Source organism: Drosophila sulfurigaster, chromosome 3 (assembly GCF_023558435.1).
Source record: "Drosophila sulfurigaster albostrigata strain 15112-1811.04 chromosome 3, ASM2355843v2, whole genome shotgun sequence".
NCBI lineage: Eukaryota > Metazoa > Arthropoda > Insecta > Diptera > Drosophilidae > Drosophila > Drosophila sulfurigaster.
In genome coordinates, this window is record NC_084883.1 from 12,247,877 (window position 1) to 12,354,495 (window position 106,619).

General features: G+C 35.1%; 4 protein-coding genes and 1 long non-coding RNA gene across 8 annotated transcripts; 3 read left to right on the top strand and 2 right to left on the bottom strand.

Moving 5' to 3' along the window:
* Positions 1-439: 439 nt before the first annotated feature.
* LOC133845601 (uncharacterized) lies at positions 440-90,602 on the top strand. Its single transcript, XM_062280098.1, is given in 14 exon segments — positions 440-1,450; positions 33,277-33,418; positions 66,305-67,092; positions 73,732-73,909; positions 74,027-74,085; positions 74,087-74,255; positions 74,617-74,669; positions 75,603-75,756; positions 77,181-77,320; positions 77,596-77,725; positions 80,937-81,065; positions 81,486-81,686; positions 88,818-88,996; positions 89,072-90,602. Coding segments are annotated over 13 exon segments (2,544 nt in total). The 5' UTR covers positions 440-1,450; positions 33,277-33,360; the 3' UTR covers positions 89,378-90,602.
* On the top strand, positions 45,215-49,113 carry LOC133840602 (axoneme-associated protein mst101(2)-like). Its single transcript, XM_062272532.1, has one exon. The coding sequence runs from the start codon at positions 45,311-45,313 to the stop codon at positions 48,863-48,865; it is 3,555 nt and encodes a 1,184-aa protein (XP_062128516.1). The 5' UTR covers positions 45,215-45,310; the 3' UTR covers positions 48,866-49,113.
* Positions 60,732-61,253, bottom strand: LOC133844902 (uncharacterized). 2 transcript variants are annotated; one of them, XR_009894649.1, is made up of 3 exons: positions 61,121-61,253; positions 60,897-61,055; positions 60,732-60,822 (listed from the first exon to the last, which is right to left on the bottom strand). It is a non-coding gene; the product is annotated as an uncharacterized LOC133844902 (long non-coding RNA). The 2 variants fall into 2 exon arrangements; XR_009894648.1 differs by having other exon boundaries at positions 60,897-61,058.
* LOC133844901 (uncharacterized) lies at positions 61,507-62,249 on the bottom strand. 2 transcript variants are annotated; one of them, XM_062279187.1, is made up of 2 exons: positions 61,924-62,249; positions 61,507-61,862 (listed from the first exon to the last, which is right to left on the bottom strand). In XM_062279187.1, the coding sequence occupies exons 1-2, from the start codon at positions 62,154-62,156 to the stop codon at positions 61,856-61,858; spliced, it is 240 nt and encodes a 79-aa protein (XP_062135171.1). In that variant the 5' UTR covers positions 62,157-62,249; the 3' UTR covers positions 61,507-61,855. The 2 variants fall into 2 exon arrangements, with proteins under 2 accessions (XP_062135171.1, XP_062135170.1); XM_062279186.1 differs by having other exon boundaries at positions 61,507-61,870; positions 61,924-62,247.
* Positions 90,603-97,146: 6,544 nt separating the features above from the next.
* On the top strand, positions 97,147-103,274 carry LOC133844437 (uncharacterized). Of its 2 annotated transcripts, none has more exons than XM_062278420.1 (4): positions 97,147-97,507; positions 97,834-98,050; positions 98,118-98,230; positions 100,502-103,274. In XM_062278420.1, exons 2-4 carry the CDS (start codon positions 97,844-97,846, stop codon positions 103,128-103,130), a joined length of 2,949 nt encoding a protein of 982 aa, XP_062134404.1. In that variant the 5' UTR covers positions 97,147-97,507; positions 97,834-97,843; the 3' UTR covers positions 103,131-103,274. The 2 variants fall into 2 exon arrangements, with proteins under 2 accessions (XP_062134404.1, XP_062134403.1); XM_062278419.1 differs by having other exon boundaries at positions 97,148-97,507; positions 98,106-98,230.
* The last annotated feature ends 3,345 nt before the right edge of the window (positions 103,275-106,619 follow it).

Genomic DNA, 106,619 nt, shown 5'->3' on the forward strand with positions numbered 1-106,619 from the left:
GAAACTTTAGGTGCATGGAAGGATTCACGCAATGTAATAGTATGCGATTTTATTTATTAGGAGCAGTGGAAAAAATGGTGAAATGTTGTGCGTGAAAGCAGACAGCGAGAGCAAGGGCAACGACAACGTCAACGGCAAAGGGTGATGTTGTGCCTTTTGGAAATGCCGACAAAGGCGTGCACACGACAAACTCAAAAACAAAAACAAAAATAAAGCCGGTAAAGCAGTAAAATGTGAAGCAGACAAAGAGCAAAGAGCAAAGAGCGCGCATATCCTTCCAGTTCAGAGAGAGAGAGAGCGAGCGAGATGAGTCGAACGCAGCGAAGGGATGAACGACGACGACGCTGAGAGCGAATGTGCTCACTGGAAACAGTTTACAATTGAATTTATTTCACTGCTTGGCGTGCTTCCATTATTGTATAGTTAGTTTGCGAGCATTTATCGTTGTCATCGGACGTGCGTCGTGGAAAGCGCTTACAATTTGCCATTCTATGCTATTTGCTGAATCGCCACGAATGAAGTGCTGCAAGAAAATCTCAAGCGGGATAGTGAAATTTTTGTGAAAATTGTTTTCATTCGAAGTCAATTGTGTTTTCCATTGGGGGCCAGTAAGCAAAAAAAGAAAATAATACCGTTGACATTTCCGGAGCGGCGTTCGGGGTCACTAAAAAGTTCGATGTCCGCGTGTTTAATAAGAGGCAATAAGAGCACAACAAGGCAAACATAATTAATTGCTGTTCCGACTGTCTGCTGTATGTGTGTGGATGTCTTTGTGTGTTAAATGAAAATCAAAATTAATTGCATTTGAAGCATATTTAAATACGCATTAAGCTCCACATAAACGTGGAAAACTCAACGAGCTTGTGGTTTCAATTGTGAGTAAACAGCATCAACTGTTCCCAACAACAACAACCGACAACAACAACAAAGGCAACAATAACGTGTTGGAGTAACGTTGTGTTGCGTCGCGTCGAGATTCTCGTTGCCGCCGCCGCCGTCGCAGTCGTCGTCGCCGTCGCCGTTGCGGTCGCAGTCGCTGTCGCTGTCGCAGTCGCCATCGACGTTGGTGCTGCTTGTTGTGCGCGCAATTTCCGGTTTCCGTTTCCGCCGTGGGGTATTTGAGTCTGCACCCGAAAAGTTCTAGCTATAGGCACTGCCCACAAAATTTGCCAACGTGAAAAATACTTGAAGCAAATGAAATGAAAAAGTGTTAATCTTCGAAAAGCAAAGCTTTTCCACAACCCTCCCCCGCCCCGAAAGCAAAGTGCAGACTTACATAAGTTCTTGAAAGTGTCGCGTTTTCCAGTTCACGAAGTTGACCCCTTAAATTAGTTTTAATCATTGCACTTGTTAAACAAAACTCAAAAGTCTTGTTCACCTGGCGGCCGCTTCAAAGCTTTGCACAGTGGAGTCTAAAATAGATCAGTTGAACGTCAAGAAATCTAGAAAAGTGAGTGTCAAGCATATATATATGAATTTTTACGATTGGATATTATTTGGAAGCCAGAATACATATTAACATTAAGGTGTATTAAAAGGCTACACATTATAGTGTTGCTCCCACTTTAATTAAATCCTCCTACGAAGTCACATCCACTCCTTCTACTTACCTTACGGGGTATCGCACAGCAAAACAACAACTGAAATAACATTTGTACAGACAAGTAATAAAATGCCAGGTACTAGCGGTACTTTTTCGCGCGCCAAAAAGCAGGCAACAAAAAGCAAAGAGTGAGCAAGCGAGAGGGTGAGGGAGACGGACATAGAGAAGGGGTGTGAAATGTTTATGTGGCACATAAAACTAGCACGACCGTGTCGCATTGTTGGCACAACCATTGCCCCCAACGGGGAGCGGAGCGAGGCAGTCTTTTTTATTTTATGAACTTTTATTATGATATTTGCTTTTGCTTTGCTTTGCTTTTGCTGCTTTTTGTTGTGTCTCACCTTACCCAGTTGGCCCTGCTCCCCAACTTCGTTGCCCCGCTTGTAGTAAACAATAATCATAATAATCGTAATCACACTCTCACTCGAATTCGCACTAATACTCCTCGCATTCAGAGTCAACGTGAAACGTAAAAAAATGGAAAATGTAAAGAGATAAGAGCAAGTGAAACTGGATCCCATTTGCTCATTTCATGTCTTTCTTTTGTCTGCTGCTCTGTTCTCTGTTGTCTCCTCTCTGCTGTCTGCTGTCTGTTTTTAGGCGCTTTCGCACACTTGTTCACACCAAGTCAACCGATGCGATGCCAGGTGGCACTCTTTCTGCATTCACAGTCACAGTCAGAGTCACAGTCACACACCCATTACCCACCATTCACAGACACTCGCGCCTCGGCGGCGTGTACTACATTGTGCACAAATGAATGCATACTTTACCGTACATTTCTTGGACACAGAAACAGAAAGAGAAAGAGAGCGAGAGAGCGCGCTTACAGAATCCAAATGCACACACACACTGCCCCACCGGCATATGCACACACTCGCGCTCTTTTTGTTTTCATCACTGCGCTATTTATTTATCGCACTTTTTGGCCTCTTCGCTGAGCTCACCTGAAACCGTATTTTTAGAGCAGGAGCGGGGGCGGGGGCGGGGTCGAGTTACATTTGATTTGTGTTTGTCTGCCCTTTTTTGCCTTTACCTTGTGCTGAATCAAAAGCAGATATGATTCATTTTTATTCTTATTAAACACGGCAACCCTCTGCGCATTTGGATGAACACACAAATAAAATAAAAAGTCAACTTTATCTCACATTTTTGTTAAGCATAACATTTAAGGTGATTTAAAGCGACGAATAAATATACATTTCTGAGAGATTTCGATAAAAATCCCTTAATGAATTATTGAGTTTATGATATCAAAGCTATTTCAAGCGAAGAGCCTTTCTTGTATACCTGCTTATTGTTTCTATAATGGATGTAATTAACTTAGAAGTAGCAAAAAACACAATTTTATGGTGTAAACATTAAGTACAACTATTCAGATTAATACGCTGTTTATACTGATCGAACATTTTGTAAAAGTTTAACCTCAAAAACTTAATCACTCTTTGCTTTTCTCTATAGAAATAAATAATAATCGAAAAACAGAAAAAATTAAATTTAAGAAAATATTTAGACCAACTTTTGGTGTTAAATATTGCATCACTGAATATAATATTTCAAGCAGATGCTGTTTATGTAATCAGGGATTAAGTTCTTTGGTTGATAGTCTGAGGCCAAATGTAATAAATATAATAAATATTTTGCATATTTTTGGTATATATTTGTGTTTGAAGCAATAAGTGTTTCCATTTTATTCAAAATATATTCTTATGTAATCCAATAAGTCCGAAAGTTGTTTTCTTAATTGCTTTATTTATAATTATTGGCATTTCACCTTATTGCAGATAAGTTACTAGCGTGTGGGGAAATTGAGTCAATATCTTACTAATTCTGCTTTTAAATTTCCCTTTTGATTTGAATATCGAAAGCTCTCAGCAACTAATTGACCTTAATTCCTTTAATCAATATTATTTGTGCTGGTGATGGGGAATCCGGATTCTAAATGCCCAACACCTAATCCTGCACACGAAGTCAGTGTGAATGAGTTTGGGTTCGTGCCATAATTTGATTGTATCGGCCTCGACTAAAATGGGCTACTCATATTAGATTAAGTGTAGACAAAACAAATTCATGACACAGCGCCCAAAGCAGTTTCTATAGTAATATTACAAATTTGCTCAAGCTTAATATTTAATGAGGGATATTCTAATATCTGTTGATTCTTGTAAGGTATCGAGGAGAGAAAATGTACTCGTTGTCAATCGAACATTTGGAATATGTAAAAATCATCTAAATTATAATATTCACATTATCCTGTTATACTTTTTACCAGATGATGAAAGAGCATTAGAATTTTGTACCAACAGGAATTATATGTGACAGGCAAAAGAATGATTTTTCGATCCCATAAAATATATATATTCTTCATCAGCTTTTTAAGAAGTTGTTCAAAAATTAACTTTATATGCCAAATATATTTGCGACTGTATTAATCTGGTATATTTTGTACGCTATGGTATATTTTTAATGTATTAGTAAATCGTCCGAAATAGAGGTTTTGGTATATTTCAGTATTTTTTGTATACATGTTAAGCATGATATCGCAGTGTTTTGATAAATTGATATCCGAAATAGAAGTTTTGTTATACTTTAGTATTTTCGGTATATTTTTGGTATGTTTATCGCTCTGTTTTGCTTAACAGTTTGATAGACCCTTTTCATCATTTCAAAAGTGCACAGGTCTAAAAATCTTTGGGTTGCCTTGGTTTAATTTGGCCAATATATCAGCATTAATAAATCACAAAATTTCACAAAAAGTTACCTTCAAAATCTCAGAGGCGGTTGAGGTTCACACATGCACATTCTCACTCACACAAATTGTGTGTATTACACACACATGGAGACAGCTTTTGACAGTGACTTATTGTAGCTGCCATTGTGTGTTTTTAGAGTTGGAGTGTGATGTGGGGGTTACTCATAAATTAAACAAAACAAAAACTTTATTTTAACTATGATATTAACCAATTAAAATGTGTGCTAAAAAGGGATATACTGCTTAAACGTCAAATATGGAATATTATCAGATACCAATAAATCATATTTTTTTCTGGGGTGTAAATTCTTTGCTGTACTAATTTGATAGGTTTGAAATGGAGTCAATAAAATAGGTATGAAAAAGCTCTTAATTGACTGTGAGAAACTTGGTGTATAATTTGAAGAAAAAGTGAATATAAAGTGCGACGGTCCCTTTTCTGTTAAAATATACTAAATAAATAAACAAAATATACCATAGAGCACAAAATATACCATATTAAATATCGAAACAGTTAAGTTCTAATGCCATTTACATCAGATAAATGTGTAAAGTTGGATGCAACGCCTTAAAAGTGTAAACAATGTTGCATAATGATTTAACAGGTAAAATACTCTTGTAATAGTTAATACAAAATAGGAATTTCATTGCTGATTAGCAAAATCAAGAAATATTTTCAATGGAAATTGAAGACAGATTTTTTATGGAAGCGAAGTAGTTAATAAAACTATAAACGGGGAGAATCATGTGTCCTCATGGAGTAAATTTTAAAATTTCATCATCAGCCTCAGCGGTGAAATTTTAAGTTCTTCAAAGGTCTTAAATTTTCAGTAATGCTGGGGCTCAAAATTCTGTGAATCCCATGTCAGCTGTACAATTTAAGTTCGGCGTCCCAGCAAAAAACCTCTTTGAATGGAAATCAATGAATTTTGCATATTCGTAAAAGTTAAAAATCTTCAGTTTCCTCGATTTAAAGACAAAGAAATCAAGTAAAGTTGTGGAAAGTAAAATCCCTCTTTGGAATCTGTAAAGAGAAGTAAAAAAAAGTAAAGTTGTGGAAAGAAAAATCCCTGTTCGGAAATCTGTAAAGAGAAGTTAAAAAAGGGGAAAAATCTTTGGTAAGATGGGAAAATAAAGAAAATGAGTTGACGATTCATGACTCATATGTAAAACTGTTTTCCAGTTTTCGAAGTATCGCACGAAACTTTTTAAGATGACTAATAAAATGGAAACTTCTTGCAAAGTTTGTCAATAGAAAAGCGAAACAAATTTGTTTTCAATATTTTGTAAGCGATAATTAGCAAAAAAAAAGTATTGGGATATATTCCAAAATATATATATGTCATTAGCGATTGTCTCTATCCCTATAAGTAGTTGCAACCAAACTCATTTACAATGTAGAATCGTATCGCTCTTGGCTAAAAGCGAGCTTGTGCTTGCAACAGCCAAAAAATGCAAATTTAAAATGCGTTGGCATGTCAAAAATCCACAAGCACACACACACACACACACATACATTCACATAGATGCACACACAAACGCACACAGACACAGGGTGCTATTGCAGACAGGCGCATGGGATTTGAGTGCGATGAAAATCGATAAATGAGATACACGCACATGTACGACAACGCGTGTATCTATGTATATATGTATGTATTTATGTGAGTATGGGTATGTGTGAGTGGGTGTGCTTATCGAGGGTTAAACTTTTACTCTAGCAGTATACTTTGCTATGCAACTACTATAGACGAATTTGGCAAGACGACAACAGAGGAGAAAAGAGAATGAATTAGTAGATAGAGAAAGAGGAAGTAAGAGAGAGCCGGCAAAAAATAGCTTAATAGGAAATAGCGCAAAAACGTCACTCCTCCACATAAAGGAAGAGTGAAAGGGACGGTTGGCAGATTGCAAAGGGGAAGCGAGAACAAAATGTGGGGATGGGCAGACATCATATAACGATGCTGGCGAAAAAATCCTTGCACGTATCGCGCTGAAGAAATCGCCGAGCACATTGTTATGTCCTTCAGACCCTGTCCTCTATCTGCCACAGCGCTTGCAAAAGGGTTCAGACATGCACCTCGATAGAGTAGGGTCGTGACGTCGCATGGGGATGTTTCTTATCGTGCGAGTCTCGGTCGCTTATGGTATACTATGGTACAATCTAAGTATAGTATGTGGTGTGTGGCATTAGACAAATGCAAATTTTTATGGCAGCCCTCTTTGTAAGCGCACTTAATTCGCCAATGAGACCGCGCATCTCATACACATAAAGAAAAAACATGCTGAAAAAGAAATAATAATAGAACAACATCTTGAATCATGATTATATGATGTAAGAATTGAAACAAGAAAGTAAAATCTTATATTAAGATCAAACTTTAAAGAAGTAAGAAATATTCGCTATCCATTTTAAATAAAACCAAAACAGTATTATTCCTAAAATATACCAAACTAATATACCGAGTAAATCTGTTTTAGTATATTAATATATTACCATTAAAAATATACCATAAAGTGCTAATATATATCAGATTCTCAACCAAGGCGGCTAAGACCCGTTGTAAGTAGGAATTTTTACCATACAATATACCAAACTAATGTACTAAGTGGATCTGTTTTAGTATAATTATCTATTACCGTTAAAAATATACCATAGAATTCTAAATATATATCAGATTCTCAACCAAAGCAGCTAATTTGTAAGTCTATGATGATTCGCGGCATATCTATTTACTGAGATAACAGCAACAACACCAAAAACTAGATTTTAATATTGGAGAAAGGGATTTACAATATTGGCACTGCCAAGATTAAAATTCTTGTTTAATTTAAGAGCTTTTAAAATTAAAAAAAAAAATGTTTTTTGAATGTCCTAATTAAAATTGAGAAACGAGAAATCTTGTTTTCAAAACTTTTTAATCAATATTTCAAGATTTTTTTTTTTAAAGATCGAAAAGTTTTAACTCAGGACCTGAAATCTACTTTTAAATGTAGATTGTTTTTCTCTCTGTGTAGTGAATGGGTGCCAGTTTTCTGTGTCATTCCACATCAAAGTGTTTCAAGGAGTGTTGTTGAAACTAATTGCAGAATTCTCTCAAGTAGCGACGGAGAAAATAATTCTTTTAGATCTCATTTCTGAATATGAGAAGAATGTAATTTTTACAAAACAAAAATAACTATGTTATGCAGCTGCTTTGAATTCATTCGCTGCTTTAATATTGAAGCACAATTTAATGTTACTAGAGTTTGGCAGTTTGGCAGATTCTGATCAGCACGAGGCGTTATACGGAAACCGCCATAAATGAACAACATCTCCACGCCTCCTACACCACATCGCAGCACAGCAATCGGGCATCCTGCCTTTTCTCTGTGTGTGTGTGTGTGTGTGTGTGTGCTTCTTTTCACCGTCTGCATCACGCGCAGAGAAGTAGGCAATAAGCATCGTGTTTGTGTATATGGCACAAACATTTTAACGTATTTTTATTACGTATGCAACGTGGTGTGCGGGTGTATGTGTGTGTTTCTGTGTGTGTGTTTGGGCATGTCGACAGGCTCATTGCTGAATTTATGAAAATTTCTGCCCTCTGATGTGGGAAGCTGCTTCTGGGTCTGGGTCTGGGGGGTTGGGCCAAAAAAACATTAGCACCCAATAGAGTTTAATGCGTGCGTGTTAGTCGACAATGTGTGTGTGTGTGTGTGTGGGAGGTTGTGGATGAGATGCCACGACTGCGTCTGACTCGATGTTTGTGTGTGTGTGTGTGTGTGTGTGTAACCCTCAGCCGATGTATATCCTGTCAGCGAGGGGGTCCCAGCTGTTGGAATGTTGATACTGACGGCAACTTCTGCCTAATATTAACGTTCCCAATGCCAACGCCAACAACAACGTCGACGTCGACTTCGACGCCAACGTCTACGTCAACGCCAACGGCAATGCCATCGCCAATTTGCGGCTTAACATCTTTGAATTATTGAGGCGCGTTTTGGGGTCGTAGGCACTCCGACCATCGAAGGCTCACAGGTCCTGGAGGTTCATCGCTCCGCATTCCCCTCTCGCCATTGACCAATCGCTATTGATTGCGAGCTCTTGGCGATATTAAACTTTTATCAAAATGAATTTAGCGGTTTTTGTGCGTTTGGTTTCAATATTTGGGAAGTGATTAATCCGATACTTTTTGATGTTGTTGTTGTATTTGCTGTGACCTCTGATCTCTAAGGATTTTCCTTAGCTAAGCGGAATTCCTTTATTTAAAGTAGCTTCAAATTACAATTTGAGTTGCTGAGCTTGAAAATATTTTGTTCAGTCTCTTACTTCTTTTCTTTACAACGTTTGAAATGGTGAAAACAATATTTCTAAAAATGGAAATTGAAATATATGCATGAGAAATATTTTATAATAGATTATTATTTTATATTTATTAGAAGTGGTTTCATTCTGATGTCTGTTAAGCATACATTACCATATAATTTGACATAAATCTTTTCGATTTACGATTATATCTCAACTTGGCAGTCTAAATTAATACAATTAACTTTTCTTTTATGCGCCGTGCTTCCACTTTTTATGCAGCTCAATCTCTATGTGAAAGAACGTTTGTTTTTATTCTGAGCTGTTTTGTTATTCCGCTTTTTTTTTTTAATGTGCTATACTCATCGTTGTCTTCCATCAGCCGAGTGAAGACAGTAATAGAAAAGTGCCAGGCGGCGTTGCAAATCTCACTTGCGATGCCGCGGTAAATACTTTAATTTATGCAATAATCCTATTACAGAAACAGCAACAACATAAACAACGAATAGGGAACAGAAGCGACAATAAGACGAACAAATGGTAAACACAAAATAAAACAAAACAACAAATAATCAAGTACATGACAACACGGGAGTCACGTATAGACTAGCAGATACTCTGTCTTATGAAGAAGGCAGAGACTCAACGAAGATGTTTACATCTTCTCGGATTTATTTTTCGTAATTGGACAAAAGTTATTACTATTAAATTAATGCAAAACAATGAAATAAAATAAATATAGTATAAATAAAATGTTGTAATTATTGGTTGCCTTTGTGTTATCAAAGAAGAGATGTTTTTTTGACAATTCCAGCTCAAATATAGCCTTCGGTATATTTTAGTATTTTTTTGGTATTGAGTTTTAGTGTCTTTTAAAAATAATGCTGCACGGTTTTGTCCGTATTCAAACTGCGTAGCGGTTATCTTTATCTTAATAAAGAACAATAAATTGCAGAGAGTCAAATATTTTCTATTTATTAAGATACAAGTCAAGCTAAAACTATAAAAATAATATATAATATTTAATATAAAACATTGAAAATCGTAGTTCGGGCTGTTGGCATATGTATATTATTAAAATGACATATTGCAATTTCAGATCAATCGGATAGTTTTTGATTAAAACCAACAAGATCAAACTTTGAAGAGCGTCGCTTAACACTTCCAATTTAAATCGGTTTTATTTTAAAAAGTTGTTCAAATATCCACTTGAAATAGGAATATTTCTTAATATTAGTTGGAAAAAAGTAAGCAAAATATTCGTATTTAGTTTAGAGCCGATAATTGAGACTCGTATTAAGCGCTTTAATTTGAATCTCTCAAGAATCTGATATAATTAAGAAATATTGAATTTTTCTGCAATTATGAGCTTCAACACTTTCGATTAAAGATGCCAAAGGACTTGAGGAGAGTAGGGCGAAGAATGCAATTTTGCTTGGAGAAGATTTTCCCTTCACTTTGTCCAGCTCGTTAAGCATTGTATTTTATTTTGCTTTAATTTTCTTGGTTCGTTGGAACGTCGAAGAAAGCCATCCCATAGAAACCTGCCCCAATTCCATTCGCTCATTCCCGATGCGACTCATTTGCATTTTCTGTGCGTTTTGCCTGTGGGTTCTGTTCTTTTTCTCCTTCTTCTTCTTCTTCTTTGGTTTTTTTTTTTGTTCCTTGAATTGTCATTTTGTATGCCTTGACTTTGCCATTTGCCGCATCTTTGCGTCTTAGCAGCAATTCCATTTATTTTACTTTCTGCTTTTAACACAAAAAATTACCAATTCAATTTTACGACTTTATTCTACGCCCTTGCCACGTGGCGCAATTCGCAAAGCTGCTGATGGAGATCTGCTCGCTTGATACACATCAAATTTAAATGGGTGGAAAAAAAAATGCTGGGCCCTGTTGTGAAATGTATAACTACGGTGTTAGTTGTATTCTAAAGTCGATTAGCGTTTATATTACACAAAATAGTGTTGATTAAATGCATAGCATAAAAGAACATTGTTCTCACCTTATAAATTGTATAAAAAGAAGAGTTAATTGTATACAACTTTATTTAAAGCTATCTCAACTTTAAATTGAAATCAATCGGAATTCCATTTACTTCTGTAATATACTATAGATATATCCAAAAGGTATTTTTATAAATTGTATAAAAAGAAGAAACTTTTTAAAAGCTATCTCAACTTTAAATTGAAATCATTCCTTATTACATTTACTTATATAATATACTCCAGATACATATATCCAAAAGTTATCTTTATAAATTGTATAAAAAGAAGAGTTAATTGTATACAACTTTATTTAAAGCTATCTCAACTTTAAATTGAAATCATTCCTTATTACATTTACTTATATAATATACTCCAGATACATATATCCCAAAGTTATCTTTATAAATTGTATAAAAAGAAGAGTTTATTTTATAAAACTTTATTTAGAGCTACCTCAACTTTAAATTGAAATTATTCATTATTCCATTTACTTATATAAAATACTCCAGATATATCCAAAAGCTATCTTTATAAATTATATAAAAAGAAGAGTTAATTTTATTAAACTTTATTTAAAGCTACCTCAACTTTAAATTGAAATCATTCCTTATTACATTCACTTATATGTTATAATATACTCCAGATATATCCAAAAGTTATCTTTATTAATTGTATAATAATAAGAGTTAATTGTATAAAACTATATCTTAAGCTACCTCAACTTTAAATTGAAATCATTCATTATTACATTCACTTATATGTTATAATATACTCCAGATATATCCAAAAGTTATCTTTATTAATTGTATAATAATAAGAGTTAATTGTATAAAACTATATCTTAAGCTACCTCAACTTTAAATTGAAATCATTCATTATTCCATTTACTTATATAAAATACTCCAGATATATCCAAAAGTTATCTTTCAGTGGAACATTCTTACTTCACTTTATATCATGCACCTCTAACGGATTTTCTCTCTTTAGAGAGGATAAGTGCATGCCTCTCATATCGCACTATGCAAATCCCTTTATAAATAAATTTGCCATGCTGTTGGCGAACTTTGACGGGCGGGAGGATTAGCAACTCAGCTGCTTGTCTCTTGACTCGCATTGGAAATCAACTTAATTCGATGCGGGTGTTAATGGAATGGTAATGGTGGAATATCTGCCACCGGCCAGTTAATCGGATAATGTATCTTGGGGTTTGCCCATTGAGTGCGATAAATTATTATGCAAATCTTAAGCAATTTGAATTGCCAGAGTCGAATATCCTCACTCGAGACAGAAAAAATTTGTCTATATACAACAGCCGAAGTTTATAGTCGGGCTTTTACCGTGAGACATTGCAAAGCATCTTTGATTATGTCATTGAAGTTTGAGTGTTTCTCTAACAGTTTTTAAATAAATTGTTTCACTTAACTATTTTTATAAAGTTGTTTATTCCGACCAGATGATGGATCTATGAACACACAGTTAGAGAGAGTTTCCTAAATTTGATTGTATTGGATGTAATCTCGCTTTTAATGATGTATAAAAGTCTTAAAAAGTTTATCCTGGATCATGGAACAATGCACTTAGTGCTTGAAAAATAAAATATAACTCAGTAGTGGTTAATAATGTCGAGCTTCGGCATTTATTAGATATTAACAGAACTAATTAAAGACCTTTTCTCAAAAATATGTTTTCGAATAGTGTTGTATAACGTTTTTCTCTGTTTCATTTTTGGTAATTTTAAACCTACTTTGTGTTAATTATAGAAAATATTGTTCCATTCAGTTTCATAAATGTATTTGTATTTGAATTGTTTAAATTAGTTTAAATAGCTGGTAGATTATTTACTGAATATGTAAAGTAAAGATTAAGTTGAGTCCGAGATGCAGTTGATCAACAACTTATCAAAATTTTCAAAAATTGAGAGTGAAGTTGGTTTCATTTCATGATTAAGATAAAGAGATCTATAAATTTTGTATTTATTGTTTATAGAGCCAATTATACAATATTTTGACTCGTCTTGAGTCAAATTTTCAGTTTATGCTGATACAACGTAAACACATACATATGTATGTATATTCAATATGCGATAGACTCTCATTTAAATGTTGTATAAAACAGTCTTCCACTCCTTGTGCATTTGTAATGGCTGCAGTGTGTATAGGGAATTTAAAAGGATAAGGAGTCCAATATGGCGATGCTTTTGTACAGACAATCAATAAACAGACTCTTAGCTTGTGGCTCATAGTTGATGGTTTGCCAACCGAGAGCGCAGAGACGGAGGCGGAAATGCTCATAAAAAGAAAATACTACCAGCGAACGGAGCTATAAACATTTCATGAAGACGCATCAGAAAAATGTGTATCGAGGCATAAAAACTTAAGTAACAAGAAAGTTGTGCCTGTATCAACGATGAACCGAACGTAAAACTGAAGCTGGGTAATAAAACCTGAAAGGAGGAGAGACTTCTAACCTACACAAAGAAGTTTAGAGTGCTTGAATAGAAGATGTTGTATGAAAAATCTCGCGAGAATACACTACACTATTTTATTTGTATTTAATTCAATTGAAAATTTTAGATTTACGAACTTATTTTATAGTATTTATAAACTTATTGTTAAAGCAAAGACGCCGCGAATTGTGGTTGTTTTTTTATCTTAGTCAAAACTCTTTGAGTAATATCTCTAGTATACTGACCTTTTTTAAAGCGCATAGCGAAATCTTGTTTAATTTAGATATTTTTGTAAACCAATATTGCAAATCTTATCAGACTTTTGAACACAATTGTTAACACACAATTTGTTAATCAAACACAAAATATGTGTAGCTTGAAACTTTAAACTTCATAGAAAAAACTTGACGCAAGCGAAAAATAATTCTTTTTTATAAATACAAAGCTAATTGAAGATCTAATTGCCCTGGCTTAGACTATTACCACAAACTTTAACATTTTATAGAGGTAAACTGGCATCTGTTGCATCTTTTCGGCAGTTTCCTTGTGCAACAATTGCATTTGCATTTGAATAAAAACATTGATTTTAAATTTTTATTGTCATTTATTTATTCTTAATTAAGTTCGAGTTCTCTAGAGCGTAAAACTGCAGTAAAACCAAAAACACAAAATGAAATTTGGGGCTTTGCCAGGGTGGTAAAAAGAGAGAGATCCAAATAAACTGGCAGTCGCAAGCTGGTAAAAACCACTTAATCCAATTTAAGATTCGAACCACTTGAGCTCAACTCTAGGCGTGCAAGCAAAGCGATTCAGTTAAGTTTCTTACTTAGAAGTATTTTTATTTTGTTTGTTTCATCTGTTGAAGTTTCACAGAAATATGCTATGTTTTGGTATTAACGCTTGAACATTTGAGGGAAATTCCAATTACTCTCTCATAATAAAGTATTATTTTTTTATGCCGAGAAAATTGTTCGCAAACAGAAATGCTTTTGTGGAACTCTTCATTATTTTAAGTTACTTCCAGTAAGTTCGATATGTATACTCACTGTCCATAAGGTAGAAGGGTATTATAACTTTGTACCAACAGAAAAATTTGATATATACATATATTCTTGATCAGCTTCTGTTTGTTCATTTTTTCGTTTAAATACTTTATTTTTAAAGAGACTACAAGAAATAAAGCAATATTAATTTACAGTACTTATTATATCAATATGCCAGATAAACATTTCGGTATATTTCAGTATTTTGTGGTATATAAATTTGGTATATTTAAATGATAATATCATATTGGTTTGCGTTTATTGATAACTGGTCACAGTCAGACCCAGTTGGCTGCTTAAGTATGTACGTTCTATCTCATATTCTTTATTGACTTTCATTTCGACTAAAATTCATATTCTAATGTGAACATTTTGTTAGTTACCGTTTACTAGTATTATGCTTTTTACATTTTAAATACAATTACTTAAACAATTAGATGAGAACAACTATCTTCAGAAAATCTTATGGTTCTTTTGAATGGGTTCAAGCTTCTCTTTGCTTAGCATTTATAATTGTAGCACATTAAAAACCAATTCAGATTACAACCCGTTGAAAATTTTACTCCATTCAACTTCTTTAAATCCCCCTATTTTGGAACTTAACATCGGAATCTCCAATTACAAAAATTCAATTTCTTTTGGCAATTGCGAAATAAGAAAATGAATGGCGATTTCGATTTTAATTGACATTCTAATGACGCGAAAGAGGAAATCAAATGGAGCACAAAACTATTTTTCAGTAAAGCTCCAATGATACAATATTAATGTTCGTGTACATTTTTATCGGTGGCTTCAGCACTATTTTTTCCCTGGGAGAGAATTGTCTCCGCTTCGCAGCGAAATTTTCTAGCTTATACAAGGAACAGACTTAGTTCTGTTCGCTCTGTTCGCTGTGTAGCATGTGGCTTTTTGCTATTTATGTTCGCATGTCCATGAGCACATGACCCCCATATAAAATAAATTACTTTAGTTATCTAAATGGTATACCCACCTACAATCGTACATACTCGTACATATGAACTTTGTATACAAATCCACACACACACATTCGTAAATGTGGTGTCTGTTTTCTTTCTCTTCTCGCTTTGTTCACTGTCTTCGATACTCTGTCACAATTCAACACCCTTAACTATTGTACATAAAAGTAGAAGGGAACTTTTAATTTGAAATAAAGAAATCACGAAATAAAAGATTCATATAGGAAATATTCAATAATACATACGAGTTTTATGTGGTTTAAAAAGTTTATTGAAATTTTCTCAATTGTGGTTATAATAAAAATAATGGAGTAGAGTATGAGAGCTTCGTTATCACTTGATTCACGTTTTTGCTTCGACTCTCGTGGTAGGTTTCATTTTCGCCATCCTTTTGAAGCCCGCCTTTTTGCTTTTAGCCAAACAAATGATAACAATAAATTACACTCTCGAGATTTGGTCGAGCTTAAGTATGAAGTGCAGTCAGTCGACGTCGATGCGTCCTGCCAAAATAATACTGGCGATGGCGAGGGGGGCGAATGCGGGGGGTTGGGCGATGGGAAGTGGACGCCACATCAAGTGGAAAAAGCACTTGGGGTTGCTCTTCTTTTATTTTCGCTCCTCTTTATTTTATTTAATTTTTTTTGAGAGCACAAAAAATGAATGGAAAGAGAATAAAAGAAGCGAAAGAAAGAAAAAAAACAAGTATTTGGTATACTGGCAAAGGCAACAAAAATGGCAAGAAAATAGAACGTCGGATAGCAAAAATAAATGTTATAATTTAGCGACTCAATTTGTGTAGTAAATTTATCAAAAGGTTGCCAGAGAGCGGCTCAACTTTGTATGCCACGCCCACCCACACACACACCGACACAAAAGTAGTCTGATAGTAGATGGATTTTCTGATGGTACATTTTAGTTGCCATTTATAAGTTCTCACCTCCATTGATTTTCTGCTCCTGCTGTTGTTGTTGTTGTTGTTGTTGATGCTTTGCTCATATTAATTTAGGGTACTTTGCGGTCAGCAGGTAATAAATCTATTCAGGTGATAATAAGTGCCATTGGCAGCGATTTGTTTAGTTTTTATTGCATACATTTAGGCTTTCTTTATAGTCATTACATCTTCTGAAATCCCATTTGCTGCCACATACATACATACTTACTTATTTCGGGGTGTCGCTATAAAAGTCCATAAAAAGACTGAAAAAACCTAATACATACGCATAATTTATGGGTGATATTATTAATAACTACTTAAGGCAGTTCCTTAATGATCCTACAAAATCAGTTGCTTTGTTGCAAACGTGTTTTTTGTTTCTGAATTCCTTTTTATCTTGCGTTAAATTATGTTAATAGAAAGTTGTTTGTCTTAACATTTGACTGGCTATCAAAAAATTGTCTAAGCACTTGCATCTAGAAAGTCTTTTTCTTTACAATTAGTAAAAGTAAATTCCTGGCGCTGCGGCTGTTCCTAATTCGACCTACAATTAATATTAATTAGTTAAATTCAAACTACAAAATACAAAAATGATCGATGTCAATGTCAACAATGAAAATATGCTTGTTTCGATTCGATTTAAGAATTTTGTTTTTGCCAGTGTTTTCATTTGGCTATAATTACTACACGTATTCTAATTCGTGTATCGGGTTTTTATTATAATCGGATGCTCTTCTAATTAATGTTGTATGTACATATATAGCGTAGAATGCAGCTGTGGACTGGACTTATTGAATACACATAAATTTGTTCATATTATTGTTTTGATAGCGCTTTTAAGAAGCTAGATGCAAATACAACAAAATTTTCAAAAAATAATATTTACTTATTTATATCGAAAAAAATATTTAAACTGCTTGCTATCCGTGATGCTATCCAATGGTAGTTCAATTTACTTTTTCTTTACGTTTTATTACGTTTTAGTTTTTGCCATTTGCGATGAATGTATCCAATTTTGATACCCGCTACCCAAAGGGTACATACATGTGCATACATTTATATGTGCATACATTTATGTTGCAGGTAGAAGAAGGCATCTTCGATTCCATAAAGTATGAATATTTTTGATCAGCGTCAACAGACGAGACGATCTAGCCGTGTCCGTACATATCTTTTGTACCCTATAGTATAATTTGCATCTATGTAGTATATACATATATATTATTGATATATTTGAGTATTTTTTGGTATATTTTAGGAAATCTCACAATCGAGCACACTCGACATTAGCTTTCTTACTGGTTCCTTCTTCTTTCTCTTTAAATTTACATAAATCATACTTTAACGAAAATGTATATACCCGCTAAGCTGGAGGTAAATGACTTTATCATCGAGAAATGTTTGAAACAGACAATAAGCATACATAGATAAAAGCTATAAGAGCTGAAGATGTACTATTTGTTGCACGCAGATCAAATTTATTTATAGTTAAATATACTATTGTAGTGTTTTTACTTATTTACTTAATGTAGCTTGAAGCCTTCGAAGAAATAAATATAAACGATTGGGGTGAAAACACTGGGGACGTCTCTGGTAATCTCGCATAGCCGGAAAACGTGTTCAACTAGACCACTTGGCTGTTGGTTAGAATCTATTCGATGGTTTAAAACAATTTTATAGAATTTTTATGCCACAAACTGAACGCACAACCAAACAAAACAACAGCAGAGCTGACCTCAATAAATGTTTGGAAAGTGTGTAAATATTGCAGGCTCACTTTGAAGCCTGCCTTAAATTGTGTTACGCTATGGTTATATTGCTGTTAATGCGAACTGAATGTTTTAAATGACTTTTAAATGAATTTACTTGCCATAATACTAGATTATTGCAGTACACACTCTTGAATTCAATATAAAAGCTGACGTACTTACCCAGGTGTGTATGACACCACATATTATTAACTAATCCCAAATGTGCCATTATTTTTTCCACTGATTTCATACCATATAAATCGAAATCAGGCCGTAAATTTAATGTGGGCTGGGGATATCTCTTGTGGGTCATCAGCTGGTTGCATTCAGTTAGCTGCTTTACTCTCGTTGCTCTCGTTGTTCGCATATCAATGAGCTAGCCATTCAGTCTGTGGAAAGTATTGTTTTGCTGGCCTTGCAACGGCAACGCTGATAATATATTATACTTTTGCTTCAGTGCACACATTTGTCGAGTACAGTGAAGACTTCCAAAGCGGACATTAGCCGGATATAAGCGTACACTTTCGTATAGTTTACACAGCAATTTCGGCTCATTTTGCTTAGCTTTCACTGTATATCAATAGATTTTGCTGACTTCACCTTGACAAATCCAAATCCACATGCACATGCAATCTTCGTCTTCATGGCAATTTTCACATACGCAAACGCAAACGCAGACCATGCATTTCTTTTCGCTTCTTCTACACGTATATTTTAGTTTGTCATTTTTTGTGACAACGTTGGCTTAAAATGCTCTCCCAGCCTCTCCCAGCGGCCCTGAAATCAATATGGTTTCGACGCCATTCAGCTCTTCGCAAACTTGGCAAACTGCATCCGTCGTCCTTGCCGTCGTCGCAATGCATTCTGGCAACTGTTTCTTTCACTGGTTCTTGGCTCTCTGGGCTCTGGGTTCTGGGTCTTGGTCTGGCCCCGACCTAGTTGTATCTGCTGAGCAAACTGAATTTTCTTGTCATATTTTCAATTTGTGTCGCCTTGCTTTCGAAACTTGTAGGTGTCAGATTCTGCGCTGCTTTATGGACCAAGTTGACAATTGCAATAAAAATGTTGGCAGGGATTATAACAAGCATGTAATGTCCCATTTTTCCACCTCAATTTTCAAACGTTGCTGCTGCTGCCTACTCACCTTTGCCAACTCTTCAGCATTTCACTTCTATCTATCTGTTTTCTTTTGTTCGTTGCCATTTCATGTGCAAAATGTCAATTGAGCTTAAGAGCAAATGTATTTGATTTCATCTTGCTTGCAATAGTTTTCCGTTGCTTAGTTCTGTGTTTCTATTCTATTCTGGATATGACATACAGGTGAATAGCTTGTTGAAGTATTCCATTTGTATTCCTAAACAAAGCAAGACCATAATAGAAATTAATGCACTCATTGTTCAACACTCTCGCAATGAGTAGAAAATAACAAATAGCAGCAATTAACATCGGTCCTCATTGCAAAGTATTTCATTTTTGGCTGGATTTGTAGACGCTTAAACATCCCAAAAGCAATATAGGATCTGTTAAACGAATGTGGCATTGCGGTTCCCAACAGTATGTTGGGCCTGCTAAAGCATTTCAAATCACCCTTTCACCGCAAGCCCATAAGCCGGTGTTAGATAATAAACAGCTCACAACTAAATGAACTTTTGGTTGAATACAACTCGGTCGACAAATATTTCAATACTCGGTGGGTGTAACCGAAGGTAAGCTGATTAGGTTGGCAGCATGAAAACAAAAATATATTGGATAAACCACGACACATAAATGGTACATGTTACCACAGTACAGAGCTGGACTGATTGCCAAAGAATTTTGTTTAACTGAGCCAAGTCGTTTCAATTGAGTCTGGCTTTTTTTTTGTTAAAAGATATACCGAAACGTTTTAGTGCCTTGAAAGAGTTAAGGATGCAATTTAATTTCGAAAAAAAGCGCATTTCATAAAATAATTCATATCAAATTTATATTAAAGTCTATACTTAAAGGGTTTTACTTCATTCCAGAGAAGTAATTGAATATACATAGCTAACTAGACCTGCAACCGAATTGCAACTTGAAGGTTTTCCACAACTTCATCTAGTTCGTTTCCTTATGTCACTGGTAAATTGTTAGATAAAGAAACAATACTAAGATATACCAAAGGCTACATTTGGTATGTTGCTATATCGATAATCTATTAGTTTCCAAATATACCATACCAAAGAAAAAGAAAATTATTTGTCTTATAAATGATACATTTTTATATTCGATAGATCGTTATGTATGAAAGGACAGAAATATGTACATGGATAGATGTATTGTAGAGTATTAAGTAGCACTTGAAAGCTAAGGTTGCGTATATCAATTTCATATGTTATTTTAGCCTACAATCACGAAGAAGCGTAATAAATGTCACTCAACTTTATGTCTCCATCGTCACTTATAAAAAATGACAGAGGTGTGTTTGGATTTGATTGCGCAATGGCTGAAAGGCTTCATTGAAGATATACCTATTAGAGGTTTGCCCTGAATTGACTCAGATCTGCGTCAGAAAAGTTGAAATATCCTTGGCATTTATAGTATTGAGCAAAGACTACAATTTTATATTGCACCGCAAAATTTAATGGAAAACTTCATTCTGTTATCTAAATAATATACTATAAAGTATGCCACACACAAATTGTAATTATACGCGCCACAATAACAAAGACCGTCGGTCTCTGACCAATTTATGGGTATTTTACTTTTTGGAAGCTTTCGGAATTTGTTGGTTGCCCTGGAGCATGGGCGACAGTCGCAATCAAAGCCAAATTATATGCATCTATAACATTGTACGTTGTTGCTGTGGTTGAGGGATTGTTTCAATGGGGAAACCAAAGCGAAACAAACAAAATCGCGCAAAAAGAGAATCGAATGCAATTTAAATAGGAAACCAATTAAATTTAAACACACAAAACCCAACAAAAGATCTATGTCCCGAGGCCGAATACGCCAGAGAATGGAAGTGTGATCAGGGGGCACAATGGAAATGGATGAGGTATAAGTGCTTATACACAGCGAGCAGCCATAGAAATTGGTTTGGTCAATTAATGAGTCTCTTTTATTGTTTGATTGCCGATACATTCACGGCGTGTTGGATTAAATTTGTAACTTGCGCCGAAGGCCTTTCCGCTAACGAACAATGTATATTAATTGCATATATTATATTACAGTTAATCATTAACTAAAACTAGTAAGAAAGTTGCAGTCGAGTGTGCTCGATTGTGGTATACCCGCTATCTTGTTACATTAAATGAAAAACTAAGCGATATTAATAATAAAATATGCCATATTAATATACTACAAAAAATACTAAAATATACTATTAGCTATATTTAATATACCATATTAATATACTACAAAAATACTAAAATATACTATAACCTATATTTAGTATACCATATTAATATACCACACAAATACTAAAATATACTATAAGCTATAGTTAGTATACCGATAAACTACAATTGTGAACGAAAACACAAGAAAACAAGTAAGAAAGATATAATCGAGTGTACTCAAGTGGCAGATATCTACTATCCATTTTCAGTAAGAGAAAAACAATGTGAAAATATGTATTTATAAAATACACCAAATTAATATTCTAAAGAATACTGAAATATACCAAAGGCTATATTTGGTATATCAATATACTACCAGCCTCCATAGTACCCAAATTATACCAGAATATTAACCAAATACAATGAAATTTATTTCACAAATAACGTCTACAATTTCCATATGAAAGAAACCAAATTTTCAGGAGTCATAAATACTATAGTTATTATTACAAATCATGGCTAAATTCAAAACGCTACTCAAGCCAAAACTAAGCCGTATGAGTAGCACAAGCTTTGTTGATGATGCGCAAGCCTTTACTTGGCAGCTGGCAATAATGTGTCCCCAAAAATCATGCAACATAAATTAATGTCTAAAAAGCGAACGGGCAGTCAACTCGACATGCAAGCGCACTAGACTATAATTTCCATTTAGAAAAGTATGTCAACAAAGCACATGCGAAAGCAAAACATGAACACTTGCCAAACCCCGAAATGAACCAACGCAGTCAAAATACATACATACATGCATATACATATGCATTATGTAGTACTCGTATATTATAGAAAATGAGATGGTGAAAGGGGAAGGGGTGAAGAGCAGAGGGAAAAGTCGAGCTAAAATGCCAAAGCTAATGGAACATATTTGCGTTGAAAAGGGCTTGAGTCTGGTACTGAGCTTGTACCCAGGGCGGAACAATAACAAACAAAGCCGAAAGGGCAAAAAACTATGCGTCGCATTCCGCATGAATAAACCAGACCCGGGATGGCCAAAATAGGAAAAGAAAGGAAATGCGAGCAAATATTTGAAGCATTCATAAAAATGTCACCAACGCAAAACCTAAAAACAAACAACTCACAACTCAGCACAACAAATAAAATAAAAAGGAGCACAAAACAAAAAAAAAAGTGAGGAGAGAACCAACCAACCAACTCTGTGTGTCATTCATTTAAAACCATGTGAAAGCATCACCAACACGGCCCCAAAGTAGCCGCCTGTCAGCGACAGAGTCCGTTGATCCTATATAGTATGCATGTATGTATGTATATGCTTTGGAATGCTTCAGAGAGGTAGGGATGTCAGATGGGCTGAAGCACCAGCTGAAGCTAAAAAAGTTCAATGAAATGCGACAAAATTGGGTGAATTCAGAGTTTGTGGATAAAGTAGACGAGAATCTCGCATTTTCAAAGTGTGAAAACATATGCATAAATGTGGCTGGCTGGCTGGCTGCCTGCCTGCCTGCTTTTGCATAGTTACGAGTATGTGCGAAAACGAGGGTGGCAACTCTGGCCAATCTGCGACACATGCTCTTTATGCGTATAGCTTTTTGTTTCTCGTTTTTTTGCCGTTTGTTGTTTGGTGATTATTTTTCTTCAGAGCACACAATAGAATACGAGTATTTTCATAAATTACAAGTGCAGTTTGTTTCGCAACAGAAGAGCAATATTTTCATTTTTCTATTCGTAAAAATGTACAATAATAAATTTGATATTTTTATATTTCAACTTTTTGTTGACATTTTTTCGCAGAATTTATATCTGCTTTTAGCATTTCAAAATGTGTGTAGAATGCAACGAGGAATAGAGAGAAAAAAAAAAAACATATTTTAGCAAAATTTTAGCGACTAGTTGTTGTGCTTGTTGTTGTGGAATTAATTTGAGTGTCAATTGAAAAAATTATTTGCAATTTATTAGATTAATTAAATCAATTTAATTAACTATAATTACTTTGTTTATTTTATATTTTTTCTAATATGTAAATATACATATATGTATGTATATATAAGTAGATTGCTGTTATGCAATGGACAAACAAATCTACAGTGGATTGTGCTCGACTGTGAGATTAGCCATGTTTCATAAAAGCAAAACAATGCTGGTATATTTTAAATATACCAAATGAATATAACAAAAAATGGTAAAGTATATAGTACTAATCTCTCTTTATATTTCATAGAGTAGAATATATACCAAATTCTTAAAAGAGGCAAGATATTGCTTGTATATTGATTGTATATATGATACAAATATACTAGACAACTTTCCCGTACCTTCGCTCGTGTTAAACTGTACACAATTGCTGGTAAGGTTGACATTTAAAGGCAATTAAGAGAAATAAAATATAATTAACAATTCAATCAAATGTTGCAAAAAAGCTTGTGTACTTATACAAGCATTGCGTTGACACAAAGTCAAAAAGGAACAACATGGCGTATGCGCAATCAACAGCAGTATTCATTTAAATATGAAAATCAACGCCAAATTCCCAAAACCAATGACATCAAAATATGCAAGCTTCACGTGTTTACGAATGTGTGTGCGTGTTTGGGTGAGTGTGAGTGTGAGTGTGGTGTTCGTCTACTGGAATTGTGTTACCTTTGCACTAGCCATGCCAATGCTTCTGTCATGCAAGAGAGTGGAGAGGAAGGGAAAACACAGCACATTCATTCATGCGATGATTTAACGCCATTTCCAACACGTGATTTTCACACCACATAAAGCGCATGCAGTGAACAAAAATAGCAGCACTAACAACCACGTTACAAACATGGCAATTGTTTGTGCATAAATTGAAAGGCTTAATTAATCATATAAGCTTACAAAAAAAAAACAAATAAGCAGAAGATGGAAACGAGCACCACTGACAGTTGTAGTTGTTGTATTGTTATTTCTTGGGTCGCAATTAAAGTTCATTTTATTTTTTTTGTCAATTTGAAGTAGCCATTATTTCTCTAAATTTAAGATTGTTCTTTTTACAAAATACATTTTTCACGGTTCTAATTCTACAACCTTTTTTATTTTGTACACATTCAGATTTTTATTGCTTTACGAATCTAAGTTTTTATATAACTAAAAAGACGATTTGTCGTGCGACACTTGACCCTAACAATATCAAAGGCAAAACAAGCTGTGGTTTTTAGGTTACTTCAGGGGAAGTAAGACATTTGCAGCGTTTTGTTGTAAATTATACAAATGAAAGCATAATAACGTGGACTTAACTGGGAGCATGACTATGTAAGTCAGTCGCTAGTCTTAGGTAAGGCTCTTTAGAGGTTGCTTGTTGCTGGATAAATATGTCATAATTTCATTCATATGAATACATAATTCGTACCATTTATTTATTTGTTGATGTGTGTGTTGAGTATCTTTCCTTTTCTCAATATAAGAGAATTTCCTTATATTATTCACTCTTACTCTTCCTGCCAGCCAGACGTTCTATATTTCTGTCTATGTTAAAATATATTATAATATTTGTGTCTGCAAGGCGAAAATCAATAATAGCTACCCATAAAATTAGGAACTGGCCGACAATAATTTAAATTCGTCGGAATTTGACATAAGAATGCTGGAAACAAAATTTCCATCGTAAGCATAATTTTCGTTCATAAAATTATTTTTATCTTAAAGCAAAATTTAACTTTGTTGGAGCTAATATTAAGAAAGAGAAAATGTATGTAAATGTGGTTATGTAGAGAGCAATTAAATTACTGTTTGGCTTGTTGTTAACCAACCCAATTATTAAGCGAACTGACACTCTCTTTCATAATTATTTGGTTAGTTTTATGTGTGTGCCAGGGCTTAGAAGTCTCGTAAGTCAAACGCTTCAACTAACATAAGCAATTTTCGGTTCTCAACATGCTTGTTGTCTTTACTCTTTGTGGCTTGAATTGCAGTTGAATCCAGAAGTGTTCAAGAATTGTTGTAAAGACATTTCATATTACATAGAAAACAAAACTAGCATGAAAGAAGCTTATTCTGCTCAGACAATTTCATTTGATAATTGAGAAATAAAAAATTGATTGTCAAGTGTTTAATTCAGTACACTTGACATTATGTCAGTGATTAAATCAAAACACAATCGATCATATGCCCTTACTTTATTTGTGGTTAATTACAACGAGCTTACAGTTATATTATTTTACATTATTACACAATGTGTGTAGACAGAGCTCAGTTTGTAGTAACTATTGCCAAATGTGTATAAAATAAAAAGAGAAAGGAAATATGGTGGATGCAATGATAAATAGTTTAACCTGATGTTTAACCTGAGTTGCATTTTATTGCATAGGTAAATCCCACGCCGAATGAGAAAATAATGTAAATATTTTCGTATGCATTTAATATATGTTATTGATTTAAAAGCATACACAAGTGCAGTGAATTATTATTTGAGAATATGTAAGCTTTAGCTGTGGCGAGGATATCTATTTTTGCCTTTTGTAAAATAGAAAATCACTTTACCCTGTACAAAGCGGGTGAAACAAAAAAATGATATTATTTTTATACCCGCTACCCATAGGGTAGAAGGGTATTATAACTTTGTGCCGGCAGGAAATGTATGTAACAGGTTGAAGGAGGCATCTCCGACCCTATAAAGTATATATATTCTTCATCAGCGTCAACAGCCGAGACGATATAGCCATGTCCGTCTGTCCGTCTGTCCGTCTGTCCGTCTGTGTGTCTGTGTGTCTGTCCGTCCGTCCGTATGAAACACTGGATCTCAGAGACTATAAGAGATAGAACTATAATTTTTTTTCGACAGCATTTGTTATGTTTGCACGCAGATCAAGTTTGTTTCAAATTTTTGCCACGCCCACTTCCGCCCCCGCAAATCAAAAAAATCGAATAACAAGCGTAATTTTAAAGCTAGAGTTACGAATTTTGGTATATACAATAATTACTATAGTAGTTATGATTCCGGAACATTTGGTTGCGATCAGATAAAAATTGTCGAAGTTATTAAAGAAATTCTTTTGTATGGGCAAAAACGCCTACTTATAGTACTGGGGGTCTAAGTTACTTTGTCTGACAATCTGGTATATTGTGCCGTCTATGGTATATTTTGAGTGCGGTACTATATCGATATACCACATATACCATTTGGTATATTTTTTTAGTATTTTTGTAGTATATTTGGTATATTTTGAGAAATATACCGCAAAATATATTGCTTTTATTCAAAATGGGTAGCGGGTATCTCACAGTCGAGTACACTCGACTGTAGCTTTCTTACTTGTTTATATATGTTATATGCATTATGCGTATATAAATATATTAAAAATAAAAAGGCTTCAATAGAGTTGTTCTGTAGTGACACACCTGGTATCCAGACTATTATCTCTTAAGTATATCAAAGTAATATGCCAACAATAGATTAAATATATTAAACTAATATCCTAACTTATGTAGGTAACCAAAACGAGATTGCCTATCAATAAATTAAAGCTACGACACCTAAAGTAGGCTTATTCTATTATGTTTGTTAAATAATTTCAAAGTTTTTCTTTTTATCCTGTACCACAAATATTATAAAGATTGAATATTTTATATATACCACAACTGCTCTTGCTTGCTTTGAATATTTCGATCCATCTCTTATAATGTTCTAAGTGTTGTATTCCGACAGATCAACAGACATACAAGCCCACAGATGGACATGACTGTATCGTCCCGTCTTCTAATCCGGATAAATAATTCATATAGTTTTTAGCACTTTGATGATGCGTTCATCTATTGTTTATATGCATTTCCTGCTATAATATCCTTCTTCACTATTGGTAGCCGGTATAGCTAATATCATTCATTTCATTGCTTACAATTGAATAATAAATTTGAAAGTTATTAAAACACAATTTGGAAAAACGTAAATCACGTAAATCGTCCTGCAGTCATAACATCTGATATGTCCCTTCAATTGCGACTCCTTCTAAAGCAATTCCCTAACAGTGATTAGCGACATGTTGCACTTTGTAATGGCTGAAACAGAGCCTCATGCATTTTGCACATTGCCATTGTCTTTGGGGCTGTTTCGTTTTGTTTTACACATTTTAGCATGCCGTGCATATGAACATGTCGTTGATGATTTACTACTGACCCGATTTTCGGCCTGTTAGCTTGAACGATGGCCCCAGCCTTGTTTGTGCATGGCGCAATAACACCATGCCACATAGCTCAACCAAGAATTTGTCGCCATGCCAGACAATGTGCAACTAATAGTTCCATTTTTCGCTCACTTTTTTTCGTGAAGGAAAAACTACGTCGATACATTGCATAACTGTAGGCGCTATGTATGCACGCCATTGTTTCGGCTGTAAGCGGGCACAAAACTGGAACCAACAGCAGAGAGCAGAGAGCACAAACTGTGGACAAACTGTGGAATCAACTGGGCAGCGTAGAGCTCAGTTGAAGTTGTTGGCATGCCAGTCATGAACAGGGCCATAACTTTGTCTGCCTGCCTGCCTGCCAGCCTGCTCTTAGTTATGGTACCTTTGTGTTCGCACTGGCCGCATACTTGTCTGAAATTTTGCAGAAGCACGCTTTACGCTTTGATTTTATACCCCATAAGTATGTGTGAGGAGTATACAGTTCTAGGAAACTATATTTTATTGTGGCACAACATAAAGGTAATCCATAAACTGTCTACGGTATAGTGTTCTCGACTGTGAGATACTCGCTACACATTTACATTAAAAGCAAAACAGTGCAGTATTATTCTTAAAACATAAAAATGTAAACCTTCATACTTAAAATATATCGAATGCTAAATTTGTTTTTTCGATATATTATCACTTTCAAAATATAACATAAAATACTTAATATACCAGATGCTCAACCAAAGCAACTAAAACCCGAAAGCAAGAACCGTTTTTATTTATCATAATATGATATAAATAAGATTAGAACTTTTATAAGTTTTTGAATATGTTCACTAAGAAAATAGAACTTCGGGATTTTTAGAATTTGATACCTCCTTCAAATTGTAAAATAACTGATTTAGTTATTACCAAAAGCTCAAATTGACTTGCCGAACAGCTAGAATGTTCCATTATATATTTTTTCTATAAGTTCCATAATGATCGGAAACTAAATATAAAAGATATTAGGGAATTGAGGTCAAAGCATAAACATTTGTCAGTGAGTTGTCATACAAATGTTCTTGAGTTTGGTTATTTAAATAAAGTGAAGGCTTTACGTATATATAGTTCAATACTTGCATTAGTCTGAAGAACTTTATTAAAAATTGTATACCAGAAATCAAAAACTAACTTGAGTAGCGAGTATTTTTAGTATCCCAATAGAAAGTGAAGAAATGTAACCTGATACTGATATTTTTGGCTCTAGTTTTTGATGATACGCATAAAAATGTAATATAGACTGTGACTTTGCTTTATGAACAACCGCTTTGACATTTTTTGTTTACATAAGTGCAACATAACTTGCAAAATGCCACGAGCAACAATCGCATCGTAACTGATACGCACACTTTGCAGTTATTTGTCAGTTGAAATTGCTGTGCGGCAACTCCACGCCGTTGTCATTATTGGAACTCAATTCTAACCATTTAACAAGTTTGACATATTGTCTAACTTGTGTGCATCCTAAGGTTTACTCTTATACTATATATGTATGTAGTATATTCAACAACTGGACTTTAGAAAAATGGGATGAAGGTATGAAAAATATTGCATGGCATGCTATTTAGAAGTAGCCTTGACTTTTCATTCGAGTGCATTGGAAAAATGGACTCAGCATAGAACGACGAAATGCTGAAATTGTGCAATTTATGTGATATATGCTAGCAGTATTTGCAAACGACATAGATAAAATTTGTAGGGAATATTAGAGTGTACCCGACTGCAGTATATCCCGATCCCATTTCTGTATGAAAGACAAATATAAATAGCCATTCAAACGCATATTTTAGAAGTTGAGGAATGGTTTGGAATGCAACAGTTTTCATATTTTTTAAATTATATGTGAGATTTATATTTCGCTTATTTGAGGAATGGTTTTAAAAAGAAATAAATTTGAAATTTTGTTTTAAAAAATAATAAGGATTTACCATTACTAAATTCGAATACCAATTCGTATTACTTCAGTTTTTTCTGTTACCTAGAAGTGCAAGTGTATGATATGTGTAAAACTGTAAACCTAAAAAAACAATGAATTAAAAATTGTTGGTCGCGATGAATCTTTTTGGTGTATTGTTCATATGTATAGAATATATACACAAACGGATGTGCTCTAAATCCTTCACATTTTCGATGTGCACGAATGCACTCAATAACAATTTTATAACATATTCATCTGGCGACGCACTGCCGTGAAATGTTCTTTTAATATCCGGCAACATAGTATTTATGGTTATAATGATTGACATACAGAACTAAAACTGATGCTGAGCTGAACTTAAAAGTAGTCTAGGGAATATAAATATAGCTCACCTCTTCTGATTATCTTTCCACCTGTATAGTTTTTGTTTTTGATCCATCTTGTAAGTATTGTAATAATAGTCCAAGAGACAATTTGGATAAAAAAAAGTAACCGGGGACTTGGGAATATGTCATTTGCAATAAGAATTAATATTAAACAAAACATAATCTATATAATATTGTTTATCAAATGGAATTCATTAATGAAATATATAAATGCATAACATTTTTTTTTTGAGTGTTTGAACAATTTTCCGCGGAACCGACTTCTGTTTTTTGTCGCGAAGGAATTTCAATAATTCTTTTCCCAAATGGCATTTTCTTTACACCAAAAGTAGTGTTCATTAAAAGTAAAATGCAAAAAAATAAAATAATATTTCTTCACTTTAAATGCGTACAAATATCACATTAAGAATCGACGATATTCTCTTATGTGAATAAGTAATTTTCTATGCTTTATCTTATAGATATTCATTCTTAAGTGCATATTTGTTGAGATATATTGGCCTAGCTGTTTGAGTACGTTAGCGTTGCGTTGGCTTCTTTTGGGCACATCTCGTACATTATGTGGCTTCCTGTTAACCCAAATGGCAACTTGCCAGTTACAACCACTTGACATTGTATCCACATTTCTTTAGTTTTATTCGACTTGCAGAAATGCGGGTCAAGTGAGTACTTTTTCAGAAGCATTGTCTTGGTTATTGATTTAAGCACATTAGAAGAAATTCAATGTGGTGTTTTCAATTTGCCATAGATTACCTAAAAATCAAATCCAATTAATCACAAATCCTATTTCAGAAAAAGATACTCGTTGGAATATCAATCAATTGCAAAGAAAGTGTGTATTTATTCTTGTTCAACAAAGGCGCTCAAAGTCTGACACATTCCATTTTGAACGTTTGAGTTGGTTAATACATTCACTTAGAGTATTCTTGGGTTGTCGATGGTTAATGTAATATCAGACGACAATGGGAACTCTTCTCCTGAATCTTTATTCGCAAATCGTAAATCATCTCTGTTACATACCTTTTATATTACTGGTTCTTAAAGGTAGCATAAGGAACTAAAACGAAAACTTCATATGTTATGATTCAATTTTATTAATTTTTACAACGGTTTGCTAACAGAAAGTACAAATAAGTGAAAGTTTAAATTTAAAATAGACACTGAAGTAGTTATCATTTCGATTTTAAGAGTATCTACTCACAATTTAGACTAAATCAATCACTTAATTATCTTCTCAGAATATATATGTATATTAGAAAAAACTTAAATCTCATGGAAAACAGAAGGAACATGAGTTTTGATTGCGTGTTGTTGATATGTGCCAAAGTCTTTCGCCACCAAATCATTATTCAATATATTGACTTTTGCGATTTCCCATTTGCTTTGCGCCACGCCACATAAATTAGGAATGTTATGGGCGTTAAATCGTTTCAATCTTAAATCAGATCAAAATACTGTTTCTGTGTCTGGCAGCGCATGCAAAAGTTGAAAAGGAATTTTGTTTGTGGCGTCCAACGCGTTGATGTGGAAAATATGATAGCGAAGTGACGATTGTTACATTAGAGATATACCTAAAGCATTGAGTTTTGTGTGATTTAAGTTCTTTTGATTGTCAGTTAAGCAAAAGCATACACCGGGAAATATTGCGTATACGTATCATAAAAAAAAAACTTGACGATTCTCGCAATTTATTTAGTATATTTTTTATTGGCAATCAAATTTGAGAAACTTTATTTTGCAATTATAATTTTGATCTCTGCGTAAGTGCTCATATTTTATTTACAAAAGTTTTTATGCATTTTGAGTCATTTTTAACGAGCAGCGAAGTACATGATATTTGGCCAATTAAAGCAAAGCTACAGAGAATTTATATTTTTATTGCATAAAAATGTTCGACGAGTAATCTCTAAAGAAAAGAATGTGTAATTGTCAGGCATGTTTTGAAATATTTAAAACTGCTGAGAGTTATTAGTAAGTGTAATTGGTCTGACATTGTTAGCAAGGCACAAAACCCCTTTAACTGTTTTGCGGTTAACCCAAAAACATGCATATGCAGCAAACACAGTTGCAACGTTCCAAAACTATGCACCAGAACAATGCACACTCTATTCGTCCGTCCAGCCTAGTTGACTGGCTCAGATAGTTTTGGCATTGTTGCGGTAATTAATACTATGTATTGTTTATGCATTGGTTGCATTGTCATAGAATCATTATTGCCATCATCATCATCATTATCTTCATGTAACTATCATTAGCTTTTCTGCTGCCAAGGACTTGCAAATTATGGGAATTATATTTCACAATTTTCAGGATTTTATGGACATGGGTGGCACCCGATCATTATGACAACAAATCGATATCGATACCATAGCTGTGTTATATAGTGGTCAAATATCATAACAAAGACTCAAAATGTAATATGTGAAAGCCAGAAGATCCAAAAGCTGTCAATGGCCTAAATCAAAACCATCATTTGATTTACAATGTGTGTTTTTATGACTCCTAATTCAAATAGGGAATGCAGACTACTTTGCCTTTGCGTATGCAATAGGAATCGACTTCATCAGGCGTTTTTCACTCAATTTAAAAACATTTGAAGTCTCTATGTTTTTGTAGGCATAATTGCTGCTTTAAGTAATGCACAGTTTATTGTGAATTTAAGAAACTTACTGCAGTAAGTCACTTTTTCATATGGTGGCTATATTTACTAGGTTAATATTTGCAGATTTGTAGATTCTGCCGTATTTTATGCCTTAAATAAGTGTACTACATCGTTCAACTCCATATTGATAGAATTTGTTAAAAACAAAAGATATTGCCAAAGGTTTAATTAAATCAAATAAATTTCTACAAAACACATTACAAAATTTATAATTTTCTCTCTAATTAGAAATTTGCCCACAAACACTTACAGGCAATCAGGCTCTTGCAAAACAGCTGGTATTATTGCCAGAGTGCAAAATTTTCTTGGCAGAGCAAACTAATTAATTTCTCTCAAAGTTCTGTGGTCAAATTCTCGAGATTTTTGGTGCAGTCCCGATAAATGTGCAAATTACACACTAAAAGTGTATTAATATAATAACTACAAAACTTTATCTTCATTTTTGGCTTTATTTTCACCGCTTATAATGAAAGAGACCACAACTATAACCTAGAAGTGCATACATGTGTATTTTCATGTGTACATGTTTATCAACACACGCATATGTACAATCGCATACATATATTGACGATGTGTGTCACATCTTGTCGCTACTTCTGTCAATTTCGTCTGCCACAATTCATAGCTGATGGTTGGACATCTGTCGCTTGAACAGATATAACATGAGTCATCAACAACGCAATAGATATAAACTTCAATTTTGTAATTCCTTTAAATATTTGTATACGGAAAAGCGAACCTAAATCAGACATCTTTGTTACTAATAAGCGTTTTTTAAGAATCTAATAAATCTTAATTAAAAATATATTAATGTAACTTTATAAATAAAGTTTTTAAATATCCGTTACTGTTTTTAATAAAAAACAAGAATCTCACGAATTTTCGATTAAATTTAAAATATTATTTACATTTTAAATATATTACCATATTATCTGGTTGTCATCAAATTTTTTCAATGAATTGCAGACAATCGTTATTTATTTGTGTATTTTCCCTTTAACTAGTTAAATTAAATTAAAAATATTGCTTCCTTTTCAGATTCTTACACATGAACCATTGAGTGATTTTGGAGTTATTAACGAGCAAAATACACACAAACTCATTGGAAGAAGTGATGAAGTCATGAGACCAACATTCGATCGACGCCTCTGGATATTATTGTTCATTATTTTAGTACAATGTGAGTAAAAACTTTTCACTGCTATTAATAAATCACATACTTTACTCGTTGTTATTTTGAATTTGGGTGAGAAAAATAGTTTTCGGATAATCGCAGTCAGGCTTGTCACACTTTAGTAGCCGCAAAGCTTGACTATAAGTTTTGTGAGTCTGGACAAAGGATATTCAATATTCAGATATATTTGCAGTACGTGATTGTAAAAGTTCACTTTGGTCACAGCCCTAAGATTTATAGTTTTTTAAGGTTTTCTTAAGTCATTACCAAAATATTATACAATACATATCGTTTCGTTGTAAATAGTTGACAAAAAAGGTAAAGAAAGTAGATTCATACAAAAAAATTCGCTTTATGCTTAGGACATTGCTAGAGCTGAATGATAAGATCTCTTCACAATGAAATTAATCAGGTGCAGATATTTTAAGAAACATTTGAACAATTGAATTTTCAAACTATAAATGTATGTATGTTGACAAAAAATTGAATGGTTTGAGCGATTTTCGTATTTTTTTCTTTTGTTTGTTTGTTTGTTTTTCTTCTCGGCAAAAAATATAATGAAAGTGTAAGTTCTTTGGATTAACACAAGAATTATGGCATGTTAGCAAATGTATATTAGTATATTCTTAGCATATGAGAACCCTTTAATCAATACAATAATTGTAATGCTATGTTTAGATTTATATTCATGCCTCATTATTTTGTAAAATTACATGATAACGACAATGCATAGGACAAACATGCGATAGAGTTAATTCAGTAAAATTTGAATAGCGTGTAACTAGGGACAAAGATCCGCGGCGAGGAAATATATCCGACTACTTGCACACATAAAGCGGAAAGGGAAATACGTGTTCAAGAATTTTAATCTGAATGCGCAATTTGGCGTGTGTGCTGTACGCCTAACTGGCGTGGCACATGTCGACCGAATGGTGACATCCCATCCAGATCCCATATCGACCGGGTACCATCTATGTATGTATGTAGTATGTATGTACATTCCACGAGTCTCTCGCATCCGTTGCTACGCGGCATGTTTCACTGTGGTGTGCCTTGGAATTTCACGCGTTTATTTGCAAAGATTACGAAATGCGGCGCGCCTCCGCTCGTCCGTTTTGACCGTTTATCCGCTTACGTTTTACGTTTTATATGCGCTTCCCGTATGCTGATGGCGTTGCCGTTATTTTCATATTCCACTATTGTACACTGTCCTATCGTTTCAGTTGTCTGAAAGTATTTCACTTTTTTTTTCGTATTCTCTTGGTCTACTCAGCTGACTTGTTATACCTAGAAAAGTTGGTTGGGAGTATAGCATGGTAACAGCTACCGACGGGATTCGTTTCCCTTCGTTAGTGATATTCAAAATATTTTGCATAAAAATGTTTGGCCAATGCCACAACTCAAGCGAGTCGCTTGAAGTGACTGGTTGCCTGAGCTAGCTTCAGCTAGAGCAATCCTCCACTGAAAGGTTTGAAACTTTAAATTTTAAAACATTTCCATATCGCTTTGTGAGACTCTTTACTTTTGAAAAAAGTGAAAAGTGTATATTGTTGTTGAGTGTATTCTAATTTGTAGCTACGGCATCCACAGAACGTGAAACAGAATGTTTCATTCCGATTAGTAAAATAAATACTACCATAAGCAAAACATTGTGAAGGTTGTATTATTGGTAAATAAACCAAATACTAAAATATACCTAGATATATAACAACTTTCAGAATATTCCAGTCCGATAAATAAATAGGCACCTAAGTAAAACATGTTGAAGGTGGTATTATTGGTAAATAAAAATAACTATATACTACTGCCTTCAAAGTATACCATAGATACCCAAATATACCAGGGATACAAAACACTGACTGGCGAAAATTCTCAACTTCACAAGGAACATTCAAATTTACTTGGTTATTTGTCTCTGTTTCTTCAAATACTAACTAAAGGAAGACGAATAGTTGAGAGTAGCGAAGCTTTCACCCTTGAAAAAACAAATATTCTTTTTTTCTCCATTTACATATTCACAAAGCTGTATCTAAAATTCAAGAAAGTGACTTTAAATAAAATTAATTTTCGTCATATACAATCGTCTCCGAGATGTGAAACTTGATATGTTTTTGAGAAAACACGTCTTCTGTTTTGGGCTTTACCAAGTGTTCACTCTTTAAAACACGCTCATACAGTGTACACTCCCTTGAGCTTAATGACCAGCATTCTACCTACGTGCTCGCAGTGCCAAATGTCCTCAATGGTATCTTGAAGCCAGGCTCCTCGACACGCATTGAATACTGAATTGTGGCAGCAACCACAAAAATAAAAACATTCTTTTATTTCGGTTTTAATAAAGTATCGCATTGGGTACGCTTAGAGATATCATAATGCGCTTTCCATGAGTGTCCGTGTTGATAGGAGTTATTATTGGTAAATGTGTTTTATTTATACGAATACCAGAAGTCTTTAATCTCAATGTCGACGCTTCACTCGGATGTCAATAGTCGCATCTTTAGGGATGTACATAATGTTTATCTTTTGTAACTGAAGACACATCGGGAACATTAATTCCCAGCATGAATTAAATGCTATCTTTTGAATGGAAAGATATTGTTACATTAGCTTTTCTACATTACGGAAATGGTTAAATATTGTGTTACTAAAATTGTTGATGTTCTTACTAACATGTTTTGAAAAGCCGCATACCAAGAAATTGTCATACATATATATTATTTTAATTCCTACATTTATTTCTGTCTTGAAATATATTTATTTCTGTCTTTCTAAAATTGTCACTGACTGTTCAGTAAATCAAGTGATCGGAGTTCAAAGTTCAAGTGCTACGCGATTCTGATATATGTACAACTGTAACTATTTGGCAGCAGAACCATATTTTTCATTTTGTGTGCAGAATTGAGTTCAAATTTTGACATTCAAGTAAACCCTTCTACGTAATTTGCAGTCACTTGGCTCTTTCCATTGTGATGGGAGAAAATGCAATCACAGCACGCGTTGGCCGAGGGAAGAGACAATTGGAACAGCTCATGAACGACTACTCTTGAGGCAGCTGAGAGTTCATCGAGCAGAACAGAACTGAACAGAACAGAGAGCAGAGAGTCGAGAGTGGAGAGTCGAAAAGCTGCATTTCGACGACGTCGTCGAAGACTTAGTTAGCCACTTTTTGTTGTCATAAAGCAATGGCCTTTGTGTTTCAACTACTCCAGTGCCCCGCTCCATGCTCTCTCCAGTCTATCTGCTTCTACTTGGTTAAGAAAAACACAGTTTGCAGCAAGTTTATTTTTAAACTCAACTTTTGTGTGCTCAAGTTTACTTTTGTGGCGAATTACTTTTCGGTTATTTTATGTGGCCCACGGACGCCGTTGATTGTCTTGTTGTCTGGTGATGATGCAACTCCACAGACGCAAGAATATACTTTAGGCTAGGGATTTCTTTAAATGTACTGCTACTAGAATTTCTACTAGCGTCCGCTTCGTCGGAAAGTTTATTATGTTGGCTAGTTGAAGTGGAAGCGGCTTTCAAAACACAATTTGATAAAGTTTTTTATGCAGCATATCGTATGACGAATTTATAGTGCTGTTCTTGATACCACTCATTAATTTTCTACACTTTATGTGCTAGCTGAATTCAGTATACATATATAGAATAGAGAATATTGTGATGGTTTTAAAAACGAAAACAAACGCATATTTCATGACACTTAAAGACTTATAAACCAACTCGTGCCGGAAGTAGAAAACCCGGCAACGGATCTTCAGCAATAAAAGCTTAAACAGGTATAAAACGTGCACTTCCGCATAAAATTCTCAAACGTTTCATTTTCTCTGTTATGCATCGCAGTACAAACATGAAAACTCACATTGTGTGGTCAACACGAAGCTGACGCTGCACTACGTTGCTGGCTTTCAGTAAAGGGGTTTTCGACTTTCGATTGGTTGCATTCCGTTTGGCTCGATTGATAAAAATTTGTCATGGTATATGAAAGCCATTTCAGTTTGCATGACGTGAAAGTATTAGCATTTCCATTTGAATCTGCCATGGCAGTTAAAGCCTTCCTGGCTGACTGAATTATCAACGCGTAGTCGCAATGATAAGAGCTTGGATTTTTACACTACGTTTTTTTAAAAATTCCAGATTAAAAGCTTGGTTTTCCAAAATTCCAGCCTTTTCTAGACTTCAAAACCTTATAAGTCCTTCATTTAAAATAGGATGAAAAGCGTAACGTTAAAAAGAGAACAGATGTACAAAACTGCGTTTAGAAAATTTGACCATTCAATTATATTTAACCGTATTTCAATGTATAAAATCGATTTGTTTTTGATATCAATTACAATGTGAAAAAAAAACAAAGCGCATATCATAATTGAACAATATTAAAGTCGCTCCATAGAAAGTTAAACTCATAATTAGTTGCAAGAGGTTAGCACCCAAAAATAAAATGTCAAGTATCCAGGAGCTTCTATCTCCGCCTCCTCAAAAGAAGCAGAATTTATCTCTGTTCAATAAAGATCAAATGATTTCAGTTTTGAGACTAATGATGAAAGAAGGAGTTAAAAAAAATATCGTTCCAAGAACAGTTAAATAACAACATGTTTCAACAAAGGCAAGGTCTGTGAAGTTACTAGTCTATATATAGAATTGTTTCTCTCGACTGATTCAGAACACAAAACCCAAAAGGCAACTAAATGTGCGTCATATATCCTATAATTTGGGTTTAATTATTACTAGTGGTATAAGATTACGTGGGCAGCAGTCCGAAAAAGGTAAAGAGAAGCAAAAAATTCAGCGTGGGGGTAAAGACAAAGGCGTCGACACATTTTGTTTCTTAACTAGGCTAAATAACTTAATATAAAGTGAATGGCGTTGTAATAGAGATACAGCGAGTATTCGTAGCCTCTCTGCTTAATGCTATTTAACAAAAGACAACGATATCATTTTATCACAGAGCGCAATGGTGTCATCATGGCACTTTCCCTTTTCGGAAAAGGTAGAGAAATTTTAAGATAAGGGCTTTGCTTCTAACCAGTTATAAAATTTCGCTTTCAATGGGCTGCCATGGCCGCAACAACAACAACAACAACAACAACAACAACAACTAAACTTGCTTTAACATCTGTTACCTGGCGCTCGCAACTTGCAACTTGCCACTTGCCACACAGCAACCTGCCAATGACCCAGTACTCCCCGCACACTCAAGCCATTAACGTGTTTCGTTTCATTTAACTTTTACGCTCAGCGTTGTCCCCAGCCTCCCCAAAGGAGCAGCATCAGCTCAACGTTGCTATTTAACACAAGTCGATAGTAGCGTTTTCCACACCCAACATTCAACACCCCACACCCAACCCTGTGCCATTTTTGTATTTTTGTTGCACGTTGGCTCCATCAAATGAAACTTTTGCCTGGTGTAGATTCAAGTCACCCAACAAAGGACAAAAAACCCCAATAAGGGCAGTGTTTGTCGGGGAATAAAATACCGAATGTTAGGCAGGGGAGATGGTTTAGTTGGAATGAGAGAGAGAGAGAGAGAGTTGTTGAGGGGTTGACCTTCGCTCCTGACAGCAGCCATCATTAACCTTTCATGATGTAACAACGTATCGGGCACAATCAAGCGGAACAGGTGTCAGCCTCTGGGTAGACTTAGAGATTCGATGTTTAGTTGACAACTTCTCCTTCTTTCAGTTTCACTCTCAAGCTTTAAACTTGATAACCCACTGGTTATTGAAAATTATAGGGGAAAATTGAATTGTTGTACAAAATGTACACAACCAAATAAGTAAAGTCTTATAAAAATATGTAAGGACATAGTAGTTTATTGAAGTCTACGTTTAGTATATCGATATACTATTACATTCTAAATATACCATAGAGTAAAATGTACTAGATATACAATTTTTAAAATTTATTGTATTGTCAGCTGAAATAACTCGACATAAAGTATCTGGGTACAGCCCTTTTTTCGGTCCATAGTAACATGACGCATACATTAGCTTTTAGGAGCGGAATTTATAGTATGCAGATTTATTGTCAACTTTGATGATTGTTATCTCTGATAACAAGTCACACAACAACAATATAGAAAATGGCAAAAATACTGGTAACGTTAAAAACTTAAAACTGAAAAACTTCGCTAAAGTTTAACCGAACAAGAAAGTTTCGCTTTCTTAAAAGTTCTTAGGTTTACTTTATGAAAATAATATAATAAAATAATATAATATCGTAATATATCATTGACAGGGCCAAATATTTAAAATGCATTTGTTTCATTCAAAAGTCTTCGTACCGTAGCACAACTAAATTACCAGAGATCTCAATTAGTTAATGGTTTCTATACTTTACGGTTTAAATCTTTAAAAAGTGTCATCAAGTGACACCAGGAGATTCCTCGTAGAAACCACAACCACAACATGAGTAGCAACTACCATCCCCACGAATTAAGACAGAGACTTTTGCATGGATACCGCATCGTTGACTCTTCAGCATATAATAGATAGCAGCAGTAAGTGAATGCGGCAGACAAACAATTTTGTCGAACATAAAATGGAGCACAACTTAATTAAATGCTGGAAGCGCGACTACATCAGCTGTGGAACCTTTTAAGAGGGCGGAGTACTTTGCGGTAGTGGGATGAGTAGTTCTCAGTTCTCGGTTCTCGGTTCTCATTTCTCAGTGCGGAGACATGTAGCGTTGACAGCTTTAGACAGATCCCCATCTTAATTTTCGGTGGGTGGTTTGCTGAAATTAGCAGAGCTGTCGACTGTCAGCAAATTGAGTACAAGAGAGTTGAGTTTTTATGTGTGTGTGGGTGTGTGGGTGTGTGTGCGTGAATAAATATGTCTACAACTTCATGGCTGGCAGGCAAAAGGAAGACAATGTATCTCACCTGCGCTTTAACACCTTGACTCCTCTTTGGAACTTGGCCAACGAATATCTCTCTACCGCGCATGAATGCGCCAAGTATGTATCTGGGTAAGTGTATGTGTGTGGGTTTGAGTGTGTGTGAGGATAAATTATGGCATGTCTTGTTCCGCATTCTACTCCTACTGGCTGCATTCTGCCACCTACCATCAACCATTAACCGCCTACCGTCTACTGTCTACCGTCTAACGTCTGCCATCTAGCATCTGCTGCCCTGTTGCTCTTCGCCCGTTGAGTTGTTTGTAATTTGTTAATTTCCCGCATTTAGAAATTAATTTTCACTTCATGCGTCGTCAAGCAGACAAAAGCAGACATCGCCGAGCCAAGTAGACTTCACCCGGTGGCGGCAGTTGACAGCGTTCTGCCACGCACTCAAGACACGTGCAAACTCACACAGATGAAACTTTCACCGCAATTAGGTTTCAACAACACGTGATACTTTTTAATTTTTCGATGTTTTCTGCAACTGATGGTTTGCTTCCTGCACATTATGAAATTTTAATAGTCAAGCACTCTTATTAGAACTAATTTCAATGGCAATAGTTGTTTGTGTTGCCACTAAACTAAACAAAAGTTATTCACGTAATTAATGCACGCCAATATTTTCAAAGTTTACGGCCTAATACTCGTAAATCACTTGAATCAAAATTTAACTGCGAAAACCACTCTATTCCATTTTTGTCATTAATTTATGCGTCGTTCCATTGGCTCGCTTTTATTTTGACTTCTTCAAAGCGAGCGAGCATCCTGTGCGAGTGCGGAAATGTTAATAAGCAAAAAATTCAATATTTAGAAAGCAACATAAACTATTATTCTTCAATTTTCATTAAAAGTAATGGCAAGGAAGAGTTATTTCTGTGTGTTTATTATAAAATTTGGTTAGGGAAAATCTCTAAAAATTATACCTTCTGCAAATTGTTTCAACATCCCATACTATTTATTATAATATGCATTGTTGTCGCAGTAAAGCTCACATATTTTACATACATATATTCTTACGGCTTCATATTGAAAAAGCTACATTTTTGAGTTATTGAATGTAATTCTTGAAACAATAATAATAAAAAGTCTGCTTTCATGTCTCATTCTGATCCGTTGAAAGCGATTTTTCATTTCATTTATCTCAAATTATAATTATAAATAAAATTTAAGGTTTGATTTCAGCTAATTACATCAATGCTTTAACTTACCGTTTAAAATAATTTAAAACGCTTTAAAATAGAAATTTTTCATTAATTTCAAATGAAATACTTATAAAATGTCTAAATAAAATTGTGCTTTCGTGCCTTATGTTGAATTCGCTGTTCGATAAAAACTGTTCAACAAATATCTTTTGCTCTGTTCATGATAAAGTATTAAAATTTTACAGAATAGAATATTTGCCAATTGAAAAATTTGCTAGTTCTCAAAGAATTGTGGAATCTAATAATAGTGAGAATACTTTTATCTATGCAATGAATGCAGTAAGATCCATGAAGACATCAACTGTTGACGATCAGCAAGATCAAGAATACATGCACATAAATAATTTTTTAAGATCGATGTGGCAACTTCGACCAGTTACATTAATTAGCAAAAAATCACTGATTACTTATTTTAAATTTATTAATAATTTAACGTTGTAAATTACATATGTTCAGAAAAAGCACATGGTGTCGAGGATATATTACTTGCTCTTACTTCCATTACATTTGGGTTTTTTATTTTTGTTTTGTTTTGAATTCTTTTTCTGCTTCTTGTTTAAAGCTTTCTTTTGGACTCTTGAAAGTACTTCTTTGCACATTTTCACAAGGGCCTCATCCTCAGCGCTTAATTTTGAATCTTTTTCCTTTCCTTTTTCTGTTTCTTTCTTTTGGCTCGCATTCTTTTTCTTTGGAGCCTCTTTTTTAGTATTCTTTTTTGAAGATTTCACTTTTTGACTTTTCTTTTTCTGAGTACCTTCTTTCACTTTCTTTTTCAGCGATTTTCCACTTTTTGTTTTTTTCTTCTTCTTAAGAGATTCTTTACTACAAGTTTTTTCTTCTTTTTCATTTTCCTGAAGCTTTTTACATTTTTTTTTCAGCGCTTGCTCCTTACACTTTTTTTTCAGAGCGGCCTCCTTTTTACGTTTTCTTTTTAGAGCCGCTTTTTTTTGTGCTTCTTCACATTTTTTTTTAAGAGCCTCCTTTTTTTTTTGTTCTTCGCACTTTTTTCTTAGGGCTTCTTCTTCGCATAATTGTTGAAAACATTTAATTTCCTGTTCCTCAAGTTCTTTTTTAATGAATGCTTCTTCATCTTCTTTAATTTGCTCAATTTCCTTCGATAGTTTTTCCCGTATTAACTCCATTTCACCATTCTGCTTTTCGGGCTTATTTTTCTTTGACTTTTTTGTCTTGCCTTTCTTTTCCTTTTTACTCGACTTCTTAGTCGGCTTTCCGCCAATACTCTCATATCTCTCGTTAATCTTAGCTTGTCCTGATTCCTTACACATGTCATTTAGGACTTGTTTTTTACAAATTGCCTTAATCTGATCAGAAAGACCGTCATGCGCACGTGCAAGTCTTTCTTGCTCTTCTTTTGAAAATATTTTACGAATTCTACAAATATCGGCCCATTGACTGTTGATACACTTTTCTAATTTTTGCAAATATCGACTTTTGCCCTTTTCGGAAGACTCATTTTTTTTATTTTGCAAAGAGTTGCATATTTCATCAAGAGGATTTGATTTCACGTTTCCCTTTCCTTTCTTACCTTTCTTAGAGGCTTTGTCTGTGGCCTTGCCTTTTGTTTCTTTAGTGACTTTTTTACTATGCGGTTTTTTCTTGATGTCTTTGCTTTTCTGAATTTTATCTTTTAGCTTGCTTTTTATAGGTTTCGTACTTTTCTTCGATTTTTTTGTATCTTTCAAGCCTTTGTCCTTCTCGCTTTTCTTGTGTTTCTTTTTATGATCATTTTTACCACCAGACTTTACTTTTTGCGATCTTTTTTTGCCATCTTTGCTTTTCTGATCTTTATTTTTAATTGCTTTCGCATCTTTCTTGGACTTTTTCTTATCTTTCTCGCATTTGTCCTTTAGGTTTTTCTTTTCCTTTCCAGATTTTTTACTAACCGACTTTACTTTCTGAAATTTTTCCTTGGTACCTTTGCTCTTATTCTTAGATGGTTTCCTATCTTTCTTTGATTTCTTTTTATCTTTCTGGCTTTTTTCCTGGTTTTTCTTCCCCTTCCCGGACTTTTTACTAACCGGTTTTGCCTTTTGCGATTTTTTATTGGAACTTTTGCTTTTACTAACTTGTTCTTTAACTTTCTTTTTTATTGATTTAGTAGATTTCTTTTGACTTTTACTGTCTTCCTTGCATTCATCGTCCCGGTCCTTGTTTTTTCTTAACTTTTTCTTCTTTTGCAGCTTTGGATTACCAGCTTTCTTCAATTTTTGATCAACATTTTTGGTTTTATGGGGCTTTTGTTTTTCTTTCTTTTTAATGGACTTCGAACCTTTCTTTTGCATTTTTTTATCATCCTCACATTCTTGTTCCTTATGTTTCTTTTTTATAACCTTTTTATCCTTTGCCTTTTGATCAGCATTTTTCGTTTTTTGAGGCTTTTGTTTTTCTTTCTTTTTAATGGACTTCGCACCTTTCTTTTGCATTTTTTTATCATCCTCACATTCTTGTTCTTTATGTTTCTTTACTTTTTCATTCTTTGGACCTTTTTTGGTTGAGCTTTTAGTTTCTGATTTTTCCTTGCCCTCACTTTTTGGCTTCTTTCCCTTTATTTCTTTTTTTTCACCTTGTTTACTCGACTTCTTTTTTGTATTCTTCTGTTCTTTCTTTTCATCTTTACCATCTTTCGACTTACTCTTATCTGGTTTATGATCAGATTTACTTTTTTCCTTTTTTACATTCTTTTTTTTCTCCGAGCTTTTCACTTTTGATTTCACATCTTGTTTTTTTTCTTTGGTTTGTTTTTTATCTTTCTCACTACTTTTACTCTCCTTCTCAGATTTCTTCTTTTCGCACTGCTTTAACATATTAATGATCCTCGCACTTTTAGCCAAATCTTTACACTTCATTTCAAGCTTTTTCTCATTATTCAACTTTTTCTGAGCAATTTTTTTGCATACGATTCTCATGCCATTTGATAAACACTCCATCATACTTTCCATTAACTTCTTATCTTTTTTATTCAAACATTCCATTTCTTTCGCCCATGCATTCTTGTGCTGTTCCATACATTTCAACTCATGGGCCTTAAGCTCTTTTGCATCAGTTTCTTTTTGCATTCGGGTCTGTGCCCGTTTCTTCGCTTCATTGCGCTTCTCAAGAATTTTTTTATACTCTTCACAAGGATTATCTTTTTTTTCGGAAGAGTCGGAATCCGATTTTTTGCTATAGCAAAGTCTTTGTACTTTGTTTACAGATGTTGTAAAATGCAAGTCGGAAAAAATGGAAATACTTCTTTTTATTGGACTACGATCAAAGACCTGAATGAATCTGCCCAGCGACATGGTGAAGAACTTTAAAGAAATTTAGGGATTAAAAATTCTAATATACTGTTAATTTTTCTTAAATAAACCGAATATATTATTAAAATTCTGACATTTTGATCAAATAAAGTTTAGTACACACTGTGTCTGAAATTGTACTGAGTAATGTCGGATCAGAAAATAAATCGTTATTGCTTTTTAATTTACATATGAGTACTAGATTAGACTAAATTATCCTAGAGACTTTATTTCTTTCTGGGCATCTTATCATTCCGCTTAAATTAATTGTGCATATTTTAATATTTTGTATATTGAAACCAAAACCTGCGCGTTTTCGGAAAATCTCCAAATTGCATAAAATACATAATAGGAATAAAAAAAAAAAAATTAAAATATAAATGATTAAAAAGCATAGTAGTCACACACATATTTAAAAATGAATTTTCGGACTAGGAACAATCAAAATTTGTTTTTCTGTTCAATAAATTAAGCTTTATAGGATTAGCTTATTTACCATGTCTATAAGTCGAATCGCGGAAATATTTTTCCGTAAGTCCTTGCTTAAAGGCTTTTCTCTTCTATCCAATTCTATGGACCGAATGTATTTATCGAATACAACGTTAAGAAGCATACATCGCATTTCACTAAGGCATAAATCTAATAATGATACTTCAGATAAAAAGAAAAGAAACTCTTGTGATGAGTATAAAACAGTATTGGAAAAACGGAGTTCTAACAAAAAACATCGTGAAGACATTATTCGAAGAAGAAAAGAAAAGAAGCTACTGAAAACATACGAGAAAACGTGCATTAACGATGAACTGAAAACGTGGATGAAACAATTTAAGCGTTTGACTAAAAATGATGATAGTGTGATGAAAGACCTTATGATTTGTGTGACAAAGGGTATAAAACTTGCCTGCAGAAAATTAGCCAAGAGAAAACTGCGTTTAGAGAAGGATCGTGAAGAACATTGCAAATTGCTGGCCAATTCTGCAATTATCAAACAACTATTAAGGCAGTGCGAAACTATAAAACAATTTCATAAGATTCAAGAAAATACATCAAGTATGTCCGGGTCCCAAAAAAACTCTGGTCAGAATATCAAATTAAAAACACCACTTAAGTCGCAGGCGAAAAAACATACTTATAAAAGAGGTAAGAATACATATAAGGGTCTAAAAGAAAATCCTAATTTAAACGCCGTATCCACTAATAAAGGAAATAAATCCAATAAAAAGAATCTCTATATGTTGAACTTGGAAAGGTGCATTGAAAATGAATGGAAAAATGTCTGTAAAATTAAGAATACATTGTCTACTACTCAACAGGAAAAGCTGGTATCCGCATATGATTGTCTTGCAGCTAGATTTAGGAAAATTTGCAAAAGAAAAGTGTTAGAACAAATGTGTAGAGAATCCAGAAGTACACCAAAGACCAAACAAAAGGACAAAAAAGAAGAAGGTAGCACTTTAGACCATGACATTAATAAACAGCGAAAGATACTAAAAGAAGTGATTGAGGAGGCACACTTAAAAGAGAAGGCTTTTGTAAAGCAAGAGATAGACAAGATCAAAATGCAGTGTCTGAAAAAAGTTTATGAGGAACAGACACCTAAGCAAAAAGAAAATTGTAAGGGGAAACAGAAAGAAGAGGAAAAACTAAAGCCTATGAAGAACGCCTATAGAAAAGAACAGCTTAATGCACTCAAAGATATTCCGCAAACAAAGATAACAGATAATCTTATCAAAACACGACAGGACGAAACTCTTATAAATAATCTAAAGAAAAAGTCTCTAAGGAGAAACTCGCAAGCTTCATTTTCGTTTAACAAAAAGCAAAAAACCCTGAATGCCATGAAAAAAAGGGAAAATAATGATTTTCATTATAAATGCTACGAGAAAAAGAATAAAGAAAAAGAAGAAGCTCTGCGAAAGAAATGCGAAGAGGAAGCTCATCAAAAGAAATCAGAAGAGGAAGCCTTAACCATAAAATACGCTGGAGAGGCTCTACGAAATAAATGCGAAGAGATCCTAAAGAAGAACTACGCTGAAGAAGCTCTACGAAAGAAATGTAAAGAGGAAGCTTTAAAGAAAAAATGTGCTGAAGAAGCTCTACAAAAGAAATGCGAAGAGGAAGCCTTAAAGAAGAAATGTAAGAAAGAAGCTTTACGAAAGAAATGCGAAGAAAAGGCCTTAAGGAAGAAATGTAAGAAAGAAGCTCTACGAAAGAAATGCGAAGAAAAGGCCCTAAAGAAGAAATGCGCTGAAGACGCTCTACGAAAGAAATGCGAAGAAAAGGCCTTAAGGAAGAGATGTGCTGAAGAAGCTTTACGAAAGAAATGCGAAGAAAAGGCCTTAAGGAAGAGATGTGCTGAAGAAGCTTTACGAAAGAAATGCGAAGAAAAGGCCTTAAGGAAGAAATGCGCTGAAGAAGCTCTACGAAAGAAATGCAAAGAGGAGGCTTTAAGGAAGAAATGCAGTGAAGACGAACTGCAAAGGAAACGTAAAGAGGATGCATTGAAGAATGAAGCTATAAAACGTGCTACCCAAAATAAATGTAAAATTCAAGTTGAAAAGCGTAAAGAAGATATCATTAAAAAAAGAATTCAACAAGAAAATATGATCAAGGAAAAAACACTCCAAAATATGAGCAAAAGAAATGAGCGAATGAAAAAATGGGAAAATCTTAAAAGGAAGAAAGAAAATGATGAGAAGATTATGAAGGAGATGTGTGAGAAAAAGAAGCAGGCTGAAGCTTTGAAAAAGGAAGCTGAGAAACGCGCTGTTCAAAAAACATGTAAAGCTCAAATTGAAAAGCGGAAAGAAGATACCATTAAAAAAAGATTGCAACTAGAAAAGATTCGCAAGGAAAAAGCGTTCCAAAATATGTGCGAAAGAAAAGACCGATTAAAAAAATGGAAAGATCAAGGCAAACATAAAAAAATGGAAGAGAAGAAATTAAGGAAAATGTGCTATGAGCAAGAGCTTAAAAAAGAATGTGAAAACCAACAAAAAAGAGAAGAGGAAAAACGTATTCGCCTTCAATTAGAAAAGGCTCTTCAGAAAAAAACCAAAAAGTTCTGTTCATGTCTTTACAAAACACTTGGAGCCCAAGATATTCAACAAGGTTCTAAGGTATCCATCATCGGTTCTGGAGCTGTAGGTATGAGTAGTGCCATCACACTTCTCTTAAAAGGTGTGACAAACAACATTCTTCTTTACGATACCAGAAAAGATCTTTGCGATGCGGAACGCTTGGACTTATTGCATGGTTCCTTATTCCTGAACAATTTACGCATAGAAAAAGCCAAGTGCATTGAGTGTACTAAAAACTCGAAAGTGGTTGTTGTCACAGCTGGACCAAGACAGAAACCTAAAGAGTCTCGACTAGAAATAACAAACAAGGCGACGGACATAATAAAGAAAGTTATGCCTGAACTAGTGAAACATAGTCCTCGAGCTGTGTTTATAATTGTAGCGGATCCTGCAGATGCGATGACTTGGCTTGCTCGAAAAGTAACCGATTTGCCATATGAACGTTGTTTCAGTCCTGGTTGTTATTTGGATTCGGCGCGCTTTCGTATGTTTATTGCACAAATCCTGAGAGTTTCAACCAATTCGGTGCAAGGTTATATTATCGGAGAGCAAGGCGATAGTTGCGTACCTCTTTGGTCAACAGTCACTGTGGGCGGCACACCTTTAGTGTCTATACTACCAGATATGGGCACCGATACGGATCCCATGCTCTGGTCGAATGTACACAAAGATGTTGTAGACTCCTCTAATACAGTGATAAGAGGTAAAGGCTATACCAACTGGGCCATAGGCCTCGCTGTCGCGGATATTATATCGGCTATCTTTAAGGACTGCAATCGCATTATACCATTATCCACTAATGCAAAGGGTATGTGCGACATTCAGGATGAAGTATTTCTATCGTTGCCTTGTATTGTCAATAAATGGGGTTTGGGTGGTGTGATATATCCTCAGCTTTCGCAATGGGAGCACGATAAGCTAATGAAATCTGTTGAAAAATTACTTAAGACTCAGAGAGAAGTTAAATTGTAATGTGAACTAAATATAATCATATCGGATTTTTGTTGACACTATGCAAAACACAAAATCACATAAACATATTTTCATTCTACATTTTCATAGATCATTCAGTATGTAAAATTTAAGAGCTTGAATTTCTATAGATAAAGTTATATGTTGATCTACCGACTTCAGAAACAAAGTTTAATATGTTACTTATAAGTAACATAGTATAGTAGAAATAGAAGAGAAAATGCAAATATAAATGCTGGATTTTACAATATATGATTTTAATAATAATGGAAGTTGCTGGCTTAAAGCTTAATGTTCTGCCTGTACTTACGCAATCTATACAACAGATTGAAATACTGACAGATAAAGAGTGCAATGTTTATTTGGTTTATTTCGCATTGATTAGAATGCTAGGGAAAAAATTTATTTACACCTTGATACGACTCGCTCCGAGTGGCCGTCATCAACAGCCGTCGGCTTAAATTATTAACGTTTGAGTAATTTGTATGACATATAAACAAAAGTCCTTGTTAGTTGCACAGTTCACTGGTTGTGGTTATTACTATGTAGACCTATTCCCAGCTACAGTTTCAATCCCAGAACCCATCTACTTTACCCCAACTGTTTTACAGTCATATCTCTGCAACGTCGGCTGTCTCGTTTTTAGGTTTTCTTTTTTGCCGAGATTGTTGTCATGCTGAGTTCTCATGTGTCGACTACGATGCTATGTCACGAGGGTTGCTTTTCGTATGTGACAACAAATCTCGTATGAGTAATTTCTTCATTTGCAGAAAGATGTCGGGAGATTATAATTTGCAGAGTTAATTATCATTCACAATAAAAATCATTATTTTTTTAGTACCAAAAATATTATTGCAATCATTCTTGGGACTAAGAGAATATAGCAATTAATGGACAAAATGAACATATGAAATATGAATTGGATAAAATATATCTCTTAATATATACAAGTTTTAAAATTGAATCTCTTTACTCATGTGTTTTGACTAGACTAACATATATTTATTCTTGGCATTGCATTATTGGCAGATATGCGTTCAATGTTTGATTGTTGTTGATTGAAAAATACATATATAACGTAAATTTGATAATTCATATATTCCTATGGCAAGTCTATAAACTTAAAAGGATTATCGAAAAGAATAAAATTGAGGGTTGTATTTAAGTTGTTATACAGTAAACATAGCTAGAGCAACAAAGTAGTTTAACTTAAAGAATTGTAGATGCCTCTTTCGGTCTTCTTTAAAGTTCCTTAATTCCGAAACATATTTTGACACATTTAAAAACTAACTGTAATTAAAAATTGCCATACTAATGTACGTATTTTTGTTTGTTTATTTTCATTTTAGGTAAGTGCCATGCTACTATATTTCGGACGCGTTAGCAATCATTGCACATACATATATACGCCTCCATATAATATGTATATAGTGTGCGTGATTCGCAAAATCAAAGCATATTTCTCAGCATGTTCTACCTAACCACTAATCTGGTCAGTCAGTATCCCAGCACCATCCGCTTCTCGGCCCATTCAACCTCACAGTTTCGTAGATGGATAGAAAGTATAACTCAATAAAAATAAGGGACGAATAGAAAGACGGTTCAACCCGGCCGCATAGTTTAGGCAAACTTTTTGTTTCAAAGCAGACCATGAGTAGCGAGGGGAAAACTGAAAGCGCCACTATTATATTTAAACAGAAAAATAATTGCAAATATTTCTGAAAACTTTTTCAACTTTCTCTTGGGGTTTTTAAATTTTTGCGTTTCTCTTTTTTATGGTTGCATTTTTTCGTTTTATTCCCTTTTCAAACGAATCCGTCCTTAAATAACTGGTAAGAATTTTAAATTTAAAGCGAATTTCAGTTAATATATTTCAGTTATTATTGCTTTTCTTGCAACGCCTTGGGGCATAATCTTTATCGCATAGGTCAAATTAAAATACTTTACAAAACTAATTAAAATTTGTAGCATACTTTTTGGGTGTACAGAATCGAATGAAATGTTTCCTGCAGCATGTCGTTTTTAACTCCTTGTTAATCTCTTATATATTATATTACACCACTTCATAACGTTTTCAATTATAGTAAAAGGCTACTTTTTATTTCATTATTCATGTACTAGAAAGAATATCACTAAAAAACATTCTAAAGCTTGAGTTTTAATCGAATTTTTGCTCTAGCCACAAACTTATTGAAAACCTTATGGTATGATTCATAGTTTTACTTACTTTTTACACTCGCTGACTGCTTTATTTCTTCATAAAATTTAATATCGAAAACACTAATGCAAGCAACTAAAATGAGACGGTGCCCCGTGGCTGGAAACATCAAACGTGCTAAACAAATTCAAAGCTCATCCAAGTGCAAACGATGCTTGAACGTCATTCAACACACCACGGCTTTTGCAGGCGAAGCAAATCAAAAGGAAATAATGGCACAGGGACATGAAACGCAATGAACGATACCAAACGAGACGGCGTCGTCGTTTAGCGAAACGCTGGCTAAATGCCACGCATGAGGTGTTCACGTTCACGTTCACGTTTACGTTTACGTTCACCTGTCAGGCAGCCAGTCAGGCAAACTGGCAGTCGCAGCCTCACAAAAGAAGTGGTGACGATTCCCTTGCTAGAGTTCGCATTACAGCACATGTTGTGGCTGCTCATAGCAAAGACCAGCAATTAATTAGGATTATGCGTATCGTCTGGCTAGAGCGCCTAAGAGTATGCAAAGCATTCGTTGCTGTAGTCTGTCAAGTTTTTCAGCAGCTCGGCCTTCACATCTCACACAGTTTCCTTAAGAAAATGTTTTGCAGCGCACTGTCAGACACATTTAATTGCAGTCGCAGCACTTGGTTTGATGCTTATCAAATGCGAAGTGCAAACTCCAAGTGAATTTTGTCAATCATCAATCTTGACGCTGGCATATTTTTATGACTTTTGAAGGAGGGCTCCCATTCTTCGTAACCTCCTTTGCATCTTTTGAGTTCATTTCTATATCTGTGTTCTATATCTAGCAAACACTAACGACTTTTTAAGTATTTACACTCAATTCGCCTTCGCTTCGGTAAACTTTTATCGCAGGCCAGCCGCAAGATATGTAGCCGTCGATAAGTTCATTTTTCTCTACTAAATGGCGTCTTCAATGGAATAATTTTACATAGGAATGCATAATTATCTTATTTATTATTATTAGGTGGCACTACAACCCATTTCGGGTTTTGGCCGACCTCAGCGTCTCCCTCCAGGCGCCTCTGCTCTTCGCGCGCCTCCTCCAATTGGAAATTCCCAGCAGATTAAGGTCCTGCTCTACTTGGTCCTTCCAACGAAGATTTGGTCGTCCCCTTCGTCGTCGCCCGTAGTCGACTCTCGCTTCGAATACCTTCTGAGCTGGAGATTCTTCATCCATACGCACAACGTGTCCGAGCCAGCGCAGACGTTGTATCGTGATGCGCCGGACCACGTCCACGTCGTCGTACAACTCGTACAGCTCGTGGTTCATCCGAATGCGAAAGTCGTCCCCAATCCGAACGGGACCGAAGATCTTGCGAAGAATTTTCCTCTCGAACACTCCAAGCGCTGCTGCATCTGTCATTGACACTACCTATGCTTCTGCGCCATATAAGAGCACGGGTAGTATGAGTGTCTTGTAGAGTGCTAATTTTGTTCGGCGAGAGAGGTCTCTATTGCACATTTGCCTACTCAGACCAAAGTAGCACCTATTGGCAAGTGTGATTCTTCGCTTGATCTCCAGGCTGACGTCATTTTTGGTGTTGATGGCAGTGCCAAGGTATGTGAACTCCTTGACCACTTCGAACATATAGTTGTCTGCTACCACCTGGGAGTCTAGTCGCCGCGCCTCCCTGCTTGTCGACAGCATATACTTCGTCTTGCCCTCGTTTACCGCCAAACCCACTTTTGCTGACTCTTTTCGATAGCGGAAAATGCAGCAGTGACATCACGCTTGCTGCGGCCAATGATGTCAATATCATCCGCGTAAGCAAGGAGCTGGACACTTTTATAAAATATAGTGCCAGCACGATGCACACCGGCTTTCCGCAAGACCCCTTCCATCACAAAGTTGAAGAGGTTGCACGACAGGGGGTCGCCTTGTCTGAAACCTCGAACGGTATTGAAAGGTTCGGAGAGGTTCGTTCCTACCTTGACAGAGCTGATGGTGCTGCTCAATGTCATCCTGCAAAGACGTATCAGCTTTGCAGGAATACCGAACTCAGACATGGTGGCATATAGGCGTTCTCGTGTCGGACTATCGAATGCAGCTTTGTAATCGACAAAGAGATGATGTGTGTCAATTCCATTTTCGTGGGTTGTCTCCAGGATTTGGCGCAATGTGAAGATCTGGTCTATGGTGGATTTGCCAGGTCTGAAGCCGCACTGATAAGGTCCGATCAGTGTGCTGGTATACGGCTTCAGTCGTTCACATATTACGCTCGATAGGACCTTATATGAGATGGCAATCAGGCTAATTCCCCGGTAGTTGGTGCATATCGTCGGGTCGCCTTTCTTCAGCACAGGACAAAGGACGCTGAGATTCCAATCGTTGGGCATGCTTTCCTCTAGCCATATTCTGCAGAAGAGCTGATGCATGCACCTTATCAGCTCTTCGCCGCCGGCCTTAAACAACTCTGCAGGCAGTCCATCAGCACCGGCTGCTTTGTTGTTTTGAGTCGCATAATAGCAACTCGGACCTCGTCATGGCTAGGTAGTGGTATATCCACATTGTCGTTGATTGGTGGTATCGGGTTGCTTCCTCCAATGGCGGGATTGGTGCCGTCATCGCCTGCTAGCAGCTTGGAGAAATGCGCCCTCCATAACCTCAGCGTGCACTGCGTATCTGTAACCAGAATCCCGTTTTCATCTCGACAGTTAGATGCTCCGGTCTTGAAACCATGTGTCAGACGGTTGACTTGTTGGTAAAATTTTCGAGCATCATTTCTGTCCTGCAACACCTGGAGTTCCTCGCACTCTCGCTTTTCTTTCTCCCGTTTTTCCGTCTAAAAGCCGCCTCTCTTCCTTCCTTTTCTCCTGTAACGTTCACACGTAGCTCGCGTTGCGCCAGACTGCAGCGTTCTTCTGTAGGCGGCGTTTTTTGCCGCAGCTGCGACGCGACACTCCTCGTCATACCATTGGTTCCGTGTGGGTGGGCGCTTGAACCCAATGGCTGTTTCAGCGGCAGCTCGCATGGAGTGGGATATGTGCGCCCAGAGTCCGCCGGCGTCAACAGGAAGAGGGGTTGGTTGGTGGAGCAGTTCCGAGAGGTGAGTGGAGTAGGCTGTTGCTGTCCGTTGTGATCGCAGCCTAGTGACGTCAAGCTTTCGTTGCGTGATGGGGCGTACGTTTTTCGCTCGGCTTAGCCGCATGCGTATCTTGGCTGCGACAAGATAGTGGTCCGAGTCTATGTTGACTCCACGGAACGTACGCACGTCCATCACGCTTGAGGCATGCCTTCCGTCTATCACAACATGATCAATCTGGTTGCGCGTTTTCTGATCAGGGACAGCCATGTGGCCTTGTGGATGTCGAGGTGCCGAAATCTGGTGCTACTCACTACCATGTTTCGCGCCGCGGCGAAGTCAATCAGCCTGAAACCGTTGTTCGAGGTGGTCTCGTGGAGGCTGAATTTACCGACGGTGCGGTCAAAGATGCGTTCGCGCCCAACCTTTGCGTTGAAGTCCCCGAGGATGATCTTCACGTCGTGGTTTGGGCAGCGGTCGTATGTGTCCTCGAGTCTCGCGTAGAATGCATCCTTAGCAGCATCATCCTTCTCCTCCGTCGGGGCGTGCGCGCAAATTATGCTAAGATTAAAAAAATCTAGCTTTGACGCGGATTGTAGCCAGCCGTTCACTCACTGGGGTGAAATTGGAGACGTGGTGGCGAAGTCTCCGGCTTACTACAAATCCGCATCCAAATTCGCGCCTCTCCGCATGGCAGCTGTAATAAATATCACAGTTTGCTCGCTTGGAACAACCTTGTCCTGTCCATCTCATTTCCTGGATGGCGGTAATGTCAGCCTTTAATTTCTCGAGGGCATCCGCCAGTTGGATAGAGGCACCTTCCCAATTAAGGGTTCGGACATTCCAGGTGCATATCCTTAAATCGTAGTCCTTTTTCATTTTGCGGTGGTCGTCAACATAAGGGGGGATCCTTTCCGAGGCTTTCGCTTTGGTTTTCCTTGGGCTTCTTTTTTCCGAGGCGGGTTCCTGCGCTCAACCATTTACCGTCCGGATGACTCGCTGCACACATTAGCTCGCTATCTAGCGGATGCTAAGATAGCTACCCAGGAGGTGCCACGAGGAGGCTGTGTGTCAACTTGCAATCATTCGTAGACAGAGATCGCACTGGCGGCCACCAAGTTGACCGCAATCAGAACCTTACTCTGTACGAATGAAAGCCATCCCATATCTTATTTACTTTATATAAAATAGCAGTCACCATCCTAAGTTTATCAGCTTTCTCACTAAAAAACTTGTAAAGTAAGTGAGTAGCTTGAGGCATTGTCAGTCGCTTAAGATACAGTGCAGCTCTGACACTTGCAGATACTGCAACCACTTTTTATGCTGTTTGCATTCTTTGCATCTGGCAGCCCATCTTATAAGACAACTTTAATAGTAAAGGTATAAATTTGCTTAACAACAGTTTTAGAAGTTATAGTAAAATTAACATCACTCTTTTAAATGTTATCATATTTAAAATCGAAAGACATTACCTAAAAAAGTAATAATTTTTTTTTAAAGTTTGTTTGTTATTTATAATAGCTAGTTAGTGTCTCGCAGTTAAATAATTTTGCTAGCGTATTTCTTACTTGTTTTTAGCAAAATACTCAAAACTTCAGTTAGAATACGTGTAGGTTGGCCCGTATGGACACCTATGTAGATCTCAGAAACTATGTTCGCTAGAGACTCCAAAACTTTTTGAATATATTTATATTTGTTACTATCCTGTTTAAGATTTTGGGCACTATGTTTAAAGTTATTCTGAAGTTTGATTGCACTAACGAACAATTCGACAATGCGACAATATTTTGTTTCCAACTTTTCGTGTATAAAATTAAGAAACAAAGAACTAATTTGTTGCTTTTTTATTGAGTAAACAACTTTTCTATACCTATCAGCTTATTAGTTATTACAATTTTTTTGGATTGCTAATTAAGCTAACAATCGTTGTGTTCTTTCTCTACATCCCGGCAGATTCTCATGGCTAGAAAAAATGTTAAAAAAAAAAAATATATACATATATACCCAATTATTATATTTATTAAAAAATTTGAAACTAGATCCCAGACTCTGAAACTTTTTGTAAAGATTCATAATAAATAATTGGCTATATGGATTGCCAATTGTTTGTGGAAATAATTATTAAAAAACAAGTAAATAAATAAATTGAGATATGAAAAAGTTGAATATGAAATGTGAAATTGTTGATTTGTTTCCACCTGCCTCACTTTGCTAGATACTTAAACTAGAGTAAGCCATTTGATATTTCAACACTTGCCAAGGGATACCATTTATATTGATAGTTAGTATTTTTCTCAATTCCGGCTTGGGCAAATAGTAAAAGCGAGCAGATGCTGGCAAGTATCCGTGGTTCGCAAAAACACACTTGATCGCAAGTCAGGACACGACGTATCAGGCTATAGAACACCAGAGGAGCACAACTTCTTGTCCTGCCGACATACTTCTAGTCGTTGCTGTTTGTTTATTTACGCACATGCGAGGCAAAAACTTATTTCATATTCATAGAAAAGTCGCATACACATGTGCTGTAAAGGTTCTTGCCAGCTGTTACTCTCGTACTTTATCCACACACACACACACACACACTCACACACTCATAGACATACTGAAGTGCAAACACAACTCGTTGGGGTTGGAAGAACTAAATCAGCAGCTAAGTAAGTAAAATGCTTCATAAATTGCCTCAAGTGGCGCAGCTGGCTGATAGCAGCTTTGAAAGTATTAAACGCTGGCAAATGTTGGCCCAGAACCCCAATCCAGCCAAGTATTCCGTTTGTGTTCTGTCGTGTTTATTTTTCCAAGAACGAATATTTACAGACTATGTTAAAGCACACTATAATTTCGAATCAATTGAAGAAATTTTAATCAAAGCTCTTTTTTATCCGCTACCCGAAGTTGAATTTAAATGGTACAATCAGTTTAACGTATTTCAAAAAATAACTTTTTTGCAACTATTCATGTACTTAAATTTCAACACGGTCATGACGAGATACATATGTATAACACATATGAAATATCCAGATAATTTTCTACATAACTTGACTTTTCTGTGTATTATCTGCATTACAATCTATTCCTTTTTTGAAGTAACAAACATGTTAACAAACATAGTTTTTTAAAAGTTTTATGTTAAAATGAGGCTTAACTTTTCCCAACAAAATATTCAAAAATAAATACACAAATTCAACATGGAAGAATGCTAGAATTACTCATTTACTCAATATGATGTACCGAAAAATACAAAATTATTACGAAGGTATATCCATATACTATTATGATTAAAATATACTATAGAGTAGTACTCTTAGACTACACTAGATACTATACTAGATACTATATTGTAAAACAAATCAACTAATATGACACCAGATCAAATCTCTTTCGCTCCTTTTGATGAACTACAACTTAAATAAGGTTAAGGACTTAAAATTTGTATGTATTATGGAGCTCACCTTGTACGTTGTATGCCATCTTAATACCTTTCTTTCTTCTTTATGTTTACCTATCTCTTCTTATACCATTCACAGAAAATTTACAAGTTAATGAACTCTTTTCGATGGGGTGAGTTGCGGTTTTTCTGTGTTATTATTTGTCGAGTAAGTCAATTGCTTTCCAAACAACACCTCACACGAGGTTCGAGCGTCGATGTTAGTAGAATAGTTGGTTCATGGCTCATGAGCCACAAAATGCATTTCTAGCAATTTCCTTTACTTGAATGTTTTGCCTTCGGCCCGTTTTTATTCGGCATCACATTGGGTACACAAGCCCTCCAAGCACTGCTTAGTTTTTGTAACCGCAGTCTTGATTCAAGTTTTTTTTCAGGAAATCGTTGCACCCAAAAGCGGATATATGAATTACTCTATCTCTCACTCTCAAACATAGCACACGACACAGACGTTTACACATTGAGTCACACTACACTTTCTTAGTGCATTGCTCGCTGTCTTTCAGCTGTCTTGGGTACTTCAGTTGCCGCTTAAGTTGCACAAAATGTAATACATTTGATTGCACTCATGTTCAAGTTCTACTTCTAAAGTGGCTGCCTCGACGAAAGAATAAAGTGAATTGGATGCAAGGCACCCTTAATCCTCCAGCTACAACTCAAAAATATATTTTCTGACCTATTTCTTTCCAAGCTTTTTGCCCATCGCCTAACATCTTCTCAATTTGTTTGATTTTTTTGTTTCTGGACTTTAGAAAAAGTTCTGGCGGGTGCATGTTTCCAAATGTGAGTTACTTTGTACGAAATAATCTTAATAATGCTCACAATTATATTAACATAGTAAGTCCATTCACTGCAAGCAAAGATCAATAATAATGAAACGGAGCACATACCCCTCTAGTAACAATATCAAAGACAAATAAGAAGCCCTATCATGTATATTTTTGTTTAGTTATTTTAATAATTTGTTAACGGGATATTTAAAGCAAATTCCTGAGTTTAAAAACAAGTTCAACAAAATATAAAATAATAAGTCAGACAGCTGACTCTAAAACCTCAAATCAAATCTGATGACATTAAAATATATAATTAACATAATCAATGAATTTTAATAAGTGTGGCTGCATTTAGATCCAAAGAATGAGCTCGTGAATAACTTCTACGATTTTTTTGGTCGATAAGGAAAACTACATTTCTGAGGACTATTTATTATGTGTATCAGAATTCAAGACTCTAAGTTTGAAGTAACGCTCGTTATTTAACATACCTTTTGAAGGAAGCGCTTAAAATATACTCGATCAGAGTCGGACAAATATGAGAACTAATACCAAGTTGATTTCTCTAGTCTCTAGATTTTCTGCTGGCTTTAAGCTGTAGTACCCCATGTGTAGCTGATACCAAAATGCGAAGCTGACATTTAAGTTTGCTAGCACAATATAAGAACAATTTGGTTAAATCGCAAATTGCTTTCCATTTTTCTTTGTGCATTGAAAATGATATGAGTGAAGTAAACGTTACTGTCATAGGGATGCACTTGTCAATAACCATTAAGATGATGCCACACTTCATTCATAATTAAAGCTCATTTGAAGGGCCCATCAGCTTCAATCAAAACTGACATGCCGACTGTTAAATGGCCAAGTGCACGACCAAAGCGACTCGCAGCGAGGAAAAATGCGACCATCGAATCCGATTCCTGTAACGCTCAGCGGTAGTCGTCATTAACCCAGGGCGAGGATTGGAGAACTTCCGAATGGCGAATCGCACCCGAAAGCACTAGAGCGAGCATAAATGAAGAGCGGGAGTAGTAGAAACACAGGGGACATGCTAATAGCTATGAACTTTTCGCAAATTACAGGCCAAATGGCTGCACTTCGCAGCCGTTGTACTGTTAATTACCGTTATTGAACTTGTTTGATTGGCGCAAGTCGAAAAGTTACCAGGCTGACCACACAACCGTAGCTGGTTCAGTAGCTGGTAGCTGCTCGCTACCAGATGTGAGAGTTTCGAGTTCGGAATTCTGAGAGCCACAGTTTGCATGCAACGTAGCACTTGTAAAGTAAATACGAGTGGGACCCATGTAGTACGTTTGACTGCTTGCTAACGATTGCCCCATGCATTCGGTGCTTATTCAGGGCTATTGCTGAACTGCAATTAAGGTTTGAGTTGTTTGCACTACATTTACACAAGTTTATTCAGTTGTAGTACCTACTTTCCACAGTTGGCTCCGTTCGCTGAATTTCCCACTATCATAATTGTTTTAAAGGAAATGCCTTGAGAAAGGGAAGTAAGCGAAATATGATTGCATTCAATCTCGACGTTTAATTGCCAAAATGCCAATACACATATTTCACTCTAGATAAAAATATATTAACTCTTTTCATCAATTCATTATGCCAGCTGGCAACACCCGCAATTGGCAAGAGTTGGCTATCACTTGCTTTTCACTATTAACAGTCAAGAAAAAACACAATAATAAAGTTTTCTATTAGCCTTCAGCAACATTTTATTATTGCGCAAAAAGTTGTAACCTTCTAGCTATAACTTGCTGCAGTAATTGTAAAACCTAAGTAAAAACACATATCATCCCGATTTCAATTAAAACACTATTAAATCAAGTGAGAAAGCTACAATCGAGAGTGTGTGCATCAAAGAAAACATGTGGATTGCTAGGATAGTATTTAAACTACTCGTAAGGCTATACTATATGAAACTCTGTCACTTCAATTTATTGCGTCCATCCCTACAAATAGTTGAGGCAGTTAATTATCATATGACCCAACAATGGCAATTATGTTTATCAATTGCACCCAGATTTTTGCTTCATATTGTCATAAAATTCATAAAGCTTTTGTTACATCACCTCGACCTCTTTGACATATTAGTATCAGCGAAATGGTTCTTCTTGATGACATCCAGCGATGTGTCAAAAAAGGATTGATTTTTCCTCGTGCTAAGTAATTTTGGATTTCAATCTCAGAATGTATTTATCTATGTACCTCATTTTAAATATAACTACAAATATTAATATTTAGCTGATTCGTTTGCAGACAATGGCACAAACAAAACTCGATTCATCTTCTATTCACTTGGCACAGAGTTTTATATATGTAGTTTACAAAAGTTTTCTTTCATATGAAGCCTTTTTATTAAGAAACGAATAAGTGGAAATACTTTTTCATTTTTAGATTTTATTCTTGTTTATATAACATACACCATTGTTAGCATAGTGCATGCAATTGCTTCTTGAGTTTTCGTTGTATGCCTGGATGAAGATGCGAATATTAATATTGCTGCTGATTAGTTATTCTATGTTAGCAAACCTTGTACAAACCTTACAAAATACCTATTCCTCCATGTTGTTGTCTTGCAAATCGAAAATTAAAGGTACTTCATTTTCACTCAGTAGTTTCTCATCCTCAGAAGGATGCAAATATTCGCGCTTCATCGCATTTATAGCAATCATATGCTTATTGTCTTCTTCGGTTTCATTCAGTCCTGCTATGTACATATATATTTAGGATCAGACCCTTAAAAATATTTCAGTATTTCATCACGCTTACCTCGTAAGGGATTAGAAGTATTTTTAGGGTTTTCCATAATCACAATATTCTTTTATTGTCAAATTGGCTTTAAATGGTTTCTATCTGACAATTCAACAATTAGTGTGACTGTGAGCTTAAAATTGGAGAAATACCTTAAGACACAAGAAATACTTTCAAATTTTTAAATATACCTTACCGTTAGTTACATTACCGTTAAAAATACTTTTATTCCTAGATACAAATAATATATGTTGTTGTAATCCCCAAAGCCTTCCTGACTCATTTAGTTTGGATTATAATATAATTTTCAAAATAGTTAACAATTATTTTCTTCAAAGGGTCGCTTATCCAATCCAAGAAGCGAAATGATATATTATGCTTCACAATAATTACAGTCACGAGAATCTAGTAATTAAAAATATTTATATTTGAATTAAAATTTTAACAATTTTTGAAGCAAAGATCTACGTCTTCTAAACTTATTTTTCCATTATCTTTCGCGATTTTTTAAATCCTTCGCTTAAAATAACATTAATTTTGAGTTCCACGTAACAATAAATAACAATATTTTTGTGAATGCAATTACATTTTAGATGTTTTTTCGCTTTATTTGTAAATTTGATTGACTGTGTTGGAAATAAAATTTATGGATAATGCATTTCAATAGGTCATTAAAGCTCCCTGAATTTTGGGCCGTCACTTAAATCCAAACTGCTGCAACTGGGTCGCATCATGAGGTACTGGCTGAGCTTATTAATACCTGCCAGACTGTTATTGGTTAGTCAATAAAATGCAACAGATTATTTTAGCAATTTACCAACCATTTTAAATCTAGTGCTTCCGTTAACTGCGAACTGTGATCGCTGGTGCAGCGGGTTTGACGTTGATCCTCCTGTTGTATGGATAACATCAGATCCTCCAATTCATCGTGCAATTGTCCGTTGTAAAAGTTTACCAATCCGTTCATCGATTTATAGCTACGCAATATCAGCTGTTGCAGCTCCATGGCGTTATCATCATTTGAGGCTGCTCTAGGCATGCCAGAGTTGGACATGTTTCCTGCACGACAAAGAAAGATTTTTTTCCTAAATATATAGTGGTGAAATAAAAGTAAATAAAACTGACAAATTAGGCTAGGAGAAATAATTATTACGATTCCACTTGACTAAATTGTTCATTCTTGTTTTTCTGTAAATCTTTAGTATGTACACTGTATCACTACTCACATGTTAATAGCTAATAAAATAAGTCATCGATAGGGGATCAACTATAATTACTTTACTAAACTTAAGCATTGAACGTAGTAAAAGAAAGGATACTAAGATATACTGAAAAATCACCCCAGGTATTTAAAAATCAAAAGCTCTCAAAGGGAATTATTAGTGCTTCAAGGGAGTTTCTTCAATACACATTGGTTGCGAAATGCATGATCTTAAACAAGATCAAAAAGAGCCTTAGGGAAGCATATTCTACATCAAGTTAAATACAGCAACAAATTGTTTGAAGCCTCCATACTTTCTGTTTATCACTAATTGGTATACGCAACGTATACAAATTTGAAATCAACCATAATAGGCAGGTGTGCATAAATTAGTTCACATTAGGAACTGGCGGCAATTAGAAACTTTCTTCGCTTTTCACACTTTTCGGGATGGAGCAAAGTGATTCACAGTGTCACTAGCTATAGTTACTCACATGACAGCAATTCTTCAGGCACGTGAACTAAGTGTTTTCGAAATGACGGTAATTTATTATGGGCCAAGAGCGAGAAAAGTGTTTTTGCTGCCTGCAAGCCAAAAATTGCAGAAAATTACATTTGCAAGTGCAAGAGCAATTGCAATTGCAAAAATGTGCTACAATGCGTGTAGAGTGTGCGTTTTTCTTTTGAGTTGCCTTTGGTTGGGCTGAAGCTCTTGAGCGTTTGCTATGTCGAAGTTCAGCGCACCTGGCAATTGTTGGCTCTACTTTCGAATTCACCTGTGCTGTGCTCTGCTGTGTGGTGCGGTGCTTCGTCATCTGCTTCTCACTTGTTCTGTGCTGTGCTCTTCTCGTCAATTTTTGTTTTTGTTGCATGTAATGTGAACAACATTTTAAACGGCAGGCAAAAGCCACACACTTACGAGCATGTGAGTAAACGTTTCTAATTGTTTTGCTGCCAACTACGTGCGCAATTGCGTGTGTCGGATGGCATTGTCTAAGAGATTCAGTTGTCTAAAGGGAAAACGGAAATATTTAACAAAACCAGACCAGCTAAATGTAAATTTTACCTTAAAAAAAAAAAAGTATATATATGCCTAAATTCTATGTATGTGCATTGTCTTGTTGGCAATTGTGTTCAAGATCAACTTTAATTTGTGGAGACGGAATGTGGATCACCATTATATAATATTTACTTCTCTTAAAGTACATACAAATTTGTTTACAAATTTAAAAAAATATTCAATAATTGAAATTAGCTTAACCATCCGATAAGTGAATTCATCATTTGGTTTTGAACGAAGTCTTCTGTTACTATGATTTGAAATAACATACATGGTGCGTTCCAAAGTAAACAGGACTTTTTGAATCTAGCGCCCTCTGGTGGCGCCATATTTATGTCAACTGTTGCGTTAGAATCTGCTATCCTTTATCGACTTCCAGTAAAAATTTCATGACATTTCATCTATTGGAAGTGAAGTTATTGCCTTTTAAGTGTCAGTATGTTTTTGTCATCGGTGCGAGAATGAGCTTCGAACAAAAAAAACTCAACACTAAATTTTGTTTTAAAACTTTTACCGAAACGTTTCAATTGATGAAACAAGTTTATGGCGATGGTTGCCTATCCCGTAGCAGAGTGCACGAGTGGTTTCAACGTTTTAAAAGTGATCGTGTGGACATAAATGACGATGAACATGTGGGCCAACCAAAATCCGTGATCACAGAAAATTCCATCGAAACTGTGCGTGAATTCATAAAAAATCAGACGAAATCATCATTGAAATTAATGGAAATAGAATTAAACCTCTCCAAAACATCGGTTTATCGCATTTTGGCCGAACATTTGGGTGTGTGCACGGTTTGTTCCGCAGAAATTGACTGACGTCCAAAAATTGCTCAGAATTAAACATTCGAAGGACCGACTATTTGACCAAAAATCACATTTTAACCATCAACCACTCCCCGTATTCACCTGATATTGCACCGTGCGACTTCTACCTTTTCGAACAAATGCATTTGCCGATGAAGGGAAAGCGTTATGCAGACGTCGAGGCCATTCAAAAAGGCTTGCACCGGCATACTGGAGGCCATACCGGGCAACGAGCTAAAACACTCGTTCGACTTGCTTTTGGACCGTGCAAAAAGCTGTATTAAAGCAGAAGGAGACTATTTTGAATAATATAAATTGATTTTGCCGAAAAAGCTATTTGTTCTGTCTTTTTGTTAAAAGTCCTGTTTACTTTGGAACGCACCTTGTATAAAACCACTTAATCCCAAGCTGAATATTTATGTTAAAAGATGTCTAAATAACTTTTTCTTTTTGTATAGAAAATAAATTCAAGCGACTAAGATTTTAAGTAGATCAATAAAAGAAAACTTAACTTTTTTATATTATTTTTAATTAATCTAATTAATCTAATAAAGTGAAGTAATAAAATAATAAATAACTAAAAATAAATCATTTCACTTCTGCTGTCTTGTCTTGTAAATAACAGCAACAACAATTACATTAAAGCAATCATCGCACCCATAAATTCCTCAATCCACAAGCATGTCCCCGTTCACGTTCATTGCATACATATATTTGAAGCACTCAACAAGCTAAAAGAATTGTGATGTACATTGAAAAGGAAACGCTTAAGGTTGGTAGGGTTGTCGGAACGTTTAATGAATCGGAAGGTAATAAGAAAGGCCATACAGCTATTTCTTCATTTATTCCGTCGACCCTTCTGCTTTGATTATTGATTTTAAGTGAGGCGCCTTATTGGAATTGTGTGCATTCAGTAGTGTCTAATCATGGGAAGTCAAAATTAATACGATTTTCGTTGTTCGTTTTGCTTTATTTTCGGTTCCGGGCGAACCATGCGAATTAATTAAATCACATAAAAAATGGTTGGCTCGTAGGAATGCAATAAAAATGTTGAGGAGGCGTTTGGGAATAAATTGTAATAGTAGGATGGCTACGAAAATATATATGAGCTCAGGCACAGTCGCACGAAAAAACTATTCTTTCTGTTCAGGAACCAGGTTTACGTGGACATTACTGGCCATGGAGGTGAATGAACTGGACAGCAGGCCATTGCAATGCATTGCAGTCCACTGACTCTGAGTACGCATCATTTAAACTTAAAATTATAGCATACTTTTATGCGCATGTTATAATTCACACTACGTGCGAAATGCCATTACAATTGACCAACAGCAACAGCAGCAGCTTGGTCTACAGTACACTGCAGTGCACTGTTGCACAAATTTAAAGTTTGCTGTTTGTTGATACTACTAAACTAGAAATGCTGTTTTTTGGGGCGTGTACTGCTGACAGTTTACAAATTTACTAATTTAGATCTTTAGGGCAGGAAATTTCATCTCTAAATATGGTTATAGTTATATAACCACTTAACACAAGTTAAGTTCTCTATTTCCTTGTTGTAGGTTAATCAATTCCTAATGTTTTTCTATAATTCTGATTTCATGTTTTAAATGTAGTAATGCGGATCTTTCGAAATGAACAGTTCATCATTTTAAGTATAAATTTCTCCGATTATCAATTACTAACTCAGAACATCCACTGCAAAATTGAATATATTTTGTTTGATAATTTCGATTTGTGTGCAATATAAAGATCGAATATATTTAAAAAGTAAATATAAATATGTATTATAATATATAATAATGCAAAATAGAGCTTTTTTTACTAAGAATATAAATCGAACTTAATATTTGTTACTTTCACATTTGTGAATATACGTTAAAACGTTATAAAAACATTGTTAGGAAGTAATGTTATAATGTTGTATTGTTTCACTAAGTAGTTCAATTATAAAGTAGGGCTTATGTATATAAAAAGTTTTCCCAAGATATTCTCATATGTACATATTTCAAACACAATGGTTTTATTATCATATCGTATAAAATATAGCTAATATAAATAATTATAATAAGCTAGTAATATATATACAAAATATTCTTATTCAAATATTTAAAATTATTTTATTCTTTGCACAGGTACAAACACAGCAAAACCACAAAATATCAATGCCAACTATCAAACGAGTGCATTGAAAACTCCCACCGAGCACGACGCATTAATCAAATGGAGCACCATATCACAGCATACACCGAAAGAGAGTCCATTTCTACCAAAAGCAGATGTACAAAGGATACATCGGGCGCCAGTTGACGACTATCTACAGGATGGTCCGCCAAAGTGTGCCAAAAACTGCGCAGTGTCCAAATCGAAGGTCTCCAAATGGAAGGCGCAACTTAAAAAGCGGCCTGTTCACCAGGCACACAGAGCGACGCCGCATAAAGAGGCGAAGCGACGTTTGCGGCGAGAGACGGAGGAAACCGATGTGGAGCTGCAATTACCTACTGTTATCCCAAGCGGCACCACGCTAGCGACCAGTGCAATAGTCACTGCTTATGCTAATAAATCACACTCAACGCTGAAGAGCTTGGTTAAGCCAAAGCGAAGCCGTTCCATGGTGCATCTGGCTCCCGAGGACATGCAACCAAAGCCAAAGGAGCCCGTGATTATTATCGACGACGTCGAGGAGTTTGACAGTGGCACCGCCACGCGTGATTTGTTTCCCAAGAGCGGCGATGACGGAGGGGATCTTTTGGATGACGAGGAGCCAGAGGAACCACGTGCCCTGCCATTGAGGCCAGTGCCTCCCAATCCCTATGAGAACGAGGAGATGTCAGTCGTCTATGCGGAGCAACATTCGGAAATTAGACTTATGTGCGAAGTAGATCTGGACATTTCCTCTAGCATGTGGTACAAAAATGGTCAGGTAAGTGACGTCAATTGGAATAGAACTATATATATATATATATACATGTATGTTTGTAGACTTAGCATACCTTCAGCTGTCAAAGGGGCCAAGCCAAGTTGTGTGCAACTTTTGACTTTAATTGCATTCTTCTGCGGCCCGTTTGCTTCTAGTGGTTCCATTGGGTCTCTTAAGCTGTCTCGTACTTTTCCCATTTAAACATTTATACCCTATAGCGATCAAGCGAATTGGGTATGATGTAAATAGTAAAAACGTGCATCGTTTCCCATACAAATAAAAATCTTAAAAAAAAAAACACGAATAATGCTTTAAAATTGTACTAAACTTTAATAAATTTATTTCACACTTTTCACTTTTTCATACAGGGTATCTTTGCTCGGTCACTAAGCACATCATTTAAACTGTCGCATTCTTACATGCTTTATTTTTTTGTTGGCTGTTCTGCGATTGTCCTTTGTGCCTTCATTCCTCTTGAACGCTGTTTTCTATCTTCCTGACAGACGTCTCGAGTACCAGCCTTGTCTCCCTTTTTTTTTATCCATTTGAAGTTTGGCTTTTGTTGCCGCTTTCCTATTTGTCACTTAAATGCCGCATTATGCAAATTGGATAATCATTATCATTTGATAGTTTGTGACGCTCAAAAGCTTTCGAGAGCTCGTCCATCTTTTCCATCTTATCATTCGCGTACTATCTTCAAATTTATAATTGAAGCTTTATGGTATGTTTTCTCTCACGGTTTCTCGCTCCCTTACTATTATGGGTATACAATTTTAATTGCTGATGCAGTTGGATTAGAGGTCCGCAAAAAGTCGAGTTGCAATTGCGAATTGTACGATGTGAAAGAAATATATTCTAACTTAACTACACACATTCATATATACCAGAATTACACGTTATATAACTCATTAAATGCACACAATATGGGGATAATTGTATATGTATTCGTATTCTACTCTACTCTGACTACTTATAGTGCATATATAAAACGGAATACATGATTATTATAAGTACCAGCAGACTTTTCAGCAAAGTAATCAAAGGAATGTTGAGCTGATATCAAGTTTTGCATAATCATTTTGCAGTGCTCAGCATGCTGTACTATTATTTCTTTGCTGTTCCTCTTTGTTTATTTAACAGTTGCTCTCATGCTGCCAGCCCATATTGAAAAAGAGCAACAAGAGCAATGAGTGGTTTGCCAAAGTTGTTGATTGAAACTAATACAACAAGAGCAGAAATAAAAGAGTGTGAGAGAGAGAAAGAGGTAATCAAACGCCTTTGTTATATCGTTTCCGTTATTGTACATATTTGCACTGGTACGACTTGTCGACCAAGGAATATTATATTTGACTTTAGCTTTAAAATTGTCGTATTCAACAAATAACTTATATGACAAGTGGATAGTAGATAACATGTTAATTTGACAACCGTCAAGGTATATTTATAAAATATATAAATATGTCATCATTGAATTTTGTAACATTTTATACATCTTGATTCGTGTTGCAAACATTTTAGGGCTTACTACAACTTTAAATTTCTATGCGGTAATTGCGCCTATGTCGATTCCGGCTATATTTGAGTCGAAAATTACTTTTTAAATATTATATGTACTGTTAATACCTTAGGATAACCATACTTAAAAGATTGAAGCTAGAAGTTGCTTACATTGTACTAAACAGCTTCTTTCATTTCGATTTGCATTTGAATAGCTCTCCATCATTCTTAATTTTTAGCACAGAGTTTTTTTAAAGCTAATGGATAACTTTTTTGCTGCTTAACCAACACATCTTATACAGATTTGAATTAATTATTTATTATAGTTGGAGTAGGAAAATTAATAAGCAGTATGGCTCGAAAAAAGTATGTAACCTATGTTACATAAAAATTGCAGCATGAAGCATTTATCGATTCTGCTTTGCCTTCATATTTCAGTAACTTATGATGATTCAGAATATTTATACTCGTGTATGTCGAGAATGTCTCGTTTTCCTTGCTACGCACATTTTGCTTTCGATAAACTTAATATATCCTTTTTTATTTTTTAAGTTATGAGTCTGAAAATGAAATTGTTCCACAAATATTTAGTGAAAGCCACCCCAGTACCGAGCTTGTAAATATTAAAAGTGCGGTTTTTATGTGGCGTCGGATGTATGTATTGATGAGTTATATAAGCGTTTGATTTATTTATTTTGTGAATCTTTGTCATAAAGTTTTAATCGCTCTCATTGGTTGACTTTAACTCTTCATTTGTTTTTATTATATTTTATATTTTGTATATTTTCTTCAATTGGTGGAAATATACAATAAAAAATTATATTTACCCAATAATAAAGAATGTGGAATTTTGTTAGTTTATTTAAATGTTTGCATAATTTATTGAAGTCTTGAGCAACACATGTAAATTACTAACCAAATGCAAATTACCCTCGCCTTGAAGCCTTTTGTTTATGTGCCCGCTGCAAACTTGTGAGTTTCCAAAAAGTTGTCTGTGAAAAGTCGCGACAAGCTTCCATTATTCTGGTAGTCAAATAGGCGGCGCATGGCATAACTTAATAAACGACATTCGCAGAATGTGGGTCCTGTGGGACTCGTCGTGGTCTCCGGGAAACGTGGGAAACGGAAAAGGAGTTGCGGTTGTTGCAAGTAAATCACTTCAAGCCAAGAAATTAATCACTCAGATTAGAAGCGGGTAAATCCCCAAATGATAACCAGCAACGTTGCAGCGTTAGGTCGTCTAGAACCCAGAGCATAGTCGGCTTCTACCTTTGACAAGTTTATTAAGTTAGATGCAATGTCTACACTGCATGGCACAGCTCGGGCTCGGGCTCGAGCTCTGGCACAAGTTTGCCTCAATCTCTCGGTCTACAATAGAATCAACGCTGCTGACGCTAGAAACATCGCAGCATCAGCATCTTTTCCCCATGGTGCAATTGTATTAGTTGTGTTAAAACAAAAGTCAGCCATGTGAAAACGGAGGCACGAAGAGAACTTGTGGATCAGATTAAGGGCGGCCGCTCCATGGCAATTACAACAATGATGCGGCAACAATGTAAGACAATGTCTAAATAAATTCCGATTCCAGTTGCAATCTAAGTAAGGAAAAAACTACGTGCTCACCGTATTTGAAATACTCTTTCTTGTATGAAATGATTTCTTGCGTTTTCTAAAATCTTAAAATTACATAGCTTTATTTAACTGCGGTATTTACTTTAACTTTGTGGTGTTAGCGATCAGTGATTAAGACACCAATATAAATTTTAATCAACTTTTGACTTTGCCTTTTCATTTTCAATATTCCCTCAATCAACCCAAGTATATTTTGAAAATAAATATAAACTTCATTCTGGATAACTCAACTGGCATTCTTTATTTATCTGTCCTGTCAACGTTTGACTTCATCGTTTCCCTCACTGTAACTACAACTGTTCAATGACAAGCGACAAGTGTTCAACGACTTTTGCTGTACTTTCTTAAGTGACGTGTGTTTCAACGGATTCCGTAGCCATGAGGCAAGCTCCAGGTTCTATAAGTAGCTGCCATCTTGCGCATCTCCACTCAGTATGTGTGCCGAACAATTTATTGTTGAAAATTATCAAGAGGCTAATATATTTGCTGAAAGCAATTTTAACTTAGTTGCCTTGGGCCATGAGTAGAGAAAGTTTCTGCACAAGGAGGAACATACAAGCTTTAAGTAATTTTTCTGATTGAGCTTTCAAAATAGAAATTGTAATAGAGCAATGAGTAACCTTCAACTATTGCAATTGATTTTTTAATGTTTTCTCATTTAATTTAGTTTTGCAGTTTGAGTCGTCTTGTTGTCATTTTTTGAATAACTTAAATATTTGCAAAAAGCTTTTTCGTAATGTTAATTCATGCGAACAACTACAATTATCGAAATAATATTATTTCAACCCCAAAATTTATATTTTATGCGCAAGAACTTAAAGTAAAATGCGTGCATATCTGAAAATTTGATTTTATTTTATCCATAAATATAAATCAAATGCGCATACATAATTTGCAGCACTCATTGCGGAATTATTTGTAAAAATAAAAACAATGCAATTAGAAAATACATTTCCATAATAACACCAAAAATACATATAGTATATATATGTGTGTGTATATATATTCGCTCTCACATAGTTGTGGCCATGTCGCAGCATAGTGAAGCTTACACATATCCAATCCTAAATAGCAGTGCCTGATAGCAAAGCCGCAAATTATGCAAAGTTATGCGCATGTAAACTCAAATGTGCCTTCAAATATGCAACAATTTATGCGAATTGACGCAGCTGCAGGACAGGAAGGAAAAAACGTGTAGACAAAAAGGCGAAAATCATTATTACCAACAGCAGCAGCAGCAACAGCAGCAGGAGACAGCAGCAGATCGCAGTCTGGGTGAAGTATGCGTGAGATTTAATGCCCAGCTTAGATAACAACTGGTTCGCAGGCAACAATTTTCATTCCATGGAATGTATGAATGCAACTGGGGCTGGCTCAAAACAATAGAGCGTGTAATCTGCTGCTGGCCGCTCGATGCTCTCGACGTTGTAAACAAAGATTTGCTACGCTCATTTAACGCTTTTGTCTAGCAACTTTGTTGCCAAAACCGTAATATCACACACACACACACGACACTCACACACACAGAGTGGGCAGCAGGTGTACAACAGTCGCCAAATTCTCTCTGCCATCGTACCTCATAAATTTCCAACTGAATGCGCCGTTGCACACCCTGCAAATTCAGTCGCCGGTTGCTAGTCGCCACTCGACCAGTTGCTAGTCGCCAGTTAGCAGTCATCGTCGTAGTGCGACGAACATGTTTGGTATTGTCGCCCGCCGTAGGTTAATAAATTTCAGCAATGGCCGCCACATCGAATGTGGTAAATGGTCAACGGAAGTAGAGAGTCTCTCGAACGCATTGAAATGGAGTACGAAAAAATTCAAAGAGTTCGGGCATTTCCGAAATGTGTGCAACTCTAGAGAATTGGGCTAACAAAAATATTTGGTCTATTAACATTATAAAAATTTATTGTTTTTCTAAAGTTGCGTACAATAAATTTTTACGTACATATGTATGTATATCCCAGCAGACCTCAAACATGCCCCAAATTCATGATAGTCCTATCAGTATAATTATGGTAATATTTATTTAAATATTTAGAATTCTTCAGGATATTTTTATTATATTTTGTGCCTTAAGGAAATGTATTTAACTGTCACTGAAGCATCTCCAAACTTACAAAGTATATAAATACTTGATCAACGTCCGTCTGTCTGTCCGCCCCTGTAAATCGACAAAAAAAAAACGGATAACAATCGTAATTTTGAAGCCAGAGTATTTGTATGTATGATTCCTGAATACTTGGTTGCGATCAGATTAAAATAGAAGAATGGAAAACACCTTGCTTCGGCTGGCAATCTGGTATATTGTGCACCCTATGGTGTATTTTGAATTGAGTACGATATTTAATATGCCAAAAATACACTTTGGTATATTTATAGTATTTTTGTAGTATATTAATGTGGTATATTTATTTGTTTATTTATTTTATTCAATGTGGGTATCTAGTATTTCACAGTCGAGCATTCTTGACGTTAGCTTTCTTACTTGTTAACATTGTAACATTGATATAAGGATTGTTCAACTCACATTTCATTCAGTTATAATACACTTTTAATGTTTTACCTATGATATTGGATCATCTGAAATACTATCACGATTAAACTTGGCCGGTTCCTCTAGTTATACTTTAATGCAATGGCACTTGAGAAGGATTTTCTTAAACGCGTAAAAAGCAATGCACATTTTTCAAGCAACCACTTTTGTTGCAATTTATTGACAACTCTTGAACTGAAGTTGCAATGGTTCGACGTTGTTCTACTTTAATGTTCACACATTCACGTCGAATAAACATCTACTATAACATATATATCGATTGAAACACTATATCACAAAGAAAGTTACAGTTTTGTTTTCTACTCGTTGCTCTTAGGCAGAAGCCATATAAGCCCTATGTGTAACTTATAGTCAACAGTAAATGTAACATCAAGTAGTTAAACTACAGACGAGTATACTCGACTGTGAGTTATCCGCTACTCATTTTCAACAAAAGCAAGAGAGGGTGGTATGATCATTTAAATATACATAAATGTATATTTGGTATATTGATATAACACATATATATAATATATTGACAGCACGTCAAAACAGGTTGAAGCTCTATCATATCTATTATAGTCTCTGAGAATCATGTTTTTAAACGGACAACCGTGGCTGTTGTCTTCTATTGGCTGTTGCTGCTGATCAAGAATATATCTACTTTATGGCTTCTTTACTGTATTACAGAGCTATAGTGGGCTTAAAAACAGACTTATTTTCAACCAAACTTCATTGGCACTGAACTCCTATATTAAAAAATTGTTTTAAATTTGTTCAAATCAAGATGGTTCCATTTCACTTTTTTTTTTAAATGTAGAATATATGGATATAAATTATATCTGAAAGCCATCCTTTCTTATTACTTATTTCATACATTAAGTATATTATTTAAATAGGATATAGCCGTTAACTTCGTTTTACGAATAAAAACCCGAATGAAATCATGCTTAACTTTACTGTATTATTGCTTACAGGTGGTCCATGCAATGGATCGTACATCACGAGTCACCGACTACCGTTTCATCAAGGAGGCAAATGGCGCGCTAACTATCACAAATGTAATGCTTGAAGATGATGGCAAATGGCAATGCGAAGCGGAAAATACCCGACGTTATACAGAGAATGCTCGTCCCGTAAAGTTGGTTGTGCTTGGTGAGTACCAAAGTAACAAACGCTGAATAAAAAGCTTTCGACAACTTAAGCTTGAATTTGAACTTATATTGAACAGTCGATACAACAAATTCAATAATGATAATTTACCCTATACAGATCGACCGAAACCTCCTTATCTGCTTATTGATTCGCGTCGTTTGGATGCTGGCAACATTTTTTGTGCCCGTCAAAGAGAACTCAGAATTGAATTTGGCATGCGTAAGCGAAGGGGGCAACCCACGACCTACTCTCACCTGGGAAGTTCTTCTTAGTCCAGGTGTGGATCGACATGCACAGAAAGTGTCCGCTGACGTGTTAGAGCTGGAGGAAATCAAAAAACGAGAAGGTTAGTACGAAAACATGCATTAATAATGTCTATTCTTCGCAATAATAAATATACCAACATGATGGATATTTAGTATAAAGATTATATACCATTACATTGTCAACAAAAGGAATTAACTCAATATAGCTGCTGGTTATTTCTACCCTTTGAAATTGTATAATAATATAATAATTCTTATCCCTAAATATAGTTATTAAAGGATTGTCTAACTCGAAACCCTTGCTTTAAATTACATTCAATATTCTTTTTATTGCTTTTTGATTTGCATGGACAGAGTGGGGTGTGTCCACAAACCTAAAACAAATTTGCGTGTTGTTAAAAAGTGGTAGCTCTGATTTTTGGTGAACCTAAGGACAAACAGACATTCGGGAAGTCAGATGGGCGGACATGGTTACATCGTCTCGGGTGTTGACGGTGTCTAAGAGGTCGGAGTTGCCTCCCTCAGCATATGTTACATACATTTCCTGTTGCCATAACGATAGAATACCCTATACAAATAGTATATGGAGTCGTTGTTGAAAGATAAACTCAAGTTTATTCACACTGATATGAAGGAAGCAAGACAAGAATAAGAATGCAATACAATAAAGGGGGGATTAAGAATGACCGGAAAAAGAAATTAAACAAATAGTGAGCGTATAAATATGAGAAGTTTGAACTATTCACCTAAACGGCTAGTCTTCTGGCATGGGTTAACGGTTGCGGTGGCCACAAATTTGTTTGTCTTGCACTCGAGCATAATGAAAAGCACACATTTTGGTCAAGCTTTGTATAAACCAAACAACCACCAAATCACTCGGTATGCAACCGCCTAACCACATGCAACGAACGACCTGTCAAACACATCGAAATTGACGTCTTGAGTGTTTAGTGTATATACTCGTATCCCAGTATTGTGTATTATATGTACTATAGAATGTTGGAGTGTCTGTGCGAGGATGCGTGCTGTGGGGGAGGAGGAGTGTTCGCGTGTTGTAGACCCTAAATGCCACAAATTTGCATGTTTCCTTTGGTCTGTATCCATCTATACAAGCTTACCAGATGATTGATTGAGAACTGTGCTAACACAATTGCATGACAAGGTGGACAGGGTGGTGTCTACTGCTGCCATTGGCATTGACATTGAGGTTTAGGTTTGTTGTATAGTAGTGCCGCAACCATCATCGCATCACATCGCATCGCATCGCAATGTGCTTTAATTTAAATTAATGATGTCGCGCTGATAACAAGCTCGACTAATTGCCTGTCGTTTCAACAAATTTACTTTGACTTAGCCGTAAAATTGAAAGAGAATTTTCCAAAAATCTTCCCACCACTCAGCATACACTCTTTGTTTTCTATATTTAGGATAAGAACGGCTATAAAATCAACAGTGGTGCCAAAAGCGAGTCACGTCTTCCCGCCGTCTACAGGGCTCATCACAATGCCCGAATATTGTGTGTCATGGAGCATCCCACTCTGAAGATTCGCCAGAATGCCTCCTTGCTCTTGGATGTGCAGTGTAAGTGTCAATTATTGATTTTGTTTATAGATTTTAAGCACTCAAATTGAGATTATATTTAAGATTTATTCACATTATTTCAACTACGATAATTAGTCAGTTAGTTTTTCTTAAATCGTAAACTTATTTTGTTATTATAACATTCCTAAAACAGAAAACCCTTTATAATAAATCCAAACATGACAAAAATTGAAGCTCGCTGGTTTAATTAATAGACTGCACAACGACGACGACGAGAGTCAAGCCAAGTTGGGCGTGCAGAAAAGTAAGAGTGAACTGCAAGTAAAAGTGAAAACCAAAAGGCAAATGTTGATTAAAAAGTTAAATTGCAAAAGTTAATACACGCTACGAGGAGCACAACACTCGGGGTGGCTCCAAAGAATGTTTTCAAATTGGTGGCAAAGGTAAACACTACCCAATAATTACGGCCCCGCTGTGGAGTGTTAATACTATATATGTATGTATGTATACGCTCTACGTGTAGTGGGAAGCACAGAGAAAATGTACGTTGCTTAATTTCTTCTGTACTGATTGAATATCAAATACATATTTTGCACTTTACTTGCTATAAGGGTTTTAAATCTGTTTGAGGATATTATTTTTTAACTGAACTGGGTCTATTTATTTAATTATTATTCAGCAAGCTATTAAACTTAGAAAACTAAAAAATAAAAAAAATGTTTTATATGAGTTTTCAATGTTGTGAATAACTTTTACTATTCAAACTTATTTGCAAATAAATTTAACGTCAATTTGAATATAATAACACCCATTTTATACTTTTATAAATAAAGACAAAAATTGAGAAGGTTAGCTATAAATTACGAATAAATAAATTGTAGCTTTCATGCTTTTCGCATATGTGCTATGCATTGAGTCAGTTGGCCAAATAATTTGATATAAATATTTAAATTAATTTATCACTTACGAGATGAGTTGAATAAATTTCATCTATATCATTAGGGTGCCCACTTAAAATCAAATAGAATATGTTAATGTTTTATACAGAAGTATTTCGTATTGCTATACGCAAATCTTTTAGTCTTTCAAAGTTGACTAGACGATCGAAACCACCCGTATCTTCTATTGTTTTTAATTAAGATTACTAGCACCTTCAAGCTTTCTAAAATGGGCAGATGATGATAGCTTCATAAAGATAAATTCCTAAATGACATTTTTGCGGTGCCGTCGAAACTAAGTTTGCATTCAGTTTTATTATAAAAGTTTGCTTTTCCAGGCGTTTATTTTTGTGTTGTAATTTTTTAATTAATAAACTATTTTGTTGATGTTTCAACAGTTGCTAGTCCGCCTCTTTCGAGTCAAGCTGAAAAAACTAAAAAAAAAAACTAAAAAAAAACTCTGCTCTTCTCGTCTCTTGTGTGTACAATTCTATTATATTTTTCTTTCATTCTTCGCTTTTGCAGATACGCCCTCATTTGCAATCTCCCGTACACCTGGTTTTGGCTATCCGCTGCGCGAAGGCATTGAAGTTAGCCTCAAGTGCGACGTCGACTCAAATCCAACGAGTACTCCGCGGTGGCAGAAAGACGACGGTGACACACCGGTAAGTCCTATAAAACTTATGCACACACACAGACACACACACACACACACAGACGCAAGCCCATTTCTTTGCATTCTTCACTGCAGCTGCGAATGGTTCAGCAAGGAGTAAGTTTTAAATGGATTTTCGTGCAGTTATCACGACAAACTGCTTCGACCAACTATTTACATTGCTTTAATTACCAAAAATTGTTTACGCACAAGTCCGAGACTCATTTGCATTATTCCAAATATATATGTATCTTATTTTCGCTTGTTTTCTTCACCTTACTTCAGGTACCACAAACTGGCGACGGATTTCTCAACTTTACATCCATTAGACGAGAACACTCTGGCTGGTATAAGTGCACATCACGACATCTGAACTTTCAATACTCGTCAATTGGTTATTACCTCAGCGTACGCTGTAAGTATCGGTACTTGTACTTTAGATAAATTACCCGCCACTCCTGAGCGACAAATTCCATTTAAATTGGCGCGCATGATAATATTTTTGTCATTAGTTCTCATATAATAAAAAAAAAATTGTCAAAAATTCTAAGTAGATTTTATGACAGTCGCACATGGTGCGTCCCACCGTCCCGTTAATATGAGGGTACGAACTCATTCCACTCCCATTCCCCATTTTTTTGTGCTTACTTTTTGGGGGTTGCGGTGATGATGATAGCACACTATTGTTGCGTATTCGCAGCCTCGCAGCCGCTTCTCGACACCTTTCATATGCAAAAAGTGGCAAATTACATTTGGCAGTGGGTGCTGAGAGGCAGAAAAATGCTGTCAACCCTCTGTAATGCGCCATTTTGGCTGTCAGTGTTCTTTCTTTTTCATGGGTTACGATTTGCGCTGTGTTCTATAAGTTTCATACACACATTTTATGCGCCGAACGCGTGTTAATGCTTGTAAATATTTTTATTGAATTTATGTTGCCGCCAGACGCCACTTTGTTTGCAAATGTTGTTGTATTTTGCCTAAAAGCAGGCTTTTTATATGTCAATTTGTATACCCGCTATCCAGAGGCTGGAAGGGTATTATAAATTTGTGCCAACAGGAATGTACTATACGTAATAGGCTAAAGACGCCATTTCCGACCATATAAAGTATACGTAGTCTCGACAGTCTCGACAGCCTGAAGCTGTAATGAGCGTGGAAATGACTTTCGGCATACCCGGTAATAAATGCAGTCTAAAGGCTTGCTTAGTAGGTTAAACGGATGAGAGGTTTTAAAGTTATTGACCGACATAACAATCGATTATAATATGTTAAAAATAATACATAATATTGAAATATTTTTTGGCTTTTTTGGAATATTATTTTGATATCATAGCTATCAACCAGAGTTCATTCTCTTAATCACATACTTTACGTATTTTGTACTCTGATAAATAGATGAAGCGGGTATCTCACAGACGAGAACTCCTTACAGAAGCATTCTTTCTTGTTTTTTTTTTGCTGTCACGCGCAAATCGTCAGCAATTGTGAAATCGAAAAGTATTTGGTGAAATGATTTTTTAGCGCTCTGACAAAAAAGCTTTAATATGAGATCTAAACGAGTGAAAAACTTCCTTTTCATTTGTAAAGTTAGTAAAATCAATTTAGTAGGAGTTTTGTAAAGGATTTCATATAATCTATGTAATAAAAATGGTTTGTCTTGACTATCTAAAATGTCAATGCACTGCCAAATATACATATGTATATGTATTAGTATATAGCTTTAGCATCCAAGATTTCATTCAATGAGTCGGAACAAAAAAACTTTAAACATAAAAGATTTCCTTTCGATGCCAGTCACTATATATAGCGGGTATACAAACCTTGTGGCAAAGCGACATTTTTACACCTAACAGAGGCAAAATAACTACTAAACGGAACCTAACTAAACTCCCGAAATAGCTACTCATCAATCACAACAAACAGAAAATTACGGGTATATATCTCTGGAGGCAGAAATTGCACAACAAAAAGACATTTTGACGTGGCGAAAAAAAAAAATGAGAAAAAAAATTATTGGTAATAACAACTTGACAAAGTGTTTCCACTTTTTATGCGACCCACATCCACATCCTATCTTTGCCTATACAGGCGCAGGCACAGACAGAGGTAGAGGCAGAGGCAGAGGCCCAGGCACTCCCACAATGTTAGCTTACTCAAACACACCCTGGGGACAGCTCTTCCGTCCATTTTCGAAATTTTTTTTGTAATGGCGAAAACGGCGAGAAACCAAAAAGAATCCTGACAGGCGGCTGACGTTGCTCATTATTGGAAAACAAATGCTTTATTAATAAAAGTAAAACCTCCCAGAGAGGCCAAGAAGTGAAGTCAGAGTGTAGAAAAATACGAGTGCGCATCAACCCTCGCGCTGACTGATGGGTCGACATATCGGCATTTATTAATGATTGATGAGCCATCCACGCCTATGGTGCCTTCTTTTCTTCTTTTGCTCTTTTTCCGACGACGTGAAGAAGAAGCTCTCTTTTCTCAACTTTTTCTTCTTTTGATTTTGTAACAGAATCGAAATGTGAGATTTTTGTGAGAGGCTGAAATCGTAGTTGGCAAAACGTTAAGCACGTAAATCAATTTGTAAAACGAAACTGCCAAATACTAAATTCAACTTTTGGCAACATTTGGAGAGTCTGGCCCGATTCTCTGTGTACTCGTAACTGGGTCCCACAGGGCCAAGGTGTTGCTGACAACCGAAAATGTGCATGTAAAATATGTAATAGACATTCCGCTTTATTTTCTGACATTATATCTAAATTATTGACCAGAGAAATCATCCAACCGGACGCGTTTCGTTTACTTGTTATTCAATTGTTTGACAATCCATTATAAAAAGGAGTCACATGCACATTCAGCTGTAGCTTTCTTAATTATTGTGACGGTATGTCAGCTACTGTAAATAATGATAAAATGTATATTGATAAGATGAGAAGATATTAGGATAAAATGTTGTAAAGTAGTGAACATGATTTATCTTGTAATTTGACATAAAAAAATGAGAAAGCTGAAGAACAAAGCATAAAAAATTAATACACATTATAATTCGATGTATAGATTTCTATTACGTTCAAAATATTCAACATGTTGCACGATAATAATGCCAGACAGCATCAAAGTGCTTTGAATCGTTTCGTCGAATTGATTTTTGTAGAACTTTAGTGATTCTTTTAGAACATTAATGTTTTGAAGCCTAACGCAATGAAATCTTCAGGTATCTGAAAAATTGAATGACTTAATCTAAAACAAACCTCACGTGAGATCTTAACTTTGCTTGGACTTAGATGTTTGCACTGACAGACGGACATAGCTATATATTTAAGGCTGTCGACCTTGACCAGGAATCTACCTCATGTTGCTATTCAAAGTTATAATGTATTATTTGTTACTTCCCCCTCTAAAGCTTTTCGCGCATACCGACGATATAAAGCCTAATTAGATATGTACATTTATATTCTTGTGGTTACATACTGTTAACAAATTCCTTCTTAAATGTTTTCATTCAAATTTTGATTCATATCAATTGAAATGCAATTTCCTATAACACTCAGAGCTTTAGAGTAATAAATATAATAATTCAAAATACTCGTATCATTAATTTTCTTCCAATTCACGCTTTGCAGATGACTCAGTGGATGTCACCTCAGAGCCTGATGACCAAGATGTCTCTGTGGCAGCTGCCTCGCATAATCCCAACAAAGGGCAACTGGAGGTACAACTAGGCGGAGCCGTTACTTTACAGTGTCCACAAGGTAAGTTCGATATAAGAATTTCTTAATTTAAAGTAACAAATTAATTGACGCATTAGTGAACAATTTTAATTAACAAGACATACGTAAAATGAGTCTGTTGTTACAATTACAATTTCCATTTTGTTATTCTCCTTGTTGAGTTCCGAAATTTCAGTTCTATTTGGTAATTATCACTATTGAAAATTAAATATGCGTACTCACTCTCCAAGTGATTGCAAAACCTCAACGATAACCAAAGCAGAAGAGCTGATATGAAGACGTGGCTAGAAGTGTTTACGATTCGTATTCGCATCAATTAAATAAATTAGAATTCGCATCGTAGTCCAAAGTCAATTAATTATATTACTAATGGCATCTCCTCGCTTAAGGCAATGACATTAATGTTCTCTACACACTCTCTTTTTTGTGATATTATAATAGGATCTTTGGGTTGTTGGTCGCATTTGGACCCAGTCTCGGCCAGACTGCGGGGTCTTGGATATGGAGCTTCTCAGCCAACAGGTCAATTCTCTCTCAAAGATGTAATGTACCAGGACGCCGGGACCTACAAATGTGTGGGACAATCGTTGGCGAATAAAAAGAAACTCGAAGTACTTCAGAGTGTAACCGTTTCAGTCAAGGGTACGTAATATATATATCTTTTGTTTTTTATTCGTTTTGTGAATGTAATACAGGAGTAATCTTCAATAATCTCAAGCATCCTGCTAATTTAAATTAAACGCAAAAACTTTCACATTCCAAAGTTTCGATGTGCGAGTAATAAAAAAAATACAAAACAAATCCGATGGATGTTGATTTTGACTATTTTAAAACTGTAATACTAGAAGTGCAATTTAGAAAGGTTGCATAAAGAAGCTCAGGAATTTAAAGATTCTGTATTACCAAATCGGGGAATACATTTTTAAAATCTTATCGGTTAAGTTTAAGTTTGTTATGTTATGTGAGTCACGCTCATATTTTTTCCAATATGTAGGACACAACGCTCTAGAACAGTTGTAAATTATAATTGATTGTTGGTTTTTGGCTGGTTTTTATATCTAAAACGGAAATGCGACCATTTTTCAATCAAATAGCTTATAGATATAAGAAACAAATGTTCAATAGAAAAAACTGATGTTCTATATCTGAATCTCTTCTTGAATTATTAATTCGACCAGAAAAAAATGGTCACGTCCAACGATTTGCAATTATATGGCATGTAAGAAAACATTTGATGTTTTCTAAGGAAATTGCGTAAGTTCCATTAGTTAATCCTTTTAGTTTAATTTATAGTTAAAGAAAGTGCAGTTTTGACTCTCCGTTTACAGTTAATCAATAGCAAAGCCTTGTTATAAAGACAGTACAAAATTTATATTGTTTACTAATAGTTACTAATTGTTTTGCTCACACTAACATAGTTGCATTCTGTTTCAAGCGCTGTATCTATTTTTACTACTTCCAAACAATTTCAAAAGCTGATCACATAAGAAAATTTTGTCTAAGTTGTATATTAAACTATAAACATATTAGTAGGTTGCAGTCAAAAGTTTCTTTTGAAGCAACCGATACACCACCAAGTTATTGCTCAGTTTACGTTGCCTACTTTTCGTCTTTGACAGGTGACAGAAGCGAGCTAAAAACATTAAAAACTTTCCAACTGTTTTCAACACATTGGAAAACAAGGAAAAAACTTTTTCTTCCCAAATTTTTACAATTTCTTTTTACTGCATCTTTGCTATGAAAACTTCAACATTTACTTAGCATTAGAATGTAGCAACTTGTCCAAAAACTTAATTTTTTCTTTATTCCGAATCCAACCAATGCTTTTTCCTCTTTTATTGGAAAATGTGGAGTATTTGTATGTATGTATTAGTTAATTTAGCAAAACAACCTTAATTGATGACTTGGATTAAAGCATGTAATGCTTTAATTATTTTTCACTAAGACACTAGAAACCTTCAAATAGTTCGGCTTAAAAGGAAAACAAAGAGTTATTATTATTATTTAAATAGAACAATTCAGCATGACGAAAAAATATTGAATTATATATATAAATGTTAGTTAACTCTGATCATGTATATATATACTTTTTTTGTTGTTTTTCTTGTTCTCAAATTATACCAATTTAATATACAGAAAAAGTACTAAAAGCACATTAAAAGTTTTGTTAATTTTTGCAACGAGTTTTCTGTGCTTTGGATACACTCAAATTCGTATGAAAGATAAATACATTTCTACCAACCTTAAATAATAATAAACAATATATTCTTAATAGGAAAAAAAACCGGTTATTTTTTAAGTATGTACATATTCTCTTACTTAAAGAAAAAGTTCAGCGTTCATATTAGCATGCTTAACCAAAAGCACTATTTAAATATTAAATGTCAGCAGAACACAAACCGAACCGCTTGTCAGCTAAATTGTAGCCAATTGAAATAAACCAAACTAGCTAAAATGACTGCAGACACACTTTATAAGCAGCTGCTTATCAACTCTAAAAAGCTGAGTTGAGTAAAGTGAAATATTTAAAAGTTGCACAACTTTGCTCTGCTTAACATATGCAGAGTCGCCCTGTATTGTGGAACGCCTCCTTCCTGCTTCACATGTATTGACAACAAGGACGCGCACATAAAGTTAACGACAACGTTGGGTAAATAAATAAGCAAAAAAAAAGGAGAAAAAAAAAAGAAAGATGAAGTAGAAGAAACGCAACAAACTAAAGCAAAAGCTAAAGTTAGTGCTAAAGTAAAGGCGAAAACGTTGCGAAATTGCAAGAACAAATTGTTATTTAATTTGTATGAGTGCTGAAAATATTTGCAGCTGCCATTGCTCAAGTTTTTGCTCATAAACTTTTTGGCCAACATACGCATCAGAAACTTTAATACATATACATATGTACATACATAACATACATATATTTAGCTTGCATACATACTACATACTGAGTTCGTGATGCATACCATATGGATGTGCTTTAGCAAGTATAGAAAGTTTACTTTTGCACCAACATCATCAGCGAATACTTTTTCGTTACTTCAAAATTCCAATGCACATTTTATTCTTTTTCCATTTGCGCCCGAAACCTATTTTAAACTAGCTCAGCAGCCTTTTTCTCACTCAGGTAAATTATGAAGCAGTTGGTAATTATGAATTTGTTGTGTAAATTGAATCGTCATTGCAAGTTAAAGCATAAACACAAATAAAACATGTGAGAAAGCTACCGTTGAGTGACATTTCTGCTTTTTCAATTAAATTAAAATTGTGCGGTATTATGCTTAAATTAAACCGAACTAAAATACTAAATAATTTTAAAATATATTGAGATTGGTTTTGGTACCGAAAATATTGATAATATTTAATGATTTTAATCCCATTTTTCGATGATCGATGATTATCATCAGTTGTTCATATCTTTTATAAAGTGAAGCAGAATAGCATTTTTCAACATTATATATTATAATTTGCTACTAAAATATATACATGAATGTTTTTGGAAAACTCATTCTCGTATTCCAAGTTTAATTTAGATGAGAGAATGCGGCATATTGGTAGAGTTACTTTATCGTTACCCAATATACTCGTATACTACGTGAGCAAATAAATTGCTTTATGCGATGCTTTGTGTATGTATGCATATATGTACATATGTGTGTTTGAGTGTTCAACCGCCTCTAACTCCGACAAAATTCAAAGGAATGCCGGTCCATTGTATATGCCCATTTTTTAGCATGCAATTTCTCTTGGAGCGCGGCTGTCATCAGTATTCATGTATGTATGGATACCTACCCCATATCACAGTTAGTAAATAATTTCATTGGCGTTTTTCATTTTCCACGCGCAATTTTTCTTGTCAAATTGTAGCTGAAAATTTGGTATATGGCTGGTGAGCTCTGCTCAGCTCTGCATTGTTCCTACTCATTAGAAACGCTCTGATGAGGGTACAAACAAGGCCGAGACGATAAAGGACATGTGCTTGCGCATGTGTATTATGGCAGTGCGCTTCTTCCTTGAGTGTTTTTCATTTATGCCTCATTTATATAGCAATTTATGAGTTATTTTCAATGCTTACAGCAGCTGTGTTAAATTGCATATTTCATAATTTTCAACATTTTTTTTTTAAGCTGAGTTATTATGCAAGAATTCTCTCGGATAGGTTATGCAGGATCATTAAACATTATAATATCATAAATATCGCTCCGGGAAGGAATTTTTGCGATGTCAGGAAATAAATGAAGGTTTAATAGAAATCGGAAAAACTTCAAAGCGATAAAACGAGGGTTACCAACTATTGTGGCCGATAATCCGAAGGTCACTTTTGTCATTTATATATTAAAATAAAATTTTTTACAACTTCTACAAATAGGATATTATAATTTAACGTCAACAAAGGCATTATGTGTATATATATTCTTCGTCAATATGCGAGACTAGATCTCAGAGACTATAAGAAATAGAGATACATTTATTTTGTAGAGTAAATCGAACATTAAAATCATTAAAAGTTATTATAAACAAATCTTAGAAATTATTTTAGAAATACAGTAAACGGATGCTGCTGTCGGATTTGAATTCCTTTAGTTGATAATTTGAAATCTAGTAGAATAACGATATACCAAATATATATTGCGGTATATTTAAATATACATTCGGTACACTAATTTGGTATATCTTAACTAGAGTTCATTCATTTACTTTTATTGAAAACATGTAGAAGGTATCTCACGGTCTGGCTTCAACTTCAGCGGAAATTATTTTTTACACTACAAAATAATCAAGAAACTTCAGTCAATCATTATTTTGTACACTACAAAATAATCAAGAAACTTCAGTCACTCATTATATTGTACACTACAAAATAATCAAGATGTTGCAGAAACAAATTGAAACTGCAGAAGGCGTTTGTCAAGTTGACTAAATTATAAATTTTCACGTGTCGCTAAGCTTGCGCATCTATGTATATGTTTAGTTAGTTTAAATTTTAGCGCTGAAGTTGGCATCTGAATGTCGAAAACTTTTCAGACAGTTGCCAAAGTCAGTCTGAGGGATGGCCATGCTCCGTGCAAAAGTGTTAGCAAAGGCCTCATATTCGTATTGACTAGCTGACAATGTGACTGAATGTTGGAGGCTACAGCGGAAATGAGTTGCAAAAGCTGAGCAGAAGATGGACGACAAGAGAGCTTGTTATGCTGGAGACAGTTAGATGAAACTCAGTCGTCAAAAATATTACACAGTGCAGCACCCAATACGAAATCTCATCAACGTGACCGGATATAAGCAGTAAAGCAAGCTGACAGCTCAACTCGCCCTTGAGCAGTGTCTGTCTCTCACACGATGAAAACTAATTCCCGCGAATGTGAATCACTCCTCCCCCTCCCCACAATTTACAGTCTTTATGCATGAATTGGGTTTTTACATGAGTTTTGAGGGTTGAATCGCATAACTTGATGAAAGCCAACTAGAACAATGCAATCAAAAGTGACACTCGACCATGCAAATATTCGCTGCAAGACATCGCTGCCAAAAGAGCTTTCAATTAAGGGTTGTCATCTCCTAGCTTTAAGCTCTAGGCTATTTTGGGGTTATTGCCAAGCCACCAATTGTATCTTGAGGCTGCCACATGCGATGGTTGCGCCAACTAATAAGCGTCGCTTTTCATACTTCAACTGAGTCGATTTATAATGATGAAGGCCTCTGGCTGTTACTCAGCGGGATCAGCGGCCTCTCCTCATGTCCTCTACTCTCGAGTGGATTGTATTAAATTGCTAAAGTTTTCATTCCGTCGAACACAGCCTGGCAGGTGGGCCAAACGATAATCAAGCTCACTAATAATACAATTGAACGACGATGCATATTGCGAATTAGATTTATGGCAATTAAATTGCATGTTAAAACTTGACTAATGAATGGAAAATTATTTTCACGTTACTTCTGAAAACATATATAATTTTTATGATAGAAGATATAGAAAATTATATACTTACTTATTCAATGACTCTACTTCCAACACATAGTCAAACTCTTAAAGCTACTACGCTTTTACTCAAGTTTTCTTCATCTATATATTTTTATTTTATAATTACGCCATTTCTGCATAGAAAGTCATAGTCTCCAAAAGTTTTCTTAAAAACAAACAAGTAATTAGAGATTTCTTTAAGTAAATATCGTTCCGAGCGCTACTGTTGATCATCAATTTTATGAAAATAATAAAAGAAAATGTAATGTGTGCGAAGTTGGTATATGCCAGTGATCCGACTTTATACTACAAACAATATTATTAATCATAATAAAATGTTAAGTAAAAAATATATGCTCCCGAAAAATAAAACGAGTTAGAAAGCTTCAGTCGAGTGGGTTTCCTTATGGGATACTGCTTAGCCAATTTAACAAATACAAAATCCTTACATGTGTTATTTATTTACAAAATATACCAGTCAATGAATTAGAGCACGCCCATCAGCAAGTGATTTTCGCCATATGAAATGGTTCGGGTAATTATATTATAAATTAAATGTATACCTTATTAAGGTTTATTTCTTTATTTATAATAGTTACACATAGTTAATATCAACACTTACTTATTTCAAAAGCACTAGCTGGCCTTCGGCTTACGTTATTAAGATAATTTTGATAAATATATGGTTGGGTAGAATACAAACGTAGTTTTCTAATTCATTTGAAATTTCTTCCATTTCCAACAAAATGTTAATTAGATTATTTTTCGTTTGAACTTATATTACTTTGAACACGCCATACTCATTCAATTTTAGAAAATTTTGCTCTAATCAAATTAAAAATCGCACCAATGACCAAGCTTTCACCCTTGGGCTGCTACCATTTTTGTAGAGCCAACTGAGCTAAGGGTAAATGTCCTTATATAGGGATATACAACAGATATTTTAGTGTGAGATACTGCCATTTTGAGCACTGACTGTATTTAGTGCTTCAATAAATCAATCCCAGCAAATTTATTTTCTTTTCTCATGTTTATTTGTTCTTCTGTATTCCGTTTCAAAAATAACAACAACTCAATCAACGTGTATGTTTCGATAGACACATCAACATAGCCTTCAATCTTAATTTAACCATGAACTTTTTTCAATATTTTAATGAAAAAAAAAGGGATTTTCTTATGTAGACTTTGTTATTAGCAAAACTTAAAAGAATGTGTGACGACTTCATCTTATTGATTTCTCTAAAAACTGAGAGATAAAATTTATCATTAATGCCACCTTAGTTCACTTTGCGTGCTTGATTAAATTTGACTTTGTCTGATTTGCACCCTTGTTATTTCGTCAATTTAACATTCTCAATAATAAAATGTGCCTAACGAGAGGTGCACTTGTGCCTAATTGGATCTTTACAGTGTTGTGGCATGTGGAGAAAACCAAAACTGACATGTGACCCAAAAAAAAGTTGAGCGATTTGGTTCGTTTGTTTTTAGCAAAAACTTCTTAATGAAGATTCGGTGTTTTTAAGAACTTTGCGTTTGACGACATGTTGTTCACTACTTCCTTTTATTTGTCAGTTCACTGGGTAACCTTAACTGGCCCCATTTTGTTTGTGATACGATTTTAATTAGTGACTATTGTGTGGCTATTAAACTTTTCGCCGATGCGAGGGCACAAATGTATCTGAAGGGTGGCTTTGATAAAATATAAATTTTCTTTGAACTAATTACGACTTTGTACAAAAACAGAACAGCTAATTGGCAACAGCGATATGGAAAATAATTTCATAATCGTATTAACAATTCGTTAACTTTTCTCTTTACAGGGGCACCTACAGTTGTTGCCTTAAATGCCACACCCGTGGCTTATCCTGGCTCACCTCTGCATCTTAACGTGGAGTTTTGTGCTAATCCTCCAGCACATGCAGCTCGTTGGTTGCATGGGGATCGAGTGTTCACACCAGGAAATCAATATGGCAGCACAGTTCTGGCCTATTCGGTTAAGGTACATATTGAAAAAAAAAGAGATTTATTTGATTTATTCGTGTAATTTTGTACATTGTTGTATATTTTCATGTAGGATCTGCCAACTCCATACTGTAAAGAGGCGCGGTTGACATATGTCAGCATGCATGAACGTGTGCCACGAACTTTCTATTTTATAGTATCGACACCTGGTGGCGTTGCTGAGGCTGTCTTCAATGTCAACTTTACGAAACGCAACCGGCAAATGTCCAACACCATCGACGATGACGAAGAGGAGGAGCTCAACAGACCCGAACAAATACATTTCCCTGTTTTCAGCAATAATACTGCGAGTGAACAGAGACTTGAGCTTACACTTGCGTTAACACTATTTAGTATATCGCTGCTTCAATGCCAATAGCTTTAAGATTTTTAGCGTGATAGACCAAGCAAACCAGTAGCCAAAGAGATAAACTGAGTGACTGAGGGAATTACTTACTTACTCGTACAGTGTGCTCCCATGTGTGTGTTTTTTGAGGTGTGAATGAAATAAGAGGAAGAGAGAGAGAGAGAAAGAGAAAGAGATGGCGCGCAAAATAATGCCGACTCTGTATGAATGCAAGTCACAACAACACTTTCTACTATTAACTACCCACAAACTATATCTATTCATCAGCTATAAATGTATCTTTATATGATGCTGCCACCACTACTACTATTTATTATTATAACGGTATATATTTACTTACGTGTAACCGATTGGCAAAAGTATCAAAATGAAATGTAGCATCTTGAATACTTAAGCTATGGGCCTCCATCTATCTATCTATCGAAAAGGGTGTGCACATTATATGTAGGTGTCTAAGTTGTCACATTAACCCTCTTAGTCTTTATCCAACGCAATTATCCTCACCGCCTCCCATCGCCTAGTATCATCACCCTTTTAACATACGTATACATAATATTTATACTAAATTTGTAGCGTGTAATTATTATTGTGACTGTATCAGTGTATGTGTGTGTATGTATTTTAAAAATCGAAGTAGCGCAGCGCTTAACTTGAAAGCCCATAAAAAAAGGGAATTAATACAAAAACAACAACATCAACAACAAAAATGAGAATGTTTTTATCTATTGTTAAAAGTTGAACCATAATTATTATACTTTAAGTTCCTTTTTGAAGAAAATAAGCAAAGTGACTGATTTTTTTAATATATATTTTGAGTCAATGAAAGATTTATAGAACTAATGATGAGAGATGTTAAAATTTACTTTATGAATAATGCAAATGAAAGGCAAAATAAAACCTACCAGGTACGAACAAATTCCTTCCATTTCGATTTTCACGTATTTGAACATGTAAGAATATAAGAAGCCATAAGTACATAATCGATAGAGTTTAATATATGAATGTTTCAAGTATATGTATGTATTTTTTTATCATTAAATAAACTCTTCTTTTTTTATTGGTATTCAATTGAAACAATGTCAAATTATAGGTTTTATGTTTTGTTTTGTCTGTAATTAATTTTTCATCATTTACAAGGACCAAGCACTCTTGAAATCTTATTAACATTAATTGATTTATTATAACAAATTATGGAATACTTGATTCATCATAATGGCAATATATAAAAAAAAACAAAGGTTATAAACGCATATGGATATTAGCTCCAAAGTACCCTCCACACTTACGAAATGTAAATACATGTTTTGAAGTAACAAAAAAAAAAACAAAAAACATAATAACTAGTGCAAAAAAACTAACTTATTATAAGTATATCAAGTGTTAAGCGTTGTTTGTAAAGGGAAGACCAACAAATATGTCAAAATTAAAAATAATTTAAGATCATAAAACTAAAATAGTAAATGGATGCAAGAACAAACAATACCACAGCAAATTCACATATTTATTCGTAAATGCCATGAAATATCAAAACAAAAGTAAAATCTGTGCTCTATTGTAAAAATAACTCAATAAATAATCTACAATTACATATAGAGCGAAGTGTTTTAATGTACTATGTATAAAACTACAGCTTTTGTAATTTATTTCATAGATTATCTTGGCTAAGAATGCTTTGTTCGTGCCATATAATTACATATTAATACCTAAGAGATATGTAAATGTAAAAAACAAAAACAAAAAAGAAAAGAAAAGAAACAACACTTAGAAGAACGAAACGCCAATTTAAACAAACTTCTAAACGGTTTACGCAGAATTCTAAGAATTCGGCTTCACAATAAAAATCAAAGATGAGATTATTACTTCAGGCAATTATTATTTTAATCAAACGAAATATGCCAATAAACATTTTTTAACGAATGAAAGGATTGAAGTGAAATCTTAAAAGTTGAGTTGAGATTTTTTGTTTATATGTATTATTATAAACGAAATTTGCGAAATGTATTACAAAAGCAAACACAAACACGTCGTCATGTTAACTAACAAAATTAGTTATTAACAAATTATGGTATTATATAAATATTTATGTATATACATACATATATATATTACATATTACAAAGAGTGGTCAAATGCATATTATATTTAATATATACATCATAATAATTATTATAATAATATTTGAAAAATATTATTTATTTATAACGAGAGGGCATAAAACAAACAAACAAACAAACAAACGAACAAAAATTCATTCATAATTTTTAGTACCTAAGAGAAAACTACATCCCAAATAAATATGTGGCAAAATAATTTTAAAGGCATATGTACTATATGTATTATGAAAGTAAATCCCGCAATACATTTGTAGTGCAAGGTGCAAACTGTTTGATAACAATGAAAGTATGAGGATACAATAAGTGAAGATTTAGTCATAGGCCCAATATAATGACAACCACCAAATAAACTTGCAAAAATCTCAACATTGATTGATCAAGCAGAACACAGAATAAAAATATATAACGAACAAAAACAACAAACAAACTTATTGCCTCATTTATTTGTAAAAGTGAGGAGTTTAATAAAAGGCCAAACAAAAAACAAAAATCTGTTAGACTTAAGCAGAAAATCTGTAAAAGAATCTAATACATTTACATGATTACACAAAAATGCAACAGATGAAATAGCCAATTTAACGTGAAGCGAAAGAAATAAAATACATAATGAACATGAAATCAAAATAAAAATGAAGAAATACTATACAAGATTTGAGATGTTTTACAAATTTTTAGATATGTCAATAGACAACATATGTCTATTTGTTTCCTCTACTTAAACTATAAGCCCGACTTCTCCAATGCTCTGATACTACGAGCTTACCGATGAGGTAAAAAATGATGTGTTAATGGTGTTGATGAAGGCTTTGGTCTACGCACGAAGAATAATATTGGCATATTCTGAAGTGGAGAAACATTTTCATTTAAAAAAAGCAGCCGGGTGAGTTTACTTTCTGTACACTATCTAAACCCGCGATGGATATTCGCTTCAAGTTTGTTAGAACGCCTAATTTAGCCAAATGATATGTATCTTATATAATTTATATATACATATATATCATATATACATATTTCTTATATGGCGACATTCATCAGTTTTTTTTTCAGGTTGATATTGATGTACAGATTCGCACAACAAAAGCTGCAGTCGAGACTGACAGACTTTGAGATATCCGCTTCAAATTTCAAAAAAATAAACTATAAAAAAATAAAAGCAACACAGTCTGGTATTATTCTAAAAATTTACCTAATTCCGAAGACTATATATCGATATACTACTATGTTCAAAATATACCAATTTAATTTAAAATCTACCAAATTGTCAAACACGACAACTGAGACCCGACTGCAGCAGCCATTTCTTATTAAATTTTTATTTGATCAAAAAGCTCTAGCTTTACTTAATCTGCGTGCAACAATAACAAGTGCTTTCGAAATAAAATTAGATCTTTATCCCCTATAGTCTCTGAGAATTATGTGTTAATACGGACTGACGAAGAGACACGCAAGACTAGATGCCTACTTCAGAGATTTTATGCGCAAACTAGAAAAGATCCTGTTGCAATAGTTATACTTCTCAGAATGTGGTTACTAAAAAGGAAAGGTGACGATAAAATATTGTAAGATGGCAGGCTGAAGGTTGAACGGCAGCTTATTATTTAGCAAAGACACTGGTGTTATGCTCTGAGTAATTCAAAGGAATCCGGTTTTCTTTTCGAGCAATGGCCCAAAGCGATGTTAGCTTCGGTTTTTGACTCTGCACCTTGCAGTGAAGTGGCCAGTTGCATTAGTTGAACATCGAGAGTACAATGACTCCGCAAAGGCTGAATGTTCACTACTAGTCCCAACATGACTGCATTGAGCTGCGGCTGAGCTGCAACTACTGCTACATTTCTTGGCCTGCACACTTGGCCATGCAACCTGTTTTCTGACAAAAATCACCAGCCATCATCAATGGCAATGATAAAAACGACAGTAAACTTGCCTGAAAAGTTAGCAGACGAATAGCCGGTTTGCCGCACTAATGACTATCAAATAGCTAAGGCTCCATACATCAGTTAGCGGAGGCAATTCATCGATTCTCTTCGGTCCATACTCCGCATATATATGGTAGGATTGACGGTTCGTCGACTTTGTTGACAAGAACTAATCAAAATTTATTTTGGAAGTCCTAACGATACAAAGTTAGCCAAACTGAGAAACCAATCAAAGTCTTACAAATCTCAAAGTCGCACGTGGCAATAACGCGGCGAAAAGTATTTTCCACAAATGAAGAATTGGTTTGGAAACCACAACCATCCGTAATCGCAATGGCAATTGCAATTGTTGTGTGAATTTCTTTTAAATGTTGCCACAACCAAACTCATATACCGACTGCACAAGTTTGGCTCCGCTTCGTACATATTTCACTTGTTTATTGCCTTGGCTTAAACTTACAGATTAAAGAGACAGAAAGAAAAAATGCAAAAACTACAATTGAATTGGCCGCTTTTGGGTGGGAATACCGCCACCAAAGCAGGAGATTGCAACACATACTTTCCGGTCAGATATTACGCTGACGAAATTAGTTGGTGATTTCTGGTGAAATTGCCGGATTTGATTATATGGGAAGTGATTAGTGGTATCAATTGAATGGGCAATGATGAAGTGAAGTTAAATTTAATCAATAATCAAAGTGAAAATGCAGGTACTTTTTAGTACTAATTTATGAATTCGTTACTCCTAAATTGCAAATAAACTAATACCTTAAAATGAATAAAGTCAACGAGCCAGGAAAATATTCGATGAAAATTTAGCATAAATAAATATGATCATTCATTTAATCTTTTCTTATTATTCACATTAGAAGCTATTGCATATGTTAATTGCTGTATTATTTTCAAAACGAAAAATCAATCGAGCATTGCTTTACTTTAATATTAGCCTCACTTTAAAATAATGAAACTTTATCAAATTGAGCTTGCAAAGAAAGCCAGTGACTTACAGCAACTTTAAATGTTGACAATTGATTTAATGTTCTCGTTTCTTGTCCATTGATGTGAAGCTCATTGGCTCACGCTCAAATAATATTTCATACATTTTTATGAAATTTCACAGTTCAATTAATTCATTTGAATTTTAACTTCATTTTCCAATTTACTTCACACACTTTAACGAGCAATGCAAAATCACCGATGGCGAGACAGTGTGAAATGAAAAATACAAAATAAATCGCATCAACAGAACTGAAGTGCGAGGGCTCGTACAATAATTGTTAACGTAAAATTAAAAATGGTTTTTGATTGATTGCGTATAATTGGAGTTTGGTTTGAGTTCGACCATCGACAGTCATTGTAATTACCTTTTGACTCATTTTGTTTACCCTGCACACTTAATTAGTAAGCTAAATGGGTGGTTTGAGCCATTCACAATTGTCAAACAGTCGCAGTCATTTTTCGATTCGTAAAGCCTTTTGCAAATACGATGAATAAGTAACAGATGAGGAATTAAACAATTTCCCTTAAATATGTTTCAAACATTTTGCAGTAAGTTTGCTAAAAATAGGTATATAAGTTAATCTTCATTGTGCACCAATTTCAGTTCACTATTTATTTAACCAATCTCAATTTATGAACAAGTACCTCATTGACCGCACTTAACAAGTTTGCCTTAATTATCTTTTAATAAGTAAGCCGGATACTGGTAAGTAAAGGAAGTCGTATAGTGAACACCGCATTTCTTTTAAATTATTTCAAGCTAAACTATAAGTCTAAGCCTTAGCTGTGTTGCATAATCCAAAGCTCGCACTATTTAAACATAGTTGTCCAGCTTTTTACTGTTGGTTTCCGGAAATGCTGAGCAAATATCATACAAAATTGGTTACTACCATTTTCACTTCTGCCATGACAAAAATGACATTTTAAATGCTGCATTTATAGAACATTTCGTATTTTGAAAAAATATTTTATTCAGTTTAAAGTCACTTTAAATCTTGCTCAGCTACAAGACCATATTCCTTGCTTGAAAAAAAGTGAAAATGCTGAAAAATATTCCGTTTGTCGATGCCATAATATATCTATATATTCAGAGTCAACAAAAATAAGGCATATTCATGTTTGCTATCAGTTTATTCAAATAAAAAAATGTTTTAAATACAAACTTTGCTTTTTACGAGAGCCTTTTTAATGTTCGGCTTTCAATTTAAATTTATTTATATTTACATGTTGTCTATTTCTATTTGTGTATGAAAATTCAATCGATATTAGGTAGATCGATTACAATCAAAGCTTGTCTATAACATTCTGTCTCACTTTTATTAATATTCATGTTGTCCATCAATTAAATAATGCTAAAAAGGTATTTAGTAATTTGTGGTTGCTAGTTTCATAAAAAACAAGTAAGAAAGTTACAGTCGAGTGTGCTCGACTGTGAGATACCCGCTACCCATTTTAAATAAAGGCAAAATATTGCGGTATCATTTTCAAAATATACCGAAAATACTAAAAAAAATACTAAAAAATATACCAAATGGTATATGTGGTATATCGATATAGTACCGCATTCAAAATATACCATAGACGGCACAATGTACCAGATTGTCGGCCAAAGCAACTCAGACCCCTAGTAAGTAGGAGTTTTTTCCCATACGAAAGTATTTCTTTAATAACTTCCACAATTTTTATCTGATCGCAACCAAATTTTCAGGAATCATAATTATTACAGTAATTATTGCATATACCAAAATTCGTGACTCTAGCTTTAAAATTACGCTTGTTATTCGATTTTTTGATTTGCGGGGCGGAAGTGGGCGTGGCAAAATTTGAAACAAACTTGATCTGCGTGCAAACATAACAAATGCTGTCGAAAAAAAATTATAGCTCTATCTCTTATAGTCTCTGAGATCCAGTGTTTCATACGGACGGACGGACAGACGGACAGACACACAGACGGACAGACGGACAGACGGACAGACGGACAGACGGACATGGCTATATCGACTCGGCTGTTGACGCTGATCAAGAATATATATACTTTATAGGGTCGGAGATGCCTCCTTCTACCTGTTACATACATTTCCTGCCGGCACAAAGTTATAATACCCTTCTACCCTATGGGTAGCGGGTATAAAAACCTCACATTATTAATGAGCTCATAAATTGAATAGCAAAACCAAATGGCATTTGAGCATAAAAAGGTGGAAGCACTAGCGTAATACATGCGATAATCGTAACTTCAAAACTGCATGGGTTAGCTAAAAAAAAAACTAAACAAAGCTGCTAAAAAGGCAACAAATGTAAAGTCATTGCAGTCAAGGGCGATCCACGCTACCAAATTCCAATGGCAAGGGCTTTCACTTTGAGCACGCTCACACAACTGGCGAAAAAAAACCAGTTGCAGAGTTTTCCCGCATATATTTTCGCCAGGGTCAATGCTGCCGTAGAAAACCAAAACAAAAAAATGTCACTGCGGCAGAGCAAATGAGCCATGCTTTGGCAACATCGAGTAACGAGTAAAAGACATTAAGAGAGTGAGAGGCGGCAGCAGGTTGAGCTTGCGTCATCGCTGGATGGACAAGTTTGGTGCTACAGTTTAAGGATCGACAGTCGCGGCTGTTGCATTAACGACTGCCAACGACAACAACGACGACGACAACAACGACAACGACGACAACGACGACGACAACTTAAGCAACGACTACGACTTCAGCTTCAAAACTGACGACGATCGAAAAGAAAACGAAATGCGCGATCCATCGAGGTTTCACTTTCATTCGCATCGTAAACACGCAGCTGACAGGGTCGCAAACGTTGTGTCCTCCCCCAGCATGAGCGCGTAGAAGAAAGTGATCGGAGAGTGCGAATATTTGAAGATTCGACAGTGCTTCAATTCGAATAGTTTTGCTGTGCGTCGGATTAAGTTATGCTTTAAAAGTATCAAGTGAGCCTAATTTGGAAACGCTAAAAATACATTTGTTTTGCTATTTAAAATGTTTACAATTTGCAACGCTTAAAGAAGTGATTCAAAGTGCATCTTGACTGCGTGGTTGTAAACATTAATATTCGGACCCTGCAATTTTACTGTTTCAGCTGTCCATATTTAATGGATGCAGGTAAATAAATATGTTTTATATAAGAGAGTGTAATCTAAAAAGATTTTACATTTTCTGGATACAAATTAATATCTAATTAATCAACAAAGATTTTAATTTTATTGCTTATCATCTTCCTTATTGAGAAAGTTTTACTAAGACTTTAAAATTCTCTTATTACATAAGCAATCATTATTAGGGATATGACAACACATTTTTAAAAATTTTAACAATTATAAAACCACATTGGAAACTGCAAAGATTGGATAACATTTGGAACTTACTTAATGTGGGCTATTGTTAAATATATATTTTTGTTTTAAACTAAACCGATATTAATTCCATAGGGCCCTTGCTATGTGGCATCAACTACAACTGTTAGCAGTGGCATCGGCTGTATTGGGCGTCTGCCTGTTTGTTATGCCAGAAGTAACACACGCTTCTGAGGCAACAACTAATGCGGTGCCACGCCTCTTTCCACAACCACCAGGACCACAGAATGCGACAACCCCAAAGAGCTTTGACAGCAAAGATGGTGACTTATTGAGTGGCAGCGACAAGGATGTATGTTTAAAATTCCTGAAAGATTTTGAGAGGTAATGAGAGGTCTTTTTGACAGCTGAATTCGCAGAGAGACAGACATTTCGGAGTTATCGAGGACCAGTACTTTGACAGTGCATTACTAGGGGAAGATGAGCATAAACATGTGAGCGTGGACCAAATTGCAGAGCCAGGACCTTTAAGGTATGTATGTTATTCCTTGAGTGATAAAAGAATCGCAATTATAAAAAGAAAGAATGCAATTATCGCTGGCTGACTGTGGGCAACCATTTCAAATTATTGTTAGAAATGTAGCTAATTCGCGATATGACGATATATCTTTAAAATATATTAATAGTCCCTTAATAATATGTATGTTCTCGGGGAAGTGCTTTAAAATTGTTTGCAAATCAATCATGGATTCCACAGAAATTAACTCAACTAAATTTCAATGGAGCTTTATTTTAGTAAACCGGACCAATTGCTCTCAAATTAGAGTTTTCTCAAGAAAGTTGATCCATTTAATCTATAATATTTAAGTTTTCAGCCCCCTCAAACTTTTTCAATAACAGTATTTCCAAAATAGCGTTCAATTACATTTGTACGATAAAATATTATACAACAAAATTGAAAATGACTGCCGATCTTTATAGTAAAAAAGCAGCCCTACACTACAAATTAATTTTATGAACGTTGAGTGGACCGTTTCATATTTATAAGTACGAGTAAATAAAAGTGTTGCATGATTCTGCTAGACTTTTCCATTTAACTATTTTTCCCAACAATCTTCTGAATTGTGGTTACTTTTCCCATGGCATTATTATGCAAATATAAACTTCCTATTTCATAAAATTTTTTTTTTTTAAATATATATTCATTATACAAAAAAACAAAACATTATAGGATTATTAAAATAATTTAAAAAAAAACCGAACTTTTTCAAGCCCACTTCTGACGAGCATTTGTTACGTAGCCATTTTGCACGACGGGAAAGTTGGTCATTAAGTTCTAGTTTGTGATTAACTTCGTTTGGGCTTACTTCGTGTTTAAGCCCCAAGTTCCAAACCTTTTTGTTATGTTACTTTAATTTTTGGTAACAATTAACAAAAAAAATAGCAAATAATGGCATTCATAAGGCATAAGAATAGTGTTGACCCACGCAAAAAAATTAAAGCGCGTTCTATTCCCTCAGTTGGCTTCAAAATTATATGCGCTCAAAAAGTGCACGTCTGCTTTAATAAAAAGCCGGAAAACTCGAAAATCTAGCGAAAAGCTTGATTGGCAAAAAAACTCATTCGAATTAGCAATGCACAAAACAAATTGAGTGAATCCGAATGCAAAGCCGATTTGCTTAGAGTACTCACGTACTACGTGGAAACGGAGAAAAACGAAACGAAAAAGTGAAAATAGGAACATTTTTTAGGGTAGAAGAAAAGTATTATAATTTTATTCCTACCAGAAATGTATGCATCAAACAGAAGGAACTATCTTCGACCACATATATGTATATATTCCTGATGAGCCATTATAAATCTACCATTTTCAACGAAAATCAAGTTTTGTTTTTGTACATTTTTAATGAAATAGAATATCGATATACCAAACATTTATATATGAGTATTTGATCAGTATCTTTTTTTGCTTTATTTTAACGCAAATACGACGTTCGTTTGACATTGTTTTGCTTTCATTGGAATTGGTTAGCGGGTATCTCACTGTCCGCACACGCGACGATAGGATTCTTTTCTTGCTTTTAATGCATTCGAAAATCAAACCGAATATTACCTTAAAATATTTATTTATATTGAAGTGTAGTTACGAAGCTGCGAGGAGACTTACAAAAAGTTGAACACTAATTGCGTTTATGTAACCAAAACAAACCATGCAAAAAAAAATAAAGCAATTCAAATGTTGTCTCATTTTTATTAACATTCGTTGTTTCATATATTATATTTATTTAGAAATACGTTGACGAAATTCATCCACATTTTTCATGAATGCAACGACCTTCGAATCTTGCTTCGCTTAATGCCATAAAAACTACTTAAATTATCCGGTAGTTTAACAATTTTATCAGAACAATAAGAGCTTTTGATTTTTATCTTTTTACAACATTAGTAATTTTCAGAATTTGTTAAATCTACATTCATAAATCGTGATGAAATACAATTATTTAGGTGCAAAAATGAAATTACAACGCGAGCAATGATAATTATTTAAAGCAAAGCTAAAGATGAAATATTATTTGCTAACTATTTTCTTATTAAACTTTACAGAAACTTTTCCACTACTAATTAAATTCCTAGACATCAACAAATTATTAAACAACATATATGTAAATTAACTGTCAATTCGATGGCCTTAGTTGCTAGCATTCTCTTTCTTTTTAGTTATTATATTATTCTGTATAATAATTAACATGTAAATAAATAAATAAATAATATTTGCTAACTATTTTCTTATTAAACTTTACAGAAACTTTTCCACTACTACTACTCATCCGCAGACGAACGGTCATGGATATATTCAATTTGACATAAATGATGAACAACCCGAGGAAGCTGCATCAAAGGATTTGGACGAACAAAGTAACTCAAAGAAAAGCACAGTGCAGGATGTACTTTCTAGTCTATTCCCCGATGGATTTTCTAATATATTTCGATTTATGGGGAGTGAGCCAGATGCTAAAACTTCCTCAGAAATGCCCAAGGTCATAGAAACTACAACAAATACTCCCTTAATTGATAGATTTGTTGGTAAAACTAGCTCGACAACTAATGCACCATCGAAGAATGGAACATATTATAGCTACCAAACAACAGTGACGAGGGAATATCGTCGCGAAGTGCGTCCAGGACATACGCAAATTGTTGTTGAGAAGATAAGTAGTGCTGATAAACAACCAGTAAGCAGTAATCAAATATCTCAGAATGATCTGCTACTCATTAATCGCGCAGCTGTGACATCTCCAGTGCTGCCAAGCGTGCTGTTGCATCCCGAGATCGAGGATAATGAGACTCTCGTCGCTGCCGAGAGTGCACCCATTGTCATTCTAGGTCAACATGAATCCGACATAGACGAAGTCGAAGACATAGAGGATAATCAGATAGCCGAGACGCAAAACATGGAAGAGACGCATGTTTATCATCATCAAGAGCCAAACATCCAAACACACTCTTCTCTTCATCCTATGGAAAGCTACAGTCATCAGCATCAGCAAGGACCAGCCGAAAATCAGAAGTTTAATGTACATATTGACCATAACATATCTCCGGCCAAGAAGGAGGAAATAACAAAATCACATTCCCAACAAGTCTTGCATCAATATCAAGACCAGGAGGCTCCCTCCAGACAGTTCTTGAAAACTTTCAAGCCTGTCGTCTCTGGTAGTGCCGATGGACCCATATCGAAGGGTGTCTTTCATTATGAGTCCAGCAACCTGCCGCAACAACCTAATTGGAAACAAGCAAAGGAAGTCAACTATTATAAGGAGTATGATGACCGACATCATGATCAGTCCAACTCAAAGGGAATTCATTCCAAGTTGAACACAAAGGCAATTGCATCAACTTCTAAAGATGATGCTGCTCCAGGGCCGTCTAACTACGGTGGTCCCACCCCCAGTAGTCTATTATATATTACACTGACTCCTTCGCAGAATTCTCATACTAATCACGCAGATGAAAAGCCCTCTTTTCCAAAGCCACACGACTACGTCTCCGAAGCAGCTGCAGAGCCTTCTCAACATCATGTTCAGAAGGTTATCTCGCCTAAAGCCAACAATGCGGACACTCAGCTACTGGTTAAACCTAACGGATACACCTTCGTTGAGGTTCAAAAATCTGTAAACATTCACAACAAACTGATTACCGAGAAAGACGGGCAGTTGGTAGAAATGCATGAGACTATTTACAATCAGTTACCGTACCAACAGAAACCATTTACATCGAATTACAGCCCCAAAGAATATGTCTCTGGAGCATCAGAAGCCAAACCAGAATCTGCCAAGAATTACGATTCCTTAGCCACTCATCCCATCAATGTTGAGCAGTTGGAGTACGAGAGCTTACCACAAGAATCGACTAATCACGATGCTGATTCTGCATCGACAATTTCTCAAAACGCAATTCCATATTCCCCGCCAGTTGAACTAGTTGAAAAGATCGTCGATCGACCAGTTAAGGAAATTGTTGAGAAGCACATTCCCGTTCCATATGCTGTTCCCCAACCCATCGCTGTTCCAGTTCACTTTGAACACTACGTGGATCGCCCATATCCTGTGGAAACTATTGTCGAACAACCTATACCCTATCCCGTAGAGACAATAGTTGAAAAGATCGTCGAGAAGAAAGTGCCAGTCGAAGTGGAGCGCATTGTGGAGAAGCCGATAGAGAAGATTGTCGAAAAGTATGTAGATCGACCAATGGCTGTTCCAATTCATGTCCCTGTCGCTATCCATATGCCAATGCCACCAAGTCATTTGCCCATCTCAAACCTTGGACCACATCAAAATGCATTGCATCCGTGGGCTCATGCACAAGTTTCGCATATCCCACCCAAGGTGCTACAGAACTATTACACGCGTATGCTGAAAAAACTTTTGCCTTATTATAACTCCCCACAAAATGCTGCAGTGAACCAAGCACCAAAGTCACCAGTAAATTCGATAACAAAAGCAACGCCCTTGAAGCCTCCAATCAATCCAGTTCATGGTGATGCACCCAAGGTGGCCACTTTCAGTCTGGCTGACATGCGCTTCGATCTACGCCCACCGCCACCTCCCTCAGGTTCGACATGGTTACAGGGTGCCCGTTATATTTACAACACTTTGCCGGCGGACTTGTCAACAGCAGCGGCCTCTGCTCCTGTAAACATGGTCAAGTCGTACATAGGTCCAGTGCCAACGACAAGCACAAACCATGAGAACAACGGCAACGACTTTGATGAATTTAAACGTTGGCGAAGTGGCCATACTCTGAAGCGGAGTCCCGACTTTAGTCGCAATCTGCATATGGAATATGGATTTAAGCCACCGCTTGTGCCTTCGGTTGAGATTGACGACAAGGGCATGCCCTTGAAGCAACCGGATGCTGAAGTTCAGTAATGGAATCATTTTCATATGCTAAGAAGTGGATTAGAAAAGCGTGCCAAAACATATACAAATATAGCTATTATTATTTATACATATTATTTCAAAACCATTTAATAAATGTATATTATACCTGCCAGTTTTCCCGCAGAAACATTATTAATTTGTCGAAGTCTTTTTAATTCGACAACAAATCTTGAAACTAATAATACCTCTAAAGAAAAACAATCACAAATGAAGTGCTGCCTCCTTTTTTGAAAGCTGCATCACATGTCTCTCAACTCTATATGTCAATATTTATAGACACATAAACTTTAATGACTCGATACAAAAATTCTGATCTCCATCCTCAAATTGTCTTAAATTTCTTGGAACATTATTCATAATGTGTACTCCATTTGTAGTATTTAAATGAAAGCTAAGCTTGTTATGTGGACATTATTAAGAATATTAGATAAGCATTCCTACAAATGGTCAAGTTCTGTTTCTTGATTAACTTCCAAACATTTTTAAAATTGCGGAAGACTATAGTTACTATTGTCATTTTCGAGGGGGTAGGTGAGCTTGAATTTATTTTAACTAGGAATTGCTTTTTCGGTGTTAACGAAATGAAAAAATGTACATGCAATTAAAATACAACCTTTTAATTCCAAACAATTGAATGACCGAGGCTTCGGGCTAAACTGACTAGTATACATAAATTTAAAAGAGTTCTACGTTTAGTAATAAAACGTAATTTTTATACCCGCTACCCATAGGGTAGAAGGGTATTATAACTTTGTGCCGGCAGGAAATGTATGTAACAGGTAGAAGGAGGCATCTCCGACCCTATAAAGTATATATATTCTTGATCAGCGTCAACAGCCGAGTCGATCTAGCCATGTCCGTCTGTCCGTCTGTGTGTCTGTGTGTCTGTGTGTCTGTCCGTCTGTCCGTCCGTCCGTATGAACACCTAGATCTCAGAGACTATAAGAGATAGAGCTATAATTTTCGACAACATTTGTTATGTTTGCACGCAGATCAAGTTTGTTTCAAATTTATGCCACGCCCCCTTCCGCCCACGTAAATCAAAAAAAATCGAATAACAAGCGTAATTTTAAAGCTAGAGTTACGAATTTTGGTATATACAATAAATACTATAGTAGTTATGATTCCTGAAAATTTTGATCAGATAAAAATTGTCGAAGTTATTAAAGAAATACTTTTGTATGGGCAAAAACGCCTACCTACTAGGGCTCTTAGTTACTTTGTCTGACAATCTGGTATATTGTGCCGTCTATGGTATATCGATATACCACGTATACCATTTGGTATATTTTTGGTATTTTTGTAGTATATTTGGTATATTTTGAGAAATATAACGCAAAATATATTGCTTTTATTCAAAATGGGTAGCGGGTATCTCACAGTCGAGTACACTCGACTGTAGCTTTCTTACTTGTTATTTTATTGTTAAGAGTTCTCTTTATTTGTTGTTTTTTTTTTTCCTTAATGAAATTGACCTTTAACAAATTTAAATGCCATTTTAATGTATGATGCGAAAAATAAATGTAGGTCAAAAGTGTGAATTGAAGTATCACTGTCAGATGAAAGACAGTATAAATGAGATGAATTGCAGATTTTATAGACATCATTTCGAAGTTTTCAAGAGCGAGAAGGAAAGGCGCCAGGCACTTACAATTTTATAATTTATATGCAAATAAATAAAAATATTTTAACAATTCATACTGTATGAAAAAGCAAACACTACAAATTGTTCAAGTTGCTTGAAAACTCTCTGCTTGCAAACAACCTGTGAAATATATTTTCAGTCCACGCCACAACAGAAAACTTATACTATACACCAAAAACAACAATAATAAATGCAAAGCTTGTGCTATTGGCGACGTTGACGGTTTAAACTGTTCACTTTCAATAAGAAAAGAAAATGTCTATTCGGCTTTTTAAAATTGAAATGCACTTTGTATTACTGTTTCACTATCTAAAATATTTAATCTATTTGAGCTGAGTAAATTCAGATATATCCATCCGAGCTACTTACCAATATAACTTTAAGCTTAAATAAATAAATCAAAGTTTAACGATTTTTAAAACAAGATTACAAAAGCTTACAATTGAATCAACAACGCAACCAATTACTACAATTTAGATTGCTTCTAAAAAAATGTAAAAAAAAAATGTAATATATTTTATATTAGTCAATATTTTTTAAAAATACTGTTCGATACCTGCATCGTTTACATTTTGATCCTAAAAGTATGTAATTATTAAATAAGAAAATTACTCTTCCTAGTGCTCTCGACTGTTTCAATAAAATAAAAATAATATGAATGCGGTATCATCAGTAAAATATTTCAAATTAATATACCGATAAACACTAAAATATGCCAAAAATCATATTTAGTATTTCAAATATACAATACCAATACTAATCCGCATCTAAGGTTTAAAATATACATTCAATATTCATTTTCTAAATTTGATATGAAAAAAACGGTAAAAAAAAAAAACTTTACTTTTTTACATTTATGAATGGTTTGCTGTCGTTCCCAAAACACAATTCAAAGTTAAATATGTTTTTTATAAAAAAAAACAAAATTAAAATAAATATAATGTAAGATTTCTGTGTAAAGCAAATGTGAACAGGTCTTCGTAAGTCAGAACTTTTCTGTAGGTTTCTTACTTGTTTTTTTTCGTGTTTTTGTTTGGGTACGGTATGCACTCTCCAGCATGCTCTATTCCCTGCCCCGTTCGCATTGTCGGCCTTTTTCGGTTTGGCTGCCGCCGCTGCATGTCATTGTCAGGAACTGCCAACTCTGCGTTTGATATACGATTTGGATGTGTTGGCAAGCCGCCCAGTTGTCCAGCGGGCGGTAGGTTGCTCGCTCGAGTGATCGGGTATTTTTGGGTAGTTGGGTAGTTGGGTTGTTGGGTTGTTGGGTTGTTGGGCGACACTGCGAGAGACAAACGCAGTTGAACTGAAAATTGCATTTCCGCTTTGAAAATTGCGCACATTTCCGAATAAAAAAATATATAGGCATTTGCAGCAGCCGCCAAGGCGCGTCATCAAACAATTGCCAAAAATGTTCTATAAAGTGCGAAATAGGCAGGCTGTCTGCCAAAGAGGCCCTGACAATCCGGAAAGTGGCTCAGCAAACCACAAAAAACTTGTCGCCCAAAATGAACGCAAAAGTGTCAAAAGCACACACAAAGTGCGCGTGTAAAGTGGGTTTCGCTCCTTCTATAGAAAATACATACTTGCACAAACTATGTACATACCACAAGTTTGATTTTCCTATTTAAAAGCCCAAATATAACGCAATGTGAAAAAAGGATAAAATTACATCTTGACCCATACTTTGAAAATGAGTAACTTAGATAAATTACCTTTTTTCCTCCCCCGAAAGCAATTGAAATATTTAGTTAAGTAAATCTGAAAATCTCTCGTGGAATCTAGATTTACATCAACAAATTTTAATTCTTATCTATCAAAATTAAAAGATT

Coding starts and splice junctions, on each gene's coding strand:
- LOC133840602 (XM_062272532.1), top strand. CDS start 45,311: ATGTCTATAAGTCGAATCGCGGAAATATTTTTCCGTAAGTCCTTGCTT.
- LOC133844901 (XM_062279186.1), bottom strand. CDS start 62,156: ATGTCCAACTCTGGCATGCCTAGAGCAGCCTCAAATGATGATAACGCC. Junction 61,871..61,923: donor GAAGCACTAGATTTAAAATG/GTTGGTAAATTG, acceptor AACCAATAACAG/TCTGGCAGGTATTAATAAGC.
- LOC133844437 (XM_062278419.1), top strand. CDS start 97,844: ATGTGGCATCAACTACAACTGTTAGCAGTGGCATCGGCTGTATTGGGC. Junction 98,051..98,105: donor TGAGTGGCAGCGACAAGGAT/GTATGTTTAAAA, acceptor TCTTTTTGACAG/CTGAATTCGCAGAGAGACAG. Junction 98,231..100,501: donor GCAGAGCCAGGACCTTTAAG/GTATGTATGTTA, acceptor TAAACTTTACAG/AAACTTTTCCACTACTACTA.